This window comes from Furipterus horrens, unplaced genomic scaffold (assembly GCF_987537825.1).
Source record: "Furipterus horrens unplaced genomic scaffold, mFurHor1.1.pri manual_scaffold_1, whole genome shotgun sequence".
NCBI classification, from domain to species: domain Eukaryota; kingdom Metazoa; phylum Chordata; class Mammalia; order Chiroptera; family Furipteridae; genus Furipterus; species Furipterus horrens.
In genome coordinates, this window is record NW_028327171.1 from 165,910,937 (window position 1) to 166,027,615 (window position 116,679).

The 116,679-nt window shown below is 41.1% G+C and overlaps 2 protein-coding genes and 1 pseudogene across 2 annotated transcripts; all 3 read left to right on the forward strand.

The window, feature by feature from the left end:
• Positions 1-242: 242 nt before the first annotated feature.
• On the forward strand, positions 243-36,829 carry ERICH2 (glutamate rich 2). The gene is given in 9 exon segments (XM_090287755.1): positions 243-491; positions 10,500-10,548; positions 10,774-10,810; positions 12,877-12,972; positions 14,018-14,166; positions 16,988-17,172; positions 28,092-28,149; positions 35,381-35,452; positions 36,297-36,829. Coding segments are annotated over 9 exon segments (1,020 nt in total). The 3' UTR covers positions 36,422-36,829.
• Positions 18,592-25,284, forward strand: LOC150022210 (DEP domain-containing protein 7-like; annotated as a pseudogene).
• A 6,579-nt stretch (positions 36,830-43,408) lies between the features above and the next one.
• GAD1 (glutamate decarboxylase 1) lies at positions 43,409-79,662 on the forward strand. The gene is made up of 17 exons (XM_090280667.1): positions 43,409-43,660; positions 45,084-45,227; positions 48,494-48,556; positions 53,980-54,138; positions 55,490-55,732; positions 58,168-58,258; positions 64,976-65,088; positions 66,422-66,537; positions 66,622-66,701; positions 66,926-66,980; positions 68,257-68,373; positions 69,506-69,570; positions 72,707-72,785; positions 73,838-73,987; positions 75,905-76,012; positions 77,341-77,430; positions 78,232-79,662. Exons 2-17 carry the CDS (start codon positions 45,146-45,148, stop codon positions 78,403-78,405), a joined length of 1,785 nt encoding a protein of 594 aa, XP_090136793.1. The 5' UTR covers positions 43,409-43,660; positions 45,084-45,145; the 3' UTR covers positions 78,406-79,662.
• Positions 79,663-116,679: the final 37,017 nt, after the last annotated feature.

Below are 116,679 nucleotides of genomic sequence, written 5' to 3' on the forward strand. Positions count from 1 at the left end.
TTCTAATCACTCGAATCTCATTTCTGGGAAAACTGGCGTCCAGAGATGACCCAAGAAACCTATAATCTTCTTAGAGCGACCTCAGGTTGGGGGACCAAGTTCTGCAGGGGACATGTCTTCATTCACATCCAGGTACAAACCATCTCTCCCAATTCGAGGCTTCTCCTTTTACTTCACAAGTTTAAAACACTAACGAGACCACCCCACCCTTTTCCCTCTCCCTGCCAAGAATTGGACCAGGCATGGACAACGATATTTCAATCCTCCTTCCTTCTGCCTTTCTCAAAGTAACCGGTGCGCGTGCGGACCTGCGTCCGAGGGCGTATGCACCTAATTCGCTCTGTGGCAGGACCCCTGCAACAGCAGGGCCCTCTCGGATCCTGGTCTCGGGCCGGGCACCCAACCAGGGTCCCCGAGATTGCTCCGCCCCCGCCCCACCCTTGCCCCGCCCCTCAGCTCCTATCCAGGCTCGCCCCGCCCCGCCCCCTCAGGTTCGCCACTCGGTCCCGTCCAGGGCCCGCCCCGTCCCGCCCCCTGCTTCTCGCGCCCTCCCCCGTTCCCCAGGTGTGGCCCGCCCCCTCCACGCCCCTCTTCAGCTTCCGGAGCTCGCTCCTCCTCAGCCCCGCCCCTTTCCCCGGTTCTCTGGGCGGCTCCCCGGGCCCAGGCTCCAGCGGCGAGCCGTTTCGTCTCCATGGCGACGAGGCGTCCACAGCTCTTTGCTCCGAAACCCGCGTGGAACGCCAGCTACGCTTGCCTTCTCGGACTGCCTTTCAGATGATCAGCGTGAGAGGGCCACGAGCGGGTAAGAGGCGCCGCGGCGACTGCGGGTCTCCCTCTCCCCATCCCCGCCTGCAGCCAGGCTCATTTCTCACCTCGGACCACCCCGGCCCGGCGCCTGAATCCGCAAACTTCTCTGGATCCTCCAGGTTTGGGCTCTGGGGCTTCACGGCTGCTGAGGCGGCGCACGAGAAGGTCGGATCCGCGCGGCTGGAGGTGCGCCTCGCACTTCGTTTCCTCCTCCGGCTTTAGTTGAGCACGGTGAAAGGATATTAGTGTCTACGTGAGTGTGTGTGATAACGGGACAGTTCTGACAGGCTGGACGCCACATGCTCTGACCTGCGGATTCCCATGTGCCAACTCCTCTCCGCCCCGCTGTCCCTGGCTCAAGTGAAAATTGCCAAGTTCCATCTCAGGGCTTCCGCTACTTCCCTCGGTACTTGTAACTCCTCCCCCCACTTTAAAATTTCCTTTCCTTTTCTTGTCTTTTTTTTTTTTTCTTTTTCTTTTCCTTCCTTTTTTCTTCTTCGTCTTTTTTTTTTTTTTTTTTTTTTTTTTTGGGAAACAACTTGATGGCCAATAGAAGCAAGTACTCACTGGCTGTAGTTAAGACGTCATTACTCTCTAGACATAATTACTCAGCCATAAAAAATTCCTGTGGAATTTGGACAACTTATTTAACCTCCGCGGGCTTTATTTTCATACTTCTGTACAATGAGAGGCTTGGACAACGGATCACTTGTAAGGTTCAGTCTTCAGCCTTGAGATGACGAAATTGACCTGAGATTTCTGAAGTCATAGTGTGGTCTTTAGACTACTTATGCTGCGTCCCAATAGCATTTAACACGTAGCATAATTATAAACTTGTCATCGTCTGACTTCCTAGAGAGTGAATGAATGAATCCGTTCTTACCCCAGGAGACCCCTAGAAGTTTTTTTTAATAAATCTGAAAAAAATACTGAGAATGTTTTTTGATGTTTCACTCTCCCGAAAACCAAGTATGTTCCCCAAATCCACCTTGTTAATTTTTATTTTTTGCTAATGGAAGTTATTTTTTTCTTTTTCTAATCTCAGGAAAACAACAACACTCCTCTTTAAATGTTAAGAGTTTACCAGAGCTGAATTCCAACACCTCTGTAGGATTCCACTGCACACTCCAGAATTCCAGAGTTTCCTACTACCACCTTGGAGCTAAACGTCCAGTGTTCCTCCCCCTCCTTTGCCCCATCCAGTCTCAATTGTGCACTTAGATCTGGCTTCCTTAAGTCAGAGTTTACCTCCGGCACTTTCCCTGCTATAGCAGTTGTAATAATTATAATTATAGTAGGCAATAGGTGCTACTATTATTATTAGTTATTTATATTAACCCTCACAATAACTCTATGAGGTAGATAATATTTTTATATTCATTTTACAGTTGAGGAAAGTAAATTATAGAGAGGTCAAGGAATGTGCTCAAGGTCACGCAGTTTGCTGGGATTTGAACATAGGCAATCGGACTCCCGAGTCTGGTCACAATCTTATGTTGTAAAGGAAATACACGGAAGTTTACATGTAACCACTTTTTAATAAGAATATAAGTGATAGATGATCACTGAAGCCATTTTATACACATTTAAGCTATGCAATGAAATACTGCCCCCATGTCCTTTTATGTTTCCCCATTAATGGGTTCCTCTCCCAGGGTGGAAGCTGCTTAATCAACTCTGTCTCTCCTCAGTACAGTTGTGGGGCCTGAGCATATAGCTGTCTATTTAGTAGTTCACTCTTCACCTGTGGGAATACAAGATCGCTTATAAAAACAAATAGCGCAAAAGGATAAAATAATTGCAAAAGTGGGGTGAAGAAAAAATATGTCTTCCCATATTAGGAGAAAAACTTAAAATAAGAATTTTATGAAATCTGAATCTTAAATGTTGGTCACTCATTTTATAAAAGCTTGTATCTGAAACCTGTAGAATCCAAATGAAACCTATTTGACTCCCATAACTGCTGGTTAGTGAACACTTACTGAGAGGATGGAAGCTATGAGATGTTTTACATTCTTTTTTTTTTTTTTTTTGCTACTAAGTCTTTATTGTCCAGTGTACATATCTCATATTGAACACATTTCAAGTTCTCATAGCCACTTATGACTAGTGGCTACCATATTGGACAGTGAAGCTCTAGTTTAATACATTCTTTTCCTTTGCTTTCTTGTTTCCTTCCTTCCCAGTCCATTCACTCAACAGATATTTATTGAGCACCAGATTATGTGACATGGAGTGCACTAGGCACAAGATTTTTTTTTTAAGGTGGCTTGAGTTTATCTCAAAAAATCCTGTCTATAAACTAATTGGGCCCTTCATTGAGGTTTTTGATTTTTAAGAGGCTGGCATTACATCACATATAAGAAGCATTGCTGAGAGCCCTGTTTTGTACCATGTGTAGAAAATCTGTCTGCAGTGAGAGAGAAAATGAGGTCCACATGCAGGGAGAAGCTAAAACGAACAAGGGAAATTGCGACCCTCCCTGCCGCACCCTTAAACACATCTGTAGCCACTGTGTCTTCTTGAATTCCATACAACTTGGGTATTCAACTCTTGAATTGTGTGAGCCAACTCTTTCTTTTCTTTTTTCTTTTTTTGCCTAAACTAACTGCAGTATGGTTCTGTAACTTGCAAACAAAAGTCAAGACTAATATAGCTACAAAGACAAGAACCAAGCCCTTTCTTTTAGAAATAAGCTCTTACATTCTCTCTCAGATTAACCCTCCACAAAATTTCAAAGGCTTGATTTGCTTTCTATTGCCTACTGATTAAAGTGAAAATTATTAGCACACAGTAATTAATGACCTTTAAAATTTACTTCCACATATGTTATGATTTCACCTATTCTTTCCCTTTTGTTGCCTGACTAGTTGGTCTTGACTTGGTTAAGTAAATGCCAGCTTCATCATGAAGCCTGACTCAATCTTTCTCCCCATAGCAGGTAGAGTTCACCACTTTTCACTCTGTGCTTCCTCCGGCTATCTTATTTCGAATATGTAGCTCTTATTACATGGTATCAGGTATGTTAGTCTCTTTTGGTTTCAAGGAGTAGGAACCATATTTGTCAAGGTCTTTTTTTGGCATGAAATGTCAAAAATCAACTCCAGCTTGTTTTGGCAAAAGGAAATTAATTGGCTCATAGTAAAGGCAGAGACTGAGCTGGAAACGGACTCAAACATCATCTGTCTCGTCTGTCTCTGCTTTTTTTCTCTCTGTCTCTCTGTCTCCCTCTCTCTCTCTCTCAACACACACACACACACACACACACACACACACACACACACACACACTCACATCTCCTCATCTCCCATCCCTGATTCTTTTGTATGTTCTGCTTCACTCTCAGGCCGCTTTTTTTCCTGGAAGCTAGAATCATGGCTACTGGGAGCTCTAGACTCATATTCATTTTTAAAAATATATTTTATTGATTATGCTATTACAGTTGTCCCAATTTTTCCCCTTTGCTCCCCTCCACCCAGTACTTCTCATTCCCTCCAGCAAGCCCCCCACTCCCACCTTAGTCCATGTCCATGGGTCATGCATGTAAGTTTTTTGGCTACTCCATTTCCTATACTGTTCTTAGTATCTTCCTGTCTATTCTGTACCTACAAATTTGTACTTCTTAATCCCTGCACCTTTTCCCCCATTCTCCCTCTTCCCCTCCCAACTGATCACCCTCCAAATGATCTTCATACCTATGATTATGTTCCTGTTCTGCTTCTTTGCTTAGTTTGTTTTTAGATCCAATTGTTGATAGTTGTGAATTTATTGTCATTTTAATGTTTATAGTTTTGATCTTTTTCTTATATAGTTCTCTTTAACATTTCATATAATAAGGGCTTGGTGATGATGAACTCCTTTAGCTTTACCTTGTTGGGGAAGCACTTTATCTGCCGTTCCATTCTAAATGATAGCTTTGCTGGGTAGAGTAATGTAGGTTATAGGCCCTTGCTTTTCATCACTTTAAATACTTCTTGTCAATCCCTTCTAGCCTGCAAAGTTTCTTTTGAGAAAACAGCTGACAGTCTTATGGGTAACTGTCTGCTTTTCTTTTGCTGCTTTTAAGATTCTTTATCTTTAACCACTAGCATTTTAATTATGGTGTGTCTTGGTGTGGTCCTCTTTGTATCCATCTTGTTTTGAGACTCTCTGCACTTCCTGGACTTGTATGTCTATTTCCTTCACCAAATTAGGTAAGTTTTCTTTCATTATTTTTTTCAAATAAGCTTTCAATTTCTTGCTTTTTCTCCTTCTGGCACCCCTATGATTCAAATGTTGCTACATTTGAAGTTGTCCCAGAGTCTCCTTAGTCTATCCTTGTTCTTTTGGATTCTTTGTTCTTGCTATGATTGAATGTTTTTTCTTTCTTCCTTATGTTCCAAATCATTGATTTGATTCTTGGCTTCATCCACTCCACTGTTGATTCCCTGTAAATTGTTCTTTGTTTCACTTAGTGTAACTTTCATTTCTGTCTGGGTCCTTTTTATGCTGTTGAAGTACCCAATGAGTTCCTTGAGCATCCTAATAACCAGAGTTTTGAACTCTGCATCTGACAGAGTGGTATTATCTCCATTTTGTTTAGTTCTTTTTCTGGAGTTTTGTTCTGTTCTTTCATTTGGATCATATTCTTTGTCTCTTCATTTTGGCCACCTCCCTATGTTTGTTTTTATGTATTGGGTAGCGCTACTTTGACTCCCTGTCTTAGTAGCATGGCCTATTGTATAAAAGCAGACAGTAAATTGGATGGGGCAAAGCCTTAGTTAATCACCATGGTGGGCAACAGTGTGAACCAGGTTGATGGAGTCTCAGATATGGTGATGCCACTCTGTGACTCTGTGTGGAGGATAGCTCAGAAAAGGACAGTACAGTTTTGTCCTGGAGGAAGATGTCCCCTGGGACTTGCCCTGATGCCAGACACCGGTTTCTCTACATATGCCACTGGTGCCCTTCCAGCTGCTGCCCTGGTGCTGGAGCCCAGAGGGAGTGAGCCTGCATAAATCCTAAGACTTTTGTGGGCCAGTTAAGAGGAGATGCTTGAGAATCTCACTTTCTTCCATCACCCCAACCACCACTGGTTTGTATAGCAATAAGTTATGAGGACTTATCTTCCTGGCACTGAAACCCCGGGCTGATTGGTCTGGGGTGGCGCTGGGATCCCTTGCTCCCAAAGTATCTCTCCTAATTTTTATTCACCACATATGAGTGTGAGACCGCCCATTCCTTGTCTCCACCTCTCCACTCCTCCTACCCATCTGGATGAATGTGGCTTCCTTAATTCCTTGGTTATCAGACTTCCATACAGTTCAATTTTCTGACGATTCTGGGTGATAGTTGTTTTGTAATTTAGTCATAATTTTTGCTGTGGTTGTGCAAGGAGGTGAGCCATGTTTACCTGCACCTCCATTCTAGACTCATATTCTTCAACTTCTATGATAATTCCACTTTGAAAAGTCTCAGAGAAAGGTTGTTGATGGACTTAGCTTGTATCACGTGCTCACACCTTGGTCGGGCACTGTTAGCTTATGAATTACTATGATTGCTGTGTCTTAGGACAGTACTACTCTTGTATTCAAATGGGCTGGATCTTTTAGCCATATAAGGAAGAAGAAGGTATCAGTAGAAAATACTTTTTTTTAGGTATACCTGTAGAAATTATACCTGGGGTAATATAGCAAACCTGGAGACCAGGCCTCAAGCTTGGTTCTGGAAATGGAAAGTTGCTCAGGGACAGCTCTGATGATTAGACTTTCCCCTCATCTGCCTTCACTGACTGCAGACTCTCCTTGGGTATGTCTAGTCCATGAGCTTAAAAGAAGGATTTGACTGATCTTGTTTGGATAGTATGGAAAAGTACATCAGAACTTCTTAGAGGAAAAGATTTAGTACAGTACTTTGAAGCTTGGTCTGTCCCATGTATGTAGGGAGTTAGTACCTCTTTCCTCTCTAAAATTTTGAGCTTCTCTTATATCCCAGGGCTTAACACAGAATATATGATACATAGCAGGTGCTCATCAAATGTCTGTGTCAAATAGACCATGAATGTTACTTGAAAATTGAGAACTGTCGTCACTGTTGTTCCCATTACCACTAGGATTGTTGCAAGATATCAGGAGAGTCCATCCATGTTCCAAACGCCAGAGGGAACAGTTGGTAGAAACTTAGAGGGCTTATTAAATCATGTTGTGATGTTCACATTAACCATAACCAATAGTAATGAATATACAAGGTATGCACCTGTGTACGTACTGTTCTTTGTGGGTACCATGACCCAAATTTGAACAGGTACCACTGGGTGGAGAAGAGAATTGAAGAAGCACCTGGGCAACAGATAGCTCACATGCCTGTAAGAGATTGATAAACAGAGAGAGACAAATGATGTTGTAAATTTTAAATTGTCTTTTTAAAAATAGATAATATGTTTATTTTGTTCAAAGTTTAAAGGTACAAATGCACATAAAGTAAAAAACTCCCACCCCAGTTCTGCAGTCATCCCCAAAGTCAACCAATATTATTATTTCTTTTCTGAAAGCATCCCCTTCCAGAGATATTTTGCATATTGATAGGTATTTGAAAAATGCATATTTCCTATACAGTGGTTGTACCTCATTCTGCTCAGCCCGTCTGCCACTGCTTTACCTTTACCTGTGTTCTCAATTACTCTGCTTTTTTCATGGAGTCAATGATCTTTCTAAACAAGTATCATTACTTTGGGGCTTGTGTGATTTTTATTTTTATTTTTTAAAGAAAATATTTTAAAGATTTTATTTATTCTTAGAGGAGAAGGAAGGAAGAAAGAGAGGGAGAGTAACATTAATATGTGGTTGCCTCTCATGTGCCCCCAACTGGGAACCTGGCCCATAACCCAGGCATGTGCCCTGACTGGGAATCAAACCAGTGACCCTTTGCTTTGTAGGCCAGTGCCCAAATCACTGAGCCACACCAGCCAGGGCTGGCTTTTAAATTAATTCATTAAAAGTCTTCAAAGCTAATTTGCTTATCTCAATCACGTAAAGCCTCCTTTTTTGTTTCCCTAAGCCATCTTTTTAAAATATATATTTTATATTTTATTTTTAGAAAGAGGGGAAGGGAGAGAGAAATAGAGGGAGAGAAACATGAATGTGTGGTTGCCTTTCTCACACCCCCAATGAGGAACCTGGCCTGCAGCCCAGGCATGTGCCCTGCCTGGGAATCAAACCAGTGACACTTTGGTTCACAGGCCTGTACTCAATCCACTGAGCTACACCAGCCAGGGCTCCCTAAGCCATCTTAATCGGCCCCATAGAACATCTTCCCAGTTTTTCAAATTATTTCTATAGTGTCCCTTCCATGTACCATGCCCTGTGCTAAAGAATTTACCCAGATCATCCTATATAATCCTTATTAATGACCCAGTGAAGCTGGCACCACTGTGATCCCTGTTTTACAGTTGGAAGAACTGAGGCAAAGAGAAATTAAATAATTAACTCAAGCTTACATGGCATGTGGTAGACCTGGGATGTGAATTCAATCGCTGTCACTCAAGAGCCCCAACTCTTGAGTGTTATTCTGTACTGCCCACTAGGGATTCGGTGTTAAGAAAGGAGATTAATGGACACTTCCTAGGTAATAATGCAGTCAGATGTAGCAGAGCCTGTGTTTCCATCAAGGGCTAGGATCTGCCCACCCTAGGTTTTTCTATTACCAGGTAAAAATGGAATAAGAATTATACACACTGATGTTTCATCCAGGTAAAGGGTGGACTATAGCAATCCACAAAGATCCTAGAGTTAGGACACAGAGGAAGTCTCTAAACATAAAGAGATGTCTACCCAGGCAGTCTTATGGCAACACACAGGATTGTGGAAATCTGTGGAGCGAAAGTATTTCTCAGGATAGGTCATCCTAGATTTCTTCTGTTAAGGCCTTATTTTGTTAATTATTGCATTGTTTCAACTTCTGAACTGTGTCTACTGTCCTAGAGAATTAGAAGTAAAATCATTTATTCTTGAGTTAGGTCTTCAAATGTTTTTCCTAAAAAGATGCCTTGCTTTTCTGATGGACTTTATCTCTCTGTGAACTTCTCAGAGGCATAATCAAGTTGATAACATCTAGCCCATGCTGGTGTGGCTCAGTTGGTTGGATCTTCATCCTCTACACCAAGAAGTTGGGGATTTGATAACCAGTCAGAGCACATACCTAGATTGCAGGTTCAACCTCTGGTCAGGGCACTTATGGGACGCAACCAGTCTGTTTCTCTCTCACAGCGATGTTTCTTTTTCTCTCTCTCTCTCTCAAATCAATAAACATATTTTTAAAAATTAAAAAAGTTAATAACATATATAACATCTGGCTTGGTTAGGGTTGCCCAGGAAACAAGCCTTAGACAAAAGTGTATATGCTACTGCTTATTCAGGAGTGCAGATCAGTGTTAGGGAGTTAAATTTAAAAAGAGAAAAACAATACCAAATAATGAAGCTTCTGTTTTATTGCTAACAGATTTGGCCCTAAGTTTTGTATTCCAGAAATCCCTAGGTACATATTACTAATAATTTGAAAAGTCTGACTTGGGATGTGGGGAAAAGTGAATTGTTACCAATGAAATGTTTAAGTGTGGCCTCTCTCATACATTAAAAACCTTATGCCCTGGCTGGTGTGGCTCAATGGTTGAGTGCTGGCCTGTAAAGCAAAGGGTCTCTGGTTCTATTCCCAGTCAGGGCACATGCCTGCGTTGCAGGCCAGGTTCCCAGTTGGGAGTGTGCAAGAGGCAACCACACATTGATGTTTCTCTCCCTCTGTTTCTCCCTTTCTTCCTCTCTCTCTAAAAATAAATAAATAAAATCTTTAAAAAATAAACATGTCTGGAGAAAAATCAGAGGTTAATTTCTAAATGTATTTGTTGAAATAATATTTTATTAAAAATACTATATAATATCCTGGCTTATAAGCACTATAAAGGCATTTTTCATAACATGGATGAATTGGAATGTGGCATATAACTTGGCTTACATCTTGTTTTGTTGAAGTGGAAGAGAAAAAAAGGTGTTGTAAACATAAACCATGCTGAATTTATGATTTTTAGAGTCAGCTCAGTAGGAAAGGTGAGTCCTTAACCTGCTATTGATTTTATTTGGATCTAGATCTAGAGACCAAGTTATATAAAACCAAAACAGTAACAAATTTAGGAACTTACTTAATACATCTTTTTCTAACTTGCAGAATTATTCCTGTAGTTCATTTTACATAGACTGTAAGGTAAAATGGGGAGAAGAGGTTAATTTCTCCAGACTTTTTTTAAACCCAATTTAATAATCCAGAAGAATGAAGTTTTTCAATTAGGATGGAAATAATGCTATCAAATACAAAAACAAAGCACATACTTAATACTCTACTAATAAAATGAGTTCTACATTCTATTTTATTTATATTCTAAAATTATACAAGTATTTAAATACTTATGCATATTTTGGTTTTTGCAGAAATTATTTACACAAGACAGATGTTGTAAAGGTAAGAGTACATAAACTTTTTAAAGATACTTTAGTCCTATTTTTACTATCAATTTATATAGTTTTTGAATAATTACTTTAGGATAAAGTTAACTTTTAACCTAGATAACAGAAATGTTTATATAAAGACTGTGAATAAGTTATTTCAAATACCTCAAATGAAAATAATAATGATAATGATAGTTTTTTTTTCTGCTTCTATTTTAGGCAACAAAATATATACAGAATGGCAAATTGCTAGCCTTTGATCTAAAGGGTAAATGTTTTATCACTTAAAAAGAATATGTTTGAACACCATTTTGTCCTAAATATTAAGTGGATAGTCTACTGAGATGGTTGAATGTGGTTGAAAGACTTAGCAATTAAGTTCTTTATTATGCTGTCATTCAAAGAATGACTAAATATTTGCCAGTCAGGGATTTCTGTTACAAACATCGTTATTGATAAAATACTGAAGTTTTTTTTTTTTCTTCTCTTTCAGAAAAATTGATGATTGAACCAAATGAAACAATGTCAGAGTAAGAAAATGTCTGATTGTGCAACTGGTCTATCACATGCCTTTTGAGCAATTAGAACTAGATAATGCAATCATTTGTCATCCAATTAAATTTGAAAGGCCGGAAACGCATGGATTAGCACGTTAGCTTTGCTTCAGCAAAAGCAATTGTTACTAGATAAAAGGACATTTAAAATGAAAAATGAACTTTGATAAAAATATAGAGATATGGATAATATTAACTTCTACTTTTAAATGCTTAAACACCAAGTGTTCTGTATTTTACTTATAAAATTTTCATTGCTCATTTCTATTTCCCTTTGGTACTTGCTCATTTCTTTCAGGATATCTCTTTAAATGAATATTTATAAACAGATTCTTTATTTACTATGTGATGATCTGTTATTACTAAATAAGGAAAATTCATAATCACCCCAAGTAGTTGAAGAAATTAGTGTTAAAAAGAATCATAGTTCAGTTTAAATTTAGTAGGTAAATATGAAGTACCTGCTTTGTTCAAGGCACTGATTATGATAATTCATCAAAGCCCTTCCTGGTATAATTATCTCCTAACATCTGAAAAATTGTATCATTTCTTCCATGAAAAATTACATTTTGAAAGTTGATCATTCTTAGAGATCAATTATTAACAGGTTGGTAAGCACCCTTCTGGTGGAATTCTACTCAAATTAATATTATTTTGGCTTATTGTATATATTATTGGCTAGGAATAATTTTCACTTAATACAACATATATTTTAATTTTATACTGTCAAACCTAAAAATTAAAATTAATATGTACTTTGGCTTTGCTGTAAATTATGTATTAAATACATATTTTATATTAAAGGGAGAGTAATATATAACAGATCAATGATGAGAATTTATTTCAGATTAAATATATACAACCAGAAAAAAATAAATGCCCTGTTAATATATATTTATATATATTCTAGTACATGATGGAAAACATTTAAATTTAAAAATCTAAGATAGTTTTAGTAGTCTTTGAGGGAAATATAACTTTCAATAATAGTAACAGAAGTTAGTAGGCCATTAATGAAAATAAAATGTTTTATCTACTATGAGCCCCAGTGTTCCTAGACTGTGATAAGCAGTGTTGGATTTGGAGCAAGGAATGATCCACATCCTGAAGTAGTTTTATCTCAGGGATAAATCAAGGGCAGCCTGGGCTAAAATAGAAAAGTGTAATGTCTACTTTTTCTCCTGATCTCATTAATAATTGCATCGTCTTTTCAAACTACTTTCAAAAGGGTAAGATGATCACGTTCCCTTTAATTTGCTTGCAAAGTAGAGTTTGGGTTTGGTTTGGTTGTTTGAAGTGGATGGTTAGTGTAGCCAATAAGTTTTACTGTGATGTGGCATTGTCACCTCAGGCACCTTACCCAGAGTTGAAGGCAAACAAGGCCAGTCCTGGAATATAATGATCGAGTAAGAAGATAGAAAATCATGGGGAACCTTTGTTTGGGGACTAGTGTGACTGACCTGCAAAGCTGATGAATTTTCTCAGTGTAGCTTCAGATTCCACTTCCCACCCCACTATAGGCTCCATAGTCTGACTAGAGGTGGAATTTGCCAGGAGGTCCAATTAAGCTTGAGTTAGGGGAAAACTAGAAGTTTTCTTTCCCCATCACTTTGCCTTAATCTTCTGATTGATTCTTCATTCTAGCGTGAGCCACAAGGATTTTACAAACCATGAGTTTCAGGGTTCTGTGCATGCAAAACTCACACTTGTCATATCCTTTTCCCCATAGATCCATGTGTGAAAGATTTTGTCCACCCAACAAATTGCACTTAATTAACAAACTTTTCAGTAATAAAGGTAAAATATACCTCTAATGCTGGACAAAGTTCTATAGATCTTGGACCTTTGATCCGTTGGGTTTTTTTGTCAAGCTTTTGAGCATACTTTATTAAAAATGTAAGGGGGAAATAGCTGAAGTAGACCCACAGCATGCAATACTCTGAAGCTGGAAAAATTATATCTACACATTATTCCATAATCATGTTTTATATTTTCTAAAATGAATGACAAGTTATTTTTCATTCTCACTTTTATACTTTAAGTAAATGCCTCTTTGGATGAAGACCAAGATTGGCCAGGAAACCTTATATGTTGGCAACACAAGTTTCTCTAAATATAGCTTAGACATTCTTGGAAAAGTAAATTTTAATAAATTTTTAGGCCCATGTTTGACAAATTATAAGTCACTTTAAACAAAGTTCTTGGAAAACTCGTTAATTCCAGTAGAAATTTGGGGACATTTCATAAATATGCCCAGTGCTCTTAACTAAGGAACAATCCTAAAACCTAGGCTATTTACTCTTTAGCATAAATATGTTCCAGTGCGATACCTAACTTGACTAACTCTCTAACATTAACAGATACTAAATTAAATATCCTCCATTTCCAAAGGATATTACATAAAGTAAAAAATTTGAATCTTTCCTTAATTGTAACTTTATTTAAATAAAAGATCTTTTAAGCCCTGGCTGGTATGGCTCAGTGGATAGAGCATCGGCCTGCAAACAAAGTTTCTGGTTCAATTGCCAGTCAGGGCACATGCCTGGGTTGGAGACCAGGTTTCTAGTTGGGGGCGTGTTTCTCTCACACATTGATGTTTCTCTCCCTTTCTTTCTCCCTCCATTCCCCTCTCTCTAAAAAATAAAATAAAATAAAGTAAAATAATAAATAAATAACATCTTTTAGAGTATACTGGTTATCTGTTTTTAAAGATGGCTAGAGGGGTTATTAACATAAATAGCATCACTTTGACAAATGGAAATCAATAGACCAAAGGTTAATATTAGTATTGCACTCTCTCCACAAGTGTAGCATTTAGCAATGGTAAGAATGGATTTACAAACTTATAAAAAGGCTAGTATCCTTAAATAATTTTATTCCATTATATACAGCACAGTGATGTGCCAAAGACATTCATAGAACTGATTGCTTATAAGTTCTGTGTTAAAGAACTCTGAAAAGATTCTAAGAATCATTACACAATGATATGCCAGGCAAAAATAGAATTTTAATCACCAGTAAAAATTATTTTTAATTTTTTGCCACAAAGAAGATACTGCATTTTAACTATTTAATTGTTTGGTATACTGTGTGCTTATATTAAATGTGTGTGTACCTATGTAACGCTTTAAACAGAATTTTGACCTAGGAAAGTATTTTTTGACTATCAACTTTAACATTTAGGAAGGAAGTATCCTCAGAAAATATTGAAAATAAAGTCTCTTTAAAGAATATTGAAAGTAGAGTGTCTTCAAAGAGTACTGAAAATAAAGATACAGAAACAAATCAACAGTCTAAGCTGTGGTCATCTTCCTTCTTAAAAGAAAGCACAGGTAATAACTCTTAGTTTTATTTGTTTGAGTAACTGTTGCTTCTAATTCAATCCTCTTTCACTGGGACCTTTGGGGTTATTGACAACTCTGTAGGTCTGGAGAGGGTCATGGGAATCAGTACTTTTTTCCAGTTCATGTACCAGATGATCCTGATATGCAGTCAGGCATAGGACCGATGGAAAAAGATTACATGAAATGATAATAATTGAGTATTAAATTTCAGAATGAATTAAAATACCTAATGAAAGTATTAACAAGTTCCATTCATTCAACAATGGTTTATTGAGTGCCAGGCACTGGATACAATAGTTAACAAATAGAGAAGGTCCTTGCCCTTATGAAGTTCACATTCTAGTGGGAGATAGACAACCAACTATAATAAGTAAATAAATAAGCAAGTGAGTAAGTAAATAAACACAAAAGCAATACAATATAGGTTGTGATGGGTGTTATAATGTTAATAAATGGCACCTTGGAGAAGACAACCTTAGATCTAGGGACCAGGAAGTCTCTCATGAAGCTCTGTGTTTGTGAATTAATTGAGACAGTTTCTGTGACATCATGTGCAGCCCTTCCCCCGATGATGTCAGTGTGATGAGGCAGGGAACAGGCTGGGTCCACACTGGAAGATCAGAGTGAGTGGCTGTGAGCTGATGGAGACTGTAAAGGAAATAGAAGCAGGTAAATGGCTCAAATAGCCCATCCATCCTACTCTGGGAAGGACCTTTTCAGGGTAGCATGCTTTTTATTTTTTAGAGTCATGAATTTTCTTTAAGGTCAAGAGTTTTACCAATATTTTGTTTTTTTGGTCTGTGTTTTCTCTAGAGCTCTCCTAGATTTTCTCATTTGCTCATTTTCTTCTAACACAGGTGTTTCTACATTATTTAGAGTAGCTCCTGGCCACACTCCCATCAAAGAAGACATTTCACAAAACTTCCCAGATACTCAAAATCTTACAAGAAAGGGATGGTGTAGCACAAGTTGGTTTGAAACTGTGAGAGATATCCATAGAGCCAAAGGAGTCCTGTAAGCTCGTTCAGTAGTGCTTCCCAAAGTGATAAGTTTAGGAAACACATAGTAAACTTTTTTAAAAATTACTTAATTGTAGTATATTTTGATATGTAGAAAAAAATAACATAAGATATGGATAAGAACATGGATTCTGGAGCCAAACTGACTCCCAGATCTACCTTTTAACTAGTGGTGTGAAGTTGGGCAGGTTATAACCTCTCTGTCCCTCCGTTTCTTCTATGAATGGGATAAAAGCAAAACACAACTCCTTGGGATGTTGAGAGAAATAAATGAGTTAATATATATAGTATTCAGGAGAGTAATGACATTTAATGTGTTATGATTATTATATGCTACTTTTATTAATACACCCATCAGTTTTATGGACGATAGTATTTATGAACTGACAAAATTTATAAGTTAAAAAAGTCGATTCAAAGAAAAATTTTAAATAATTAGTATAGGTGATGCTCATATATGGAAAAACGGATGAAGATAGTAAAAGAATTACTGAAGTTTGGAAAATGTTCTAATAGGTTGTACCATGGAGATTATACCTTTTAAATATTTCTCTATTACTTCCTTTTCATCCCTATTTTACCAGTGCCCTACCATCTCTCTCACCTGGATTTTTAAAGGAGAACTCTAATCTCTCCCCTTACTCTTTTTTTTAGTCTTCCCTGAAACACACTTTCACCCTGCTATCCAGGTATTGATCATACTTGTTTTCTTACATAAAATCTTTCATTAGTAGCCCCTGCATTCTTAAGATAAACCCCAAGGCTTCTGGCCCACAAAACTCTTACTACTCAGCTGGTTCCTACCTACACTTTGAGCCACATCTGTCACCATTTCAACTTCAACCTTGGCCCTAAAACAGCATCAACGTCCTGTAGTCCACACATATTCTTGCTTCTGCATTGGGTCATGCTGTCCCCTCTCCCTGGAAAAACTGATCTACTCAGACTCAACAGTTCCCTGACCACTCCCCAGACTGAGATGTGGCCCTCCTTTGCTCTCCATTTACATAGTACACATCTTCATCACTGTTCTTCCATACTGTTTTGTAATAACCCATTACGTTAATGACTCCCCAGTTAGTTTTTGCAAGTACTCTGAGATCAAGGACTATTCATTTTTGTGTTCCTGGGACTCAGCATAGTGCTAGGCACTGAATGGGTGGTCAGTCAGTAGTGCTTACTTTTTCTTTCTCAGTCATCTATGTTTAGTCATAAGTATTGTGACTTGTCATTAAGGTAAGTCATTAATAATGTTATATTTCAAATATTCCACATGTATTTCTTCCTAATTTCTGTCTGTGTGTTGAGAGAGAGAGAGAGAGAGAAAGAGAAAGAACTTTATTCCCAAGTATCCAAGAGTGACATGACCTAAGAAGGTTTATTTGCTTCTCAGCCACTCCAGTCTTTTACAGTCCAAGCTCTTTATTTTATATTTACCTTTCTATAGGAACAATTTATGAAATATATTTACGGAGATAGAATAGCATTAATTTCTTTTTTCTTAAAATTATAAACAAGACTGTTTTCCATTTATTAAAACTTCAAGTACCAAACAATTAACATTAACATCAGCTCAATGTTATTGGTTTGATTAGTTTCCTCTTTAACCTGACAGTTTTATTACCTTTTTTGAAAATGGAAATCAGTTCTGTTTAATCATGAAAAAAAAAACTTCAGAACAGGAAGCCATATAGGAAACACATACACTTGTTACATTATAAATTAGGAGTAACCATTAAAAATTTTTGAACTTGTTAATATTTACTGATTAATTATGTACATTGTTTTAGGTGAAGTGGACAAAGATGAAGCCATTGCAAAGCATAAGAAAAATAATGAATATTGCCTTCAACATAGAGATGACGAGTTGTCTGAATCAACAGATGATGATGGTGAAGATGACACTAATAATGAAGATAATGAAGACAGTAACCCAAACAGTAATACCCATGCCCCATTAGAATTAATGGCTGAAGTAAGTTTTACTTGTGCATTATAATTTTAGAAACATAAAAATATTAAAATAACTAAATAGTATATAACCTTGAAAATTAAAAAAAGTAGTAAAAAGATCCTTGCCCACATACAGATGCTTACCAGGCTACTCATCTCTCATGACTTTCTCCAGGGTAGAGATGAGAGAAGATTCTGCAAGTGACTTAACAGTATTCTGGAATAGGCAGAAGCAGGAATAAGAGAGATTTTGGTATAAAACTCTTCAAGGACTGTTTAAAGCAATGTTACATAAAGCATGGGCACCATGCTAGTTACCGGGGAGATGTAGAAATAAATAAAAAGGCATGTCCTACCTCTGAGAGCTAACAGGCATATGTTATTTATATAATACAATTAATAATAAAATGAAATATGTGCTAGTTGAAGTATTTATGAAGTTCTCTGGGAACAGGGAGGATTAAGTGAGTAATTAAGAAAAGAAACCAGGGAAATGGGAAAAAAAGTTTTAGAAACTTAAAGGAAGAGGGAAGAATAGAAATTCATCTGGTAAACAAGAGAAGGCATTCCTGACTTAGGAAACAGCATGTGCAAAGGCATCGAAGCCTTAAACATTGCCTGAAAAAATTGTACATAAACATTTATTGATAATTCTATGGAGAACAAAACAATTTTACCTCACTTGTGGTATCACAGTCTACTTTTACTTAATATTACACAACTTCATGTATATTGTACAAACTTCATAATAGTACATTTTCATTTCCCCTTCTCATCCTTTGTATTATTGTTGTACATTTAACTTCTAAATATGTTTTAAGCTCCACAATACAGTTACTTTTGTTTTAAATGGTCAATTATCTTTTAGAGGTTTTTTAAATTGGAAGATATCTTTTTTGGAACACATTTCTGGTGTTCTTCATAGCTTTGTGAGGATCCAACTTAACACCTGTTATTATTTACCTTTTACCTGAAAACTCATTTAGTATATTTTATTTATGTTTTCTTTTAGTATATTTTATACTGCAATTCTGCTGGCTGTGAGTTCTCTCAGCTTTTGTTTGTCTGAAAAAGTCTTAAATTCACTTTCTTTTTCAGAGGATATGTTAGCTGGAGAATTCTAGGTTGCCAGGTTATTTCCTATACAGTGATACCTTGACTAACAAAGATAATTTGTTGCAGAATCGCATTTCTTTGTCATACACATAAAGATGGAAAAGATAAGCACCTGGAATGGCCCAGCCATTCATGTTTGCTGCTTTATGTTAGCGTGCATATCCACACTAAAACATTTGTTAGCCAAGTCCAAAAAACAGTGAAAAGAAATCTTCGTTAGCTGAAAAATTTGTTAGCTGGGTCACCTGTTAGCCAAGGTATCACTGTAATTTGAAAGGTTACTACATTGTTAAATAGTTTCAGAAAAGATGCCTGGAGATCCAAGATGGCAGAGGAGTAAGTGGAAGCTGCACAAATCTCCTCCCAGGACCAAAATGGAGTAACACCTAAATTGTAGAGAAATCATCCTGAACAACCAACAGAACACTGGCTGGAGGGAAGCCTTATAACCAAGGACAGACTGAAAAAACAACTTCACCACAATGAGACTGGTTGGTAGGGAGTGTAGAGGAGGAGCAAGAGGGATGGTTGGGTCATAGTGGGACTACTGTATTTGCAGATGACATTATTCCATAGAGACCCCGAAAGATTCCAACAAGAAATTACTTGAACTCATAAATGAATTCAGCAAAGCAGAAAGATACAAAATTAATATCCAAAAATCAGTTGGATTTTTATATGCCAATGATGAACTAACAGGGAAATCAAGAAAAAAGTCCCATTCTCAACTGCTTCAAAAATAAAAATAAAATTCCTAGAAATAAACCTAATCAAGGATGTAAAAGACCTTTACTCAGAAAATTATAAGACAATGAAGACAGAAACTGAAGAAGATACAAATAAGTGGAACCACAAACTTGTGTTCATGGATAGAAAGAATTGACATCATTAAAATACCCATGCTACCCAAAGCAATCTATAGATTCAATGCAATTGCTATCAAGATTCCCATGTCGTATATCACAGAACTAGAACAAATATTTTAAAAATTTATATGAAACCACAAAAGGCCCTACATAGAAACAGAAATCCTAAGAAAGTGCAAAGTTGGAGGAACCATACTACCTAATGTCAAACTATACTATAAGGTTATAGTAATCAAAACAGCATGGTACTGGCAAAAAAAAAAAAAAGTAGACATAAATCAATGGAACAGAATAGAGAGCCCAGAAATAAACCCATACCTTTATAGTCAATTAATATTCAACAGAGGAAACAAGTACATACAATGGGCTAAAGATAGTTTATTCAGTAAATGATGCTGGGAAAATTGGACAGATATGTGCAGAAAAATGAGACTAAGACCACTTCTTACACCACATACAAGAATAAATTCAAAATGGATTAAAGACTTGAAATTAGACCTGAAACAATTAAAAGTCCTAGAAGAAAACATAAGTGGTAAAATCTTGGACATTGCTTGTAGCAATATTTTATCTATCTCCCCAGGCAAGGGAAACAAAAGAAATAATAAATGGGCCTACATCAAATCAAAAAGTTTTTGCACAGCAAGGGGACCATCAACAAACTATAAAGACAACTCATGGAATGGGAGAATATAGTCACCAATACATCTGATAAGGGGTTAATATCCAAAATTTATAAAGAACATACACAAAACTCAACATCAAATAAAACAATCCAATATAGAATGGGTAATGGACCTGAATAAAGACTTCTTCAAAGAGAACATAGAGATGGCAAATAAACATGAAAATATGTGCAATGTCACTAGTCAGCAGAGAAATGCAAATTAAAACCACAATGAGATATCACCTCACACCTGTCAGAATGGCCATCATCAATAAATCAACAAGTGCTGGAAAGGATGTGGAGAAAAGAGAATCCTTTTGCAATGTTGAGGGAATGCAGACTGGTGCAACCATTGAGAAAAGCAGTATGAGGATACCTCAAAAAATTAAAAACGGATCTGCCTTTTGACCCAATGATCCCACTTCTTGGAATATATCCAAAGAAACCCAAAACACTAATTTGAAAGAACATAAGCATCCCTATGTTCACTGCAGCATTATTTATAATTCCCAAGATATGGAACCTGGCCAGGTGTCCAGCAGTAGATGAGTGGGTAAAACAACTATGGGACATTTACACAATGGAATACTACTCAGCTGTAAAAAAGAAGAAAATTTTACCCTTAACGACAGCATGGATGAGACTGGAGAACACTATGCTAAGTGACATAAGCCAATGAGAGAAAGACAAAAACCATATGATTTCATTTATATGTGGAATCTAATGAACAAACTGAACTAATAAGCAACACAGAGACAGAGTCATAGATGGGGAGCAGAATGACAGCTAGTGCCAGGGTGGCATTAGGGAGTGGAGGGATCAAACAAAAAGGAAAAAGGACTCAAGGACATAGACAATAGTGTTGTGATTGCAGTGGAGAGGGGGTATAAGGTGGTTAAATGGTAATGGAAAAATATATAATAAAAATTAAAATTAGACTTCCAGACAAGATGGAGGCCTAGACTGACATGCTCCGTCTCCCTCCACAACTAAGAAGGACTAAAACTACCACAAAACCAGAAATAACCACAAGTTCCAGAAAATAAAGATGCATGGAAGTCCAACGTATGAAGTTATAAACAAGTGGTGCTTGTCCGGACGGGTAGGAGGAGTGAAGCCAGGGCGGAGAGGTCAAGCTGTGCTGGCAGTGGCAGCTGCAGTGACAGGCTGCAGGACGGAGTAGGCACAGATAACAGTATTTAAGGGGAGGCTAGAAGCTACTGGGGAGCACCCCTGGCTGCAGACCAAACCCGTCAGCTCGCGATTCCAATGCCAGGGAAGGCAGACTCCCATTGCCTCGGACTGTGAGGGCTGGAGGGCGTGGGGATGGAGGAGGAGGCTCCCAGTCTCTCAGTGGAGAGTGAACAGCAGGAATCCATCTTGGAACCCGGCCCCACACAAAGCACCACAGTATGGTGAGAAGGGTCACCCAGTAGTGACCAGTGCATGGGGCTCCGCCCCCTAAAGCGTAGGAAGCAAAGGTAAACAAAAAACTGTCAGGATGGCAGGAATCATGATAGAGATCCCAATCACACAGCTGACCAGACAGCAAATATATAATCCATCGGACTAGCAGATAGATAATCTTTCTGAGGCTCTGTTCAGAGCTATAGTTATAAGAAAGCTTACAGAACTAACAGCGGATCTTAAACAAGACAGGGAAGGAATGAAGGCTAGTCCTACTGAAATGAACAAAAACACATACGAAACAAGTGGTGAGGGAAGGAAAACCAGGGATCAAATCACAAATTGGAACATAGGGAAGGAACAGTCAACTACTGCAGAAAGAGGAAATGAAAAGTGAGGAAAATGAGGAGAGGCTCAGAAAGCTATGGGACAGCTATAAGCGGGCCAATATCCAAATCATAGGGTTGCCAGAAGGTGACAAAGAAGAACTAGAAATTGAAAAATTATGTGAAAAAACAGTGAAGCAGAACTTCCCTAACTTGGGGAAGGAAATGGAATTTCAGGTCCAGGAAGTACAGAGGTTTCAAAAAAACTGTGCCCAGGGAGGACCACACCAAGACACATTATAATCAAAATGTCAAACATTAAGGATAAAGAGAGAATCTTAAAAGCAGCAAGAGAGAAGAAGAGAATTATGTACAAAGGGGTCCCAATTAGTCTATCAGCTGATTTCTCAAAGGAGACTCTGCAGGCAAGAAGGGACTGGCAAGAAATATTCAAAATAATGAAAAGCAAAAACCTACAACCACGATTACTCTATCCAGCGAAGCTGTCATTCAGAATAGAAGGGCAGAGAAAGTGCTTCCAGGACAAAGTAAAACTGAAGGAGTTCATCAGATCCAAACCACTGTTATATGAGATGTTAAAGGAACTTGTTTAGGAGAAGGAGGATCAAAACTATGAACATTAAAATGAAAATTATCACAACAACCAACAACAGAAGCTAGGGAATCGAAACAAAGGCAAACTAAGTAGGCAATGAGAGTGGAAAAAGAACTATAGGTATGGGGAACATATTGGGGTGAGGTCAGTGGGGAGGGGGAAGGTGGGAAACGGAGGGAGATGGTGAAGGAATTAAGAAGCATAGTAGGAGGGAGTGGAGTAGATAGGAAGATGTTGAGAAGAACTATATGCACAACCAATGGGCATGGACTAAGGTGGGGGACAACTGGAGGGATGGTGTCACTGGGTGGAGGGGAACAAAGGGAAAAGAAATTGGGACAACTGTAACAGCATAATCAAAACATTTTTTAAAATTTTAAATTAAAATTAAAGATGTCTGCTGTTATTCTTTATTTATCTGCATTATAATGTCATATGGCTATTTTTAAATTTTTCCATCTCTATTATTAGTATTGGCAATTTGATTATGATGTGCTTTATTTTCTTCACGTTTCTTCTTTTCATTGAGATTCTTGGATCTATGAGTTTATAGTTCTCACCAGAATTGGAAAATATTTAATTAAGTCTTCAAATATTATTTTCTGACCTCTGCCCTTGCTCTCCCTTTTTCATCTAGGCTATAATTACATCTATGATTGACCACCCAATATTCTCACACATGCTCCATTTTTCCCCTTCTATTTCCTCTAAATTTCATTTGAGAAATTTTTCTTTTTTGCAATTATAATTGTTATTAATCCCATCTTTCTTCCCTCCCTCCCATTCTCTCTAATATATAATATATATATTATATATATTATATATATATACACATTATATGATATATTAAATACATATAATATTAGAATATGTAAGAATTCTGTCTGGAAAAAGTCCAGCCATTGTTAATATAATAAGAACAGTTTGTATGATATCAATGTAACCTGACAGCTAAGGAGAGTGGACTGGAATGAGCATGTGTGAACAATGACAACTTCAGGGTACTAGTCAGTGGGAGTGGTAGATGCCATTGAGTGAGTATGTGCACTGTGTAGTCATCGCATTCAAAATAACTGAACAAGTAGAGCAATGTATCTGCATCAAATTTTGCGTTAAGCTTGAACATTCCTCTGCGGAAACTATTTGGATGATCCAGAAGGCTGCAGCTATGAGCAACTGGTGATTGGCAGCTTCATCATGACACTGTACCTGCTCATGCATCACATCCCATGCAGTTTTTTGGCAAAACATCAAATCACCCAGGGGACTCAGCACTCCCTACAGCCCAGATTTGGCACCCTGTAACTTCTGGCTTTTCCCAAAACTAAAATCACCTTTGAAAGGGAAGAGATTTCAGTCCATCGATGAGGTTCAGGAAAATATGACGGGGCAGCTGATGGTGACTGGAACTGTGTGAGGTCCTAATGTGCGTTCTTCGAAGGGGACTGAGGAATCAGTGTCCTATATACAATGTTTCTTGTATCTTGTATCTTCTTCAATAAATGTCTCTCTTTTTCATATTACATGGCTGTATACCTTCTGGACAGACCTCATATTCTAATATATATATATACACACACACACACATATATATATCATATATGTTATATAAGTAATCTATATATTCATTTAAAATTATATTTATCATCTCTAGAAGTTTTATTTACATATTTTGCATCATTTCTCTCCTTATCTTGTTCATATTTTCCTCTACTTTTGAGCATATGGCATATACATATATTTACAGGAGTTATTTTAACAGGTTTGTCTACTATGCTATCTAGGTCAGTTTCTATTGATTGAATAAGTTTTCTCTAACTTTTGATAGATAAGGCATAGGTATATACCTTAGATATATATTTTTGGCAGAAACATTTGAAAGTAAGTTGCAGACATCATAAAACTTCACCCCTAAAATTGGAACATATGTCTCCTAAAAATAAGTTCATTCTTCAAAGTAACATCATACCTTTATCACACCTAAGAAAATTAACAACCGTTCTGTAGTAAAATATATCCAAATTGAGATTTCCCAATTTGTCTTTAAAGTGAGTTTTATTAGTGGATCATTTTCCAGTTGAGATCCATCAAAACTCATATTTTGAGCTTAGTTTTTAAACATTTCTTTATTTTGAATGTCACAAATAATTTTTTAAAAACCTGCCTTCATCTTAAGTTTGAAGTCTTAGGTAATTTTCATAAAAGTCTTTAGTTAAATATTTATTGCATGAATTTCTTAATTTCACTGGCTTTTCAACTATTGAAAGAAAATATATTTTATGTTAACAACATAAAATACATCAATTCAAATTAAAAATAGATCAATGCACAGGACCCTTTGAAATGGATTTCATGCACCACTTCATCTTCTGAGATTAGTATTATTAATATGACACTTCATTAAATAGACTGGATATTAGCTGATATTAAGAAATTCTTGTGGGGAGGAACTGGCACGTGAGCTTCTGGCAGTTCTTTTGACTCTGCAGTTCAATAAACTTGGCAGCCAGAGTGAGCTTCTTGGCCTAGGGCAGAGTACGTCGAATTTTGTGAGCCTTAGTAGTGGCTTCTGCCAGAAAAGAGAACAGCTATAGCAGATGTTTGGAAACAGCCAACATTGTTCCATCTTCAATTGATTCACCTTCCATTCTTGAAAAATATTTTGTAGCCAACAGTTAATGCAACACAAAATCTTCAATTAAGTAAAGAAAAAGATCTTGTTATCTGAAATACTTGTCTAGAAGGAGAGGTTATTCTAAGTTTCTGTGTACCTGAGATTGATAAATGGCTTAATGCAGCAATTCAATGCTTGGAGTATTTCCCTGACCAGTTCATAGTTTTGGTTAGTCAGCAGTTAGTGCAAAATAGAAGTGAAGAGACAAGATTGAGTATACAAAAGAAGATACTCTTAGATGTCATAGTAAAATATTATGATCGAGAGAAATTGCCTGTTAACTAATGAGCATTTTGATATTCATTCAGGAATTATTGAACTGTTAGAAAATGAGAAAAAACAGAAGCACTTGAAGCAACACAAGTATATCTAAGATTGTTGTTGCCCCACCTTAGAGAAGAGTTACAACAGCTACTTAATTCTATGGCTATTGCATCAGAACCTAATGCCTAAAAATTATAAAAATAGTCACAAGTTACTTTATTGGACCTGGTTAGTAAGAAACTAAAGAAGCTTTCTGGCTGGTGTGGCTCAGTGGATTGAGAACTGACTTGCAAACTGAAGGCTTGCCGGTTCGATTCCCAGAAACTAAAGAAGCTTTTATATAGAAAAGATTCAGATGCCATATCAAAAAATCATTTGAAGTATGGAAATAAGCATAAACTTCATAGGACTACAGTAAACTCAGAAAGAAAAGAACCTTGGTCAACACTGCAAAATGAAAAATAATCACTAATCATCAGAGAAATGCAAATTAAAACCACAATGAGATTCCATCTCACACCCGTCAGAATGGCTATCATCAATAAATCAACAAACAAGTGCTGGCAAGGATGTGGAGAAAGGGGAACTCTTACACTATTGGTGGAAATGCAGACCGATGCAGCCACTGTGGAAAACAATATGGAGATACCTCAAAAAACTAAAAATTGATCTGCCTTTTGACCCACTTCTGGGATTATATCTGATCAAACCCAAATCGCTAATTTGAAAAAACGTAAGTACCTGTATGTTCAAGGCAGCGTTATGTACAACCACCAAGACATGGAAACAGGCCAAGTGTCCATCAGTAGATGAGTGGATAAAACAACTATGGGACATTCACACCATGGAATACTACTCAGCCACAAAAAAGAAGGAAATTTTACTTTTTGCAACATATGAATGGGCCTGGGGAACATTGTGCTAAGTGAAATAAGCCAGTCAGAGATAGACAAATACCATATGATTTCATTCACATGTGGAATCTAATAAACAAACTGAACTCATAAGTAAAATGGAGACAGACTCATAAGTGGAAAGCAAGATGACAGCTAGTGGGGGGGAGGAGTTAGGGGGTGATCAAATAAGGGAAAAGGACTCATAGACGTGGACAACAGTGGTGATTGCTGAGGGGAGGGAACTATAAGGGGACTAAATGGTAATGAAAAAATAAATATTACATTTAAAAAATTATTTTTAATTATTTTTAATTTTGTTAGGTGTGATAGCAATACTGTGATTGGGTTTTTAATTTAAAATAAAATGAATTGATATATATAAATTATTTTTAAATAGTTTAAGCAGAGGGAGGGAAAAGGTTTGTAGTGATATTGATAAATAAAATTAATAAAACGTTTATTTTTTGAAGGTGAAAATTGGGAGCACATAATTTCTTTTACAATTTACTTGTGTGTATATTTAAATTTTCCATAAAGATTTAAAAAATATAAACATAATAAGAATTAACAAAACCACTTAAAACTAAAAGATAGTCTTCTGACTCATGGATTAAAAATAAAAATCTAAACTTATAACCTATTTTAAAAATAGTGATAACCATAACACTAAATATTAAAACATTTGAAAAGTGCTTAGTTTCAAATGCTTTGATCATGACGATGATGATGATGATGGTGATGATTCAAGAAAAAGTGACAGTTAATGAACTAAATATTAGTGCCAAAACCTAGAAGAACAAAATAAACATAAGGAAAGTACAAAAAATTAAAGGAACAAATTAATAATTCAAAGTAAAAACCAAATTAATATATCGATTTTAGATTTAGATAGTTGAAAAAATGACATAGATCAAACATAGATATTATAATTAAATGGAAGAAAACTACAAATAAGAATTTAAATTAACATGTCTTAACCTTAGACAAGAATATATTTTTTAACATAAGGGAATTATTAATATGTGAATAAATGGGAATTGCGATGAAATTAATTATTTATAGAATAATCTTTAGAAGTTTTATTTACTAGAAAAATAAATAATGTAATGCCCATGCGAGAAACTTAGAAAACTGGTAGAGAACTGCTTTTTAAAATGGCCCCTGTGTATTTATCAAATATCTGGAAATATGTGAGAAATGTTCGTTTGTTTGTTTCGTATGACTCAATGGTCATGTCTCTTGGAGAACAGACCTAGTGGACCTAGCATAGCTACATACAGCTCAGAATATGTCACACACAAGCAAGAACAATCATCTAAGGGTAGGCTAATTTTTTCAATGGAAGCAGTTTAAATAACTAATAATAAAATGTTAGGTAAATTGCAGCCTAAGAAAAAAGAATATTTAATTCCATGGGAGAAAATAATCATAACATGTGAACATGAATATTATTTGTTTTTAAAATGTTACCTAACAATCCTAGTTTTTGTAACTACGTGGTCGTTTATGGAAACAATATACATGAAGATGTAATAATAAACACCCATGGATGGTAGAAATATAGAGGCTTTTTAATTGAGGACAGAATGTATTTATTTAGCTTTTAAATTTTCTGTGTACAAAGATATGTATTAGTTGTAACAAGAAAAATATAATAGAAATCATAGAAGCAGGATGGTATGAGAACAATACTGGAATATAGTGAGTATACATACATAATTGTAAATCTACATTTTTTTTTTACTAAGTATCATCATATAATTATGGACGCAGCTCACAAATAAAAGCTGAATCTGAACCAAAGGATATTAAAGTGATTAATGTCTTCACTATCTCCACCAGTTGAATCAACCTATGTATTCTCAAATTGTTCAGTAGTATATATATAGTGTGGCTGCTGCGAAGTAGAGGTATCATACTTATACTTTGCCTTGCCATGAGAAGTCCTTAAATATTCTTAATTGGGATTGACTGATTACAGAATCATTCCTGGAAAAACATGTGTAAATCTTAAAAGCAAAATAATCACTAATGGAATATTTTCTAGGGATTTTATGATTGACACTTAATTGAAACTATTGATCTGAAGAATTTCTTAATATTTTCCAGTTCCTAAGAGCAGAAATGAGCCAAGACTACCATTTGGCTAAAAAATTATGTCAGATGAGTAAGTACAAAATACTTTCCTTTTCTAGTCTCCTCCTTGTTTCTAAATACATTCCATAATATATAAGGTGGTTTGATTATTATAAGTTCAGAGAATTTCCCTGAGAGTGTCAGTGGTTTCTTGACAGTAAATTAGGTTGATTGGTATAAGGACAAATTTAGACTTCTAGACTAACTTTGAGTGAGTTCAAGTAAAAGAGACGAATTAATTACTACTAATTGCCATGAAGGTGAATCAAAATCCTTATCTTTATGATAATGGATAACTTTATGCTTTTAGTTTCAAAGAAGTGTCAGGTAGTGCAACAATCCTTATTTAACATGCAATTGTTCCAAAACTATTTGAGTGCCTACATGTGTCAGGCAGTTTTCTAGGCACTGGAAATACAGCGGTCAACAAGACAGATAATGATCCCGCATTTATATCTAGTGTCAGACAGGTAATAAACTCCTATATAGTGTGTCGTAAATGATAGGTGCTATCTAGAGAAGAAGGAATAGGAAATACTGGGAGGAGGCAAAGCACTTTCAAATCAGATGGTCCCAGAAGGCCTCATGAAAAGACTTGAGCAAAGACTTGAAGTTGAGGAACTAGTCATGTGGGTATCTGGAAGAAGTGGGTTCCAGGGAGGACGAATAGCGAATAAGCTGAGATGGAAGTCTGACGAACAGCAAAGGAGGACAGTGTAACTGAAACAGAATAAGCAATGGGAAGTGTGTTAGGACATGAGGTCACAGAGGTTTTGGGTTGGGAGTTGTGCAGATTGCATAGCACCTTTTCACAGTTGAAGGGTCTTCACTTTTCCTCTGAGTGGGAAACTGTTGGATGCTTTCGAGTAGAAGAATATGATCCTACATTCTTTTTCTTTCTATCTTTGGTTTTTAGTGGTTTGACTTGTTCAAAATAGTTGTGGTTTTCCTTGTCTTTATACAAAGGGAGATTTGAAAGGTTTGCCAAGTTTCTTAATTCTATGGGTTGATGTTTTCATCAACTTTGAAAAATTCTTGGCCATTACCTTTCAAATCACTTATGCCCCATTCTCTTTCTCTTTTTTCTCCCTGGATCTTCAATTACACGGAAATTAGACTTTTTTTCATGGTGTCCCACATATATCTGATACTCAGCTTTTTTCCGCCCCCCTCTCTTTTTTATTTCTCTGTTCAGTTTGGATATTTTCTATTTGTCTGTACTTGAGTTGACTTATCCTATCTTCTGCTGTGTCCAATCTACTGCTGAAACTATCCAGTGAGTTCTCTTCTTATTGATATCCAGTGAGTTCATAATTTCAAAGATTGTATTTTCCAATTTTAGAAAGCCCATCATATGATTTTGAAAGATTCTCACTCTCTGTGGAAGTCCACAATATTTTCAACTATTTTACTCATCTTTTTCTCTAATATATTTGTCATAGTTATTTTAAAAGTGAAATGGCAATTCTCCAATAAGCTTTATTGATAATAGGACTCAAAATATTAACTCGTGTTAGACTTAAGTCTCATGGCAAAAGTCCTTGAAGTAAATATGTAGTATTGGAATTGTGAAAGTCTACTCTCATTTGCCTCACATAGTCCCCACTATGGATACAGTACTTCAGAAATCAGGATTAATTTTTTTAATTCTCACCCAAAGAAATGTCATTTGTGTAACTCAATGGTCATACAAAAAGAAGAGAGAAAATGGAGAGGAGAGAGAAACATCGATAATTTGCCTCTCATATGTGCCCCAATCAGGGATCGACCCTACAACCTAGGTATGTGTCCTGGCCAGTGTTCAAACCTGAAACCTTTTGGTTGTATGGAATGATGCTCCAACCAGCTGAGCCACCTGGCCAGGGCTCATTGGCTAATTTTTAAAATGGGTTTCTTGAATACTTTAACACTATTTTATATTCAAAATAATAAGCCGTATGTTGTACTTTTGACCTTAAAGCCATTGAATAAAATATTTTGACCATCATTATTTTAGGTGGACCACATATAGAATTTCCAATCAGAAAGAATCCTTAGAAAGAATCATGTCCAATCCTCTATTTTTATAAGTAATGAAAATGAGGCAGAGAGAGATTAAGCAGCCTCATCAGCCCCACTCAGGGAGCAGGTAACATTGCCAGACTTGGAACCCAAGACTCCTTCTCCCACAACACCTCTCTTCTCTGTGGGGCTAGTGTAGAAGCGTGACTCTGTAGCTCTAGTCTCAGTTCTCTGAGTTTCTTGTGGAGCTTAATTGTGGGAAAATTTATATATCATGTTTCAGTATTCATCAATCAGTTTTAGAAAGCCTCTGGCTGAAGTTTACGAAATCTCTGCACTGATATCCCCACATCTGTCAGTTACTTTTGGCTGTTGGCCCTGCAGTATGCTGCATAAACAGCAGGTGCTTAATAAAATGTTTATTGACCTGACTCTAGCCAGTGAATGCACATTAAGTATCAGGTCAATGGGGATGGAAAAGTCCAAATTGATCTATCTTAATGGAGTTATATCCCTTTAAAAAATCACTTCTATCTTTCCTTCCTTCCAACAAATACATATTGAGTGCCTTATCTGTACCAGATGTTATGCTTAGAGCTAGAGAGAAAGCAAAAATTAGAGCACACATGCTCAGAACCCTTTGGGATTGACACAGACATGATTTGGTTTGGTTTTCACCTCTACTGGCTTACCTAGTAACACTGTTCACTCTAATTCTGTGTCAAAATGTGGGGCCTCTAAAACTAAGGACTAGACTGTAGGAAAAGGAGCTATGGAGGGCCCTAAGACAGGCACCATGATCCAGGGAGCCAACTGGGAAAGAACACTGCTCCCAAGAGAAAGAAGAGGCTCATGGGAAACATGGGAAAAGAGGCCCAGAGGTGGGGGTTGGGGGTAGAGAGTGTGAAAAGTTAGATTGTCTACCCCTGAGGTAGATTCCCAGCTAATGATATGAACGTAGGAGGCCCAGGTTTAACAATCCCAAGCAAGTTCAAGGAAGAATGGAGAGCTGAAGACAGACATGTCTCAGAGAAAAGCAAGTGCTAGTGCTTTGGTGCTCACAGGAACACTTGGCTGAGGGCTGCCCAAAGTCCCTCTCTGTGTTCAGAGTAACAGACAAATGAAATATTTTCATCTAGCATGGACCCCAAAATATATATATGAATTCTTATAGTATAGATATTCTTTTGTCACTTTTTTTCAACTTCTAGCTCTTCTAGAGATATTCACCTTTCTCTATATAGATATTTATATATTTATGTATGTAACATACATTATGCATTTACATATTTATGTGTGTATATACTGAGTACCCACTAGAGGGGCATTTATATTACATTGTTTAATTCTTAAAATAATTATGTGAAGCTCAAATTATTAAACTTTCTTTACAGATAAGGAAATTGGGGCTAGCAAAGAGAACTAGTTCACACTCAGCTACTGAGTGGTAAAGTTAGGATGAGATCCCAGATCTGTTCTTGAAAGCCTATGATTTCCTACTATATTTCCATTTTCTCATTTTACTAATAAGCTTATATTTCTGGTCAAACAGATAGAGACTTTGAAAAGAGATACTTTCATGGACCACTCAGCATTGAAATGGCTCCCATGGCTGACTAATATATTTATTTTATTAATAAATATATTGTGTGAAATAATTTATATGAAATAATGCATCTTTGTCCTTTGAGAAATGTTTTACAAATTTATTTTCTTGGACAAAGCCTCAGGGTCTTGGTGTGTTTTCTTGTTGTCTGATTATAGCATAATCATTTACATCTTGTTTGACTGCAGAGCTTCCCACCTGGCGTCCCGCGTACCCATGGGTTCTTTTCTCTTTGTCCTGCCTCTTAAAAACTTGTATTGGGTTCCCCCAAGAAATTTTACTTATTGGTGAAGGCTTGAATTTTATCTGTCTTCCACACTCAGTTTTTATATGGCCCTAATATTTCCTCAGCCATATTTCCGCTGTCTCATGTAGAGGTGGTATCTCTGCTCTTGCCATTTCCTGCCAGGCCTTAGCAGCAGCCTGGAAAGGCAACTTTTAAATGGAACTGAAAGTCAAGAGTCCCAAGTACTTATTTTAGTTCATCTCATGAATGACTGTGAGATTTTGTACCAGTCTTCCTTTTACTTGGTCTTTTTTTTCACCTGTAATAAGGAATCCGCAACTCAGTCTTAGGTTCACACTTCGGCTCAGAGAGAGCCACAGAGTCTATCAGCCTAGAACACCTATGTTGTCTACTATAATAACGATAAAGATTTAAGGATAATGGCCTGAAAACTAAAATAGCTCTCATCATTGTAAGTCTAACACACAAACACAGATGTATCTTCAGAAGACATAGTTCATGTAATGTTTCTTTTTCTTTTTGAGTAAAATAAATCATCCTGTCCTATTAGCCTAAATATAATTTTATCTAGCAAAAAATGACTGCTTTCTACTCAGTTGTCTATATTCATTTATTTCATTTTTTAATGTTTTAAGGGTTATAAACACTGAACGAGACCAACATTCTGTCTACCCTAGAACATCCTCCAGTCTGAGGGACTTAGGACCCCATGGGCAGCAGAGCCCCCAGCTCCCTGCCCCAGCTTCAGCCAGAAGGAAATATCCATTGAAGTCTTAGGAAGGAGCCAAGCCTTTCTCTAGGCCTAGACCATTCCAAGAAAACTAATAATAATTAGCATTTACTCAACACTTACCATGCACCAAGGACTGGACTAAATACTTTATCTACATTATCTTATTAATTTATTAAATAGCCTAATGTGGCTGCTATTGTTATTACAGATAAAGGAACTGAATTACAGAAATTTTAATTACCATATTTTTCACTCCATAAGATGCACTTTTTTTCCCAAAAAATGTGGGGGGCGGGGGGAATGTCTGTGCATCTTATGGAGCAAATATTGCATCACAGACCATGATGTGTGTTACCTGACCTGTCAGCGGTGGCAACAGCTGTTACAAGAAGAAGCGGTGGGCCCATGTGAAACCCCTGGGGACTCTTAAATGTCCCACTTTACTGCTGAATCTCAGGGTGTCTGGTCAGTATGAAGATAGCGAAGAAAGTGATATCAGTGATTGTGAGCAACTGACCTTCATAAATTGTGACACTAGTTATGATGAATTCTTGGGGTTCCCAGAAAACTAGGAGAGTACTTGAACCTTAAAGTCACTCCTCCTTTGTTAATGACAGTGATGATGGCTCTTAATACTGCTGTTGACTGCCGTTCACTTTACATGGTTGAAATATTATTCTATTATATTTTGTTAAATATTTTAGTACACCATTTGGTTCAGAATATTTTTTTTCTTGTTTTCCTCCTCTAAACCTAGGTGCGTCTTATGGTCAGGTGCGTCTTATAGTGCGAAAAATACTGTACTTTCTGCAAGGTATTGCAGCTAGACAGTGACAGAGCCTGGATTCACATCTGGTAGTCTTTCTCCGAGGTCCATACTAGGCTCTGCGTATTTTCCTAGATTGGGAAACAGCCCCAAGAACACCAACTGCATATGCTAGAAGCTTCCCTTACTTTTTTTTCAAACTCTGGTAGCCTGTCAAAGAGTAAGAATTTTTTATTCATCACGTAGAATGGATACTGCTGGGCTAAGTTTCAAATCAGACACCTTTCTCTCTCCCTGAAAATTAACAATTGCCAGCAGTTTTTGTTAAACCGTGAGGATAATTGATCTCATACTCCAGTCCCATGGAATAATCCTAATTCCAATAAGAAAGTTTCTAAACTGTGTTACAAGGAAATTACTGTCACTTCTTAATAAGTATCCTACCAAAAAGGATCCCATGGGAAAAATAAATTGGGGAAACCAGCTTCTCTTTTCTATAAGATTCATAATAGTTATGAGCATGTTTATAGTTCTATAAAATCCTGCAATTGCTTCTTACTGTAAACATTACCTGGTTAGCTTTATTTAACCTAGTTTTTCAAGTATTGTAGTCACATCTTAAGAAACTAGTATCTCAGGGAGCAGGTTGGAGAACCCCTGCTCTAGAAAGAGGCTTAGCCTCAGAGAAAGAGTTAGACTGCTAATGATAAGCCTATTTTAGTCCAAGTTAAAATGTATAAGAAATTTCTTTTATTAGAAACCTTAAAATATATATAAATACCTACAGGATCCTCAAAGAAGCTTCAGAGAAGGTACACAGTTGTGCTAACGCGGATTAATGGTAGATTGTTATGGTGGTGGATTAGGAAATAAAGACACTGGTTTGGTGTGTAAAGATGAAAGTCATATGGGATGAGGTCTCCAAGCCAGTGGAGCCTAGCTGAACCATCCACAATTATCTCTCACTCTTAACCAGGCCAACAGCACACTTGGTGTTTCAGTGCCCCCTGGGTGCCATCAAGATATTGTGCAGGAGCCACAACATTAAATAGATGATGCAGAATTATGAATTAAGGCAAGCAGGAAGACGGTAGAGAGAGATCTGCAAAATAAAATAGTCTAGAAAACTCTCAAACAAAAGGTGGAAGTCGTTCTGCCCTCTAAAACATTGGTAACATACCAATAAGCCATAAAAAAATCTATTGGTATGGTCCAAAGGAAAGATGACTTTCACAGAAAAGATCAACAAAAAGGAATAAATAGTGCTGAAATCAATGGGTCTGATGAAAAAGGAGAATGCCGTTAAGTAGGCAATTACTGAGGTGTAAACTAGGGTAAAAGTTTTAAGGATGAAGAAAATAAGAAATTTCAGTTGTTCTATTTGAAAGATGAGTTTTTAGAAATAGCATCTCTGCCATGGAAGAGCTTGCGCTAAAAAATGAAAACAAAAAAAACCCACTCCGTTCCTCTGTGTCCAGTGCTCAGATGAGGCCTTTAGTAAAGGATGTTGTGTAGACTTTGGGAGGCTGAGATGAGATGAGGGGTTAACAGACTCTAGGCACACATTCTTAGTAGCAAAGTCTCCATATTTTGCAGAATCTGTGCCTTGTTTGTGGAATTAGTCATGAAACACCTTGGTTTCAGGCCTATGAGGGAAGCCTCAGTGACAGAGGTTGACTCTTTGGACAGGATGTAGAAAACAAAATGAGAATTATTTTTTCTTACAAAGAACCTAAGATAAGTAGAGCATTTTCTCTCTTTGCACTTAAATATGCCCATGGTATAATTGTTGTTTATTGCTTTGTGCCTTTTCATTTACTCTGATTAACAGTTTCAGTCTCATTCTGAGGAGCCTATTTGCTGAAACACTTTGAACATTAATAATACACATTCTGTTTTCCTTTTTCAGTCCTAATCTATGAACCAGAAAATCCTGAGGCCAAGGAGTTTTTCTCACTTATTGAAGAAATGCTACTGATGGGTAAATTTAAAAATTGAAATTCCTTCTTTCTCATAGAACTATGAGCAGTCACTATTTAAAAACCCATTATCCCCATCCTCGCTGGTGTGGCTCCATGGATTGAGCACCTGCCTGCAAACCAAAGGGTCATCGGGTCAATCCCAGTCAGGGCACATGCCTGAGTTTTGGGCCAGGTCCCCAGCTGGGGACATGTGAAAGGCAAACCATACTTTGATGTTTCTCTCCCTCCCTCCCTTCCTCCCTCCCTTCCCCTCTCTCTAAAAATAAAACAAAACAAAACCACATTATCCCAGGAGATTGGCAAAGTACATCCTCAGGAAGTGGTTAAGGAAAGTCTAAATGGTTGTCTTGGGTAGTTTAATGAAACCAGCTTGTCCTTTGTGAATGGTCATGATGACTTCCTTTTCTCTGTGGGGTGGAACTGCCCAAACAAAGCAGGCTTCCTGGATATAGGCATCATGTACTATAGTCTTCAGAGGGAACAGAACATGCTAATTGCCTCCTGTGTTAAGGGACTATTCCACAATTTCAAGGAAAGCCAGTACCCTCTAAATTATTCTATTAAGAATTTAGTTATTCTATTTAAGAATTATGTTCACAATAATAAAAATATTTTCATAGACCTAGTTTTAAGTTTACTTTAAGTTCACAAACATCTTCATTACAGTAAGAATATATATTCTTATTTGTACTACTACTTTAACTGTATATACAGTTAACAAAGTTCAGCTCAGTTCTCATGTTCCAAAATATATCTTGGTGGAGGGAGAAGCAAGGAGAATTACAATTTTTCAAAGAATGGAAATATTAAGAAATGTATTAAACGAGTCTCTTTCTGTGACAGAGAAAGTTCAAAATCTTGAGGAAGATGATAAAGATTGTGCAGAAAACAGTAGCAGTGAGAGTGAAGGAGAAAGCAGCGAGGAACTAAGTGAAGAAAGCTCTGATGAATGTGAAGACGGGCAGTGAAAGATATAGCTATGGTTTAATCTTCATATACTTCTATTACTGTGTAACATGGAAATATAAAGAGAGCTGTATTTTAGTCTAATTCTTCTTTATTTGGTACAGAGTTGTTTTAATTTATTTATATTAGTTTAACTCCTTCCCAGTACTTAGGTCTTAGCTCAATGTGAGCTACTCAGAGAGGAAAACAGTATTTGTAAACACATAGCATTGCCCTGACTGGTGTGATTCAGTGGGTTGGCTGTCCTTCCACACACCAAAAGATTGCTGGTTCACTCCCCAGTCAGGGCACATGCCTGGGTTGTGGGCCAGGCCTCCAGTTAGAGGTGTGCAACCATCACATATTGCTGTTTCTCTCCCTCTCTTTCTCCCTCCCTTCCCTTCTCTCTAAAAATAAATATGGCATCATATACCTGCTGAGTGGTAGAGTCTGAATTTGTGCATAGACATTATAGCTCCGTATCCATACTCTTAGTCCTTCCAGGTACTTTTATATCATTATGTTGTTTGTTGAGCCATGCCTCAAGTCCATGTCAGGATGGTCAAGCTCTACTGAAACAAACGGGCAACAAATAAAACACTTGTTAGGCTTACCTTACATATCCATGGAGAAACTTAAATGGATCAAAATCACTGTTGAACAGAGGAGGTGGAACAGCAGCAGGAATTAACATTTACTGAGCACTATAAATCAGGCACCATTGGACTTGCTGAGTCTTATGGACATCAAAAAAAGATAGCCCACAAAGCTGATATTAGCCCCCATTTTACAGATGAGAAAAAATAGAGCTGATAAGTAGAAATTAGATTTGAACTTGGCTAACTGACTTTAAAGTTTTTGCTTTTCCTTCTGAAAGAAGCTGCCTGGAAGACCTCAAGAGGTCCTTGAAAGGAGTCCTTAGCATTCACAACCTAAGAAGATTCCCCAATGAGAAGAGTCACAAAATAGTATTACTAAATTATTTCAGATAAATGAAGCCTTATCTGGTCTCATCTGATACCCTACCCCTCCCATTATGGGAGTCCAGATAGATTAAGTGATTTTCCAAGGTCAAATGGTTCTGCTGCAGAGTCGGGAAGCCTCAGTGAGCAGTGTACAGGGCACTGGGGCTGAAGGAAGAATTTTCAGCCCACTTCCCATAAAACATGTGGTCTGAGAAGTCCTGAAAGCTCTCTGCATTCCAGTTTCCTCATCAGCAAAATACAGGTGATAGTTAAATGAGAATTCATGCAATAAATACCACATAATTTCCATGAGATTTATTTCTCACCTCTATAATATAAATTAGTCATGTTTTGAAGTGAGAAAAACATACACAGAGAAAGACAGGTCTCTTAACACCCCACTTCCCTCCACCGCTACCACTATTAGGCCAGCCTACTCCCATAGCAAGCAACCCTGAGCAGCCTATGCCAAGACACTTCTCTGGGCCCCACCTTGCTTCTCCTTGGCTGCCTTGGTGTATTTGTCAACTACTGCCACAAAAATAATGCATAACAACACACCACACCGAAGCTCATGGATTTGCAGTCCAGCTCCATTCCAGTGGCCAAAGCAAATCACATGGCCAAAGAGTCGGGGTTGGGGGCTGTGAACCAGTGCAGTATAAAGTTCTGATCTAGAGAAGAGGGAAAAAAACTTAACCATTTCAAGTCTCTCCATGCTCTGATGCTTTTGTCTGTGTCTTGTTCCTGGCTATAAAGTTGAGAAAAATGTGCCTACAGCCCCAGTGAAAAGATATTCAGACTGCTTGATATTTCAGGTTGTGTAGATCTAAGGGATCACTGATACACCCAAAGGCAAAGAAAACAGGACTTCAGCCTTGGGACTCAGTAAGATAGAAAGAAAGAGCTCCAGGGACTAGCTTCTCTGGAAAAACCCATGGTGGGGACTTCAGATGATACAGGTGAGAACCCTGTAAAACTCTAGTTCTTACATGAAGGTGACTGAGCTAGAGCAGCAAAGATGAAGAATCCCCCTCCTTTAAGGTCCAGTTTTTTCCCCCTGATCAACTGGCCAGGATTAGAGCATAAACCCTATGTGAAATAGAAGTTATCAGATTATCCAAAACTAAATCAGAACCTTCCAGAACTTTCACAAACAGCAGTCCCCTATACACCTAAGTCTGAAACAAGGACTAACTACCTATAATTTTGAATAGTTCAAGAGTTCTTTACACAGAAAGAAATGGATAAAATATTACTGTACTTAGTATCCCATTTCATACTGTTTCACTAAAAGTATCTCATGGGAAAATCATCTTTCTTGCATCCTACTCTTTTAGGAAAGAAATTAATTTGCCTAATTTTTTGTTGAACGAAGAATTGAAAACATAGATACATCCTAAAAGCTCTCTGTCAGAATTGCGATCCAAATCTGTTATTTCCTTGGTCTCCAGTTTTATGAGACACCCTACCTAATATCAAAGGGTTCCCTTCTTAAGGGTGTCTTTGAGGAGCAGATCTGTGGGAAATGAATATTCTACATCCCCTTCTCTTTCACCAAAGGTTCAGAGACTCTGGGTGTTGCGGGTCACTTCCGGTGGCATCTCTCTGTTTTAAAAAAAAGAGGCTCTGCTTTGTGAAATATGGCAGTGGCTGAGTGTGAACTGAAAAGGGCCTGCAGTTTTCCTTGAAGAACTGCTCCCTTGTGGGGTCCGTGGTGTTTTTTTCTCAGAAATTGTACTCTATCGCCACCTGGTGGCCTCTTTGTCTTCATGTTTGGAACAACAGGAATTGGACGTCTTACGATTTGTACAAGATTTGCACTAATACAAATCACTCTGTCCTCCTTGATTAATTTCTTTAATATTAGAATATTTTCATCTTCTGGGTGTCAAGAGAGAAGGGACCATTTGACAATTATCTGAGCAATTGAGCTCTCTAGGAGAAACGTCGTAATTTCCGGAGTCCTTTCCAGGGTTCTGGCTGGAAATCTGCCTCCCTCGCCACCCTTTTAACCCTTCCCTATCTCCGAGGACTGAGTGTAGTGTGGTTTATTTGGGGTAGGGGTGTCGATTTAGCTATGGTCTCCAAAATTCAGAATGATTTCGGAATGATCATTCAAGCATACAAACGCACTGAATACACCTCAGCTCCGACCTAGGAAAAGCCGAGTGTAAAGTTAACAACGCTTCCTACAGCCCGGGTCTCCGGAGACAGACGTTTAAACAGTGAGCACTGCCATTCTCTCTCTCTCTCTCCTCTCTCTCTCTCTCTCTCTCTCTCTCTCTCTCTCTCTCTCTCTCTCTCTCCCCATAAATTACTTAAAATAGACCTTAAAGAGCCGGCTAAAACGAACCAATACCGTGGTTCTACATCACCTTTCCCGGAGGCTAAAAATGCGAAATACGTCAAAAAATCAAGATTGACGTTTCTTATTTACTCACCTTGACGTGGACGCTGTTTTACTCATAAAAATCCCCCCCCCCGCAGCCTGTGTGGGCGCCCTTTCCACGCCTTACTCTTTTCCCACCCACTCCTTTTTTCCTCTGCTGAAAGGCTCATCTCCAAATCCGGTTGAACTATCTTTAAACCTCCCGGGGAAAGGGCACTGTGGGCGTGGGGTCGTATTCCCAAGGTACAGCTCGCGTTGACCTAAAGGAAGGATGTGCTGGCGGACAGAATCGAGTAGCCAGGGCTGCAGGCTAGCGAACCCGGAGAGGGAGTCCGGAGCGGTCGCACTCGCCCACTCCTTCTGCCTCTGGGCGTCGCGTTCTCATTTCTTCAAAGCGCTAAACCTTAGATCAAATGGGAACAGCTGGGCGGCTACCACTCCCTTCCGGGCTACCCGGCCCCGCCGGTTCGCGTCCCTAGAGAGGATATCATTTTTCCACCCCACCCCTCCACCCCCACTGTCCAAAGCATCTTCCTCCGATAGTAATAAAAGATTTTAAAAAGTGAAAAACAAAAATATAGATTCTAAATGTTCTGAAGAGCCAAAAGATTACCACAACCACCTTCAGTACGATTTTTTTTATGGGGAGGCGAGAAGAGGGCGAAATACTCCGCTACTACCATCCTCACCGCCAACAAGGGGAATCAAATCGCAGTTGCCTGGGAGGAAGGCGGGCGAGGGCGAGCGAGGCGGGTTGGCCTAAAGCTCGAAACTAAGGGGCACTTAGGAGATGCCAGAGGGAGCCCACGGTGGGCGCTGTCCTTGGTGCTGAAAGATCCCTCCCGCCTCCGAACTCTACTTGCTGGAACTGTGTGGGATTCTAGACCTTCGGTTCCTCACCGTCTCCTCTGAGCCCAAGATTCTGGCTTGGGATGAGAGACAATTGGAAGATAAATCAAAGTCCCCAAGTCTGTTACTCTCCCTAACCTAACTGGAATGTCAACTCGTTGGGTGCAGGGATAATACAAGTTGCTGGGACAGTGTAAGCTCCACAAGAACAGTATCTGGCACATAGTAGGTGATAAATATTCGTTTAATTTCTAATGTTTAATCAAAAAATTTTAAAATAAGGACGAGCTCTTATCCCTCCCCCTCCATAAAGGAGGAAGGGAAGAATGTCCTCACAGCTGGACCCACTCAGCTTTAACTCGTGATACCTGATCTTGTAGACTTCTCTTTCCAAAGAGATAATTTTCTTGGCTAAAACGTTAGGGGTGAGCGGTTTGGACACTGGGGTCAGAAGGGGGAGTGGCTGGAAATTGCTCAGTCTGATGACACAGGTGAAGGTAAACGAATCTTCCTTTAGGAGAATCTCGGGTCATGGGAGAACGTTGGGGAGACAAAGGGCAAACAGGCACCTTCCCAGAACCGCCGACCCGAGGGGCGCCAGGATTTGTGGTCTCTTCCCTCCCGTTTCCTTGTGCCAAGCGTCTTGCATGATTTAGCACTGGCGCGGGGCTCCATGATTGGTGCAACCATCTCTTTTAGGGAGACTCGAGGAGGGGGCGTGGGAGGAATTCCAAACCTCACCTGAGAGTAAACCGCGCGTTTCAAGCGTGGCAGAGAAGCTGTGCGGGGCGGGGTGGCAAGGAACGTTTCCTGCGCGGAGCGGGCACGCCCACCCCTTCCAACCCCAAACTCTGTTCTGGAGCTGCGGTTACCGCAGGCCCGCCGTTCAGAATGCTCTTGTGTCTTTAAAAAGTGCCCAAGCTTTTATTGTAAGGTGGAGAGAGGGTGACAGTATTTTCTTTAGTATCAAGGACAACGCGGTTATCTCAAACCTCACAGTGAGATCGCTCTTACTAATCGGACTATATCTACTGAGGGTGAATCTTCCATCTCCCTTATAGAATTCTCAGTGATTTGTAAGATTTTTCTGCATTTCTACTCTGTCATGGTGGAAAGTGATAAGACATTAAGAGAGGAGGGGCAGGCCTCGGGTGGACCAGCAAGGCCGCAAAAATGTCCATAAATAACCTTTGCCTGTTAAACCGCAAAAGGAAAGAGAAGTCACTGTGAAAACGAGTAAAGGTTACCCGCTGTCATCCAGACATACACAAAGATCAACTATTTTTGCCTTAAATAAAAAGAAGCTGAAGTAGAGGAAAGAGAAGGACATAATTTACCATAGAGGGTAGCTGTAGGATGGCTTGAAGGGACAGGAGAGCACAGCCAGCCCCTCTAGGTGTTGGCTCTGGCGCATCAGGAAAGACCAGGCTAGCAAAGGGCCTCTCGGTTTCTGGGTGCCTGGCGCCCTCTGGTGGAAGTTTTTCCATGGACGCCTTTTTGTGGTGAGGGACTTTCTGAACCCGGCAATTCATTAAATATGCTTAAATATCGCAAAAGGAGAATCCTTAAAAAGCAAAGGCTTCTACACACGCACCGTGACCACCCTGCGCTCGGGTTCCCCGTGTGGGCAGAGCAGCGCTCGTGCATGTTATTAACCTTCAGATGTGATCAATCAGAATTACTTCTTTCCCTGTCACCAAGAAGACCAAAGCCAGTGGGAAAGAGAATAAAGAAACAGAATGAAGTCTCTATAGTCAGGCTGCTAAATTACTAAAAATCAAGCAGGCTGAAGCATGAGGAAACAATTCTACTCTTATTTTAACTAATCTGGACACTTCAACTTTTTAACTTTCCCGCCTTGCCTCATTGCCTGGATATACACCAAACCTCCAAATAACCCCCCACCCCCCATTACCTCTGAGGACTAAGGGAAGAGTATTCAGGTGTCAAGATCACCTGACATTCGTTTTCCACACCACCTTGTCATCTAGAGGATTACCATCTCGGACCAAAACCCAGAAGTTAAGCAAATGCAGGGCTGAATTTTCTTAAGAATTTTTACTATAAAAATCCTGACCCTGTCTTTCTTTTTCGGAACACTCTGGGTATTGCCGAATTGTGTTTTCGGTGTGCAAAACCTAAAGCCACTGAGTAAATCTTCATCACTTATTTCTTTCCAAAGCCACTGATTCGTTTATACTAGGTTGACACTAGGAGGGGGCGCAAAGTGAATGGGAAACTGAAGCATTGTCTCTGCTGTGGCACTGGGTAGCTGTGCTCAAGTAAGTTACTGTGGGGAGAGACCTTGAGCTGAACGAGAAAACAAGTGAAAAGGAGATGGAGATTCCTCCAAGGTCTGCGTGTGCCCCCTCATCTCTATCTCCTTTGCTTTTACAACAATCTTGGCTACGTAGAGAGCCAGGGAGGACACGGAGCGAGGTTTCGCGTGGAGGGGTCGCAGATCCGGAGAACTACTGAAAAAGAAATTGAGGCAAAGTCACTGATCTCGTCTTCTCGAATATATGGGGGTGGGGAGAGTTGAGGGAGGAAGAAGCTCCAGACAAGCAAAATTCTTCACAGGAATTATCTTTACCCTCGTCTTACCCGGCACACTGCCTATTTCAAAAAATAGACCTTGTTGAGTACATTCTGGATTACTCATAGGGCCTTTTTTTCCCCTTCTTCCGTGCACAAAACCGTGATCTGGATTTATAATCGCTGTATAAAGCTCCAGAGGCGGTCAGGCACCTGCAAAGGAGCCCCGCAGCTCTGCCGACTAGCTGCCCCCGCGAGCAGCGGCCTCGTGATTCCCCCGCCGAGCGGGTCCCGCCTCCCTACTCCGCCCCCGCCTCCCCCGAAGCTAGGCAGCCGCCTCTCCCTGTCGCTCTCTTCTCCTCCAGGCGCTAGCGTGCGGGACCGTGCTAGGGGAAGCGAGTCAGCAGCTGGAGGTGACGCCAGGCCGATAAGCCGGTGGCAGAGCCAGACAAGCCGAGTGGATCTCTGGGCGCTGCGCAGAGGAGCGGCGGGAGCGCTCGGCTTCCTATCGCCAAGCCAAGGTGGGTAAGCGCTCTGCCGCCGGACTTTCCAGTGCCCAGCCGCGGCTGTTCAGCTGGGTCTTCTTCACCCGCGGTTTTTCGGTCACCCCCCACACCCGGCGCCCGCCATCTGCCTTCCGCAGCCTAGCGCATGCCGTCCGCCCCGGTCCTGGCTCTCCGCTGGTGCGCCGCGCAGAGACCCCCACCCTCGCCCTCACTCTATCCCCACCAGCGAAATTCACAACCCCCAGGATGCACAGAGGCTGGGGCTAGAGCAGAGGTGGAGCGAGAGTGGTTTTCCCTTGCGTCTCCCAGCTGTGAGCGCCAGCCTCACCTGAGAACTCCAGGGCGGCAGCAGCAGCTGAAGGCGCGACTCGGAGCGGTAACCTGTTACTTCCCTAGAAGCCACCGTCTACCCGCTGCCTGCGTTTCTGTGCTAGTGCGCGCGCGGGGCTAGGAATGGGGTCCTAAGGAGGGTGAGGAGGCGGTGGCCGGTGGGCGTTACTCGGCGGGCTCTGAGATCTACCCACATTCGCTCTCACTCTCTCTGTCCCGGAGTCTTCGGACGCCATCGCGCCAACGCTGAGAGCTGAGCACAGGCGCCGCGCACCAATCCTTGTCTGCCGCCTCCCGCGCGCCGGGTGCAAATTTGTTTCCCTGGTGACGTTCCCCTTTCTTGCCTCCCTCACCCTCTCCGAGTCTGTGCGGTGAGAAATCCGGGGACCTCAGACAGTTGGGTGGAGGGGAAGCACAGAATCCTGCTGGACTGAGCCTTGTCCTGGGCTTTGAGATGTCTCAAAGCAGCCTGGGACAAGAGGGAGACGAGGGGTGAGACCCTCTGCTTTCTGGCTGTTTGGAGAGCAGGTGACTATAGTTTGTCCCCGGCCAAGTCCAAGGAAGAACGTAAAGGTCTGGACCTTTTCTTTCCTCACCTTGTCTCACCAAAGTCCTCGGTCCCCGGAGCAGTTAGCCTCCTTCTTTCCAGGGAATTAGCCAGACACAACAACGGGAATCAGACACTGAACCAGACGTGCCCGCCCCGTGCGCCCTCCCGCGTCTGCCAGCCTGCCGACTGTTGACGGCCCAATGGGGCTTGTCGCCGCTAGGCTGGAAAATCGCGCGTTGAGCCTCTCTTGCCCTCCTAGCCCAGTCCCCGCACCCCCGCTCCCTGCACTGGCCTTGGGCTCCTCTAGTCTCAGCGTCGCGCTCCAGGTCACCCCGCTACTCCGCCAGACTGGAAAGGCGCCCGGAGCTACGTTGCCGGAGCCTGAGTCTCGGAGCTCGCCCTCAAGTCTACCGCTTTCCCCAGCCCCGCGCACCCTGACCCAGCGGGCTAGCTGCCCTTCCTCCCGCTTCTTTCCCCCGCAGCCGGGACTTCAGGAGGAGCCTACTGCGCGCCGGACCCCGGAAGCCCTCCCCACAGAGCTATCGCTTTTCTTTACAGCCTGCTCCTGCGCCTGACCGGCTGAAGACCCGGGACAGCAGAGGCCCCGGACGACCGAGCTGATGGCGTCTTCGACCCCTTCTTCATCCGCTACCTCCTCGAACGCGGGAGCAGACCCCAATACTACCAACCTGCGTCCCACAAGTAGGTCTTGCCCCAGTTTCCTATTAAATCGAAAGCGGGGAACATGAGGGCGCTGGGACGTGAAGAGGCTTCCCGGCGGAAACGAAAAGGGGAGCGCAGGGATGGAAGCTGGCAGGAGACCAGGCCTGACCCGGTCCGACCAGAGGTCATCCGACTGACAGGGATGCTGAGTGATTTGGGGGCGCTGGAGAGTGGGAACCTCGCTGGGCTGGGATGGCAGCGATCCCTAGGGCTTCGCTGCGGAGCAGGGACGGGCTGCAAGAGTGCTGTTGTTGTGTGTGGTTTCTTTGCTTAATGGAACGTCGGGGGTCTGTGCAGGGGGCGGTGTGAGGAGCTGGGAGTCTCAGCGGGAATAGCTTTCTGTCTCCGGCTTTCGTTAAGCCGAGATCTGATCCCTCCTCTTTTCTGCCTGCACTGTGCTCCAAGCAGAAATTTCAACGTTAATTGCAGCTTTTAGAAAACTCGAGGTCCCTAATTGCTCCAAATTTGCCTCGAGCTATTGACAAGGGAAAGAGAAGTCAAAGGCGAGAAAGGTGCATAAAATGGTTTGGGGTTGAGCCTGGACGTTTCAAACAATTAATTACATCTCAGAGACCAAAAAAAATAAAAATAAAAAAGGAGCGGGCAGCATCCTGAGTGTCGAGGGTGGGGAATCAGGAGGCCAGGTTTCCCCAGCGGGAGGCGGGGGAGAGAGCGCACCTCTCTTTTCTCCCGGGCAGGAGACCTGTCTGCCGTTGACATGTCCGGAAGAGAAAGGAAGAAAAGAGGAGCCACAGAAAGGGCAGAGGTGGGAAGGAAATTTATGCTTCCTTACTCCTAGCTCAGTGAGTTCTCCAACCCATTCCAGAATCTGTCTCTAATTCAGATTGATATTCCACTTTTCTGTAGAGCCACGGGGATAAGGGAATTGTTTTTTTTTGTTTGTTTGTTTGTTTTTTAATTTTTCCAGTTTGGATTGAAATGTGCCTCCCCCTAAATAAATCACCTCCAGATAGTGACAGCCCCCATTGCTTAGGGATGGCAATGTGGTTAAGGGGGCTTATTGCTGTGCTTTTATGGCACTTTCTGTAAGGTTAAGAAAACGTCGATTGTTTCCACCCACAAAGATGGGGGATGTTATGGGGTGAGCCCCCTCTCCAACCCCCTCAGTGCCGCCACTGGCTCCGGGGGCAGGAGTCCTTGCCTAAGTCCTTAGGCTGCGTTCTAGTCCCCTTTGCAGCTTCCTCTCCCCGCCCCGCTGCCAGGCGAGCTACAATTACCCACACAACAAAGAGGGGCTCGGAGAGCCGCCAGCCCTGGTGGCACGTGAATCGGGAACTGGCGGTGGAGCTGGCTGGAACAGGCCGGGAGGAACTCTAGGCCTGTGTGCCTTTGTCTGTTGCTCTGGCCTTGATGGGGTTCTTCCTAGTCTTCTTTACATTTCTCACCCCTCTTCTATTGTCTGCTGGGGCTGGGCGACCCGTTTTATTCCCCCCCCCTCCCGCCCCCCGCCCCTGAGTCCTGGCACCCCCACCTCGGACGGAGCTCCTACTTCTGGGTTGCAGCCAGCCGGAGGTGGCGTGCATGTGCCCAGCCGCTGGTCCGAGACCCACTAGAGGCACGCGGCCTGGCGCAACTGGAATCCGCTGAGGTGGAGGGAAGATAGTCGAAGACCCTGCCAGAAAGAGCACACACCTGTCAGGAGCACATCGTTACCCGCCCCAACAGCCCAGCTGCGGCCTGAGCTATTCAGGCTGCATGCCCATGCCAGGCTGTTTACCCTCTCTCAACCTCCGTGGCAGACACGTTCTCGACTGCCCAGCTTGCTCCCCTTCTCTGCCTATGCAAAGTCTCCTGAGAGGTGGACTTGCTCAACCTGTACAACAGTACTGGGCCTCTTGCTCCAGCGACCCCACCTCCTGGCTCTCCGCCACTTACTACATCAAAGGGTCTCTCTCAGTTCCTCTCCCTATCTCTCTTTCTTTTTCTTTCACTGTTATTCCCAACTCTGAAAGACCAAGCAATAAGTCTGAACTCCAACGCCCCAGCTGAGTGATCTTGGAAAACTCGCTTAGCCTCTCTGAGTTTCAATGCTTTTACTTATAAAATTAGTCTTAGATTAACATTCCTCTTGTTTTATATGGTTATGAAAATCAGCTGAGATGGGGTTTAAAATGAAAACACTTTATCGGCTTTTTACCCACCAGGTATTATTAGGGTTTTGCTTTCCCACCGATTTCCTGTCTGTTGGGGGAACTCTGTCTGTGATATGCTGTCTCACTGACGTCGGGCTATTTCTCTTCCCCGCTGGGTCTCTGTTGTGCTTTGGTTTAATGGATGTCACTGTTCTTATCACAGCCGCGCGGGACTGAAGGCAGCGGCCGGGGTGGGATGAGAGATGGGAGTGGTTGGAAGAGCCTTGCTTTGAAGGATCGGAAGGGAATTTCACACTGGGCCCACCACAGCAGCTCACACCAGACTTCGCAGGCACTCTCCTGCTCCTTGCTGGAAATTGAACCCGAAGGGCAGGACAGACCCTGAGGAGTTCGATAATACGGTACCTTTGGGTCCGCAGTTAGGATCCGGAGAAAAGGTGCCGGATTCCCTTCTCCATCTCCAGACCCCAGATGTCGAGGGAAGGGTTAATGAGGGGCAGGTTGAGAAGAAGGGACGTGGAATGAAGACCGGATGCGCACTATTGTCTGCCGGACTCCCCGGCCAGACTGAAGAGCATTCAAGCGAGTCCGATCATCTAGTCAAATACTATTTTTCACCCAATTAATTCCTGAACTCTTCCGCGACCCCATTTCATGCCAGTTTATTTTAAGCTGCCACTTGGCTGGAGACCCGCCAAGAAATTATGAGATGTGTTGGTCCCAGATGCCTCTGTGTTCCCGTTCCGGGCGGCTGTGGTCGCCTTTCGAGCCTTGGGGGTGGAGACCAAGAGACGGGGCCTGGCGGGCGGGTGCTGAGCAATTAGAGCTCCCGATCCTGGCCCTTTGCTCTTGGGGTCAGTCTACCCCACTCCGATTCCCCCACCCCCGCGGCTCCCCAACGAGGGTCTCTTGGAGGCCGGGTCTCAGAGACACCGTTCTGCAGCTGAAAGTGGGAGCAGGACACGAGTCCGCCCTTAGGCCCACAGCGCTGGCTCCTTGCTCTTTTCAGGAAGGAGCTTTCAATAAGGAACAGTGTCAAAGACCTGTCCCACCTTCCCCAGAAAAACCTTTGCCTTCTACCCGGTCGCCCACGGCCCAAGCCTCACTGATCGCCCCTCTCTTGCTTTCTAGCCTATGACACTTGGTGTGGTGTGGCCCATGGATGCACCAAAAAACTGGGACTCAAGATCTGCGGTAAGTGAAAGTTCCTGCTGCGGGGAGGCGCAGCCAGCGGCCTTGAGGATTTATGAGAGGGATGCACGTGAAAAGGGCCCTGGCTGTTGGGACTAGTTTTCTAATGTACCTACAGCCCTGAGGCAGGAGGGAGACGGGGCTCGACAGGCCTTGACCCCGCCTCTGCCCTCTCCTGACCTGGCTGAGAGGGACTTTTCCGCTAGCTTATGGAACTACCTGAGACCTCAAGGCTCCCCTCCGCGTGTCCAGGCGCGAGAGCTCGAGCACAGCGCCCCCGCGCGGCGTCCCAGCTCTTCTTACCGGGCCCAAGGGCCGCTCCCACCTTTGCGCTCAGCCAGGCGCGTCCAGAAGACCGTGCAGAAAAGGGGAACCGTTCTAGCTTTCCTGGAGAGCAGGCCTACGGCGCAGTATTTGCCTAAGGCGGTGGCTGACACGTTGTCCCCCTTCCCTCTCCACCATTGTGCGTTAAAAGTGGCCCCTCCGGCTAGAGATTTTTGCCATCACAGATTCAGGTTTTGTTCTTTGGAGCCTTGGAGGCCAAGAGAAAGGATTGCCGGCAGCCCCCGGTGGCCTGCCTGGGGAAAGTGCGGGAGGCACAGGCCTGAGGGTTTGAGCTTACCGTTAAAGTAGAGGAAGGAAGGGAAAAGGAGCAGGCGAGGGCCGGAGGAGCAGGGGGTGGGGTGGGGGTGGAGGGAGGAGGAGTCGGGTGCGTTTTGCCGGAGAAAGGAAAATAGATCTGGGGGCTGGAAAGGAGAAAGAACAGTTCTCTGGAGACGTGAGGGTCTGAAATGAAAACACCCAAGGGATGTCATTTTTTTAAAAGGAAAAAGGAGATTTGTACGAAGGGACACAGCCGAGTGGCTCCGGCTGAACAATAAGGACTTGCTTTTCCTTGCTACAATTCACCGTCTAAAATCTTTAGCCTTATCAGGCCAGAAAATACGGCGTCCCGGGGAAAGGGGTGGAGAGGCCGGGAAAGATTAACGAGGTACTTATTAAAGAGCCATCCATCAGCTGCTGCGCGCCAGAGATAGCAGGGGAGCTGCACCGGGCACACCCGCCAGCCCAGCCCCCAGGCATCCGCTGGTCGGAGAGCGGGGTGCTCTCTGGACCTGATTTTCCCAGGTTCCCGGCATCGCGGGTCCCCAGGTGGCAGCCGAGGGGTTATTTAGCAGCTTCTGGGAACCACTCTTCCTTCCCAGCGCGGCGCCCTCCCTGCGCTTTTCGGGCTCTGTCCGTTGGATCCCTGAAGGGTTGTTGCTCGCTTGCAGATCTAGCCATTTTAGAGGGAAAGCCCAGCCCCGGGGTTTGGCCCTCTACCCAGCACGCGAGGCCCGTGGGGCGAGGCCAGGGGCCGGGGCTGGGGCAGCTGGCAGCAGCCTAGCTTTGTTCTATAAATAGCTCCCTCCCCGAGCCGCCATTCCCGGCTTAATGGCCCGTTCCGCGCCGTGTCCCTTCAGCGAGGCGCTGGGCTTCAGCAGCCGTCATTGTCATGCAGTCGGGCAAGCAGAACTGAGAGAACCCTGAGCGCCTGCCGGGTGAGGACAAGGTGAGGAGGCTTGGGGTGATTCGCTTTTCCTGCGGCTCTGGACCTTCCTGGAGCGGGGACAGCCCTCCTTGCCTCAGCCACGGGCCGTGCTCCCTGCTGCCCAAACTGCAGGGCCTTCGAGTCCACCGGTAGAAAAGGTCTAAACACCCCTTTGGGTAAAGGTGCTTTTCTGGGTCTGGGAGTAGGGGCCCCCAACTTTGCATGGACTCCCCCTGAGAGGAGAGCTCTCAGGCATTTGGGGGGCTACCTTCCTCAGAGTTTCTTCTCTTTTCCTACCCCCAACCCCAGTGCTAAGTCCAGGAAAGTTGAAACCCACATGACAGTAGGTCAGGGGGGATAGTCCTTTAAGGAGAAATTGCCTTCTGGTAAAATGCATGCTTTGGGGCCACCAGTAAGGAAGCTACAGAGAAGGTTTGATCCTGAAAGGAAAGAAAACACCAGAAGGATTTATCTTCCATACCTTGGGCCAACTCTGGCTTTCCATTTTAATCTAGTGGAGGCAAAGTGCAGTCTTTAGTTTTGATGAATTCACAGCCCCCTCCCCTCTTCCATACACAGACACCTCCACTCACTTCATTCCAGACTTTCTGTGGCCTGAAAGGTGCTCTCTTGACCTGGCACCATTTGGTTTGACCTTTCACCTTAAAACCACAGTGTCTACTGGTCCTCTTCCCACATCTTTTGCCCTGCCCTTCCAGACTCCTTCAGTGCCTTGCCAAGATTTTACCCCCACCCACTCTCCTACTCCCTTCCCTGGAAGCCCTCAGGAATGAAGCTGCAGTGAAACGCGGGGTCTCACCAGTGGTCTCACCAGTGGTGCCCTTAGCCCTGGAGGCAGAGTCCCTGGGAAAGCAACCAACTAGAAGGAACCCAGGGTCTTGTCAAGAGGTAAAGAGTAGGATGGCTGCAAGTATGGCGGCATTGCTGAAATAAATAGGAGATGCAGTGAGCTCTTGAGTTCTGGCTCTGGGCTCTGCGAACTTCCCAGTCTGTCCTTGTGCCTCCATCACTTATCTCTGCAGAGGTCCCGGACTGGCTGCCAATTACAGCCTCGGAGTTCTTGTATTTAGCCTATGCGATGTGTGTGTGTGTGTGTGTATGTGTGTTTAATTTTGTGTCAGTTGCCATAGAGAGACTTTGAATATTCTGTACTTTTGGCTTCTCTTGAATACTGAAATAAAAGAGAGGTGGGGAGATCTAACTATAGCAAGGGGCTCTTGTTATAAAATCAGAACAAGAGCCCCTTCCTATAGTTAGATGCAATCCCATGCTACAGCTGGTGAGGAGAACGGAGAGGCTGGGCTTCCGGCCCCACTGACCCCCTTGACCATGTGCTTTTCTGCCCTGCGCCACTCGCAGCCCCACTTGGAAACAACTGGCTCACGTCAGGTGCTCTCTTATTCCCCACACTTCCCCCAATCACTGGCGCCCCTAGGCCTTTGAGTTTGGTGGCAGTGTGAGCAACCAGCATCAGGATCTCCCCACAGTCCATGGAGTCATGACAAGGTTCACCTCCTGTCCCCCGCTTGAAGCTAACCAGAGTGCTACAATCTGACCAAAGCCAGCTGCAGCCTGGCTCTCACTCTGTTATGCCTCTTTGCCTCTTAAGAATGTGGAGGTGCCTTACTAGTTACTCACAGGTTTAAGCTGGGTCTTCACAGCCAGGTGTAGAGCAAGAGGGAGTATAGTCTGCTTCAGTCTCGGAGACTTCCTGCTAGTCAAGGAAGTTGTCAACTCCCTGACCTCAATGTCATCCACCACCTGGTCATCCTTCTAGAAGCATACGGTTCCTTCCAGGGCCTCTCAGAGGCCAGAGGCCTAGCTCATTTACCTTTCATGAGGCTCCCAGTGTTTTAGAAAACAAATGCCTTCCAAGAAATTGCTATTCCAATAACAATATACATTACATGTTTATATTATCAGATCAATGGTTTTTGCCACAAATTATAATGCAGCCTAAGTATGCTATTCATAAGATCTCTATAGGACTTACAGAGAATATGGATTCCTAGGGCACTCCAGGGAGTGTGGTCCGGAAATGGGATGCAGTTGTCATCTCTCAATTCCGTCAGAACACCTCTGAGATTCAGAGATGATATCTGAAACCTAAGTGGAGGTCCTAGGTCCTGCAGCTGCCCAGAAAAAAGAAAGCATTTCTAAGGAGTTTCAGGTAGAGACTTGCGGCTTTTCCTAGGTGTGGGTCAGAGCCAACCAGAGTTTAAGGACCGAAGAGTAGGATTTCAGTAGGCAGGACCTCATCTCCATTCCACCACACAGATTTGGTCTTTTGGGCCTGGCAAATTCTACAGCTCCCTGTTCCGGGAGCAGGGGAGCAGGCTCTGAATTCAGGAGCCAGGTGATGCTGCATCCCTCTGGCAAATGAGTACTGGCTCCTGGTTTTTGGACTTTGGGGATTCGAAGGAGCAATTTAGAAAGTATGAGAAGAGGTGAGAGAAAAGATACGACCCCCACCTTTATACCGAGGTATGGAGCTCTGTTGTACTTTAGTGAAGTGATTTTCAACCTTTTAAATATCATGACACACATAAACTAAATACTAAAATTCTGCAGCACACCCCAAAATATATTTTTTGCCAATCTGAGAAAAAAAATATAGGTATAATTTTGATTCATTCACACCGGACAACTATTGTTGTGTTGGCAGTTATCATTTTTTCATTTGACAATCTTAAGGGAAAAGAGGTCAATGTCCCCGACTAAATAGTCAGGTGATGCATGTTTTAAAAATTCTCGCGGCACAGCAGTGTGCCATGGCACGCCGGTTGAAAATCACTGCAGTTGTGTGTTTTTCCCCTCCTGGTGTCTTCTGGGACTTTAGCAATAAGTTTACAGAGTGCTGGGGACAATGAAGAGATGGTGCCTCTGCCTCCTAGTCTTCCCTCCAGAAAGAGACCCTGTTCCTGTTGGGGGGGGGCTCTAATCACCCCAGCCTTCCCTCTGCACCCCTCCTTCCTCCATCCCTCACTGCCGAACTGCAGTCCTGGGGACGTAAAGCAGAATTCCTCAGATGAACTTGCCTCTTCTTGAATCTCCTGGAACTTTCCTCCAAGCCTGCCTTGTGATGTAACTGACTCCTCAAGGACCTTGGTAGCTACAAAGACAGCTTTGGGGTCACCAAGAAGCCTAGAACTCTCTTCCTCTTTTAAGTACGGTGCATTTCAGGAGAAGGGGAGTGTGTACGGGCCTGCAGGCCTGAGCCCAGAGGGGATGCGTGGAGGCATGGAGGGAGGCTGTGTCCTCAAGGCGCCTTGAATCCCACCCTGGGTTCAGAGTTCATCTCCGTGTTCTTGGATGGCTTTTTAGCTTGATTATCACATTGGCCACCATCTGCCAAACTGTAAGCCCCTGGAGGGTAGGGGTCTGCCTCATTTATCCTCAGGGAAATTACACTTACATCCAACCTGTGAGCTGTACTTGGTGGCTGAGAATAGCATCTAATCCCTACTGCTGGTTCTCACCCCCTCCCTCTAGCTGCACAGCCCGGAAACCCAGTGCTGGCAGCATCCTCTCTGATTGTGTTCTTGCCTTAAAACCCCATCCTGGGGCTGGTTACTGGAGTGGAAGCTGTCCAATTGACTTAATTCTGGGTTTACTGTCACATTCAGAGGGGAGAATGGGCTTTGCTTACTGTTTTCCTCTCTTGCATGACTGGGTCTGTGCCACTAATGACACTTGGCATTGCCCCTTCCCCACCTGAAGGCAAGCAGTGCCAGAGCCCTTGTATGTAAAATGCAGACACTCGGATTCTCTGGAGAAGTGAGAACCCTGCTTGCAAAGTCCACCTGGCTCTGCAGCTGCCCCTCTGAGGCTGGAGTTTGGGGCACTCCCTCTGACCCAGCTTCTTGTGCTGCAGGCTTCTTGCAAAGGACCAACAGCCTGGAAGAGAAGAGCCGGCTTGTGAGCGCCTTCAAGGAGAGACAGACCTCCAAGAACCTGATTTCCTGTGAAAACAGCGAGAGGGATGGCCGCTTCCGGCGCACGGAAACTGACTTCTCCAACCTTTTTGCTCGAGGTGGTCCCTCCCCACCCTCGCCCTTTCCCCATCCCTGAGTTCTAGTGCTATCCAGTGGGTCCCCTATTTGAGTTTCTTGACCTTTTCCTGAAAATTTACTTCTTTTACCAAAAATGTCACTACTGTCTCTGAACTTTCATGAAACCACTTTTCCAATGTTTGAATCCCTCCCTCCTTGGTGCCCAGGTCTTCACCGCTTTGGAAGCCAGATGAAGGTCAGCAATAAAACAGTCAACCCTAGAGACATTTTCAAGGACAAATATGGATTCATAGAATCTCTGAATCCATGGGACTATTACATATAAGATAATCCAATAATTCCCTTAATGGCATTTATCGTCCAAGGTCAGCAACAACATCAACAGCAGAACAAAGTCACCCTGTGGGAAGCTGTATGTCTGAGCCTCATGACCAAGTGCTTTCCTGAAACTCATTTTCTTTCATCATTTACTGTTGTCCCACATCACTGGTCTCAGGAGGTGCCTTCCCAGCCTCCCTCCCAAACAGCTCGAAGGTAAACCCACCACCACCCCCTTCCATTTACTCCCCACAGGCCAGAGAGGCCAGACCAGAACAGTAAAAAAGACTTCAATAAACCTCAGAGATAATCCAGGGAGCAGACACAGAGCATCACATATAACCACTGTGCTTTAGAGCTATGGCTGACAATCTCAACTGGGCCCCGATGGCTTTCCAGTCTAACGCTTAGTCTGACTCTGCCTAACAGAGGCAATAACCCAAATTCACCACAGACACCCCAAAGTGCAGGCCCAAAAGGAAGAGGTTAAAAGGGAGGTGGGAGTGCCCTCTCTCACCTTCCAGAGTCTCATCTTCCAGTTCTATTTTTCTAAGGACATTGCGAAGGACCACCCTCTTCAGAGGATACCTCAGTCTCTACCCACAGAGGCCTTATCCTCCACTATCAACAGATCAAGCAAATCATGACACCCAACCAAAAGCCCAGTGTCGGAATCAGATGTACAGGGACACACTGGTACCAGGGGGGCAAGATGGAAGCCCTCTCCCTCACAAACTTGACAGGTGTCCGTTCAGCCTGCAAAGGGAAACCTGCAGTGGCAGCTGCTCACAGCTTCTCAAAACACTCTGTTGCACCTACGAGCAACCTAACTATCAGAAAGTCTGTGAATCCCCAGAAAGTGTGTGCAAAACTTCTGTGTATATTGCTTACATGCATTTTTCTAGGGAGATGGTACATCAGATTCTCAATGTGCACACATATCCTGCAATGAAATTGGGCCTATAAAGATATCATGGCTGACATTAGGATTTCTGGGCCTAAAAAAGCAGATATGAGTCAAGTGATAACCACGTGTTGGCTCCCCTCCACCAGATCTGCTTCCAGCTAAGAACGGGGAGGAGCAAACTGTGCAGTTTCTGCTGGAGGTGGTGGACATACTCCTCAACTATGTCCGCAAGACGTTTGATCGCTCCACCAAGGTGCTGGACTTCCATCACCCTCACCAGCTGCTGGAAGGCATGGAGGGCTTCAACTTGGAGCTCTCTGACCACCCTGAGTCCCTGGAGCAGATCCTGGTTGACTGCAGAGACACCCTGAAGTATGGGGTCCGCACAGGTAAGGTGGACGAGCAGCAGCTTGTGACATTTCGGTTTGCGGGACCACACCCAACCCACTGAGCTGCACCAGTCAGGGCTGAATTGTATTTTATTAGTGAAAACATGCTGATGTGGGTGCACTTCATGAAGGGATGGTGATGGCATTTGGAGATGTCTCTACAAATTAACAAAAGACTTCTGAAAGAAGGACCAGTATGTGTAGATAGTCTATGAACTAAGACAGATGCTAATCCACCCTCAGTCACAGTAAAAATGTTGACTTCCCCAATTTTTCTTTTTAACTTTTTATTGTGGAAAATTTTAATCTTATATAAAAGTAGAATAGTATAATAAGTCCTATATACCCACATCCAGCTTCAACTATTATCAGCTCCTGCCAATTTTGTTTCAGCTTTCCCTCAGACCACTGCCCCCTCTTCTATGTTATATGGAAGGACATCCCTGGCATAATATTATTTCATCCATAAACATTTTTATCATCAAGGGCTTTTTAAACAAAACTAATCACAATATTATTATTATATCCAAAACCCCACAACATTTACAGTTTCTTAATGTCAAATATTCAGTCAGTGTTGAAATTTTTAATGTCTCATAAGTGTCAGAAATGTTTTGTTTTGTTGTAATTCTTTTGAGTCAGGGCCCAAGTAAGTCCCTCACATTGCAACCACTTGGTATGTCTCATAACCGAAGTAGATTTTCCCTTCCATCTCCCCTTTTCTTTCTTGAAGTTTAGTTGTTTAAAAGCTTTACTTTAAAAACTTATTCTTTTTCCCCCTCCCTGACTCTAGGCCATGTGTTGCTCAATATTATATCTGTCATCTGTTATTTTCATTGAAGATAGAGGGTTGAAATTGAAATGGAAACTAAGTCATTTTGTTGCTTGATATAAATTCTGGTATGGGATGTTGAGGTCAAAGACTACAGCTATGAGAGCAAAGTAAGGTTTTAGGGGACTTTGTGTCCTTTATATTTTAATGGAGAATGACATACTATTTCACTTTTTATTTGAGGACACTTCTGTCAGTTTGTCTGTCTTTGACCACCTTTTGTCTCTGCCAGGTCATGTGGTTTTAATACATTGTCAAATAGTGTGATTGAATTTATTTACAATTCAGTTTTGTATTAAAATGAAGGGCTTGGTGTTAAAAGTTTTCAAATGGGCATCACATGTATTTTTAAATAAATGTTAACAAAATTATTACAGGAAATCTCACAACTTCTGCTGACACTGAGCAAAGTACAGTGAAACAGGCTAGTTTAAGCTATTTAGAGTACAGTAGTCTACACAAATGTCTGGAATCTGGCCCCATACTTATACCAAGCTTAATATTTATGCCTCTTTTATTTTTTTCTAAAAATCAGTATTATTTTTTGAGGACTGCTGAGATTCAGGGATTGGGCGAGACTAAGAAGTAATAGTCCAGATGTTCTGTGTTAGTCCCCATCACAGGTGGGGAAGAACAGACATTCTCAGAGAGGAAACTTAGATAAGGAACATCCAAACACTAGCTTTCTGACAGTTATTTCAGAGGCAAAAGCAATTTCCCCTGGAAACACAGCAGTCAGCATATCTTCCTAACACCAGTTCTCTGTCACGAACCCGTAGATAATCTATGGCATTGACTCCTTTGGGTCAGCCAAGCCAAGCCTGATGATGTGGGGCTGAGTTTTCCTGTGAATGCCAAGTTGGCCAAAACTTGGCAACAATCCTGAATTTGCTGAGAACTAAGCCCGTGAAAGCATGCTTTGGGATGCAAAGGGCTTCAAAGTTACATCATAATAACAATTATTTTACCAGCAACTCAATGAGTGAATGAGGCTGTGTCTGCCCCTGTTTCAAAGAGGAGATGCCAGGTCATCTCAGCAATAAATTTAGTTTAATGATCAAATACACTAATGCTTGACGGCACATTTGACTCACACGGAGACCCAGAGAGTGATGGCATGCGCTCAGCATCAGCATCACAGTGGGCACTTTCTCTGAGCTTGGATTGGTCCACAGAGCCACATACTCTCTCTGAGGCCTGCAGCCTCTCCTCCCTTAGTAAACTTTGATTTTGGGATTAAAGGTTGAAACATTTATGAAGAAAATCAGGATCACTATATTCCAATTTATAATTAAAAATAAATACAGTGAGAATTTCATGTGGAAATTGAGATATTAGAAAGATTATTAGTTTCATAACATTGGATTTTTTAAAATTTAAAAGCACTATGCTTTAGAAACATAAATCTGGGGGACATCATTAATGCTAGAAGTTGGTATAAGGTGAATGAGCCTGACCTTCCTTCTCCGTATCCTTGGGAGCCCTATTAGGCCATTGGGATGGAGGACCCATCAATGCAGCCTAGTAGAGCAGGCTTTTGCTTTGTAGATAGCTTGAAAAATCTGGCTTTGCCCTGATGCTTGCTTGTTATTTACCTCTCTAGGTCATCCTCGATTTTTCAACCAGCTCTCCACTGGACTGGATATCATTGGATTAGCTGGTGAATGGCTGACGTCAACTGCCAATACAAATATGTAAGTCCCTCTTATTATTTTCATATAAACAACCATGATGTATGATTGTGGCTTGTTACTTTAAAAGTTTAATCAAATGGCTCCATGATTTTATTACAGTTACCTTATTCATCTTTTCTCTTTGAATCTTTTAGGCTTATCACCTGATAAATCTATTAGGTTTATACTGATTTAATAGTAGATATTTGATGAACTATTTTTTAATTGAGTGATGCAATTTAATAAAAGCATAGTTATAAGAAATAATAACTCTGGCTTTCAAAATTCCATGTTAAGACTCCATGTTAATGATATATCTGAAGATGTCATATTTTAGAGTATGATCTTGATCCATTTTCCCATCCAAGTACATTGGTCCTTATATTTCAGTTTTATTTCCTTCATAGTTAAAGCCGCCTTAAAGACACAAATTAATTTGGTCAACCTATTGCTTAGCTAAAAATTCCCAAACAAAATTCAGCTGATAGTGATACAGCATATATCCCGTTCAAAATCATTGTTTGTTTTTCTGAATTTGACCTTTTTCCATACTTATTTGAGTAGGCAAAGCCTTTGTTTGTTTCTAAGTTCTTGTAAATGTATATGAAACTGACTCTGAGGTCCTGGGGGTGGCAGTGCATATACTACCTGGGTAGTCTTTTGGCAATCATCTCGATTTCCTCTACATCCACATTATCTTTTTGGAGACGAGGACAGGTGTTAAGGTGATGGAGTGTCATCATAGCCTACTGAGTTCTGTCTTTCCTCTCAACACTGTCTATACACTCAGACAATGATACCACATTCTGTTAAAGTATCCAAGAAAAATAATGAAACAAGTTTCTCACAATAATTTTAAAATAACTACATAAGAATTATATGAGTTTAAGCGGCTGTGGAAATATTTAGAGAATAATCATCCACCTTTTAAGTACATGGTAAAATAGATTTGAAAAATAAATTTAGGTGATATGGTGGTATTAAAATGAGCAATTCCATTGGACATCAAGATAAAATGTAAGTTATTAAAGTTCAAGGTATTCTATTTTTCTTAAGCTAACTACTCCCAGTCACATAACCTGAAAGGGCACTTTAAAACTACTTATTGAGTCATGTGTGTTCCAAAGCTATTTAATGCTATGACTCAAAATACATAACTACTTGTAAAAAAGTTTATATTAATTAAGGAGTCTTGCTTTGTTTGCTAATTTAAAACAACAATGACAAATTTTTAAAAGCAGATGTGACAAGTGAAGCCTTGCCTTTCATGCTGAAAGGCGTAAAAGATTAAGTTGATTGAAACCGAAAATGTTTTTCATGCTCCCTGCTTGCAAGTCACAGTTAACTTCACGGAGTGTCCATGTTGGACCACGGAGGCTGCAAAGGGCAGAGAGGAATTCAGGTCAAAGATACAGTTGCTTGTACAGTCTCCTCAAATAAAAAGCTTGCCTTTGCAATGTTTACTGTAGTATCATTTGTGAGATAAAAACATATCAGCAAGCAACAAACATTGGAATATACTAATTATAATTTGAAAAGACACTAATGCTTAATTGGAGCATCTCACACTAAGGAACAATTTTAATTAGAAAGTACAGCTTTTGAAAAACTTAATTATTTGGAGAACAAATGAGAAAAGAAGAGTAAAAGATACATATCTATTAAGGCCCAGATATTCATATTAATATAGGCACTGCATTCACCCAGCACCTTTAAGTGTGTATTCTGTAGGCATCTCAGCTGCAATTTCCTAATATATATATCCCAATCGCAAGATAAATAAAAGGAACTCACCCCTTGGAACTGTTCATGACCAGATATTCTCCTAAAAGTCTTTTCCTCAACCAGAGAATTCCCTCAAACTCTCCTTTTTCTTTGTATGTGTTCATAAAAATCAAAGTCCCTTATTCATTTCTTACCTCAGCTCAGTCATGAAACACTAAAATATGTCCCAGCCATCTGAGGTCAAGGCCAGTCCAACTAAATGGCACATAGTAATTGCAGCTGTGCTGAACAATAGATATTCATAAAATATGATCCGATTCCAACAGATCGATAGAGAAGGTTATTTAAAATAGTGAAATAGTTTCTGTCAGTTCTGGAGACAAGGCATTGTCTGAAGAAGTAATAACTATTACCTAGAAATTGTTCTAAGCCAGTTCCCCTGGAAGATCATGAAATGTGGCAGCTCTGTCAGGAGCTTATGCAGAAATGTGCTCCCTTGTGACAGTTTCTTCTCCAGCTGGGAACAGCGCTTAACGTAAGTCTGAGAAAGAATGGCAAAAGGCTCTTGATTTGGCAGAGTAAGATTTAGTGATATACTCATTTTTTGACCTGCACTATAATTAAGTTTGGGTGGCACAGATAATAGGAAAATAGTCTTCAGTATAGTATTTATTTTTATCCTCACCTGAGGACGTGATTATTGATTCTAGAGGGAGAGGAAGGGGGGGAGAGAGAGAAGGGGAGAAGCATCGATAAGAGAGAGAAACATTGATCAGTTGCCTCTCGTATGTACCCCGACCAGGGACTGAACCCACAACCTAGGTATGTGCCCTGATTGGTGATTGAATCCATGACCTTTCAGTTTATAGAACACTCAGTATAGTATTTTTAAAAGAAATGTCCAATGTCCTAATTCAGGTGGCAAAGTGTTAGGTATCTGACTGTTGGAATAAAAAGGACATTTATGTTCATGCATTTATACCTGCCTGTGCATATATCTTTGAGATATATTCTTCCAAGCAAGGACCCAGTGAAGATCCAAAGAAACCTTCACAAATTTGTAGTTTCCATGGCAGGTACAGCTCTTTTCCTCCAAAGCAGGGCCACCAGGCACAACTGGGCAGGATGAGCAGTACCCAGATGTAAACAACAACCTTCCCACAAGTCACTGAGCACAATACATAATCTTTATGGCAAGATCTATCACAGTCTTCTGCTATGAGGTTATGATTTCAACTACCTAGTGCTTTATTTTCATAGAAATTACACAGAAGAAATTCTCTAGAGGAGTGATCAGTCATTTTATACTACTGGGCAGGTTGCAATAGGTGGTTCTCATTTGTCACAGAGAAGCATCTGTGGCGTAAAGGACTTGGGATTCTGACTCTGCAACATACTAACTGGGAGGTCTTGAAACAAATCCCTGAATCTCTCTGAACCTCAGTTTCTTCGTCAGGAAAATTGGGGATGGGGATAATAATATCCATTCTACAGAGTGGTTATGAAGACAAAAAAGCCCCAGTCTTACATGCCCAGTGTATGCAAGGTGCAATGTGCACGCGCACACACTGAAAGGCAGCCGCCCCATAGGTCACTGTTGTCATCCAACAGCCCTCCCTTCAGCCTCCCGACTCTTTTGTTTCTGTTCCTCATCGTCCCTGGACACCAGAGGGACTCACTAAGCTCCTCTCAGGTGTGTTTGCTTTCAGGCAAAGATAGGCCACCTACCACAACTGTAAGGAGGGAAAATCTAAGAGGAGTGTCAAACGGTCAACATAAAAAATTATTTCTTTTTCACATTAAAGAATTTCCCAGCTTAGCAGTCACCAGGCATCCAGATTCCTTGTGCCTTTTTCATCCCTATGGTAGCATGTGGCTCTAGCATCACATCCATGTTTCAGACCTCAGGAAGGTGGGAGAGGAAGGAGAGAGGAAGGAAAAGCAAAAGGGAATACACTCTTCTAAGAAACTTCAGAAATTTCACACCTTTCCCACAGCATCTCTTTAGTTGGAACTTAGTCCCGTGGCCATGCCAAGGGATCCTAGGAAATGTAATCTTTGATCTGGGTACATTGCCACCACACGATTGATTAGCAACCAGAAGACTTTGCCGCAATAGAAATACAGCTTTTTAATCGATTTGCCTTGGTTCTGAGTGAATCCCCCTGGAAAAGTGAGTTGAACCATGAAAAAAGGGTTGACTCACTCCCCTACTCAGAATATAGAAAGGCCCAGAAGTCCCCTTCAGTGTCACTCCATGACTCTTTTACATCCTTACTTCCAGTCTCATGTTCTTATGCTTCAACTTAGAGATTTTTGCAGGTTTAGTTTCTTGGTCTCTGATTCTGAAATATAACCTTGTGCTCTAACTCTAGCATCTAACCATCTTCTTCTGAATCCATATTTGACCTTTGATCTCTTGACTTTATCTGCTTTTGTCTGTCACTCAGGGGAGGGGTACCTAACCTGGAGTCCAGATTTCAAGAAGGGTGTCTCCTACAATTGGATACTAAGTGATGTGCGTGTCCTCATTTTCTTCCTGGGAAGAGGGACCGTAGCTTTCTTAGGAGTCCTAAAGGGGTCTATGACCCCAATGAAGTTAAGAATCACTGCTATAGGAACTTCAAGGCCTTCTATAAGGTTTTGGGTGTAGGCAGACTGCCAGTTGTAAACATGGCCCAGAATGAGAAGGCATGATCACAGAAATGTCAAAAACAGGGAGCACTGTGTCAGCCCATTTGTCAGGCCTAGCTGAGGGTCAACGGCCTGCTTCCAAGAGAGGAAGTCTTAGCTGTGAAATAACTGGTCCTTCAGACCCAGGCAGGAACTGTCAAACAAGATGCAGCTAAACCAAAAACCAGATGCTGGATTCATCCATGTAAGCTTCTTCCTCACAGTTGAGAATGGTGTCTTATAATATCTTTGTCTCCTTGGTACTTAAGATGCCACCTGACAGGGAATAGTCATTCAGTAAGCATTTGCTGAATGGTACTGAAAGAAACGTTTATGAACTGGGTACCTGGCACAAATAAGGAACCTGAAAAAGATAAGATCAGATGGTCTCGTGATCAAACTCTCTAGACTCTCTCCTAGTCCTGAGAGTAACGGCCATGCTCCTTCCTGGTCCTTAAGTAAGAAGACTAGTTCTCAAGACTAAACCTGGGGTATAATTGATTCAAATCATGAAATAGACCAACCCCCTGACCTTCAGTCCCATCCCTTCTCCCTTCCCCATGTGGTTTCTGCCTGGCCATCCAACACTGATTTGACTCCAACTTAGCTCCCATCCAGTCCTTGGTAAGGCTCTGATACTATTGTATATAATTCCACATTCCTTGCCTATTGTGAGATTCCAGCACACATACTGCCACTAGTACCTATTCACCATGCAAACATTTTTGCCATTCCAATATTTCAGAAAATCAGTGGCACTATTAACACGTTTGTTCAAGAATGGTTAGAAACACATCATGAGTTTGACTCTTGGTACACTCAGCGACACAGGCTAAACCAGGAATCCTTTTCTTCTTCTTCCTTTATCAGGCCATCAGACATGAGGGAGTGTTGGTTGCTACGATGATGGGGCTCAAAGCAGAACCAAAGCATGATTGTGACCTCCAGAGGTGATGGTAACTGAACACATGATTTCCAAGGGTCTTCCTCCTAAATTTCAAGGGTCCTACTAAGGAAAATGGACATATTCTTTTTTTCTTTTTTCTTTTTTTGGAAACAAAATTCTTCTACCAACAGATGTATCCTGAGGATCCTCCAGGATCTTTCTGTCCTCTTTCACACCTGTGATTAATTTGATTGCTTTTTTTTCTCCGTGATTAAAACTTAGCACCTTCACTTGTGTCTCATATACAACAATTGTTATCTCATCCTTGCAAAGAGCTTTTCTAAATCATTAAGCCAGCAAGAATTCCCACTGGTCCTCAGCATTGGCATTCAGCTGAAACACCTTATCCAATGATAAAGCCTCCCCATATCACTGGCTAAGTCAATCTAGGCACCTCTCTTCAGTGAGCATGGTCTGAGCTGAGCCCCCAGACTCCAGTGCTTGAGAAGGTCAAGTAAAAGGAAGAAAGACAAAGAGCCTCAGAGTCAGTAAACATCTTTTTGTTTTCTGGCTCGATTTTCTGTGGATGCACCTTCTTTGATTTCTCTTAAGCCCTATGCTTGGCACCACAATCTTGTCTCAGTGAGTAGTCTACCAGACTGTGCTGTGTTGTGAATTGCTTTGAGAAGCACATGGCTTGCTACTTTTAAATCAGTTTGTTAGAAGACAAAGCTAAGCTGCCAGGATATCTAAAGCCCACAGTTAGCTATTTATGCCAATTGACCATCTTCTTGTTATTTATAATTGGTAATTAGAAAATCATCACTTATAATTATTCTTGACAGATATCGACTTCAGAGAACTATAGAAACATAGCTGTCCTTGGGGATTATCAGTAGAAAACCATGTAGATAATTATATGGAAATCTTTAAAACCTGGGTCAATATTTCCAATTATCTTCACAGTTAGCTTCCAGATGTTTACGTTGTTTTTAAAAGATAGAGTTTGGCTCTGGGTATTATAGGTTCTACAAGTGTGAAATTGGCTGTCATGTTCTCTTTTTTTAATGTTGCAAACCAATTTTATATAAAATTTAGAATACATTATTTTCAATTAATATTTGCATCATCTTACAATCTTAGAGGTGAAAGGGACCCAGAAAAGTCATTTTCTTTCATTCTATTTCTCTCAGGGGACCACACATAAGACATTCCATTTAGATGAGAATCTGTTTTGCTGGTGAAGAATCAGAGAGCAGGCACTTCCACCACCTCTTTTGGTAACCCAGGCTGGTTTCTGACATTTTATGATTGGCGACTTAATGCATTTCCAGGAAATGAATTGTTTTAGTGGTTTTGAACCTCTTTTAATCCCAAGTACAAATACTACACCAATCCTCTGTGTTCCCCAAATAAGTGGTTGACTTCTTTATTTATTTTTACCACCTTTCCAGGTTTACTTACGAAATTGCTCCAGTGTTTGTCCTCATGGAGCAAATAACACTTAAGAAGATGAGAGAGATAGTTGGATGGTCAAATATAGATGGTGATGGGATATTTTCTCCTGGTAAGTTTCTGTTCTCTTTCCCTGACCCTCCTCCAAGTTTGTAGTATGAATCCTTAGGACCCTTTCGAGAATACTAAACACAGGGTGAGTTTGTAGAAGAATAATTACCTTTAAAAATATTTTTTTTCAATACTCTGCCTTTCTATCCTTGTCAGGGTGAAGGCTAGCAAGAATTCTGCATTCTATGCATACTAACCAACAAAGGCTGTACCTACCCTGTGTAAACTGACAAAGGCTGTGTCTAAATTATGCTAAACAACTTCAGTTTGTCAACAGCAGTTTGATTAGGCTGAGGATCAGTGAATCAAGATCATCAATTGACTAATCAATTTCTGCCAAAATAGTATATCTACTTTGAATCTCTAGTTTGATGTAGATAGGATAAGAATTTTTTGAAAAAGGACAGATGTTCTTGGTGTTCGGAAGGAGTTTGGGAGGTGCAAAGACAGTGTGATTGTGTACAAAGAGAAGAGAAGAAATAAAAATTGCAATTGTCCAGGCAGTTCAAGCTGACCATCAATTTGCCTGTTTAATTGTCAGGTAATTGATGCAAAAGTCGTTAGTTTGTGTTGGCCAACTACACCTGGTTACCTCAATTCTCCCTGAGTCTTTATTTAAGTAAACACAGGTTTGGTTTTATCTTAATCAACTTAGAGCTCTCCTAAGTGATTCAGTTGGGCTATTCTTTGAGGAGAGGATCCAGGCAATGCCACTGTTTCCTTCCATGGGCTCCATTATTCTCTCTTTCTCTGTCTTTCTGAGTCAGGGAACAAATTCATCTTTGTTCAGTAAATAGATTGTGCAGAATGCAGAAGCAGGACCCTGGCCGGCTAGCTCAAGAGCATCACTCTAATACTCCAAGGTTGCAGGTTCAATTCCCAGTCAAGGTACATATAAGGATCAACCAGTGAATGCATAAATAAATGGGACAACAAATCAATGTTTTTCTTTCTCTCCTTTCCTTTCTCTAAAAAATCAATCAATAAAAATTTTTTTTAAGATAAAGCAGAAGAAGGGAAGTTGTAACTCAACTATCTCTTTACAGTCACTACCACCTCTTATGTCTAGGCTTTAGGTGAGTCGGGCACTGAGGTATGTGACTCACCTCCAGCCAAACTGCCTCAGTGGCTTTGGTGATGAGCGTGTCTACTGTATTCCCAGGGCAAAGGGGCCAGAGGGAAGCCCTGGCAATAGGAAGCCTCCAAAACGTATCAGGCTGTTGTCCTTCCCCTTTCTGACCTCCCTTGTCTCTTGAGACACCAGCTTAGGCTTTGCTGTTAGAAACCATAATGAAGGAGCTCCAACACCTCCCAATGTGTCTGCTTGCTGATAGGGGGAGCCATATCCAACATGTACAGCATCATGGCTGCTCGCTACAAGTACTTCCCGGAAGTTAAGACAAAGGGCATGGCGGCCGTGCCCAAATTGGTCCTCTTCACCTCAGAACATGTGAGTTGGGTGCTCTTGCTCGTGAATTGTGGTGTTTTCCAAGGGACTATTTAACATCTAACTTCAAACCTCTGTTTGTTGCAGAGTCACTATTCTATAAAAAAGGCTGGAGCTGCACTTGGCTTTGGAACTGACAATGTGATTTTGATAAAGTGCAATGAAAGGTAGGCAGGGGAGAGTGAATATTAGGTTCTTGATGTATTAAATGTGTTCATCTGTTAAATTTGTTTTATTGTGCTTAAGGACTGACTCAGTACAGCGTGCCAAGCTGCTAATGGTCTGTTGAAAATATCCGATTAAATTACTTTTTGCTGTGGCTGAAGTTTTTTTTCATGTGCAGTCTCATTGATTTTTCATTTTCATTTCTCTCCTTTTATAATAATTACAGGGGGAAGATAATTCCTGCTGATTTAGAGGCAAAAATTATTGAAGCCAAGGAAAAGGTATATACTCTATGGTACATATAAACGCTGGTGAATACAAATTTTTAAAAATACCTTTCTGCTATGGACAGTAAAAGTCTTTGATAATATAAGAAATTATTTTATTGTGTTTCTAAAATTCTATTCTCAAGGGTTTATTTACTTCAACTTGTGAGATGACTTGGCTTTAAAGCTGTGTCTATACCATATCAATTTTTTTTGAAAAATGAAAAATTCAGTCATTAAACCACTTGTCATATCTTAATTGTGCCAAATTATTAGTTTGATGTACTTCAATAAATCCACTACCCAAGCACCGTGAAGATACAGCCTATTCATGTTTTCACTTGCTACTTGTTAGGCATAATCTTATTTAACAAATATCATTTAAGTTTAGGATTCTGTTTAACAAAGTGCTTCTGTGTCCTGGCAGATGGCCCATGATACTTGGTGAATCAGCCTCAGTAAAGTCTATTAAACAAAAAATCTCAAAGAACAGATGTATCTACAAGGCACTGCCAGGTAGTTGTCAGGCCATTTACCAACTTGTTTTGGTTACATTCTTTATCTCTCCTTCTCTAACTGTAGTTGTTTGCTGGGGTCTCAGTAGAGGAGATTGATGGAAATGTTAGGACCGAGCAAAAAGCAGAGGTGAACCTGAGATTCAGTAAAACCTAGGACTCACAGATTTCCCCCAGGGCCTGTATGACTCCACTTGCTCATTTATTTCTTGTTCACATCAAAATTTTACCATGTCCACTATTAGTGAAACAAGGTATATACCAGTTTTAAATAACCAAACAATGCTTCAGTATTTACTATTACATCAGTACACTTAAAATAACACAGCTTCTAAAATGTACAATGCCCAGATGATATTCAGAGCTACCTGCCTAGTACTTTGAACTTATTATTACTATTTCCTGCTTTATTGTTCACCATAGAACTTGTCAATATCAAACATACTGTATACTTTGATTATTTAATTTTATTGGTTATCTGTCACTGGCCACCAGAAAGTAAACTCCATGAGGACAGAAATCTTCATCTGTTTTGCTCACTACTGTATTCTGCACATCTACAACAGGGGTTGGCACATACACATCACTCAGAAATTATTTATTCAATAAATGAATAAATGAGTGAATACACCAACAAAGAATACTCCCAGGTGTAGTGTCTGGTACCACATCAGTTCAGCTGATCTCTGAATAAATGCTACTGTAATTCACCTACTTTATGTGGAAAGGAGAAAGGTTAAAAAAAGGCTAATCAGCCTGTCTCTCTTGCATTTTAGGGATATGTTCCTCTTTATGTCAATGCAACTGCTGGCACAACTGTTTATGGAGCCTTTGATCCGATACAGGAGATTGCAGATATATGTGAGAAATATAACCTTTGGCTGCATGTCGATGTAAGTGCTATAACTCACAGCGTGGCCCAGCCCAGTCGGGGGTGGAAGCAGCTCTGCTTTGTGATTTTCCTCAAGCTTCTCCCACTGCCCCAGCTGGCTCTCTGTCCATACCACATTAGTTCCACTCTTCTCTGGCTCCCTGCTGGCCATTCACAGCTGGACACACCACAGGCCTGTACGTCCTCTGGGAATCATTGCTGTCCTCTGTGATTCATTTTAGAATATAGTCTATATCACCTTCCCAGGTAGCTTTTGTCTAGACAAACAGGTACAAAGAGAAATATAACTGATTTCAGAGGGAAAAAAATAGAAGACACAACGTATAGAAAGTGGCCACGAATCTAGACAATAAGCTAGCTGCCCTCAGTCAACCATCTATGGCACTTTTCTTAAAAAAATAAAATAAAATAATAAGCACATCTGGTACCTGTAGGGAAAAAAAGACAGTATATGGAAGGAGGTATCAACTAAGAGATTTAGTCTCAGATTTTCCTAGGAACACAAAAGATACATTTTCACATGCATGACTGAGTATATTTTTTTCCTTTTTTTTTGCTCCATTCTCTTATGAATATAACTGGACAGTTGGTACTTTTGAACAAATGACTAACAAAGTCTGTTCTTATGTCATGTGGTGTCCCAAGCTATTCCATTAACGTATGCATCAGGGTACCCACAAAAATGTCTTAATGTTGCAGGCGCTGTGGTGGGACGTCCAAGTCTGTCAGGGCTCCTGCTTTCTGAGTTTGCAGAAGCCCTTGGATTCTACCCTACCCCCCCCCCCCCGAGATTCAGATAACAGGCTCCAGTCCTTGGTGTCACTTCCAGAGCCCCCTGCAGGGTCATTGAGTGTCTTCTGCCTTTAAGCTTTGGGTCTTGGCACCACAGGCTCAGACGAGATTTACCTGTATTGTTCCTAGCTACTCTGACTTGAACCTGGAGGAACTTTTGAGGAAGTGACAAGTGATAAATTACAACTGCCACTGGTTGAACAATCAGTGTGGGTTCCTTCTGTCAGAGAAGCTTATATTTTGTGCCCAGTTACTTTCTCTGTTTTAGTAGAGGTGTGGAGTGACTGGGTTGGATTCTTAAATGTTGTTGCTCCCCCTCCCCCCTTTCTGTGTCCTCACAGGCTGCCTGGGGTGGTGGACTGCTCATGTCCAGGAAGCACCGCCATAAACTCAGTGGCATAGAGAGGTAAGGGCCAGAATCCGGTGCCTCCTTCCACTTGGGCCATCAAACATGCCGTGCTGTTGAGTCTGCTGATGTCCCCAACATCTTATTTCAATCTGACTATGTTTACTTTTGCTCAGTAGGCATTTATTGAGCACGTATGGTATGCTAGCACTGGGAAATCAAAAATAACTGATTTCTCAAATGAATTCTCACCCCAGTGAGTTCACTATTTAGAGAGAGAGAGAGAAAAACAAGTAACTAAATAGTTACAACCCAATGTGATGAATGCATCAGTCGATGTAATTGCTAGGTGCCCAGGTAAGAGAGAAGAGAAACCAAGCAATGGGAAGATTTGGAGGCTAAGTGAGAGTTTGTCAAGGGTACAGAAAGTGTACATTGCATTCTCCTTTCTCGTTAAGCTTACTGCTGAGAAAGGGGGAGGACGCTCAGCTCATCAGACCTAATTTTCTTGTTCACCATTCAAGTTCGGTGGTTGTGCTAAGCCAAATATGACTTTGATCTGACTCCAGTGTATTGCTCCCAATATATCCCACTGATCAATATTTACTGAGCACCTATCACGAGCCAGGCAGACATGAGTGTGAGTACTTCGTTGCCTGCCTTCAGTCCAGCCATCTCTATCACTTTTCTAAAAAAGGTGCACCTAGTACATGGAGGAAAAATAAAGCAATATATGGACAGTGTTATCAACTAAGAGATTTACCCCCCTGAAGCTTACCTTCCAGAGGGCTGGATGTGCCTAAACAAAGAGATACGTAATCTACCTCAAAATAAAGAAAAATAAAACAGGGTTAAATAACAATGAGGGACAAGGCATGCTGTTTGAGACAGAGTAGTCAGGGACCTTTCTGAGGAGGTGACATTTCAGCAGATACCGGGATACTGGGAGACAGGAAGCAAGGGTATAAGGAAGAGTATTCTAGGCAGTGGGAAGGACAAATGCAAAGGCCATGTGGCAGGACTAATCTTGGCAATTTGGAGGACCATCAGAGAGGCCAGTGTGGTCAGAGCCAAGTGACAAGGTTGGAGAGGGGACTGGGAGCAGACACACCAGTGGCTTCTTGCACAGAAAGGGCTCCAGCTTGAGGTCTTGTTACCTCTGTTGTGGCTCTTCTGGTTCCGTTTTGAAAGGCCAGTGCCAAGGTGAGTGGGACTGACTCTTTGTGGCATAGTTATTTGGTTCTGTAACTTGTAGGATAATATATTAAATATAGATGAGCCAGTGCAACTGTACTTCAGAGTTCTCAGGCAATTTTCATTTTCCATCTTTTAGTGTAGGAAACATTTGCACTAGCCTTTTTCTTATCTAATATTTTAAATCACATATGTCTTCTGAAGGAAATTGAATCCATATCATATCTTATTACTTTCCATTCATAGCAGCAAAGGATCATTTAATTCAGACCTTTAGGACATTCAAAAACCCACTTAATTTAAGGCATTTTATGAGATCTAAATATAATTTTAATAACTCAGTGGTGATAGCTATGAGAAAATTGATTAACTCTACTACCTGTTAAATATGGCTTGACACACCTAATGCATTTTAATGAATAAGCAATTTGTCAACTTTTCTTAGAACTTTTCACAGGTCTCTTTCACAGAGGTTTTCTTTATTATACACTTAGGGAGACAGGACTTCAGGCCTTTCTCTCTTATCTTTTATTTTTTAAGATTTTATTTATTTTTAGAGAATGGGGAAGGGAGGGAGAAAGAGAGGAAGAGAAACACTGATATGAGAGAGAAACATCAATCAGTTGCCTCTCATACATGCCTTGACTGGGGAACAAACCCATGATGCAGGCATGTGCTCTGACCAGGAATCACACTGGCAACCTTTTGCTTTGCAGAACGATGCCCAACCAATTGAGCCACACCAGTCAGGGCTCTCTCTTATCTTTGAAACACAGCGCACACCCTATCATCACATATACACTAAATTATATTCCCTCTAAAGGACCTAGGCAAGATGAAGAATTTAAAAATTCACAGCAAGGATTTAGCTCTAGGGAGCACAGATCCATATAATTCGGAGCCAATCGCTGCGTCTGGGGGAAACATCCTTCACAGCTACTAAAGCAAGAGCCCAGCTGTGGGCCAGGCCATTGGGAAGGAGTCTAAAGCACTGAAGCAAGTTACTGAAGTTTCAGTCATCATATGGTATGCTTACTAGTTTCCGTAATGTCCTGGCTAGTGTGCTGCTTAACCATTTAATTGTGTTCTGACAGAGTGATGCGGTTGCTAGGAGACCATGCTTGTTAAACTATCATTGCAGCCTAACCTGGCAAGTCATGGTCATTTAGCATTTAAATGAAGCTGCTACGTAGTCAAAGTCTAGAATTGTCTAAGTGATTTTTGCTCTTAAGTGTCGCTCTTCATACCACCTCATGAGTAGGCAGGTCAGCATCACCAGCCCATTTTATAAAGAACAGGGAAGCAGAAGAAGCCAGAGTCTGTTGCCTAGAAGAAGGCAGGCAGTGAGGAGCAAGGAGCACTCATTCTGTAACTCTACTGCCTGGACTTGAATCTTGGCTCTAACACTTCCTAGCTGTGTGACTTTGGGCGATGTATTTAACTCCTTTGTGTCTTAGTTTCTCCATTTAAAATAGATAGTAGCTCCCACACCATAGGGTTGTTGTGAGAATTAAGTATTCCAGGCACAGTTGTCAGCAATATGTATTTATTAATTCATTTCTTCCTTGATTCAATCCTATGACAAATACTCCCCATTTTACAGATGTAAAAATGGAGGCACAAAGGAGTTGTGTAACTTGCCCAACTAGCAAATGACAGAGCAGGATTCAGATTCAGATAGTCTGGCTCCAAACTCCTGAGTTGTTAATCGTCACACCATACTGGCATAATGTCTGTAAAGCTGTCAGAATAAGAGGACACATAAGTTCTTCGTAAATGTTAGCTATTATTAATAGCAGTTGTTTAGAAGAGGCAGTCTGTGACTTAGTGCCCTGAGACTGCCTGCAAAACAGTTGTTAACCACTGGGTTAGCCCATTTAGGGGACTAGGCATCGAAAACATGGACTGGCTTGGGTTGCGATGGGTGGTGTCTTCCTTAAGAGGACAGTCGCTCTTGCGGATCCCCGCTCCTTCATCTCAGAGCGTCATGTGTTTATTTCAGGGCCCGCTCAGTGACCTGGAACCCTCACAAGATGATGGGCGTGCTGTTGCAATGCTCTGCCATTCTCGTCAAGGAAAAGGTCTGCGCTCCCTCCCAAAATGAGCTGGCAGCCTGCACATCCTTTAGAAGGCTCGGGAAGAGAAAAGCATGGGGTCTTTTTACAGGATTTGGGACACTCATAAGACTGCGCGTCCCCTTAGGACCGTCCTTGCCGCTCTCCTGCCCTTATCTGTTAGTCTTCAGCTAACCTGGTACCTCCTCTGGGCTCTGGCTTTCTGCTGCCCTCTCTCCTTCAGGGCTCAGGGCCCTGTGAGTGAAGGAAACCAAAGGGGCAGTATTTCATTCCACATGCCTCATGTTTGTACACACAAAAGAAAAACAATTAGAGAACCAATTTGTGCCTCAGCACAAAGAAGTGGTCACTGGAACATATTTAACTTCTTAGCCTGAATTCATGGTCCCTAGAGCTGAGATAGAGTTGACCTTTACATACAACAACTGTCAACTTGGACTAACAAGGACTGTTGACCCAAAAGCTTCTGTAAATGAGTGAGCAGTGTACTCCCTTTGATAAGCATCTAATAACAGGACCCTGCCCTCAGGCATTGTTGCTCCAGGGAAACCTGCACGCAGAGGCATTCCAAAATGTCTGGCACTGACCTGGAGGAGCCAGGCACTCCTAATTAGAGTGCCTGTTAACTTCACAGGAGATTCTGGAAAAGATGGGAAGACTTCTTAGGGAGTGCTTTTGGAGAGGAAAATTCTTTGCAACACGAAACTCCCACCCACTGCAGGAAGTTTTTATCCCTTGCCCACTGAATGCCACAGTACTGCCCAGACTTTGAAACAATCCAAAACACTCACACGATATTTCCAAATGCCCTTAGAGGGACAGTGGGGGCCCTTGTTGTTGTCACCTGGGACAAAGATTAATTTCTAATGGATGACAGAGGGAAAGGGGCAAAGGTGTTTCCAAGAGTGGTTTTAGAGAACATCAGAACAAGTACACGGCCTCATAAGACATTAGAAGAAAGTTTGCATGTGACCCCCAGTTCAGCCAGCCCTGTTTCAAAGCCATCCACGTCTCTGACCTATGAATGACCTGCACGCCTGTCTTGGTTTCCATGATAGGGGATACTCCAAGGATGCAACCAGATGTGTGCAGGCTATCTCTTCCAGCCAGACAAGCAATATGATGTCTCCTATGACACCGGGGACAAGGCAATTCAGTGTGGCCGCCACGTGGACATTTTCAAGTTCTGGCTGATGTGGAAAGCAAAGGTATGAAAAAGGGAATTCAGGAAATAGAGCAGAAATATAATTTGCCCAGGCTGGTTAGCAAAAGAGAGGCAAAGATATATCACAGATAACTCAGAATGCATTCAATCAATATCTAGATAATTGAGTTAACTGTATTTTCTTTGAGAATGAAATTACTTTATTTTTCATGTCAAATTCTCCCTCCATTCAATCTTCTCAGTTGGAATTACCATGAAGTTTCCTTATAACTTTATAACAACTAGAAATGATGTCAAGATCTGGACTTCCACAGCAATCCTTAAGGCAGCTGAAATTATTTAGTGCAGGTGTAGGGAAAGAGATAAAGATAAAATTACCACAAAACTGTGTACAGAACCCTGAATTCCTTTAGAAGGCCTCAAATCATGGGATATATATGACAATTTTAAGTTTTGTTCAGATAATGGCTTTCTCTTTATTTGTACTTTGTACACTATTCTGGAAAATACATATTTTATGCTGAGAAATCTTACTGCTAGACTGAATGCTAGTTCTACATTCATCAGCCTTTCTCTGTGTCCAGAAAAAAAGCAAATTATTGGAATTTTCCCCAAAATATGAGTGAGGGAGAGGATTACCATTTGACTATTTGTTTCAAGAGTACTTTTATGCAATCAAGTAAAGGCAATTTTTATTTCACAGCTGCATACCACATCCATTATTTTTATTTACCTACTGTAAATTAACTTTAATAATTTCCATGATTAAGATTGGGTCTACCTAATACCAAAACGACAAGGCTTCCCAGTGAAATATCTAGTCAAATATTTTTTCTGTAGGAAGAATTTGACAGATCATTAGTTTTTTTCCTCCTTTAGCCATTTTGTCTTAATATAGAAATCATCTGAATTTGATGTCTACCACAAAGTAATTATAGGTATTTAAAGCATGTAAATAGCCAGAAGCAACAAGAGAAAGAGCCCTGTCATTTAGAAATATAATAACCATGCTGTCTCAGTAATTTGCATCTTCATTTTGTCTAAAAATAACCCCTGAAACCATCTGCTGGAAGTTTGGCTCCTAGTGCATTGGTTGCTGAAGTGGGACCCTGGTTATAGGCTTGCTTCCTGGGTGCAAATTGGCCTGGCTGGGGTGTACACCCAGCAGTGACTGCTGCTTTGCCAATGTGGACTTCACCCAGGCCTGTTAGCTGTCTACAAGCCAGCCTTGTGCATCTGCTCTTGTTAACACTGACCCACTCTACAGTCTCCACACTGCTGTTATTAATCAGTCGTGCTGGCTTTTGAAACTCAAGCTCAACTAGTTTGTGAATAGTTGGAACTATTGCAATCTCAGGGCATGTACTGAAACCAATGGCTTTCCCATCTGCCAGCCTGCCTGTCACCACAAAGGGATAATACTGTCTCTGTGGAAGGTGGCCTGCCCAGGAGTGTGGAAGACATGTTTGACCAGCACTTACTGCTGGGGAAGGCAGGCTCTAAAGTAGTATTTTTTCACACTCTCTGTGATGAAGAGCCAATTGTTTTTGACCTGTCGTAGATCAATACAATAAAGATGAATTGCTAGAAAAATGAAATAAAAAACCATACAAGGTACAAGCACCAATTTTTAAAATTAGATTCAGTAGACATTAAAGTTATTCTGTCAAATTACCATTAAAGTTTCTTATTGCTTAATCTCAATTTTTGTACTCATCTTATCATGAACTGGTTACAGATTATGAACTGAGTGGCCAGAAAACAGGCTTCAGGTCCAGGCTACAAGAAACTAGCAGGGAACTAAAAGCCTGTTGAGAATAGCTGCCCTTCTTCCTCATCATCTCCAAGAATATTCTTATGTCTGTTTCCAAAGGCAAGAACAGGATAGTCTTCTCAAATGCCCATCACAGAGCAATACCACCTCTCACCAACAAACCTGACTTTTCTTTTTTTAAAACAGGGAACAGTGGGATTTGAAAATCAGATCAACAAATGCTTGGAACTGGCTGAATACCTCTATGCCAAGATTAAGAACAGAGAAGAATTTGAGATGGTTTTCAATGGTGAGGTAAGTCATCATCATGGACTAGATGTACAGCATTTCCAGAAAATCTATTGAGGGAAGCGCCAAAAGTCATATTTTCCCGCATTACCAAGAGCTGTTTCTAAATTTTCATTCTGATGCATCATTCATTGAATTCTCTCTGTGTCCATGAGCTTTTCTTCAAATAGCATTGGGATGACTTTTTCCCTTTCACCTGTTCGCAGACAAGAGGTCTTTCCTTGGCAGGTCTGAATCCTTTATTATATTCAGTTGGTCTTATTATTGTGTTGAACCCTCAGGATAAATTTATTTCTTGGTTCCAAGAAGCTTATAGGATGGCATATACTTGTCCCTCAAGACTGGTTCTAAAATGAAATTCTACTTTACATAGATTCCTTATGAGGAGAGCAAGGTACAATGGTTCTGCCCTGAGTTCATACATACACTGTACACAATGAAGTATTTGTCACCCCAGTATAGACTGAATGCCCGCTGGGTGTTAAGCACTATGCCAGGAGCTGGGTTATATAGTGGTGACCAAAACAGGTACTGTCTCTGCCCTAATGGGGCTTGCAGTTAGCTAAAAATGATTTCCATCATTGAATGGAAGCCAGTGTTGAATAAAAGAAAATCCACTTGTAACCCAGTATAATATAACAATAGCTACATTCAACTTAGTCCATTTACTAGGCAGTGTAGCCTAGTAGGAACACACTGGAGAATCACCAAAGGAGGAAGAGCCCAGAGCAGTTCAAATCCATGATAAAGTGTTCATGCATTTCACCCATAAGACCTCACTCTGACCACTTCCACTATTCTAAACATTCTTCAGATTAAAGATGTAATGTCTCCAGCCCATTTGAGGCAGGCACAATGATAGCAGACAGCAACTAGGAAGGAAGCTGAAAAACTAACAAGAATATAGAAGAACTAAAACACGTAGAAGTCTTTAAGAGAGGGACACAAAATAGTTCTAGGCATCACGGTTAGTCCTAGTGAGAACCAGTACTTATGTTTGTTATGATAATCCTGAGTCATCAATAAAAGATTCAGTACTAGTATAATAAACTCAATAAAATATTTAGTTACCAAAAATAAAATGTGTTTAAAGCATCTTCTAGATATGAGGTACTACAAAATGGCAAGATGGATAATACCCTTTTTAAAACTACCCAAATGCAATTATTTTTAAATATTTCAATGCTTTTCCTTGTTTTGTTTTTTGTTTTTGTTCTTTTTGGTTGGAGAGAATTCCATCAAGGGTTTCAAGGGGTTTGGGAGAAGCCTTCTGTCAAGTTCTCCTAATTTTCTGTTTTGCTTGTGTATTTGCTTCTTTGTGAAAATCTCTGCAGCCTGAGCATACAAACGTCTGTTTCTGGTATGTTCCACAAAGCCTCAGGGGTGTTCCAGATAGCCCCGAGCGACGGGAAAAACTGCACAGGGTATGCAGTCTCTCTTTTTCTCATCTAACCCTTTGCATTGCTCTGGTGGGAACATCCTTACTCTAATGTGTCTTTCTAATGGGGGAGAAATAAAAATTAGAGACTTGGGGTGGTGGGGAGCCATCTTGTTATATTTTTCTTGAGTCTGGATTGTCCCTTTGCTGTGGTTCAAATATAGCAGGAACATCTAAAGGACGTATTCCTGTCTGAGGTCCGTGTTCTTTATTAAAGAAGGGGCCCTATGTAGGGCAATTGAATCCTATACATATTCCTAGGTACTTCCATATTACCCAGGTCTCTTACAATATATTTTTACTAAGTTCAAGTCTACTCTAAAGCTGATCCATTCTGATTGTTGGTTTCTATACCTAGTTTATGTATTATCAACACTTGTTGATATATTTCATTTATATAATGTTTCAAATATACATTGAGCACAGTCTCTGTGCCAGTCTGTATCCCAGGCTCTAGATTATACAGAAGACTTAATTTGTGTAGTTGCCCATAAGAAATTTTTGTTTTCTATTTGATTTTATTATCATTGTTCTATGACTGACTTTCAAAATTCAGTCGCACAGTATTTTCTGAGGGAATTTATAATTGGGTAGACTTGAATAGTCATTAGATCTTAGCCACTGAAGAAACCTAGATATAAAGTATTTCTTTGTCTTTACATCAATGTAAACACAAAGGGTAAATGCAAACTGCTCTTTTTTCCAACCAATAAATGGGTTGCATTATTTTTTAAAAAGAGTGGTGTTACTATCAGTCTTGAGTTTTGTCTTATGTTTCCATCACAAGGTGGCTCCAAAAATCAAAGCCCTGATGATGGAGTCCGGCACAACCATGGTCGGCTACCAGCCTCAGGGGGACAAGGCCAATTTCTTCCGGATGGTCATCTCCAACCCAGCCGCCACCCAGTCTGACATTGACTTCCTCATCGAGGAGATAGAAAGACTGGGCCAGGACCTGTAACCGCCCATAGAACATTACCTTATGGAATTCCTTTCCCCCCCTGACATTCTAGAACAACCTCTGTAAGTTGCTGAAACAATAGGCCATTTCACTGAGGGTAAATACAATATCTTGAAGATTACTGTTAAACCCTAAGCTTGTTATAGTTAGCAGGAAATAATGTTCTTTTTAAAAAGCTGCACATTAGGAGCACAGTATATATGTACAGTTATATATACCTCTCTCTATATATACATATGTTTAGTGAGTGTGGCTTAATAATAGATCACAGCATGTTCCTACTCCAAGACACGTAACTTGACCTTCAGCAGTTACTGAGGGGCCAAACATGCTGCCTACCAGCTTGCCCAACAACCCTGGGAAAGATATTTCTCAAAATGTCATGTTGTAGGGACCAAGGAAAATTCTGTTAGCAGGCATTGACCTCATTGTCATTGTTTTTACCACCTAAAATGATGACAGATGAGAAAAAGCACCACTCGATGACAAGAGTCACACCCTCCCCATTAGTATCCTGTTAGGGAAAAAGAGTAGCAGATTCATTGTTATAGGTGTACTGTTGCTGTATTTTTAGATTAATTTGTGTAGATTGTGCATATCTCTGTTGTCTGATGTTGGGTGGGGGGCAGAGAAACATATGTAATGATTTAAATGACTGTTTAATTGTAGGTAAATGAAATATTTGCTTATTTATATTCAGAGATTTACCATGTTAAAAAGGTGTCTTGTATTTTCTTCCCATTTGTAATGTATCTTATTTATATATTAACTCAGTAAGTTCTGAAAACTGTTTATGGTATTTTCGTGCATTTGTGAACCAAAGAGAAAAGATTAAAATTAGTGAGACTTGTATTTATATTAGAATGCACTAACAATGATTTAAGCCTAAGCTTACTGTCTGTAAGAGAATTCTGATACTGTACATGGAGTCGTATATATGGAAATCCCATTACTTAAACAGCATCTGCTCTTCTGTTACCCTCTGTCTGGCTGTATGTCTGGTGTTCTCAATGCTTTTCTAGTAACTGTTGGATAATAGCTAGATCTCCTGTAATTTTGTAGTCGCTCATGACCAATCTCTGTGACTCGCTTAGCTCAAACCTAAGGAAACGTTTCCGAAGACCTTCTGAAGATCTCAGATAAATTGACCAGGCTCACCACTGTTTTTGAGGAAAGGAAATTCACACTGTGCATTTTAGAGTATGCAAGAAGAATATAAATCAATAAAAACATTCTCCATGGAGAATTTAAACAAAATTTTCTTTCAGTTTGTGTTTCATTCAGAAAGAGGGATTTCCAATTATAGTTACTTGGATCACCACGGCCCATTTACTGTCCACTAGCTGAATTTAGGCGGTACTCAGTACCCTTATGAAGCTGGGATTCAACCCACTGTCATGGGTTCCCAAGCCCCTTATCTATAAAATCATTAGAATTGTAATTTTTTTAAATTTTGTGGTTTAAGACTGGAGAAAGGAAAGCCATGTCTTTGTCATTTTCCTATTTGTATCTTGGAGTTCCATTCATTCAGTCACTCAACAAATGCTTCTTCCTCTGTTACCAGGCACTGTCCTAGGACAAATTTTCCTTCTAGTGGATCTTACCTCATTTGGTGTCTGTGGTATCTGAATACCTCTAAGATTACAGAATTGTGCCATCCTGCTGCTTATGCTTGTCCAGTGTCCCAATTTACTTCCTCAGGAAATATGTTTTGGTGCTGGATCATTAGGAAATAGGGCCTATTTTCTGACATTCTATTAAGCTGTAATAAGACTATCTCCCTTGTTCGAAATACAAGGAGATCCCTATTTAGCACATGTAGGAACAGTATGAGTCATTTTTAATTAGCACACTGATTGCGTGTGTAACCATCGTATTAAACAAACTGGGGTCTACAGGGAGGTGATCATAAAAAGTCACTTTATTTTTTTTCTTACTGTTCATTCAAATCCCCACTGTGGGCAAATTCTTCTCATACCCCTATTTGAATTCAGGTCAATCCCATAGCTTTTCTGGCCCCTCAGTCACAGGAAGAGTCTCGTTTTAGGAACTAAATGCCCAACTCAATGTAATAAGCAGGCAGAGTTTCTCCTATTCCTTCACCTGGTTCTGTTGCAGACTGCAATCTCACAGTGGCAGGGAGAGTGAGGCTGGTGGTGGGGCGAAGTCAGGGTCTTTTTTCCCTTTTCAGCTCATCTCTATGCCCTAGCCACTGTATTTCCAAGGGAATGGGGATTTTTTTATTAAGTAAAATTAAGATAGAGTAAAATTTACTCATTTTAGTGTACTGTGTATAGCATTCTGTGAGTTCTGATAAACCCATTCAGTCACATAACTACCACCACCATCGAGATTTAGAACAGTTCCATCACACCAATAAATTCCCCACGTCCCTTTGTACATCACACCTCTCACAGTCCCCAGTTCTTGGAAACCTCTGATTTGTTCTCTGCCTCTAGAATTTTACCTGTCCCATCATGTATATGGAATCGTATCATACATAACCTTTTGAGTCTTAACTACTTTTACGTAACACAATGCATTTGAAATCCACCGATACTGTCTGTGTCACTTGTTTGTTCATTGTATTTCTGTCTAATATTTATTTGTATGGACGTACCACACTTCGTTTCTCCATTCTCTGGTAGAGGGAAATTTGGGTTGTTTGCAGTTTTTGGCCAACAAACTAGGGTGCAGATTTTTGTGTGAAGATAGGTTTTCATTCAACTTCGGTAAATACCTATGTGTAGGATTACTAGATCATATGGTATGAATATGTTTAGCTTTATAAGCATCTGTTGACCAGAGTGGCTATATCATTTTACCTTCTGCCTAGCAATGTACAAATTTTCCAGTTGTTCTGTGTTCTTGGTAATACTTATGTTGTCATTTTTTTTGTTTTAGCCATTCTTTTTGTTAACAGTTTTATTGAGATATAGTTCACATACCATATAAATCACCCATTTAATGTGTACTACAATTCCCTGGCTTGTATATTCACAGAGCTGTACATCCATTACCACAATCAATTAAAGAACATTTTTGTTACCCCAAAAAGAAACCTCATAACCATTAACAGCCATTCCTCATTCCCACAAACACATACACTCCAGCTTCTGGAAACCACTAGTCTGCTTTCAGTCTATAGGTTTGCCTTTCCTAGACAGTGTATGTACATGGAATCCCATAATATGTGGTCTTTTGTGACTGGCTGCTTTCATTTAGCATGTTTTCAAAGTTCATCCATGTTGTGCTATGTATGAGAATTTTATTCCCTTTATTGCTGACTAAATATTCCATTGTATGAATATACTTTTATTTATCCATTCATTAGTTTATGGACATTGGCATTGTTTCCACTTTTTAGCTATTATAAATTGTTAATTACCATTAACATTTGTATACAAGTTTTTGTTTTAATTTGCTTCTTCACAGAGCACCTTTGAAGGATTCCACTGTAGTCCTCAGACCTCACTGCACATGAAGGGATCAAGGTCTCTCCTCCTATGACCTACTCAGGCCCTCATACCTTGGCCCCTGGCAATCTGCGCTGTCCAAACCTTACATCAGGATCCCTTCTCCTCCAGACAGTACTCATGTATGGGTCCCTTTTATGTAAAAATCAATTATGTGTATTACATAAGGAGGTTCTTAAAATATAAATGTATAAGATAAAGAATAACAATAACGTAATACTTGAGTACCCACTACTCAGCCAAATAAGTAGAACATTCTCAGTACCTCAGAGTTTTTGAACCCATCATGAACCCTTCCCAACTGGATACTCCTCCTCCCCAGGAAATGATCACTATTCTGAATTTTGCATTAGTCACTCTTTTGTTTTTCTATATTATAGTTTTATCACACATATATGAACCATTTAGTTTTACCTGGTTTTCTATTTTATATAAATGGAATAACTCAGGATACATATATCATACTTCTGTTGCTTGTCTTCGTGTTCAACATTATGATTTTGTCAAGCCATAACTAACCCATAGGGAGCCTTTGTGCAGTTAAAAAGTATTTAAAAGGCACCCCTTTCTTCAGGGACAGGCATCCTTGTGTCAGTGTGTACCACTCAGCAAGCGGAGCATGTGACAGGTTTCAGTGCCAACTCAACCCACTCCACAAGCTGCAAGCACAGTCTTATATGATAGTCTCATGTTGCTGAGATTCCCCTTTAATGATGGTTCTAGCAGTAATTCATTCATTTCTGTGACTGTAATACTATTTTATTGTATGAATGTACTTCAGTTGGCTTATCCATTATAAGTTTTTTCCAGTTTTTTGCCTCTAGGGCAATGTTTCTATGAGCATTCTTGTGCTTGTTTCCTGATATACAGGTAGAATTTTTTTTCTAAGGTTTATACCTAGAAGTGAAATTGCTGGGTCATAGAGTACTTGTTGAACTGTATTGAGTAAGCAGAGAGGTCACACCAAGCTGCACTTCCACAAGCAGTGCACGCTGTTCCATAACCTCACCATCACTAGGTCTAAAGTTTTTGCTAGTCTGGTAAGTATGAAGAGTATCTCATTGTGGTTTTAATTTCTCTTCCCCTGATTACAAATGAGGCATGTTTTTACATTTTTATGAACCATTTGTGTTCTCTTTTCTGTGAAATGCCTAAATCATGCCCTTTGTCCAACTTTCAATAGAGTTGTTTGTCTTTTTCTTATGATATTTAGACGTTCTTTGTACATTCTAAATACTAATTGTTTTTTATTATATTTTTGATGAATACCTTCTTATTTGGGGCTAGCTTTTTCATTTGATTAATTGTTTTTTTGAAAACATACATTCTTCAATTTAATGTAGTAGAATTTATCAGTTTTTATCTTTATGATTTCTGCTTCTTTTGTGTGTCTTCTTTAAGAAAGTCTTTCTTACCCTCAAAGTCACAAAGCTATTCTCATATATATAGGCTTCTAAGTTTTATTTCTCTGACATATAAGGCTTTAATCCACCTTGAATTGATTTTTCTATTTTGCTCTCCTTCAAGAGCAATAGTGCAATTCATCAAGTTCCACCTCCCAAAAAAAATCCTTTTGGAATTATTTTTGGAATTCCATTGAATCTGTGGATCAGTTTGAAGAACATTAATACATTTTCAATATTGAGTATATTAACCATAGCATAGTATATATCCTCATTTAACTAGGTCATCTTTAATGTCTTTCAATAAAGTTTTATATAGACATGCATAACTTTCTATAGGTTTATTCCTTGGTGTTTTTTATTGTTATTTTAAATGGCTTTTTTTTTTTAATTACCTTTTCTAACTGATTTTTGCTGTTGTATAGAAGTGTAGTTGCCTTTTGGGTAATGATTCTGTATTTAGAAAACTTGCTGAAACTCAAATAATTTTGATTCTTTAGTGTTTTCCAAATAGAGAAATATACCACCTATGGTTAATGACAGCTTATTTGTTCCTTTCTGTTCCTTATACATTTTTTCTTTTCCTAGATATACTGCACTGGCCAGGATATCCAGAACAATGCTGGAATGAAGTGCTGGTCACTTATCCTTGCATTATTCCTGATATTGGATGCACTGCTTTTACCACTTACCACTTAATTTTATCTTTCCTTTAGGGTTTTTCATGATGCCCTTTATTTGGGTTAAAGAAGTTACTTTTTATTCCTAGTTTGCTAAGAGTTCCTATAATAAATGAAAATGTTTAATTAATGCTGTATAACACACAAACTAAGTTTTCCATGTCTTCTTGAGTCAGTTTTTGTAAGTAACTTTTTCTAAGAATTTATAAATATTTTTTAACTCTTCAGATGCATTGGCAAAACTTGAACATAATATCCTCTTATTTTTAAAAAAAATCTGTTGCACTGCAACCAGCGTGGCTCAGTTGGTTGAACATCATCCTGCAAAAGTGAGAAGTTACCGGTTCACTTCCCAGTCAGGGCACATGCCTGGGTTGTGGGCTGGTCTCCTGTTGGGGTATGTGCTAGAGGCAACTGATCAATGTTTCTCTCCCACATTGATGTTTCTCCTGCTCTCTTTCTCCCTCCCTAAAACCTCTCTCTAAAAATGAATACATAAAATCTTTTAAAAATTTGTTTTAAATCTGTTGAATCTGTACTTACATTCTCCATGTTTTTCCATTGTAATGGTCATTTGTGTCTTTTTTTTTTTTTGTAGGAATTAATCTTAGCAGAGGTTCATCAGTTTCATTAAGCTTTCAGAAAATGTTTTTCTCAGTCAATACTCTTAATTGTATGATTGCTTTTTGCCTCATTAATTTCTGCTTCTATATTATTTCCTTTTGTCTGCCTTTTTTTAGTCATTTTTTCTAACTGCTCATTTTTTCTATGCTTAGGTCATTAATGTTCAGCTTTTCTTCTTTTCTAACAGAAGCACCTAATGATATAGTTGAGCTCTATACTACAAGTTTTCACATACAATATTTTATCATTCAATTCTAAATATGGTAGGTTTATTGATTTTCCTTGTAAGTTAATTTTTGTTTTGTTATTGGATATGAACAAGTTTAAATTATCATATTTTTCTGATGATTTAAAACTTTTATCATTATACAGTGACTCATTTTTTTTTTCTTTTGAAGCCTTGTCTAATTCATCTGATATTAGCATGGCTATGCCACATGATTTTAGTTTTAGCCTAATATTATTTTCTCCTCTTTGATTTGTAACATTTCTGAATCTTTATGTTTTAGGTGTGTCTTGTATAAGTAGCTGGATTTTATCATCATTTTTATCTGACCATCTTTGTCTTTTAATTGAAGGATTTCATTTTTTATGATTACTTATATATTTGGATTTAACTCTGCCATCTTATTTTGATGTATCTGTTCCTTTTTTCTCCTTTCTTGTGAAAGATTTGGATTAACTGAGGGTTTTGTTTGTTTGTTTCTATTATTCTTCACTGTTAACATATGAGAGTATAAATACTAATAACTTATACTCTCTGTTTTTCATTGCTTACTCTAAATATATTAGCATGAATACTTTCCCATTTAAAAAGTTAATAATTTTACTCTCCTCATGAATCATATTAGAACCTTAAAATACTTTCACTCTGATCATCATCATTCCAATATATATTCCATTGCTATCCAGTACTTTCACACTTTCATAACCCTACAATTTATCAATGTTAATAGCTTTACCCAATTTATTTTTGCTTAGATATTCCTATGTATTCACTACTTCATTTGTGCATAATTCCTTCATACATTTCAGACCTTCCATTTGAGTCACTTTCTTTTTCCTTGATCTGCCTGCATTTGAACTTTACTTTATTAAAGCCCCTCTCTGAGAACTGTCTCTCTAAGTTTGTTTCCTGGGCATCATTTGTGAGGCTGCTTTGAAAGCATAGAGATTCACATGATTTGCTGCCTTGAAGCTGGAAAAGCTAGCTATTAGATAAGGCAGGCTGTTAATCAGGAAATGCTCCAGTCACATCAAGGGGCCATGCTCCAAAGGCATTATGGGAATTCTTTTATCTTTAAATAAAGGAATCCAGATACATGCATTGAATTTACCTGCAAGAATCTTGAAATCCTTTCATCTGACCAAAGGATGAGGTAAAACAATTTAATACAAGAGAACTCACTATATTTGGGGCTGAAGAATGGAATTTTTATAATACAAGGTTGCTTTAATATTCTAATAAAACCACTTCAAAACTCTTCATCCTGAGCCCCTCTGTCTACATAATGAACATGTGTTTTAGGCCTACCCAGCACCTATTCTCTCTTCTTCTGATCACATCACAAATTTTTCTTAAAGAGAATAGCCTTTCTTCATTCTTTCCCAATCTCATTTAGAGAGAGGAGCCCCTCATCTGGTTCCAGAGATGATTATCTGACTCAGGTATAGCCAATCAGGGTAGTCCATCCCCTGGGCCACAGGGATGGACTCTTGACCCTGAATAGGCTGACGAGAGTCCTGAAGTGGGGTGATGAAGACAGTAAGAATTCCATGAGCAAAACAACATGTGAGAAGCCTAAGGAATCTTGGCCTTGACACAACAAATGGAACAGGGGCCCCACCTTGAAAGCCTAGACTATGTTTACCCCAAGATTCTTTAACAATGGCTGAGCTTTTCTGGGGGGCTATATTAGTTTCCTACTGTCACTGTAAATAATTAGCACAAATGTAGTGACTTAAAACAACATAGGTTTACTTTCTTACAGTTCTGGAGGTAGAGCTGCAGTTCCTTCTGGAAGCTTTCCAGTTTCAAGAGGCTGTCTGAATTCCTTGGCTCATGGCTCTACTTCACACCTCCGTCTTCGATGCACCTGCCTCCCTCTCTCCATTGTAAAGACCCTTGTGATTACACTGGGCCCACCTAAATAATCCAGGATAATCTCCCCATCTCAAAATCCATAACTTAATCACATCTGCAAACTCCCTGTTACCATGTAACAGACAGGTTCCAGGGATAAGGACACAGACATCTTTGAGGGCAGAGGAGAGCTATGGGTAGGATCCACCATGAGTTCAATGTGCATAGGGGCCAAGGTGTCCTGACAAAAACCTCACCTGAGGAAAAGGGACAGTTGGTGGTCCAAGGACAAAAAGTTGGTGTGAACAGGAATCTGTTAAGTTGAGCAGGGAATGTTTTATTGAGATTAGTTTTTAAAGATCTTGGGTCATCCCTAAGAACTAGTACCAGAAATCTGTGAAGAGGAAGTGGTAAGAAGAAAAGTCATTTCCCTACAAACTGCGAGAAGTTTTGTCACACAAATTCTCACAACCTGGAATGACCAGTGGACTCCCCATGGGGGAGGCTGAGGAATAGAGTCCAATGGCTCTGTGGAAAGGGGCATGCCTTCAGGCTGGACCTCCAGTTACTGTATTCAGTGGGGCTAGAGCAAAGACTCTAATGACGATGGCTGCAAAGTGGTTAACTTCTGAGGATATTTTTCCCACCCAAAGTACATTTCAAGGCCTCAAAGGAAGAGAAAAGGGTAAAAAGGACAAAACTATCCTGCCGCCAGGGCTGCAGGTGCCCCTGCTACCATGCCAGGGCAACTTGGTCATCACCATCCTCCCCCATCACTCCACAGAGGCGAAGAGAACAACAGGCAGACCAAGTGGCAGGAGGCTGGGGCTTGGAGAGCTGTTTCTGGGTCTGCCTGTGCTCCTGGTCCTTGAAGCATGTGTGTGGGCAGAAAGGTTAGAGGGTGTGAGGAAGAGTCTTATACCCTCTAGCAGGTTACTGAGGGGAGATTTTCTGTTTGCTCTAAACCTGGTGCTTAGGGTCCAATTAAGGAGAACAAAAATGGTAAGTGCCTCACATTCTAAAGAGAGCTGACGACCATCAGGTTCACACTTTGCTCACAGCTTCTAGACCGGTAGACCAGGCGTTTTTCACACCAGCAATGGCCTCAGACCAGCCCTCCAACCCCACTACCTTCTTCCAGAACAAAGAGAAAGAATTTGTCAGAGGTGTGAGTTGGTCAACACCCTGGAGCAGCTGGAGCCTGGAGGTTGAACGGGAGGAGGCATCCCAGGGGAGATACAAGCTCCTCCATTCTGAGCCGAGGGTGGAAGGAAGAGGAACAAACAGTTCATGGTCCTGGACTTCCCACGCAGGTCCCTTGAGTCCCAAGCCAGGCAAGATGGGACGTAGACAGCTTTGAAAAGCTGGACCATCTTTTAATAAGAGCGAAAAGGAAGTGATGGAATCTAAGGTATTGCTAAGGAGTCCTCTACATAGTGAGAAAGAGAGTCAACAATTGGGACCAGAGCCTGGAAGACAAAACAGGTTCATGTTTTACCGCACTGAGTCAGAGTTGTTCAAAATTGTTTACAGTGAATTTACAATAATGGCACAATAAGCACCAAGGATCTTACTTTATCCTGATAGTAGGCAAGCTATCCTACCCTTTCCTAGAAGGGAAAAAAACACATAGGGAGGGGAAGGGCGGGGAGGGGGAGGAAGGGGGGAGGGGGAGGAAGGGGGAGGAGGGGAGAGAAGGACACCTGTGGCTAAAGTTAGTTGGGAGCCTTGGAGAACATCAGCTGAAAGGAAGGAACGGAATGAGGTGAGGGTTACTGGTGCTCAGTGGGCTCCAGTTACGACCTAATAGAATAGCAAATGAAACTGGGCAATCATTCCAGACTTCAAATAAAACATCTTAAGATGAGTCTGAGAGAAGTCAGAATCCTCCCGGGAGGGAGAAGTAGAAAGGTGCCTTGTTTTACTGTAACTCTCAGGGTTGGAGGTGGTGGGAGCGGTGATGGTGGTGGGTGGAATAAATAGAAAAGAAAAAGAAAAGCCAAAAAACGCTTCCTTTGTGCCTTTTTAACAGGAAAGCTTTTCTTCTCTCCTCAGGCTCAATAGACGCCACCTAGCGGGCAAACAACCGTCTCACACTCAGGCGATGACTACAGCCGGCCCAGGTTGGACGTTTCCTATTTACCTTGCTTCACCTGCCAGAAGAGACGTGTAAACGGTGTTTTAGCTCTTTAAAGGCTGCCCATCACATTGGGGTAGAGCAGCAGCTGATCCGGGCAGTGGAAAGTGGCCCAGGAGAGTCTGAGAGCCCCGAGAGCTGGCGTAGACAAAGGGCGGTAGTCTGGAACCGAAAAGGCAGAAGACCTGGGGGGGAGGGGAGGGCGCTGCGGAAGCGGGGGTTATAGCTATCTTTTGTCAGCAACAAGCCAAGCGGCTGGAATCTGGGGCGTCTGATGAAGCAGGTTGGAACTCATCTGTTCTCCAGACAGAGGTCTGACATTTAGAAGGTCGTTATTATTCAAACGGTGGCACTAGCCAGCAGAACACAGAATACAGTGCTGAGATTCATTCTAGGCAGGGACCACCTGTCCACTGACCAATTTTGTGTTTTATACCATTGTGTGCTCATCCTGGGTCTGGAGAAGACTTCCGGGGTCCATAGGAGTCTGGGAATAAGGACTATCACAGCTAGTCTGAACTGAGCTTTGTTTTGTTGAGGTCTAATTGACATAGAATATTATATTAGTTTCAGGTGTACAACATAATGATTCAGCAACATTTTACATATTGCAAAATAATAAATCTAGTTAACATAGATACCTTAAATAGTTGCAATGTTTTTCTTGTGATGAGAACTTTTAAGATCTCTCCTTGCACTTTCAAGCATATTAATACATTATTGTTAACTATAGTTACCATGCTGCAGCATCCCCATTACTTATCATTTATAATTAGAACTTTGTACCTTTTGACCCACTTCATCCATTTGGCTCATCCCACTCCCCAACTCTGGCAATTAGAAATCTGTTATCTCCATCTGTAAGCTTGGGGGGTGGGGGGTGTTTTGTTTTTGTTTTTTGTTTTTAGAGTCCATATATAAGACACCGAATTTGTCTTTGTCTGATTTATTTCACCTAACATAATGCCCTCAAGATCCATTCAGATTATCACAAATGGCAAGATTTCCTTCTTTTATGGCCGTGTGTATATATTTGTGCGTGTGTGTGTATGTATATATAAAATATATGTATATATAATATAAATATATATATATATAATCCCACATTTTCTTTACCCATTCATCTACTGACACACAGTTACGTTGCTTCCATGTCTTTGCTACTGTAAGTAGTGCTGCAATGAACGTGGGGGTACACATAACTTTTCAAAATTAGTGTTTTCATTTTCTTTGATAATTACCCGGAAACAGAATTCTGAATCATACGGTAGTTCTATTTTTAATTTATTGAGGAAACTTCATATTGTTTTTTATAGTGGCTGCACCAATTTACATTCCTACTAACAGTGCACAGACAGGGTTCCCTTTTCTCCACAACCTCATCAACACTTGCTATTGCTTGTCTTTTTGATGATAGCCATTCTAACAGATGTGGGGTGATATTTCATTGTGTTTTTTATGTGCTTTTCCCTGGTGATTAGTGATGCTGAGCATCTTTTAGTGTACCTGTTGGCCATATGTATGCCTTCTTTGGAAAAATGTCTATTCAGATTTTCTGCCCATTTTTAATTGGATTCTTTGGGTTTTTTGCTATTGAGTTGTGTGAGTTGTTTATATATTTTGGATATTAACCCCTTATCAGATATATGATTTGCAAATATTTTCTCTCATTCAGTAGGTTGCCTTTTCATTTTGTTGATGGTTTTCTTTGCTGTGCAGAAGCTTTATAATTTGATGTAGTCCCACTTACTTGTTGCTTTTGTTGTCTCTGCTTTTGGTGTCAAATCCAAAAACTACTCACAAAGACCAATGTCAAGGAGCTTAACACCTGTATTTTCTTGTAGGAGTTTTATAGTTTCAGGTCTTACATTCAAATCTTTCATCCAGAATCCTAAGTAATATAGCTGCTAAATCCTGTTGCAAAAGACTTCAGAGAGTGCCAGTGACCAGAAACGAAGTAACAGCAAGACAGTAAGCACAATCCCTCTATCTTCCCACCTGCAGCCCCTTCTAAGGGGCTTTCCTGCCTAGAATAGACCAGAAACAGGTGCTTGATCACAGGACAGTCCAATATGCTGCCTTAACAAATAACATCAGCAATATTAGTGGCTTAAAAGAAAACATAAGAAGGAAAAGAACAAAACATCGGTTTATTTCCTGAACACATTCCATATCCATAATATGTCATCTGGAAGTTCCTCTCCAAATTATCCTCAATCCAGGACAAATCGAAGGGGCAGCCACCTCCTGGAGCATTACTAGTCACTACAGTAGAAGAAAAAAGAAAATGGCTTAGATAACACAAAGAGATGAATTGTCAAATCTAACTCACAGGGATCATAGATCTTAATACTAAAATGTATTAGTAAGTCAAAGGATATAGGACAAGAGAAACCTGTAGAAATTTGGGACCATCAATGCAATTCTCCTTCTCCCTTTCTTTCTGCACTAGCACACATTCTTTTCCAGATTTAAATTGGTAGGTTTTAAAGGAAAAAGAAGCCTTTCATTATGAAATATCTCCCATTCATACTGTAATCATTACATAGTTTATTGACAGATTTCCAGTGGACCACACCCCATAAATTCCAGATTTGTTTACATTAAGCAACCTAGACAGGCAAAATTACCTCCTGCTAAAAGCATCCCATAGATGAAGACTATTATCTTCAGAAGGTGTGCTTAGCACATTTATAAGGATTAAGTCCTTTCTTTTCATCCCCTTACCACCCATTTATATCCCCAGGAGGAGAGTGGGTTGCAGAACAGCTGCTAACGTCTTATTTTCTAATGATAAATCGTGCTTTGGCTCTTAGAGGCTTCTATCTGGAAATTAAGCAGATCACTTCTACTCACATTTCATTGGCCAAAGCAAGTCACATGGCCAAACTTGGAATCAAGGAGGTAGGAAAGTATAATCCTTCCTCAGGGAGGGGAACCAGATATTGTTGAACAGTTACAAAGTCTACCAGAGACAGCTAATCCATAGTCAGAAAGGGGAACCCTAATACAGATTTGCATTGTATTCGGATACCATTAACTGCTATAACAGAAAAACTTCTAAGTGCTTAACACAAAGAATTGCTTATTTCCCTTTCACATTACAATTCAGTGTGATATTTGGGTGCAGCTTTCTGCATGGTAACTCAGGGTCCCAGTTTTCTGCCATAAAATTGCTCCTCCATCCCCCATGGCTTCAGTGTTCTCTTCCAGCTGGCTATCAGGGAAACAGGGGATGGAGAAGTAAGAACTGGTGCCTCTTAAGAGTCTTGGTTCCTAAGTGACCCACACAGTTTCACCAATATATCAGGTAGTCTAAGAACTGTAGTCCCAGGCTGGACAGCTACTCCCCAAACACAATTCCATAGGGAAAGGGAATAAAACCTCTGCTGGAAGCAGCCATCTCTGCTGCAGGCATTAAAAGATGGGGCTAGACAGATCCTTTTCTTGGAAATTTTAGCTAGCAAACACTAAAGGAAATTTCCAATCTGTGATAGAGCTGTATCTAAAGGAATATATCAGTTAGGATTGGGTTGAGTTGTTGGGGGGTAGAAGGAGAGGAATAGCAGCCTAAAAAAGAAGTTTGTTTCTTATATGTAAAAGTTCAAAAATGAGCAGCTCATGACTAGTTCTGTGGCTCTGCTCCATAAAGTCCTCAGGGATCCAAGTTTCTTCTGTCTTGTTTTAAAAGGTATGGCCTTCCATTCCATTCCATAATCTAACAACAAGAAGGAACACAGGGCAGAGAAGAGGGTAAAGGGCTCCTTCCTCCTGTCATTTTTCTTGCAAGGTTCCTGGAAGCCACCACATGATACCACACTGTCTGTTTATATTCTGCTGACCAGAACATAGTCAAGTGGCCAAATCTAGGTGCTAAAGAGGCAGGAAATACAATCTGTATTCTGGTATGCCAGGGAGCTGATTGAGAGGAAGAGAACTCCTTTATTTTAGGAAAACAGCCCAATGGCTGGGATTGGTTATGAACAACTAGGTTCCTTGTGGATAAACCTAGATGGGAAAGAGTTAGTTAAATAGAATTCAGTTACTTTTCACAACAAAATGCCAGAAAATTTGAACCTTCCTCTGTTGTGCAAAAGAGCAAAAATGTAGGAATGCAGGAGAGAAAGAGAAAGGTCTTGTGATAGAGGAAGAATCTGGATACAGTGGTGTATGGGTCTCCTAGGACTGCTATCACAAAATACCACAGACTGGGTAGCTAAAACAACAGAAATTTATTGTCTCACAGTCCTGGAGGCCGGAGGTCCAAACTCAAGGTGCTGTCACGGCTTGTTCTTCCTGAAGGATCTGTGGTAAGACCCTGTTCCAGACCTCTCTCCTTGGCATATAGATAGCTGTCTTCTGCCCATGTCTCTTATCACTTTCACTCCATGTGTGTCTCTCTCTGTGTCCAAATATCCTCTTCCTATAAAGGCCTAGTCATATCAGATTAGGACTCACTCTAGCAACCTCATTTTAGCTTGACTACCTCTGTAAAGACATTATCTCCAAATAAGGTTACCTTCTAAGGGACGAGGGATTAGGACTTCAACCTATCTCTTTTTAAGGGACACAATTCAACCTGTAGCAGACAGTGGGGAGAAGAATGGCTGTGAGAAATTCTCTGGGGAGGGATAGCAAAGACCTTCAAGAATAACAGATTTTAATATTCAGTTTAAATGAACATGTGCATTTAGATATAAATCCCTCTATTACCCAAACCAACATTCAGGCTGGGGTGGTTCAGAGAATGTGATTCTGTGTCTGAGGAAGTACTCTGGGCCTACTTGACCTGCTCTGCCTACTGTTAACACAAGCCTGGGGAGCTAAGACCCAGAAGCATCCCCCAGCCACTTCCAGATAAGGTGTTGGTAGGTCAATATTCCATTTTCTTTGCCTTGGAACAAAGCTGAGGTTCTTTTTCTTTCCCAAATTATTTAGTTTTTAATTGTTGTTCCTTAACAGTTGTCCCATTTTTCCCCGTTGCTGTCCCCTGCCCCTCCCACCTCCGCCCCTCTCCCACAGTCAACAGATCTGAGGTTCTTTCCTCATCATCTCCAGATCCCCTAGAGGCACTGAGCTCCGATTGCTGACAGCGGTAATGCATGCTTTAGCCACTTCCTTTCCCTCCTGATTTTGTATCCCCACTTCCTCACTGGTGTTTCCTGGGGTCACCTTCCACATAAACTACTTGTGATCAAACTCTAGTTTGAGGGTTTCCTACTGGATGATCTCAAACTTAGGCAACAACCAAAAATCGGAAACCTTAAACTAGAATCCAAGAGTTTTCTTAGCTTAATATGCATAGTGAAAAAAATCCTAATATTTTTTATTAATGTCTCTTAGTGTCTTTGACAACCCCATGCCGTGGAAAGCAATGAGATACCTAAGTTCCTTGTTTTAGTCATGGGCTTTCAGCACTATATTTGAAAAAGTGGACAACAACAAATAATTGTACTTCGAAGTTTATTTTTATTTTACTCCCTCCTAGCACCTTGAAACAGGTGGCATCCATTCAAATGAAAATGAGGTGTAAGTGTGATTTTTATTAAAGTTAACATTTAAGTTTTGCTTCATCATGAATACCACAAATAACTGTGAGCTCCCTGCAAATAGGTTGTATATATGACATAATTTATAGCTATTCATGCTCTACCAATTGCATTGAAATTATGACTGGAGTTACCACTGAACCTCAATAATCATTATTATGTAATTTGCAGTCTCCTGGATTGGGGAACTCTTTGGAAGCTACAAGTAACTAGCCAATTGTTTTTAGAGAGTACAGTAATGACTGTCATTACTGAGGAGTTGAATGAAGCCCCTTTTTATGCCCTGAAGATTACTTGATAATTACACTTGATGCTATCATTAAAAGAAAAAGTACCAACAGATAAACAGACAGCAAACTAACTATAACAGTCCAATAATGTGGGCCAATATTGTTCACTGTGAAAATTAACACATTTCTATTGACTTTTATTTCTTTAATGGGAACACCTGCCCATACAAGTACACTTAATTAGATGGATTGCCTGCCTCATGAATGGCATTAGGAGAAAAATAAGTGAAATTAAAGGGAAGATTTCTGAGGTTTTTCTTATTATGTGAAAGTAGAATGGGCCACAAGGAAGACTCAAACTAAGTCAGCTCCCCTCACTGTACCTGAAATGAAACTTGCTCTGTCCTCCTTCCAAAGCTTCTTGAATATGGTGCCCAGATCCACCACCTGTATTTCCTTTCCGTAACCGCACCCTGGACTAGAATGTTTAAATTACCATGACCCACCTATCAGAAAACTTTTTATTTTCTAAAAAGGAAGCTCATTAAAAGATTTTTTTATATTTAAGTACTTGAGAACAATATTTCTCCTCTACTTTTTTTTCCTTCTTAAACTAGGTCACTGCAGACTTTCCCCAGACATTTTCTTTTTATACAGGGAAATGTACTTCTCATTTAGAATTGACCCCAGGCTGACGTTTTCGGGATTCAAAGTTTGGTTTCAGTCCCATTAACCTCCTTTCCTGCCTTTTACTCCTCTCATCTTGAAAGGTTCAATGCAAGTCAGAGCAAAGTTTGCTTTTATGATAGTATCTCGTGCCAGCCCCTGTATCACCTTTCCCAGTAATAATTGCTCTGTAAAATTACCTCTAGGGAGCGAACAAAAGATTTTCTCCCATGTTAAAGCACCTCAGCCAAGGGGAGGTCAAGTGGCTTCTGGGATTGGATGCGACAGTCTGCACCATGTCAGGTTACCTTCCTGCGACTGGGTGAAACTGCCCACCTTCCTGATTTCACTGCTGGAAGAATGGAGGTCCCTGCCTGAAAATAGCCACAGTGACAGCCTGGAGACTTAGTCTTTAATGCCCTTATTTTCTGCAACAGTGATTCCAAGATAAAAGTGCTGGCCTTTCACTGGTAGGTTGCCCTAGGAACCACTTTAATAAGTCCATTAAGATTTTTGTTCATGCTCTGTCTTGCTGCTAGTATAGGCTCCTATTTCTAATTTTAATTAGTCTTACACTAGCCAGCTCATTGAAACAGCGCTCTTATATTTTTATTCAAGTGGTTAACTCCACTGAACTAAACCATTTTATTTTAACAGTCTCCAAAAGCACTGCATAAAATGCTTCATGTGTCCTTTCTTGGGGCCATTTTAGTGAGCAAGACTTACTATACTTTCAAAATCCCTATGATCAAAGTCTCATCTACTTGTAGAAGACTCCCATTGATGGAAATACCACCTGTGAAAAATCTCGGGCTGTGTGGAATGGAACGACAGACTGACAGGCAGGTAGAAAGGCTGACGTAGACACATTTGCGGTGCTGCTCATCTCACCCTCCCTCGGGAAACTTCCTCACCCCCCTTCACAGAGTTGGGCCACTGCCACAATGTTTATGCTTCTAAGTCACCACTGCCCTTGGCCACAGCTGATTGGATCTGAAGAGAACATCTAACCAAAGTTGGACCGATCAGCTTCTCTGGCCCAGGAATTCGGAATTGAGACTGACAACTTAGTTGGTCTGTGTATGTTTTGTGGTCTCAGGAGCAGGGAGGTGGGGGTGGGAGGTAAATTTTACATGTGTGGACAGAAGAAGCAAGAAAGCCAATCTGAAGAGAAAGGAGAATAGGATGAGAGGGCCAGAGATAAAAGTCAGGTGTTGTGACAGCATCACAGCTCCTGGACCCAGCCCTGGCTAGGGCTCAGTTTCATTTCCTCCTGCCCTAGAATTCCATGAACCCCTGCCCCTACCATCACAGCAGGGGCATGGGGGGGGGGGGTTACATTTAAAATCTATCTACAAATTCTTTAACATCCCTCCCTTTACATGATGGAAGCTAACTTCCCTCCCCTGCAATGCAGGATGGACTTAGTGGCTCAGTTCTAACAAGGGAAGCCGATTCTCCTCGTCGGCAGCCGTCCGTCTCGAGAGACGATGGTGTAGCTTCTTAAGAGTCTATCTGCACCGCCGAGAATGGCTGTGCAGTCCGACTCGGGGGTGACACGGTATCTGTCTCCTCCCGTGTTGAATCGACATCTTGCGATGACGCTGGAGTGTCCTCTCCAGTGAAGCTGAAGCTACAGAGCCTGGGAAGGGTGATATGGAGGGTCTGCTGTTGCCCATGCAGCAGACCCCCCCTCTCTTCACAGCTGAAGGATCCAAGGGAAAGACGGAGTCAATACAGCTTGGCTTCAGGTGCGCCGCAGGAGTTGCCGGTGTTGACTACGACGTCAAACCGCCTTAGGGACTCCGGCTCCGGATTTTCTGTCGGGGTTTACTCCCTTAGCCTTTCCCCTGAAGAGGTATGCCGCAAGGCAGCGGAGGTTTTTTGGAGTCAGAGTTTTCCTTCTCTGATGTGCCCTGACTGGAAGATCGAACCAGCGACACTTAGCTCGCAGGCCGACGCTCAATCCACTGAGCCAAACCAGCCAGGACGGTTAAAAGAAGCCGATTAAAAGATTTCTTAATTTAAGTACTCTTTAAATGCTTCAAAGAGAATGGGGTGGAACTGATGGCTTGACTTCTGAAACCCGGTCATTGCCACCCCTCCCCTTGCTCTCTTACACCTTGCCCACGCTGGGGGGGTCCAGCAGCCATGTCTTGAGGACAGTGACGCAGCCTGTGCAGAGGCCACGGGGAAAAGTGTGAGGCCTCCCACCATCACCCAGCTCTTCCTGTCAGCCTTGGAAGGGAGCCGCCCTGGAACCAGGCCTTCCAGCCCCTGTCAAGCCTTGGCCCCCATTTGGACTAAAACCTCATGAGATTCCTAGCTAAAACCATCCAGCTAAGCTGCTCTCAAATTCTCAACCCAGGCCCTGGCTGCTGTGGCTCAGTGGATTGCACATCGGCCTATGAACCAAGTGTCACTGGTTCGATTCCCAGTCAGGGCACATGACTAGGTTGCACATCAGGTCCCCAGTTGCAGGTGTGAGTGAAAGACAACCACACAGTGATGTTTCTCTCCCTCTCTTTTTCCTTTTCCCTCTCTCTAAAAATAAATAATAAACAAAAACAAACAAATAAATAAAAATTTTATTTTTAAAATCTCAACCCATAGATACTGTGAGGATAACATATGTTTATGGTTTTAAGCCACCAAGTTTTGGGGTAACTTATTACATGGCAGCCCTCATGGCTCCACATGATCTGGACTCCCTTTCAGTCCTCATTTCTGGCTCCTGCTGTCCTTGCTCATTATGCTCTAACCATACATTTTCCTGCTTATGACCATCCCCCATACTATTCCCATTACCTGAAATCCTATTCCCCCAAATATGCTTTCTCATTTTTTAAGTCCCAGCTTAAATGCAGGTGCTTCAAAGAGACCTTACCTAAGTGCCTGATCTAAAGCCTGTCCTTTTACCCTGCCTCCACTGTTCTCTCACAGTGTCCTGTTCTTAGTCTTCATAAAATTACTATAGCCTATAATTATTTATTTACTTGATTTGGGGTTTTCTTGTTGATATCTGCTTTCCACTATAAGTCTACAGCCAAGTGTACATGGTAGACTCTCAATAATATTTATGGAATAAATATTGCCAATGAAGTAGTTTCCACTAGCTATGACCAGGAGTCCTAACTAATAGCCCAACATAAATACTGGGCCAGGGGACCCAGACTCTATTTCTGGGTTTTACAATAAGCTGAGTGTCCTTTTCAGAGTGTCCTTACTTCTTCTAAGAAATCTCTGGGACAGGTAGATACTCATCTAATGAAGGCGGCCTCAAGCCAGATGATTAGGCTATCAGAGGCCAAACAGTTAAAGGAGTGAGGATGAGCTGGTTGGCCAGGGACTGAGACTCACAGGCACCAGCTCTCCAGGCCAATCCGCTGGCTCGCTCTGTCCTCCCATGGATTCAGCATACCTTGCTTTCCAGCCCTTTTCAGAACAGTAGGACTTACCCCAATTCCAGAATGTTAGAAAGCTCTCGTTACTACACCTGGTATGGAGTTCCCAATGTCCTTTCTACCTCTGCCAGAAGCTCTTTACTCTCTTGCTCTCCTCTCTGATGCCACAAAAGGTGTTGGAGTCCCCCTGGGAAAGTATCAAGATTTGGAGCCCCATGCAGACCAGTTGAAGGAAATGAAGCCTGTAAGACCTGACCAGAAAACTGGGAAAGCTGGGTGCATACATGCCTCGATGCTGTAGCCAGTGGGCCCCGGTGGGAATCGGGCCATGGGAAAATGCTTTATGTCCTTTGAAGCTTGCCCTGTTCTTTTACCTTGCTTGATCATTTTATCATACCAGCAGCAGAGGCTTTAACTTTAACTCAAAATTAACTTATTGTACCTATTTTATGGCCATCTGAAGCCTTTGTGTCCAACACACCCTGATCTAAGGGAGATCTCAATGTTCCTTCAATTGTTATCCCTGAACAGTATCTGTTTTCTGTAATCAGCACTGTTTAACACCGACTGATGAGCTTTACGTGTATGCTATGTGCCCTTAAGCTTACTGCACTCAGTAAAAGACCTTGGAAGAAGGCAATGAAGGGATTTGTCTCTCAGAAATTTACCGGCCTTCTCTCCCCTAGCACAAGCTACCTGGGAAGTCTTCATTTCATCTGCCATACCCGGGGATCTCTGTGAGTCGGGGGTTGCCAACAAAAAGGGAGTTCTCTCCTCTCTCTCATTCCAGCCCTGCTCCGCTCATGACACATAGCTGCCCTCCTCGGCAAGGGCCTCATTCTCCTCTGTGTTTTCAGACTCAGTCTGGTGCCAACAGCACTTCCTCCCACCTCCCACCTCAAGTCTGCAATTTACTTCTTAGCATATCTACCGCCTAGGTGACTCCGACCCCTAGGGTAACCCACAGGAAGCTGACTTTTCTTCACAACTGGCCAGGATAGAAAGCAAGGCCTAAGCCTGGGGAGGACACAGATAGGCTCCAAGAGAGCAGCTATTTCCATGACTTCTGTGGCCAAATAGCCACAGCTAGACCTCATTCGCACCAAGACCACTGGCCTCAGCCTCTCTGTGAACTGTGTCTTTGTTTCTATCTGTGTATCTGTTTTCTCTCTGTCTGTCTGTCTCTCTCTCTCTCTGTGTGTCTCTCTCTCTGTCTCAACCAGTTTCCTCTGCTTGTTTTTCTTATACAAGGCCCATCTGTACTTCATTTCCATAGGGCTGAACACCACAGCACCCAAAGGTCACTGGGATTTCCCTGTATATCTTTCAGTTCTAATTCCCAAAATAACCTGTGAGAAGTTCAAGTGATCTCTTCAGACCAAGCTATACCAGTCCCAGGTGGTAGGTAGCCTGCTTTGGCGTGGAGTCCCCTGGGCCTGTCTTCTGAGCTGTAGGGGCGGGAAGCAGGTCTTCAGCAGGCTGTGAGCAAGGCACTCTTCCAGGAGGGTGCAGGGCAGGCAGGCCCTTTTATATGCCACCCTCTACTAAGACCTGTCTCTTAGGAGGGTACACATGATTTGAGAATTACCCAACACCCTAAATATCTACTTTATCAACCCTTAGAGTTGAAGACATTTTCTCCAGAAAATTCCTGCTACTGCACAATATGTTACCTGCAGTAACATCTTGGAGTCTTATAAAATGGGACTTCTGAGGCTACCTAGTCCAAGAATAGCAAACTGGACTCATCTCACGCCAACCCCGACTGCCTGCAGTGTTGGACTGTAAAAAATTGTGCCCTGATTTTTCTGGGTGTGAGGACTTGCTGGATGTTTGTTCAAATATGCTGGGTCGCTCAGCATCATTACGTCAGAGGAACCAGCCCTTTCCCGGTCGGTGTGGTGAACTGGTCTCCCATCCCTTCCATCCTCAGTAGTGGGCTCATAATCCAGACTGGCTCAGTGACTGTCCACCATCCCTCTGGCCTTGGTGACTGGTGCAGAGGTGGATATGTGACCCCACAGGACCATTTAGAGTCTTTTCTGTGATATATACTTCTTGTTGAAGTAGCAGGCCCTGAGGATGCCAGATGCCTTGTACCCTATCGTGTGAGAAAGCCTGAAGGCAGGGGAGTCCTGCAGAACAGAGAGCGGGGACGGAGCGCGGTTGGGGGGAGAGAAATCTTATTAGTGTCATTTGACCTAGTGTGTCCAATTATGCCCAAAGAAGCCAATATATTCCTTTTTTTCTTAAACAAGTTTGAGTTTTCTGTCATATGTCATTAATAGAATTTAAACTAATAATCCCATTCATTTTACAGATGAGAAGAATGGGCCAAGAGGTTAATCTATTTGCTAAGACCACTCATCTAGTCGGTTACATGACCAATTGGAAAGCAGATTCTAAAAAAGGTGACTTGGCCACCTGTCCTTGCTGCTTCAGAGACAAAGGCCCTGTTGAAAGCTATTTGGATGCTGATTGTGTCATTAGCTCTCTCTCTTCCAGTTCCATGTCCTTTGAAACTTTGATAAGCATCCCATAAATGTCTAAGCCACTATCAATATTCTTATACAAAGCAAAGCTAGATCCCACCAACCACAGAAACCTCTCCCCATAATGACTCTGACCTACTGACTAATCTTTTGATATAGCTGTTCAATTTCTTTCTAATCTAACTGTACTACTACACAGTCCATACCCTTGTTACTCAAAGTGTGCCCTGTGGACTTGTACAACACACTGGGGCTTTTGAAATGCATATTCTTAGGCCCCACTTCACACCTTCAGATTCTGGATTTTAACAGGCTCTTCAGGGGTTCACTGCACAATAAAGTTTGAGAAGCATAGATCTTCATTCCTTACCTTAACACATCACACATACACACACACACACACACACAAACACACAATTTTGCCATATTCTTTCTGAAATTTAATTAACATATACACACATGTTTCTTATCTAAAAGTCAGGCAAACTTGCTGAAATAAGGAATACAGTTAATGTGAAGTCTTTTTTTCTCGCTGAACCTGGGAAAGCTCATACTGGTCACAGCTGATAAACCATAATTTTAATAAAAAGAAATATTCCCTGGGCTTAATGCCAAATTGCCAGAACTACAGACTAAAGTGCCTTTTATTTTTAGACTTTTTGAAAATTGGGATCATATTTGCCCATCTCAATCTTTCCAAAACCAGCCCTAACATTTTTGCCAACCCATCCTTCACAGTTGCTTAAAGATGATCAAAGGGTGCAATGATTTTATTGGCAAGTGTTTTCAATACTCTGGAACTCATCCAGGTCAGGTCATGTCAGTCAAGCTCATTTAGAGCATCTAGGTCAGTAGATTTCAACTCTGGATGTACATTAGCATCACCGGAGACAGCTTTAAAACTACCATTGCTTGGGCCTCTCAACAGGCCAATTGAATTAGAATACAGAGATGGAGCTCCAGCAGGGCATTGCTTTTTGAATCCACCTCAGGTGAGTCTAACATATCACCAGGGTTAAAGTTGTTGCAAAAAGGGATTTTTCTGCTTTTGCTTTTGGGGTGTTGCTGTTGTTGTTGAATCTAATGCTCAGGGCCCATGGATTCAGAATTTCTGTGACTAGGGCTCAAGCATGAATAGTTTTAAGCCCCCAAGATGATACACAGGTGTAGCCTGAATGAGAATCGCAGCCCAGAACCTGTTCTCAATTTAAGATAGATGTTATGCATTCTTCTGTTACATGCAGCCCAACCTTGGATCAGGAAGAAAGGTTCACCATTTGGGTAAGTCCTCCAGACATACTTGAGTCCTTCTAGCCCAGGCCCCCCTGGAAAGCAAGGAGAAAAATTAGTTCAAGGAAAAAGTACAAAAAACCAGTTCAGGAAAAATATCCAGCTGCCAAATCAACTTAATAACTGAAGGTACTACTGTTCTTGAACTGAAAAGATACTTCCAACTAGCGCAATGATGTTGTTGAGGTGGCCCTTTGCCTGACCAGACAAAAGTGGTTTTAAATCTTGCTGGATTTTGGTGCAAGTCTCTGGAGGAAGCCTAGGGGAGACTGGGAGTATTCAGAAAGGTGTAGGGACAATGGGGAGGGTGCACTATCTAAGAGCTCTGGTGTAGGTAGGCTAATTGTCCCCCGTATAGATGTAAAGATGCAGAAATCAATCCAGAGTGTCACCCAGCCAAAGCTGAATTAGTGAGGCCCCTCAATGTCTCCTCAAGGACTGACCTTATCACAAGGGCAGCACACATAAATAAGAATCTCTAATTATTTTTTTTTGTTGTTGATCTCAGCTGACCTATTCATCAGGTCCAACCTGCACTGAATGGAGACTGGTCTGTTTAGTCTCCTCTTGGCTGTGGGGCTTGTTTAATTATTCTTGGCATAGAGCCTTCCTCATGAAAGCTGTCATTGACACCTCAGAGAAGGGAGTTCTTTGTAGTATAGCGTTTTTCTGGACAGGATTTCACCTACCAAATGGGAAAAGACACTTATCGGAGCAGTCTAGTGGAGCATTGTTCACGCTCTGGGGATTTTCTTTCAACTTTCAGCAGGCTGTGGTCTGGGCCATTTTCAGGATTACTGAGAGCCAGTGAATGGTTTTGCCCACATAAGCCACACAGCCCTCCTGGCAATACGTCTGTGCTGGGGCCCGCTTCAGAGGTACCATGTCACTTTAGAAAAAAGCAGTGAGCTGCTGCTCTGGGTTCAGCTTCTGACTCTGCCTAGGATATTGTAACCAAACACTGCCTGCCACTTCAAAAGCCAATACTCATGAGACAGGTGCGAATGAAAAGGGACGAGGTTTATTCAGATGCCATCCACCTGGAAGACAGAGAATTCTTGTCTCAAAGCCCATCTCCACATTTCAGTGGATGCAGAGGTTTTGTTTTGAATTTTTATAAGGAGGGAGAGGGGAACAAAGCAAAGAGATTAAGGGACAAGGTGGAAAAGTTCTCTACATGCAGATGAACACGGTCCATTCCTATAAGGACAGTGATGGTCTGGTGTGTCTCATCCTGGCGTAGTCATCCCGCCTCCACAGTTGAAGGTCAGCGAACCTCCTGGGGCTAACAAGCCTGAAGGTTGGAGTCTCTATCTTTTGAAGTTAGTTCCTAGCATTCTTAGACAAACATGCTATTTATCTACAAGCTACATATTAATCAGAGTCAGCATTTGCAGACACAATGCCAAAAAAAATGGTTACAATTCCCCATTGTTGCAAAATTGTGATTTATAATAAATACATATGGATCTCTGCCTCTGGTTCCTGGTTATAGAGCTCCTGAAACCCTCGTAATTTCCTGGGTGATAGAGGGGTCTTTTGTTCTCATAAGATGACTGGGTGAGCTCCTGGATGAGGGCTAATCACCAAAAAGACCAACCCGTGATTAGAAGCTTAGAATTTTCAGCTCTGCCCTCCATTCATCTGAAACAGGAGAAGGACTAAAAATGAAGTTAATAATCAGTCACACCTAAATAATGAAGCCTCCATAAAAGCCCCCAAAGTACGGGGATCAGAGAGCTTCCAGGTTGGCAAACCCAACTCCACGGGACAGAAGCTTTGGTGCTTGGGACCCTCCCAGACCTTACGCTATGTACCTCTTCATCTGGCCGTTCACCTGTATCCTTTATCATACCTAGCAAATGTGTTTCCCTGAGTTTTGTGACCCATAATAGCATTTCCTGTAATTGAACCTGAGGAGATCTTGAAAATCTCCAATTTGTAGCCAAATCAGACATTAGTTGTGGGTCATCTGGGGACCTGCTACTCGTAATTAACATCTGAAATGGGGTGGGAGCAGTCTTGTGAGACTGAGCCCTTAACCTGTGGGATCTGATACTGTGTCTGGGTAGGTGGTGTCAGAATCAAGATAAATGACAATAACTGTAAGACACCTGGCTGGTGTTGCAGAGAACTGCTTGGTGTGAGGAAAAGCCTCCACACATTTGGTGACCAGAAGTGAAGTGTTCGATGTGAGAGTGAAGAAAGACACAAGAGTAAGGGAGAACTGGAGGGAAAACTGGGTAGGAGTTTTCTTTTTAGCCCCTCCCTCTGAGGTGGCCTGAGTGACAACTTTGGACAAGTCAATTAACTTCCCAGGGCCTCAGTCCACGTATTTGTAAAATAAGAGGTTAATGTGTTTTTAGGAAATCTTTCGGCTTTAAAATACTATAATTTTGGGGTTTTCTTAATAGGAATAGAAGAATGAAAATCTATATTTTTTCACTGCACATAAGCAATTTTTTTTAGTCAGATAGCACACATACTTTGCCAGAAAGTACAAATATATATTAGCAGAAAGATTAAACTGTAAATCTTCCATACTTTCACCTCATTTATATTTTGTATATATCCTTCCAGGCTTTTGTCTTAGCATAAACATGCTAGAAATCTATTTGCAAAAATATAATCCCATCTGATCAGCTGTTCTGTTGGTCTACTTTTTCACTGAACTCAATATTTAAAATGTTTCTAAGTCAACTGTATATATCCACATCATCATGTTAATTATCACATACTATTCTATTGTAAGACCGAAGCAAAATTTATTTAACCAAACTACTTTTTGCTATTGTAAAACCTGCTATATTAAAAATCCATGTATATACATCTTGTCTCAGTTATTTTGCCTTCTAAGTTAAATTCCTGGATTTAATAGTATACTTATTTTAAGGATCTTACACATATTCTAAATGGTCCTCCAGTAAGTTGTATGAATTTACATTCCCCAAACTGTAAGAATGACTTCTCCCCATACTCTCCCTCATTTTATTTTTTTGTCTTCTTGATAGGTATGTTCTATTACTTTTCATTTTGTATTATTTGAAAACCAGCAGGATTTGTTCTTTTTGTATATGTTTTTGAGATTTGCATATTTTCCCTAGAAAACTATTTGTCCATGTCTTATATCCTTTTTTATTGTTGGGACTACCTCTGGGCTGTCTTCTGTAGACATAGCTCTTGCCACCTTAAACGTGACAGAGGGAGGAGCTGTAATGGGTGAAAGGTCAAAGAGGAAAGGAGTCCCCAAGGAAGGTTTCTAGGGGTACCTGGGAATAATGGATAAGCCCTTGTGCTCCCCACATCCTGCACTCCCAGTCCTGGGTAACACACTCTAGAACCCAGAGAGGAGGGGGTTGGGACCTGTGCCCCAAGGTGTGGGGGAACTGAATCAGCCTCCAGGTGGCTACCTGAACCTTGGCTGTCATAGCAGGGTCAGGGCACAAGGAGGAGGACAGCAGCCCAGGAGCCATCATTTAGAAAAAAGTGACTAGGAGACAGTGAGTGACAGCATGGGGTTGGGAATGTCTCCAAAATGTCCAGCAGCATCCGAGACCCACCATACATTTATGCTTTAGTTATTTGATAAATGTTTATTGAATGCCTACTACAAGCTAGGGACTGCACTTGCCAAAATAAATAAATAGATAGTAATATTGTTACTTCTATTTGGTTTTAGTTTCTTCAAAAGTATTCCATTTTCAGCACTCAGCCAACTAGGGGTATTTCATTTGAAATAGTTAGAATGCATAGTCAGAATACTAAATGGCAGAGACTCTGACTAGACGAAATGGAATACTGCTTTAGAGAACCATGTGATTAGACAGAACCTGGAGTTGACATAAGGGTTTACAACAATGCCCTACATGGTTTCTTTGGGGCTGGAGGAATGATATACAGCTATTTCCAGCAGACTCACCATGTGGGAATATACAAAAGGCAAACTTATCAAGACTTTGTACTGAGTAGTGATAGAAGTAGTAATACTAGCCATGGTAGTGGAACCCCTATCAGTTTTTATAATGATGTATATTATAACATTCTAATGTGAAAACCTCCAGACTATTTACATGAGAGAAAGGGAAACCAGAATGTGGCCTGTGGCCGCTGCTCAGTAATTCACTATGGCTGACTCCAAGAGAACATTACAAAACCAGTAGAGTTCATTTTTTCTTCCTTGCCTGCCCCCAAATATCACTTTCTGGTGCAAGCAAAAATTAGTAATTCAGTCATGTGGGTTATCTCAAAGGAATTAGGTAGGGCAATAAATAAATCCCTCTTTTATTTTTACATGCTTATTTTCTGTATGTCTCTGTACTTCTGAGGCAGTTTTCACATTTCACCCCAGGCATATCACATGCCAGGCTGGTGCTTCTTTTCTGTGAGTTTTGTTGCATAAGACCAGAGGCTACATAGCACAGCTTGCAGCTTCCAGGCAAGGGGGTGGGAGTGGGGTGGAGGGCCCGATCTCGCAGTAAACTCTAGCAATCTTTCATATAAATCATAGCCATTTGGGATCATGGACCTTTGTTTCAGAAGTTCAGGAGGATTCATTCTTAGCAGAGAAAACTCATTTGCTGGTGGCAGTGATTCAAGCTGCTAACTTCATGGGTAGTATTGCTGGAGCCAAATGCTTTCTCAGTTGTGGAGGTCTGAGGTGAGGCAACTGGATTACAGGGCACTGCTCTTTTATGGATTCCCTTGGCTTTCTGCTTTCTCCTTTCACAGCTGATTAACACCCAATAACCATTTCTTTAAGAAAGAAAAATTCGATTTCTCAGTTTAATTAACTTCCCCAGTGCAGTGCTCACCACAGCCTGCCTGCATCCAGACAATGACTTGGAGACCTGAGACTCGGGGTTTGTGTGGTCAAAATAAAGCCTTGGATTTAATGCTTGGCTGGTACAGGTGAGGACTCCTGAGTGCCGAGTAGTGTATTGAGTGGGCATGATTTTTGGAGAGCCTAAAACTCTTTGCCTTGGTTTGACATTTGCCTTGATTTCATGGTCAAAGTGCACTTGTTAACAGCATGGGTTTTATTACTGTTCATTTTAATACACTGTGGAATACAGTAGTCCCTTGTGATATCACGGTTCACTTATCACGACCTCACTGTATGGCGGGATTTTTAATAATATTATATTTAATTATTTATTGTGGATTTTTCACCATATCGCGGAATTTTGCGGTACTGCATATGTATGCTGTTAAAGTTACATAGGTATAAGAGTGTAGAGTAAACGTAAGGTTCCTACTTCACAGGGGGGTCTGGAACGTGCTACCCACGATAAGTGAGGGAATACTGTACTTCTTTCTGCCTCATTCTTTGAATAATTAAGAAATGTTTATTGAGAACCCAGAGAGCATGGTTTACTTCACATGTTTACAAAGTAGCTGTAGATTTAGATGATTGTATGCATTTTTATTATTTTATTACATCTCTTCAGTATTATATGGTAGAGGCAAAAAAGTATAATGTTTAAGTGCATGAATGCTAAGCCAAATTGCCTGGGTTCAAACTTAGCTCTGACGTTCACAGCTATATGATTCTGGGCAAGTTAATGGACCTCTCTGTGCCTCAGTTTCCTCGTATGTAAAATCAAGATAATAACAGTATCAGGGTTTTAAGTAGTAAGTTCATTAACAAATGCAAAGCAGTTAGAATAGTGCTTGGGCCCAGTGTAATAATGCTCAGTGTGAGTGAGCACTTATTAAAGGATATCACTACTCAAAGATCATTATTTCGTTGAGAAATGGGATTGTAAATTTTCAACAACTAATAGTCCTGTCAACTATCATTCATCCATTACCTGCTTTGTGCAAGGCATGGTGGGTGATGAGCCACAGTTTATCGTACGTAAGCTGGAGTTGGTTGGGAATTCTGCACGTCATCACAGTCGTGTGATGAATTGATGCACGAAGAAGGCACCCAGTGCACTAGCCTGCACTGAGTCAGGACCCTGCATGTCACAGGGTAACATGAAGTGTCACGGTGCCCTGCTAGCCAGTTCATTCTTTCCTTTAAAACTTTCTAGCAGGACACAGGAAAAGAAACAATTCCCAGTGACCTTGAAAAATAACCTTGTAGAGGGTGTTATTGTATGTCACTGGCTCTAAGATGCACATTTTTTTCACCTCTTTAGTCCTCTGAAATCAGATGCAGTGACAACGCGTGGCCATTGCCTAGGCATGCGCACACGTGGTCAAAGCCGCTCAGCTGCTGCTTCTGCTGAGTTATGTGCATTGTTGGTACCACAGGGCTTGAAATGCATCGTCGTTAAAGTGTCTTCAAAAGGATGATTTAAATTGGAATGAAAAGTTACTGCACATATAGGAAGGCACAGAAACAGAACCCTGCAATATACGATTAAAAAATTATGCTTCATAAAAGACAGCTTTCATTAAACATAAAATTCAAAGTGCTGATAATGTATGGGCCATATTTCAGTTAGCAGTATTTTCTTGCTTCTTTGTGTTACATAAGATAATGGTTTATTTTATAATTAAAAGCTTCTTAGATTCGATGAAATATAGTACATTTTTAAATAGTTCATTTTTATTATATTTTTAATTACCATTTATTCCCCCTATAACCTCTTCCACCTTCACCCCAAACCCTCCTTGAGAAATAATTAGAAGGTCCTAAAACAATTATCTTCACATTTTCCCCAGCATTGTAAATTTTCAATTTTTATTAGAAACAAATTCTACCTACATTCATATTTAATTACCTTCTAAACTCATCTTATTTTTAAACTTAATTACATTATTTTGAAAGAAGCATATTGTAATATAGAATGAAAGTTTTGATGTACTAGTCAGATGGTTTAACTATAAATTACAATAAACCCATAACCATTAAAATGGAAAAACATGCTTGACCATTTAACACTTAAAATTCTTTTACCATAGAATACAGACAAGTGCAGGATCCCTTAGGGAAACCCCCCATTTAGATAAGGTGTCACCTGCTGAGATCCATCACTTCTTCCCAGACACTGAGCCATGTCTACCATTTCCAGACCCTTTATTTGCATTTGCTATCATAAATTCACACAGAAAAATCCTGCTCAAACTGAACTCACAGAGAGCTGCCACCAATTTAGCATTTGACTCTTCAGTGTCCATAATTCCTATGCTCATTTTGTTACTAAGGAATGGGAAGTTCAATGCCCTGCTTTGGCTGTGATTACTAACCCTCGGAAGTTACCGGAGACTTTGCCACGAATTCTTAGCAATATTTCGACACAATAATTTTGGAACTTTGGGGGAGGGGTCTGATTTTAGCCTATGGTAATCAGTCTCAAGAATGGTCCTTATCCTTCAATTTACTTTCAATTTGTAAACCCAGTCATACATCTTCTTTGACTCAACAGAGCACCACTTTCACATATGGCCAGTATTCTTGTATCAAAAAGAGAGGAAGTTCTGTTTATCAATAAGTAACATTTCTCCCACTGTGCATTCCTAATTATGGCTAAATTTTCAAGGTCCTATCAAAAAGAGCAGCTTATTAACTTTAATTTTATTTATTTGTTTTTATTTATTTTTTAAGTATATTTTACTGATTATGTTGTTACAGTAGTCCAAACTTTTTCCTTTTGCTCCCCTCCACCCAGTATCCCCCTTCCCTCCAGTAGTCCTGTTACAGAAACAGGGGAGTCCAAAAATCCCCAGAGCTTGCGGCTGGGGGATGGGGAGAAGGAAGCAGCTTTTGGAATGCCTCCACATGCCTGAGGCTGGTGGCTAGTGTCTTTCTTATGCAAATGGATTTAATGCATCCAAAGCCTCAGGCAGATGGGAGGAGTCTTGAACCAGGGGACGGTATGGAAAGCACACAGAGCCTACCTAAGGGTCTGTGAATGGTCAGAACTGTTTGCAACGCCCACTGTGTCAGATGACGCAGTCAGGGATATATAAGCAGCTGCAGACATTTTAGCTCGGACTCTCTCTGGCTCTCGCTCATGCTCTCACTCTGACTCTCTCTCGGTCTCTGACTCGGGTTCTCACTCACGCTCTGGCTCTGGCGCTCTGACTCTCTCTCTGGCGCACTCGCGCGCTCGCTCTCGCTCTCTCGTGTGCTCCCTCCACATGGCTTGGTGAAGGGGCCTTCTCCATGTGGCTTGGAGAAGGGGTCTCCAGGCTGCTTTAAGAGGCTCTCGCCATGCAATTTTGAGAAGGAGAGAAGATCCACGCGGTTTGCAGGAAGAAGGCAGTTTGCAAGGAGGCTGAGAATCCAGGTGGTTCTGCATTGAGAGCTGGAGGGCACCACAGCACAGAAAGGACCTCCCCAATCAGGATTGAATGATTGGCAGCTGCTGGTAAAGCTGAACTGTGTTTGGAAAGTAGGGAAACGGTTTCTCTGACTTTCCTAAAACTAGCCTGGTCTGGAAGGTGGGGAGGCAAGGATATGTGTTTGTGGGTGTTTTAAAGAGCATAAGACTTAACAACAGAAATCCGCAAATAACTAAATCTATATAACTGTTAAATAAACAATTCTTTTTCTTTTCACTAAACTCTGATATTGAGAGTTATAATTTTGGCGGCAGGCAATCGGGCCCCTAACTAAAGAGCCCGTGGGTTTGTTTTCAATTGGAGCAGCCCAGGGGTTCTGTAACAGTCCCACCCCTCTCACTAGTTCATGTCCATGGGTCATGCCTATAAGTTCTTTGGTTTCACTCTTTCCTATATTATTCTTAACTTTCCCCTGTCTATTTTGTACCAACCAATTAAGCTTCTTAATCCCTGCACCATTTCCCCATTTCTCCCCTTTTTCCCTCTGCGGGAGACAGGCAGGAGTGGTTTGAAAGACTTTGATGACTGCTGTGTGGAGACCCATCCAAAAACGAGAACTTGGGACTTAACCAGCAGGTTTCTTATCTTTCATGCTTGCTCTGAATCCCACCCTCCTGGGGATTTTAAAGACAGAATAGAAATACAAAGTGGCTTTTAAGAAAAAGGGAAACTGCTCTGTTTTTCTCTGTATAGCCTCAAACACTTGTCATAGAATGTGAAAAACAGAACAATTAAGTAAGAGGAAATGTTTTTGACCTTGTGTAAAATACCTGGATGTTTCAACCCTGTATTCATCTGCATTTCCCTTTCACTCCCTACCATTTGGGGAAGGACTGCATGTTTTCCTTATGCATTTCCGTGTGTGTAAAGTAGATAAAAACCCTGGCTAATAAAGAAATGAGGGCGATTTTCCTCAGAGAAAACCCCCTCCCTTTCTTCCTCATATGGAGAGTATCTGAGTAGTTTCTTCATTCACTCTAAGGGACCCAGAGTCACTTACACCCCTACCAGCTGATAACCTTCCAGATGATACCCATACCTATGATTCTGTTCCTGTTCTGGTTTGCTTAGCTGGATTTTGTTTTTATTTTTTAGATTCAGTTGTTAATCATTGCGAGTTTGTTGTCATTTTAATGTTCATAGTTTTGATCTTCTTTTTCTTAAATAAGTCCCTCTGACATTTTATATAATAATGGCTTTACCTTGTCTGGGAAGCACTTTATCTGCCCTTTCATTCTAAATGAGAGCTTTGCTGGATAGAGTAATCTTTGTTGTAGGTCCTTGCTTTTCATCACATTGAATAGTTCTTGCCAGTCCCCTCTTGCCTGCAAAGTTTCTTTTGAGAAATCAGCTGACAGTCTTATAGGTACCCTTCGTAGGTTACTCTCTGCTTTTCTCTTGCTGCTTTTAAGATTCTCTCTTTATCTTGAACATTTGGCATTTTAATTATAATGTGTCTTGTTGTGGTCTTCTTTGGGTCTAGCTTGTTTGAGACTCTGTGCTTCCTGGACTTTTATGTCTATTTCCTTTGCCAAATTTGGGGAGTTTTCCCTCATTATTTTTTCACATAAGCTTTCAATTTCTTGCTCTTCCTCTTCTTCTTCTGGCACCCCTATGATTCAGATGTTGGCAAATTTAAAGCTGTCCCAGAGGTTCCTAAGCCTCTCCTCATTTTTTTCAATTCTTGTTTCCTCATTCTGTACTGGCTGACCATCTTTTTCTTCCTTATATTCCAAATCATTGATTTGAACCCCATTTCCTTCCTTTCATCATTGGTTTAGTGTGGATTTTCCTTAATTTTATTTAGCATAGCCTTCACTTCTCTTATGCGTTTGCCATACTTAAGCATATCTGTCAAGCCTGTGAGCATCTTTATCACAGTGTTTTAAACTCTATGTATGTTATATTGGCTATCACAGCGTCTGTTAGGTTGGCTATCTCCTCGTCGCTTAGTTCTCACATTGGAACCTTGATCTGTTCCCCCTTTTGAGCCATACTTCTCTGTCTCCTCATCTTGACAGGCTCCTGTGTTTGTTCACCTCTGTGACTTAGGTAGAGCTGTCATACCTGTTATGTTGTAAGGGGAGGAGCCTTAAGTATTTGTCAGTACAGGGCAGCCCGTTTCACCACATTGTGATGCTGTATGTTGGGGAGTGGTCTGAGAGGGTATAATGCCGCTTGCTCAGCACTAGCCCCTTTTCGAGGCACTTCCACTTCCCATATGGGACTGGCACCTCTCTAGCTGTTGCCCTGGCCCTCACTCCCAGAGTGGGTGGGTCTGTGGACATTCTAGAGCCACAGAGACCCTTTAAACAAGCGGACTCTTCTGAGAGACTGGCAGTTTCTTCCTCCACCCCAACCCCCACTGGTTTTCAGTCAGAAGCAATGAGGCTTTATTTTCCCCAGCACTGGAACTGTGAGCTATGTGGTCTGGTCTGGTGTTGGGAGTACTCCCCAGGTGTCCCTCCCCACTTTTTAAAACGTGTGACTACACTTTCCACTGGCCTGCTGCTACCACCATTGCTGCCACCACCACATGGCATCCTTTCTGCCTCAGGTCCACCCATCCTACCTGTCTGGATGAGTATTTCTTCTTTATATCTTTGTTTGTTGGACTTCCATGCAGCTCAATTTTCTGAAACTTCTGGTTGTCTCTAGTTTTGAGGCAGTTGTATTCCTTCTTAGTTGTGGAGGGAGATGCAGCATGTCTGTCTAGGCCTCCATCTTGAAATACAACTTTAATTATTTGGAAATTTTTTGGCTTTGATACAAAGTGAAGCTGGCAGGTATGAGAGGGTTGCAGAACTTAGTTAACAAAGAACAAAATCTCTGATTAGCTGATATCTTTGCTATCTGTCTCTTTCTCATTTAACCAGTTCAGAGTTGGTCTTTAAACTGGAGGCAGGGTAAAGGTAAAAGCTGAATGTTCAAGACACAAGAAGTTCAAGTCTTAGAGTTAGTCCAGGAGAAGAGCACTTGGCTCAGTTTTCATCATTTTCCAACTATATCACTATCAGTTCTGGATTTAGAAAACCCACAGATCATTTGGTTCTCAAATCACCTCCAACTGATGTTTACATTAAGTTGAGTCCAGATAGAAATTGGCACTTAAAAGACTGGAATCCACCCTGGATGCTGTGGCTCAGTGGATTGAGCATGGGCCTGCGAGCCAAGTGTCACTGGTTCGATTCCCAATCAGGGCACATTACTAGGTTGCACATCAGGTCCCCGGTTGGGGGCACAAGTGAAAGGCAACCACACAGTGATGTTTCTCTCCCTCTCTTTCTCCTTTCTCCTCTTTCTAAAAATAAAATAAAACAAACAAATAAATTATCTTTCTTAAAAAAGTGGAATCCATCTGCATAGCAACCCATTAAAATAAGATTCTAATGGCCCATGAAAGTCCTCTGCTCTGCGAAGATGTGACACTTTACTGGTATTCTTTAAACATCAAACGAGTTAGACTCTTATCATTGTAGGTTCTACTATTAAGTCCATGTCTGTTACAATTTCTCTTTTTAAGAGTGACTTCTTGATATGGAAAAATAGAATGCTCCGACACTGCTAGAGGCAATATAAATTGGTATAATTTCTCTCTCTCTCTTCATTCCTCTCCCTCTCTCTCTCTTCCTTCCTTCCTTTCTTTCTTTTTATGCAATCTTTCTTAAAAGCAAGTTAACTACAGGCATAAAATCTTGTCAAATGCACATACAATTTGACCAAGATTTCTGCAAGTATTCTGTTCAAGGAAATAATAAGAAATGTGGGCAAAGATTTATCAACAAGGAAGTTTATTACAATATTGATTAGAGTAGTGAAATATTAGAAAAACCTAAACATCCCAAATACTTGACTATTATACAACCAGCAAAGGTGATGTCATAGAGTATTTGACATAGGAAAATGGTTACCTTACATTGTGAAGTTAAAGAACCATGTTACAGAACTATATACTGTTATTTTACTTTTTAATATTGTACACATTTATAGTAGCTCAGAGGGGTAGAAGTAAAGTACATTTTTATTTTCATCTTTGTATGTTTCTATATTTTTCAACTTTTCTTCATTGAACAGCTATCATTCTTGTAATCAGAGAAGAAACATTAAAGGCTTTTAAAAAGAAAGAAAAGAAAGCACCTCCTTGAGGCATAAAATAATTGTTGAGATTCAAACTTTATCAAAATCAAACCCTTATTAGTCATAAAAGTTCAGGAAGAGGGAAACTATGATTTGTTGAGGGCTTGCTATGTGCTGGGCACTGTACTAGGAAATTTTGCACATATTATCCCACTTAATCATCACAACAGCCCTGAAAGGTAAATACTATATTATCCTTCTCCTCATGGGGGAGGATGCAAAGACTAAGAGAACTCAAGTAGCTTAACTTATCTCAGTTCAAATCAGTATAAATGACAGAGTCAAAATATCAGAATGCAGGGTCAGGTCTCATTCATTTGTTCATTAATTGATTTATTCATATATATAAACACACAAACATATGTAATTATGAGGATGGCTAACTAGTTCTGGTATATGAAAATATAAAGAATAACATTTAAAGTGTCCAAACATTCCCCTGCCAGCTTAAGAAATTAAATATTTGACACAGAGGCTGCTGTGCACTTATTCCCAATTCCATTCTATTCTCTCCTATCCAGAGATGACCATTATCTTCAATATGGAGTTTATTGTTTCCATGCAGGTTATTGTTTCTTTGCTACATATGTTTATATCCATAAACTACACTGAATCAGTCAGTCACTGTCCAATGAGGAAGAGAGAAACCACTTTATGTATTTCACCCAAAGGGAGGTTTAATACTGAGAATTGGTTACAAAGGTATAAGAAAGGGCTGGAGGAGCAAACGGGATAAGGGGGCTACGTTCAGTTTCCTCCATTGGCCCCTCCAGATCAAGTCTCCATGTTTCTTTGTGCTCAGAAAACTGAGTGGTACCGGCTGCCCCAGTGGACTCCCTTGGCCTCTGACTTCTGCTTGGTTTTGGCCAGTGAGAAGTGCTGGCAGGAGGTGGAGGGGGAAAGGAGAATGAGATCAGAGTATCTGCTCACCTGATTTCTTCCCTGTTGGATTACTACAGGTTGCTGTTGCTGCTGCTAACATAGACACTGACACTACTGAAATGCTCATTTCCAGTCACTTCCTACTATTGCTGCTGCTGCCAATGCTGGAAGCACCGCCAGGAACAGAAAGGAAAATGGCCTCTCCCTTTCTTCTGTCTTCTCATCTCTTTGTCAGTGCAAACCACTGGCAAAACCAAGGGAGTCTGCGACATGTAGTTCACCAGTTTCTAGGCCCCTGTGATACAGAAGAGGGCACAGAAAGACTGGAGTAGGGTTGAGAGCCAACAACATATAACCAGCTCAAGTGCATAGTATTGTTTGCGTTTTCAAAATTCTATATAGATAATGTCATGTTATACCTATCCTTGTTTTTTAGTTTAACCTTATACTTTTGAAATCTATCAATGTCGATACACATGGTTCCAGTTTATTTATTTTAACTGTAATATTGTATCCAATAATGATATTTCTACAGGGGAACTAGTGAAGACAGAAACATGGACATTACTGGCATTGGAATAAAAGATGTATAAAGATAATATATGGCAAACTACCAACAGTAGGTAGCATTAGATTGCAGGAAAATATTTCTGAAAGCTCTTCACTTTTTCACTCACCACAGATTCATTGAGTCCCTATCATGCTTTCTAGGCATTGTGCTTGACACATAGGACAGAAAATCAAATATGATCTGGTCCCTTGAGTTGCTGACACATAGGTATACAATTTTCATCAGGGTAATAAGTATTTGACAGAGTTATGACTAGGGTGCTACAGAGGCACAGACCTTGACAAACAGAAAAAAGAAACCACAAGGTGATTTTAATTATATAGATTTAAAATTTCTAAACAAATAAAATACTGTA

What these genes read in the sequence shown, in the direction of transcription:
- GAD1 (XM_090280667.1), top strand. Translation starts at nt 45,146, where the DNA reads ATGGCGTCTTCGACCCCTTCTTCATCCGCTACCTCCTCGAACGCGGGA. An exon ending in ACTGGGACTCAAGATCTGCG is followed by an intron (nt 48,557 to 53,979) that starts GTAAGTGAAAGT and finishes CTTGTGCTGCAG; the next exon opens with GCTTCTTGCAAAGGACCAAC. An exon ending in GAAGTATGGGGTCCGCACAG is followed by an intron (nt 55,733 to 58,167) that starts GTAAGGTGGACG and finishes TTACCTCTCTAG; the next exon opens with GTCATCCTCGATTTTTCAAC.